General features: G+C 37.0%; 1 protein-coding gene and 2 long non-coding RNA genes across 3 annotated transcripts; 1 reads left to right on the plus strand and 2 right to left on the minus strand.

The window, feature by feature from the left end:
* Nucleotides 1-20073: 20073 nt before the first annotated feature.
* On the minus strand, nt 20074-21224 carry LOC111907834 (uncharacterized). Its single transcript, XR_002855677.3, has 2 exons — nt 20799-21224; nt 20074-20394 (listed from the first exon to the last, which is right to left on the minus strand). It is a non-coding gene; the product is annotated as an uncharacterized LOC111907834 (long non-coding RNA).
* Nucleotides 21225-43869: 22645 nt separating this feature from the next.
* On the plus strand, nt 43870-48546 carry LOC122197334 (uncharacterized). The gene is made up of 2 exons (XR_006190582.2): nt 43870-44066; nt 44680-48546. It is a non-coding gene; the product is annotated as an uncharacterized LOC122197334 (long non-coding RNA).
* Nucleotides 48547-57303: 8757 nt separating this feature from the next.
* LOC111907844 (protein FAR1-RELATED SEQUENCE 5-like) lies at nt 57304-119717 on the minus strand. The gene is made up of 8 exons (XM_052770941.1): nt 119612-119717; nt 119417-119421; nt 61423-61479; nt 61166-61244; nt 59440-59511; nt 58577-59363; nt 58300-58495; nt 57304-57966 (listed from the first exon to the last, which is right to left on the minus strand). Exons 1-8 carry the CDS (start codon nt 119715-119717, stop codon nt 57304-57306), a joined length of 1965 nt encoding a protein of 654 aa, XP_052626901.1.
* Between the last annotated feature and the right edge of the window lie 24462 nt (nt 119718-144179).

The raw sequence follows: 144179 nt of genomic DNA on the forward strand, positions 1-144179 counted from the left end.
TGCGTATCGTAACAAGTGAATTTTCTATAAATTAGTCTTTAGCCTAAGAGATATATGCAAAAGTCATAATAGTTGTTCATGGTTGTAAAAATCGTTCGACGGTATCTCGACGGTCGACTGATGTTAAGGGATTAATCGATCTTGGCAGGGATTAATCGGGGACCACAGATTATTAATAAAATATTAAAATTAATCAAATTTTAATATATCTTAAGAAAATATGTCAATATGAACACTTTGGTATAGTATTTGAAATTTTGAAAATTAGAAAATAAGAAAATTTGTAATTTGAAAATTAGAAAATACGTCAATATGAACACTTTGGTATAGTATTTGAAATTTTGAAAATTTTGGAGTAAAAAAAAGTTGATTTTTTGAAATTTTTTTCCTTTTTTTGACTTTTTTTTTTTACTTTTGGTGACTTTTTGTTTACCGATTAATCCCGCCAAACCCGATTAATCCTAAATTTCTGATTAATACCTTAATCCTCGACGGTTGGAGAACGTCAAACGATTAATCCACGATTAATTGCCGATTAATCCCGATTTCTGCAACCATGTAGCTGTTAAACGAAAGGGTGCATATAAAAACATTCAAATTCGACTTCATAAGAGGAAGTTATGACTTTTCGAAGTTTCAGCGTAGCAGTGTTCGGGTCTGAAACCAATGTAGAGATCGGTTAATTATTAGGAAAAACAATCTGAACATCAGTTAAAGATCTCATCCATATGATTTCGTCGATAAAGTTATAGTCGAGAGTGGATATCGTATGACAGAGTTATGAAATTTTAAACAGACTTTAACAGTCTAAGCCAGTTTAAAAATATAGTTTTATAAATAAAGTCAAAAATAGCCGACAGTTTCTGATGAAGGCTATAAATCTTGTCAAGAGCTTTCCAGGGATATAAGGAATGTAGAAAATGGATCTCGTATGAAGAAGTTACGCCTTTTTGTAAATCTGAAAAAAAAAATAGCCACGCGACGCGCGCAATGACGTGGCAAGTTCTGGAGGCGACACATGGTATGGTCAGTCGCCCAATCTTCGAAGGGACACGATGATGTGGCATGCTACGGGCATGACATGTGACACCACAAGAATAGTCCATGTGGCAGTCTTCTAGAATATATGGAGGCGGACCAACTTATGGGCGACACATGTCACAACGGCAAAGGAGCCAGCAGTACCGAAGTGCGCGACGCGCTCAAATCCTTGTGCAACGCTCCTATGTGTAACCTATATATACCCCTTCAAAAATCATTTCTTCTACACATGTTTCCATCCACTTTCTCTCTGGAATATTTTTTCCCTTAAGCACGAATTTTTGGGGTTTCTCAGGGTATTTTAGCAAGGTTTTGAGGGATCTAGAGGTCCGAAAATAAAAGCGTTCGATTTTGGAGTTCTGTCAGTGTAATTTTCTCAGTTTTCACTAAAACCTTTGTAAATCAATGTAAGGTTTGTTTATGTTTACGTTTTGTATCAATTATGACATCCCATGTTTTGAAAAGATATCACTATCGAACGTTTTTCGAAAATGTTTAATGTTAATATTATCTCGCATTGAAATAATATTTTTGGGACCAATTTCGCAACGAAAAAAATACTCTGTTTTAAAATTAGCATAAATAAAATTTTTAAAATGACCGTAAATTTGGGAGTATCACAATTTTATGAAAGCATTAGTTTAAGCGAACTAGAAATTTAGAGGATTTTTCGACTTAAACTTAGAATGATAAGTGATGATCGTGAGATGAGTGACTGTAATAATTTAGGTAATACACATAAAGTGACACATACATTAGCTTATTTTAGGAATAATTCCTAAATTCCTTTGATGTGCTAAATGATTTGTGCATGCTATAAGATGCCTTATGATGCTCTAAGATTGCCGACGTTATTACCTAGTTAGATCCAAGGTGTGTAGCCAAACTAGAATTAGGAAATTTTATGTGTTCATGGATTTTATCGCCAAATTACCAAGGACTGCCAAGGGTTTTGATGCTATCTGGGTCATCGTGGATCGGTCGACCGAGGGTGCCCACTTTTTGGCCATCCGGGAGAGCTCCTCGACCGAGAAATAGGCCGATGTGTATGTTTGCGAGATTGTTGTTCGTCATGGGGTTTCGGTCTCCATTATATCAGATCAAGATGTTCGATTCACTTTCCAATTCTGACAGAAGTTCCACGAGGAACTCGGAACGAGGCTACATTTCAGCACTGCTTATTATCCGCAGACTGACGGCCAGAGTGAGCTGACCATTCAGACACTTGAGGATATGTTGTAGGTTTGTGCCTTAGATTTTGGTGGGAGTTGGGTTTCCTACCTACCTCTTGCATAGTTGTCCTACAACAACGACTATCGCTCCAGCATTGGTGCACCGCCTTTCGAGCTTCTGTATGGTCGGAGATGTCGTACACCAGTTTGTTGGGGGTGGGGGGGAGTTATGTTGGATTAGTGTCTAAGTCCATAACTATTTTGGTATGTACTTGACCCGATTATGAGCATGGTCCTTTTGGGTTGCCTTCACCATAGCAATATGTAGGATGAATTAAGGAGAGAAAGGTTTAATTATGATTTATTAATATATTATGACAATAATATACTAAAGGAGAAATCATATTGTTTAATTAATATTAGTCAAGAATTAATTAAGATTTAATTTTGTGGCTAAAAGAGATTAATTAAATTAAGGGGACTGATATTGTAATTATAAGATAGTTACAAAGTTAGGCTTAGGATCCATTAGATGGAAATGGGCGAATTCTATATGGAGGTCCATAAAGAAATCGTCCAAGGGCCTTCTGGAATGGTCCATTGGACTGCTTAAGGCCTAAGCAGTCAGATTAGGGTTTCGTAGTTGAAAACTCTAATAGCCTACATGTATATAAAGGACCCCTATGCCCCAAAAACGTGGCGAACACTTCCTTTAGGGTTTCTAACCGTTTTTGGTGCCTCCTCTCTCCTCCCTCTTCATCCAAGTTGTTTAGTGGTGTTTGTGACTCCATTAGAGGTGCAACACTTGAGGCACTAAGTTTTCTGAAGCCAAGGAATTGATTGTTATTGCTATATAACAATCAAAGGTTAGATCTAAACCCTATTTTATGTTAATATGATTAATTGTATGCTAGATCTAGGGTTTATAGCTTTAGATATTCAATTGCATGTTCATTAGACAAACTAGATCCAAAAGCTATTTGGGTTTGCATGTACACCATAGGAATGATGTATTGCTTGAAACCCATCAGTGGTATTAGAGCCTAGGGTTGTTTGTTTGATGTATTTGATGCTATATTTGATTATTCAAGCTTAAAATAGAAATCTTTTAGTTTCTGGGGGCTGGACTCGCCGAGTCCATGGCTGAACTCGCCGAGTCCATAGTGAACTCGATGAGTCCAAGACTGACTCGACGAGTCAGAGAGTCAGATGGAGCTGATTTCGGGATTTTGACCTATTTTGGTTGTGGATAATTACCTAAAACGTTTTTTATTAATAAAATCCGATTTTTATCAATATTTGGAGATTATCCTTGCCAAAATAGAAGATAATTGTCAAAATTTAGATGATCTTTCGTTTTATTAGATAAAGATTGATTATTTGTAATTTAGATTTGAATTATCTTGTGAAAAAGTTTCAGTTTACCCCTTTAGGTTTTATAACTTAAATTTGAACTTAAAAGTTTTGTTTTTTGAAATTTAAATAGTCAAACCCTAATGTTTTGAAATGTTTCAAAACTTGCCCTCAAGTTTTGGAATTTAAAATTTGATTAAAAGGATTAATTTGAAATATTAAATTCTAAAACCCTAGCAATTTGAAAAGTTCAAATCACACCCTTATGGTTTTATTAATTAATTAAAGTGTATAATTAAAAGAGATTTAATAAACCCATAAAATTTTGGTTTACATTTAATTAAATTAAAAGTATAATTTATTAAATTAGACCACCTAGTATTTTAAAAGTGTAAAATACACCGTATACTATATATAACATTAAAAGTCTAATATTATATATATGTATGAGAAAAAACAGCCAGTCTTACCGTTAGTAGGCCTCATTAACAAAGCTGGTCTATAAGGGGTGTTTATGGAAATTGCCTATAAAATGACGATTGAATAGGTATCCACTCTTACCCACCACACTCTTGACTAGTGGAGGGTCATTAGCCGAACAGGTAGGATAGGACAAAACCTTCCATTATAGGTATAATGAAGTACAAAGTAACTACATGCTTTTACAAATTCCCAAATTCTAGTTACTTTAGGCAAAATGTGAAATTGTATGCTAATCCATGGAATTACACTTCATACCTTTGTCAAACGTTAGTGGAGCGTGTGTGGTTAACTGGCACACTAATTTGGGATTGATATTAGTGGCGAAGGGTGGCTCGAAGTTTATCATAGATCAATGGAGCGTGTGTGGCTAACCAGCACATCGCTTAGGTGATAGTAGCATTGGGTGCACCACGTGATTCGTATGGTTATTCACACCTTGTTTGTGATCCTCGGCATCCCAGTCGCAAACTTAAAGGGCATAATCGAGATTAAACATGTCATTGAAAATTTCAATGAATCTCAAAAGATCTAGGAGTTTCAATTCATTTTAAAACTTAAACTTCATTTTCGCTTTTTCATGGTGGAAATTGGTAAATCGTCATTTACCTACCTTCAAATATTTTGTAACTAGATTACGACATCCCTCTTCTAGGTTGTAGAGTATTGTGTTGGATCCTAGCCTTGATGTCTCATTTGGGTGTTACATCAAGGATTCTTATCAACTGACTTGAATTTTCTCCCGTTTTATAAATGTATGAATCTAACAATGGTCTTCCCAAATCCCATGGAACAAGTTTTCCAAATGAAGATGACGTTCCACGATACGATCAAGGAAATGAGAGTCATGCTTTACTTCCTCCACCTCCTCCAAATATTCTCCCTAACCCACAAGTTCAAAGGCTTGAAAAGTTCAAACTCACTCAATCCCTATTGGCAAGTAAGCACGAAGATGGGAAACCTGTGTGTGCACACATTTAGAGATAAAGTCACACATTGATAGGTTAAGGATGTTGGGTGTCGATATCTCAGAGATGTTGGTTGTTGACTGGGTTCTTCAGTCATTTCCCGATTCGTATAGTAAGTTCGTAAGAGAGTACTATACGACAGTTCACGACATGACCCTCATTGATTTGACCTATTTGCTTATTGTTGTTGAATCAGCGATGATTTGGGGCACTGGTCAAGCAAACTTGATTGGTCGATCAAACTCCTATACTTCACTAGACACTGGCTACATTGGAAGTCCAGAAAAGGCGGAGATTGTCCCTTGCTATGTACCAAAGGAGTCCATTTGCTTTTATAGCCAAGAGAAGGGGCATCGGAGATGAAGCTGCCCTAGCTACCTGAGAGATCTAAGAGATGGGAGAGTCAAGACGTATGGCTCTACTTCAGGTAAAATCCATTAACTAACTCTGTAAGCTCCTATTTGTGATTCTTAATACATGATGTGATAAGATTGCATTTTGATGTTTTGCAGGATCGAAGAAAAGAAAGGAAACTTAAGAAAGAAGCGTGCTGAATCTGATCACGAAGAAATGGATTTCGATCACATTGATTCAAAGATCGAATTTTTGAGCTACTATTTTAGAGTTAGGGTAGATTTCTAAGAAATATGAAATATCATAGTTTTTCAGTTGAATTGCATTGTAAGGACAAAGTTTTTCCGCAATAAAATAATTTTTTTTGTCTTATATATTTATCCTTACAATGGCATGTATGGAAAATTGATGTTTGAATGTTTCTTCTATTAGCAATAATGGATTTGATTCTTAATTGTGTTATTTGTGGAAATGTCGAGAATTTACCAAATAGGGAGAGTTTCTCATCACCCATGTTTCAATTGGACAGAAACTTGGAATCATGCAACCTGAATTATGTGATGAATGAGAAACTTCATATTTGAAAATTAGAGTAATTCTTTAACAAAGTGTCAAGTGAAGGACTAAGAGATCGAGTACACTAGGTTGTGCGTCGATCAAGTCCACCACAAGAGTAATAAAGATATTCGTCATGATTTACTAAAGTTTAGTAAATATGGTTATACTTATAAGATTGAGTATAATTCTGAGTTGATTGAAAAAGTTTCAATCAATAGCAAAATGAATAAGAAGAATCTAGTAGGCAGAAAGATAAAAGTTTCTCTATTCTAAGAAGAAGGGAGAGTAACTTTTATTGTGTTTTATGATGTGTCTTAATGATTAAGAACCATGTCTCAATTGATCTCTTAAGTGATTCTTAGTGCAATTGCATGTCTAAGAAGAGGAATTGAGAATTGTAGAAATGGTTAAATCAAGAAGTCAATCATACTTCATTCCAATATCAAGTCTTAGAGTCAAGATTGTGACATGAGTGACAAGTCTTAAGTAGGTTTGTAACACTCGTCAAATGTAGAATAAGAAAGTTTCTTATTCGTGTACATTTAAAATTGGTAAGTTGTGATGTCTTGGATAAGACAAAGACCAACTGGGACCAGTTGAGTGAAGTGTTAAACTTAATAAGAAGCTACACTAACTCTTGAATATTTTTTTTGTCAAGAAATGTTTCTTGACAAGAGAACATTATATGTCAAGGAGTCAGTGGGAGTCTTAAATGTCTTGAAAAGTTTCAAGAACAAATTCAAGAATAAACCTAGTTGAGCATCACTAGTACACGACTTGAGGTTTATAATCTATCGTGACTGACATACTCTAGCTTATGTGCCATTCCATTTTAGTTAACTATGTATGTGAGTTCTATGAGTTCTCATTTGAATGTATAAAGGCAAGCATCTTGATCAATGCAAAGTACATTGATAAGATAAGAATGAGCTGCTTAACAACATGGAAGCAATGGTGGGCATTCATGCTGCCATAAGACAAGAAATCGTGATTGAACAAGTTCAATCCATATGAGTTGGATTTGTCACAAACAATGTCTTATGATTGTTGTTATGAAAAATTCACATGGATAGGAACACATACACTTTAAAATCTAAGTATGATAAGGTTTCTCTCCATCATTATAATGATTGTGAGGAAATGCTTTCACTAAGAGAGATTTTAAGAAGACTGCAATTGTAAAAATTGTATTCTCAAATTCTATTATGATTACGACATCCCTTTTCATGGTTCGAATTGTGAGATTTGGCAATTAGTTTGAACATTTGGGACTTAGTAACATAAGTTCTAAATTTGTTTAGACACACATGTAAGCTTTCTAAGGAAAAGGTGTATGAAGTTAAGAAGCTTAGATAAAGGCTTATCAAAGCATCAAGTATTAGAAATATGAACTTAAGGAATTCAATATGCATTGTCTTGTGGAAGTTCCATTGTTTTCTGAATACATGTCAAATCTAGTGGGAGCATAAGTGTTATGCCAATAAGGAAATAATCATCATGTTAGTGGGAGCATGATTATTATGGTAAGTATTGCAAGTTAGCAATATTAATTATAGAAAACAAAGATTCACTTTTCCAAGTTGTAGGGGTTGAAAAGTTATTTTGCTATAATTAAGGGAGAGAATATTATACTTCATTTCAAATCTAAAGGCTTAGATTGTGAAATTTTAATCAAATTTAGTCAAATATATATGAATGTTGTGTTGGAATGGGTCAACATGAGGAAATTCTATATGGAAAGGACAATTGCATTCTTAAAATTTGGTTATGATTACGACATCCCTTTTCATAATCAAAATTGTGAGAACATGGAAATTAGAAATATTATAGTAGAAGACTGGTAAGGTATCACGTCTTCATATGAGACATTATCAATCGTGTTCTATACGTTTTGGGTATAGGATCAATTGCATATGTCATAATATTCCACCGTTCTAATTTTCCAAGTTCCTGTGGCATTAAGAGGGAAAAGAACTAGAACCAAGTTTGAATAAAATAATTAAACAACTGTCAAAGGATGATCTGAGGTTCGCTAAGGATTTGTTGCTTGTGAGTAATTGGAAGTATACTATTGGATTGACCATGTTGACATTATTTTGAATAAATAAGATTCTATTTATAATGAGTTGTCATATGGAAAATATGGAAATGTTTCCATATTGGGAGTTGGAAATTGAGAATTTATGTCTAGATTAGAAAATTTTATGCGAAAGGATGTTCAAAGGAATGTACTTTGAGAGACATCACGTCTATAGAATTGTTTGTAACAATTTCTGATATAGACCTTGGAATTTCATTGGTCAAGTCTTGGTGACTTTTATGCTATGACTTTGCGAAAGGATCGTTGCATAAAATGTTAGAATCTAACGTATTCTCGTAGTGGCAAGAACCTTGTGTTCTTACACTAACAATGAGGATTAGGAATTGTGAAATGAGCATCAATGGAAAAGCTTTCAATTGATCTATTTCACAAAGCATGGACCATAGGAAACAAAGTGTGCATGCTTGGAGCATGGGACAATTGTTGTTGTAATTCAAGTAATGAGTTGATTATCCAAAACATTAAATGATAAATAATGAGTAATCAATATGGTGGTTAAATAGAAGTGTTTTATTTACTCTCACAAGTTTGGGGCATATAGGATTAAGTATTATTGTTGTGTTTCAATTTGCATGTTTTGACTTCCAGAATAACTGGGTTATTCGATTCTCCACAGTCGGTTATACGTTGGAAGTAGGTATGAAGGAAGACTGTCGTGAATCTGTCTATAGATTGTCTAACTGTTTAGACATAGCACAAGTTTGCTGCAGAGTTCATGAGTGCTTTAATAAGATTAGAGTATTGGATCAAACCCACGCTCACTTGAATCACTTCATGGTTTTTATCATGAGTAATTGTAAGACGATAACATTGTATATTCTTGAAACCAAGACGTGTGAGTTGTTATTTGTTGGTCGGTTGCGCATTGATAATAAGAAAACGTACCAGTAATTTGGTGTTATAAAACTTATTGTTGTGTGTGATTCGATCAGTAAATGCAAGCGAGCATTTGAGTCGAAGTTTATCCATTCCTTTTACCCAAAGTGGGATAAAAGAGATATTTATGGGCCCCTCGATGATTTAGTGATGACACCCTAAGCGCTTGGCCAAGCCGGGACTAAGTTGATGTGTTCAATTGTAGTCTGTTGTCAGTCGTCATAAATCGGAAGTCGGGAAACAGTATAGAGAGAATGATCAAATTCATATCTTGTGTCTATACGATATCTTGAGAATGGAGGAATATATAATCCCTTATCTAAAGGACACACGTATCTGATAAGATAAGAGTGGAGAACGGCTTTTGAAAGCTACGATTGTTGATCAGGTTCTGAAGTAATGCATAATAGTTATTAGACTTAGCCAAGTGGGAGACTGTTGGATTAGTGTCGAAGTCCATAACTATTTTGTATGTACTTGACCCGATTATGAGCATGGTCCTTTTGGGTTGCCTTCACCATAGCAATATGTAGGATGAATTAAGGAGAGAAAGGTTTAATTATGATTTATTAATACATTATGAGAATAATATATTAAAGGAGAAATCATATTGTTTAATTAATATTAGTCAAGAATTAATTAATATTTAATTTTGTGGCTAAAAGAGATTAATTAAATTAAGGGGACTGATATTGTAATTATAAGATAGTTACAAAGTTGGGCTTAGGATCAATTAGATGGAAATGGATGAATTCTATATGGAGGTCCATAAAGAAATCGTCCAAGGGCCTTCTGGAATGGTCTATTGGATTGCTTAAGACCTAAGCAGTCAGATTAGGGTTTTGTAGTTGAAAACCCTAATAGCCTACATGTATATAAAGGACCCTATCCCCCAAAAACGTGGTGAACACTTCCTTTAGGGTTTCTAGCCGTTTTTGGTGCCTCCTCTCTCCTCCCTCTCCATCCAAGTTGCTTAGTGGTGTTTGTGACTCCATTAGAGGTGCAACACTTGAGGCACTAAGCTTTCTGAAGCCAAGGAATTGATTGTTATTACTATATAATAGTCAAAGGTTAGATCTAAACCTCATTTTATGTTAATATGATTAATTGTATGCTAGATCTAGGGTTTATAGCTTTGGATATTTAATTGCATGTTCATTAGACAAACTAGATCCAAAAGCTATTAGGGTTTGCATGTACACCATAGGAATAACGTATTGTTCGAAACCCATCAAGTTAGTCACAAAGTCATGGGAAGGACTGAGGTAGTCCTTCGTACCATAGAGCTCATCCAGCAGATCAGGTAGAGATTGCAGACAGCGTCGATTCGGCTAAAGAGCTATGTCGACCGGCGTCAATCAAATTTGGATTTTCAGGTCGGCGATATGGTACTACTGAAGGTCTCACCCTAGAAGGGTGTGATACGTTTCAGGAAGAGGGGAAAATTGAGTCCCCGATATATTGGATCGTTCCGTGTGATCGCCAGGGTAGGCAGGGTCGCCTACCAGTTGGATTTTCCGAATGAGATTAGCCAAATCTACAACACTTTCCATGTTTCGCAGTTGTGGAAGTGCATGTTAGATGATGAGGTAGTGGTTCCTTTGGATGGCATTCAAGTCGAGGAGTGCCTGAACTATATTGAAAGGCTGGTAGCAATAATGGAGAGAAGGATGAAAGTCATGTGCAACAAGGAGATAGCTTTGGTAAAGGTTTAGTGATATCATCGGAAGGGCTCCGAGTGGACCTGGGAGCCGAAGGCGGAGATGCGGGAGCATTAGTCTAAGTTATTCATAGCAGCGGACTTCGAGGATGAAGTCTAGTTCAAGTGTCGGAGAATTGTAACATCCCGATGTTGAGTTAATTTCAACTTTAACCCTAAGTATGAATAATTATTGCATTTAGTCCTTGTGCATAAGAAAGAGTGCAAAATGAGCCACAATGGCATTTTGGTGATTTCTGGCCGGAACTTAGTATACTAGGCATACTCTTCGTACACAAGGTGTACACGCAAGGAGCCTAGTACACATGGCGTATGTGCAAGGGTTCCAAACCCTAAATTTTAGGGTTTGAACCATATTTAAACAACTTTATGGCCCTAAGACCTTCACGCTAATTAACCTCCACATGAGAAACGTCCCTCTAGCTAACCCTAAGTGAGTATAGTGCATTTTGAGCTCATTTGTGTGTGTTGGTGGTTTTCTTGAAGAAGAAAAAGGTGGTAGAAAGACATTGGAGCTTGGAAGAAGCTTGGACCTAGGATTCTCTACTTGCCAGCAACCTTCAGGAGGTAAAAAGCTTCTAACTTGATCATCATATCATGTAGATCTAGATATTCCTTCATTTAGGGCATTTTTGGTCCCCAACTTTGTGATTCTTGAGCATTGCATGCTCTTGACCCAATAAGTCGTCCTTTCAGACCCAATGAGGGGTCTTGAGTCATAAAAATGAGATCTTGGTGTTTAGTTCTTTCCCATGCATGCTTTAGAAGGTCTTAATTAAGGTGTTAAAAAGTTGGTATTGTTGGTATTAAGCACTTAATGAGCATGCAAAGTTATAAAGTTGGAAACTTTTTGACTCTTAGTGGTATTTCGGCCTTGGATCTGCTTTTGGACATATTAAGTCAAATGATTAAGCTCTTAAATGATTAATAAGAGAACTGTTGCGTAAGCCGGGCATACTGAATGGTATGATGGGCATACCAATGTTATGTTGTGCGTACAAAGATTTGGCTCCGATGCCTCGGACCTCGAGTACGCCCTGCATACATACGGAGTACCCCTGCATACGAAGCCTGAGTTGACCCTTTTGGGTTGACTCGGCTAGGTTGACTCGGTTGACTCGTTGACTTTGACCGGTTTTGACCAAGGGTATTTTGGGAAAATGCTATTAATTTAGAATGGGAAATGTTTCGACATTTTGGATTTAGAGGAGCAATGACTTGGAGGATTTCCAAGCAAGAGACTATAGTAGACTTAATTTTGGAGTCAGAGTATATTGCAGCCAATGAAGCGACCAAAGAAGTTGTGTGGCTAAAGAAGTTCATCATTGATTTAGGTGTTGTTCAAAGCATAGCAAAACCGATTGAGATATTTTGTGATACCGAGGGTGCTGTTGCTTTAGCTAAAGAACCTCTAGATCACAAGCGCGCAAGACATATACAAAGAAAGTTCCATTTTATAAGGAAGCTAGTTGAAGATGGAGGCATTATGAGGAGTTGTGTTCTGTTAGAAGATAGTCTGATAGATCCACTCATCAAACCATTGTCACAAATTAAGCATGATCCTCATACTAGATTTATTGGCATTATATTTTCTAGTGAACATGTTTGATTACTTAATTTGTAGTTTGATCATATGGAACGTTTTAGATATTTTGATTTGGTGATTATTAATAATAACTTGCTATGTTTATTCATATTATTTGTGGTCCTTCTTTTGCATGTTTAGAACCACTTCCAGAATAATATTTTATTCAAACTTCCACAATCAGTCCTACTCTTGGAAGATAGTAGTGAATTAATATTGTCATGGAGTATTAGTATATTGTTCATTGAGATGAACACAACAAAGTCTTGCAACTAATACTAATGTGTACTTGAAAATGGAGATGTTAATTATTGGAGTAACCACGCATAAAGATTACTTTATGGATCATGTCATGAGTAAATTAAGACAACTATATTTCTTATTCTTCAAATGAAGATGCATGAGGGTTTGTTGTACAATCTCTAGTCACTTGGTTTTTCCCCAATGTTGTCCGTAACTGACAGCTATACAGGGTTTGACTAGATATTTCATGAGCAATAGTACGAACCTATGTAGTCAAAGTTTATTTGATCCTTCTGTCAGAAATGGAGAAGTAGATATCTTTATGCCCCTCGTTGATTTAGTGTTGACAACAAATGTTTGGTCAAGCTAAGATTGAGTTGATTAGATTTAACAGTTAGTCAAAAGAAGTCACTACAAGTTAGTATCGGGAAACATAATCTTGAACTATGAGATTGACCATTGATCCATGTCTCTAGTATATAATAAAATATCTTGAATATCAAAGGAATTTCAAGTCATTAGACTTAGGAAGTAGAGTAGTTGCATTGGACTGCCACTCACTATTATTTCTAGTAAGTATTGGATCGGTAAATTGTTGATGCCTAAATGCAAGTGGGAGTTGATGGAGATTAGTGCCCATATGTCACACCCCAAAACCAAGAACGACGGAAACGTTCTAGGGCGGAGGACGTCATGTACAGTATCACAACAATGAAAAGTAGTAAACAAGCAACACCATCATCCATTGCATTAATAATATAATTATAATACAAGTGTTCTGTCAAATTATAATAGACACTAAAGTATAAACAAAATGAAAGATGAGTCTTGAACGAGCTCCATCTTCTCTAAACCTTGCATCGGTACCTGTCTACTGTTAACCTGAGGATACAAGTTATTTTGAAAGAGAGTATCAGCTTTAAAGCTAGTGAAATCATAAGTATTAATGTGTCTTAATTTGTATGAAAGTATTTGTTATGACATGTAATGAAATACTTGAAAATGTTTTGAAAGAAAGTTAGTGTAAGTATGAAAATGTTTGTAAAACAACTGTAAACGTTTGAAAAACCCTAGAAATCCCTATGATTCCTACTATTATAAAAGGGAGTCTTCTACCAAGACCTAACTGTTCTAAATGTAGTCTTCTACCAAGACTTAACTGTTCTAAATGTAGTCTTCTACCAAGACCCGACTGTGCTACTATTATTATTATTATTATTATTATTATTATTATTATTATTATTATTATTATAAGAAAATTGTATCCTTAGGTACTAGGATACTCAAATAATTCACCTCATTGGTTATGTGAATGAGTCACAAGATAGAGGTAATAATATAAATAACCTAAGTGTTATCCTTTTGTACTAGGATAATTAACAGTGTCAACTGAAGACATCCGTAGATGTACATTTACCTCTGTTGCTAACAGCTGGGTATAGGAATAGTTAGTCCCTTAAAGTATACCTATAATGGTATCAACCGTTGACATCCGTGGATGTGCTTTTACCTCTGTAGCTAACAGAGATTCTAGGAATGGTTAATCCCGCAAAGTATCCTTTGGTACTAGGATATTAAATCCAATCTATCTCGCCGATTATGTGATTGTATCACAAAGTGAAGATAATAATGAGGATTATATAACAGAATCTATACATATAAAATGTACTAGTAATTCATCATATGTTATCTATGTAAACGTACTCATGTAAGTGTACTCATGTACTCATGTAGATGTATCTATGTAGATGTACTCATGTAGGTGTATCTATGTAGATGTACTCATGTAGGTGTATATATGTAAACGTATTCATGTAAATGTACTCATGTAGAAGTATCTATGTAATAATATAGTAATGTATTGTGTGCACTAGTTATAATGTGTGTTCTCTATCTATCTAGCAAGTATTGACTCATGAATGAACTGACTCATTGTATGATATCGCGTTCTAGTAATAGTTCTAGTATCTTCCTAAACTACCCATATGGTAGCTTACTAGTAATGTAACTGGTACGTATGAACATGGAAGTATACCCTTGCTACCCAAGGGTACTGAATGGACTAGAAGACCCTTTATGACTATATATGTACACATGATATATAACTAATATTTAAACGACCATTGGACGGGTACCCGATATCCCACCAGACCATATCTCAAGCGCGAAAAAGAAATAGGGTGGATAGCCTTCCTAAGTCTTTTAAACATTTCTTATATAACTATACATATATAGGCATGCAATTGATAATATAAAAGCATAAAATAAGTTTTGTAAAACCTTTGAACATAAATATTATCTAAGAAAAGATCGACTTGATGTCAATCTATAAAACGGTTTGAAAGCATGGGTTTGATAAAACAATTTAAGTATAAAGAAACATTTGTTTGAAACACAATTTTTAATGAGTTTGAAATGAAACATACAGAGTAAAATGTACCGTTTAATAAGGAGTTTTAAACATATAAAGTGTTTATGAAAATCATTTGAATGAAACTGTTTGGTAAAACGGCTAATGAATAGTAAATCATTTGAATGCTGCTTATTAATCACATGTGATTGATATAATAAGTAGCATGATTCTACTTGTATCCCCCCCTAAAGCATTTAAAAACATTTAAAACATTGATTAAGAGGTATGAACTCACCTGATGCGAGTGCATCGGAAGGAAGTGTCGGATAAGTGCTTGCTGTCAAGTGAAGACTTAGACATGCACAAAGATCCTAATAACATATAAAGACATATGTATATAAACAAATAGTCTTTAAAAAATTAATAAACAAATCAAGACACTCTAGGGCATGACAAACACTTTTTATAAGTGTTAAGGAGTGCATCTAAGTGTTGTAGGAAAAGGCTAGTGTGTTTGGGGTTCAAGGAACACTCCTAAAATGAGTTTACTCCCTAAAGACCAACACCCCTTGAGTTTACGGTCGTAAACTCTTGAGTTTACGGTCGTAAACTCTTGAGTTTATGGTCGTAAACTCCTAACCTTTTGACCATTTGTTGTTTTGAAGTCTTCTAATCTTTTCCAAGCATTCCTACTTCATGATTTAGCCTTAGGAAGTGTTGTGTGGCATCAATACACTCCTAAATGGAGTTTACGGTCTAAGGACCATTTCTCCATGAGTTTACTACCTTAAACTCATGAGTTTACTACCTTAAACCCATAAGTTTGGTATTTGGGGGTTTTCAAGTCCTTAGCTCAATCATGGCAATAGTCTAGGTTAGATTTAGACATAAGGAACAACCATCAGACTTTTATGGGACTTTTACACACCTTTTGGGGTGTTTACGGTTTTGGGAGATCCCCAAACCGTAAACACATAAAAATGTAAGGTTTTGGTGCTTTTTGTGTGATAAACTAAACAAGGATGAATCTAGACAAGTCCCTAAGGCATTGTGAAGCATCTAGACACTTTAAAGCACCCTAAGGCACTAAATTTGGTGTTTACGGTTTTGGGAGCCTCCCAAAACCGTGAACACCTTGTTCTTGATGTTCTTGGGACTTTTCCTTGGTATAAACATGTATAGCAAGCTTTAAATGACTCTAGGATAGAAGTACTTACATTATGGAGGCTTGAAATGAACTTAAAGTCCAAGAACACTAGTGTATGTTCTTGGTGTTCTTGGTGTTTTTGGAAAACTAATCAAAACACAAAAATGGATGGATTAAAGGATATACAATCACTAGATTAAGTGATATACTAACTTGAAAGGGCTAGAAACACTTACTAGATTGAAGATATTGAACAAAACTTGGATGATACTTGAAAGTGTTTTTGAGATTACTCTTTTGGTAATTTGGGGACTAAACATAAAATGACTAGTTTGGGGAGTAAACTCATGTGTAAGCATGAGTTTACGTTTTTGGGAAGATTTTTCGGCCCAAACATAAAAGTTTGGCCGTGAACTTCTAAGACACGAGGTATTTGCGGTTTTTAAATTTCAAAACCCAAGACGGCACTTTCTTTCACCCGTTCGTTTAAAGAATAATATTAAAATAATCAAACGAACGTTAAATTTTCTAAAAATAAGTAATAATGAAATTGACCTATAAATCGAAGTGATTGACTTTTAGGGTTTGACCGAATGAAAATTTCGAGTTGTCACACCATAGTCATAACAAACCATGTAATATTACTATAAATAGTAGTATCCTTTTGGGTTACACGACAGAACAAAAATAAAGTAGAACTAAAAAAAATATTTATATCAGGGGCTTGTTTTGTTAATTGAAATATCTAGATAATTACAAATATATTTGGTAATTATCTTTAGGATTTCAAATCACTTCTGTATATAAAGAGGGGTCAAAATCCAGTTTTGGATATATGTGATAATACCCTCATACCTTCAAAGTTCGAAACCCTTAGAAAAACCCTAGAATCATCAAAAGCTAGTTCCCACGACGTGGTCACCTTTTTTCTATGACATGGTCAGCCGCAGATTCGTCTGATCGAGTTTTTTTGTTGCGTGTTCGATGAGATTTCAGAATTGCATAGTTGTTGTGTATTGCATGTGATAATAAGAGAGGAACTGTGTGTTAGGTTCTTAATTTCGATCAACTGGTTAGACCAAAGAAGGAAAAGAAGAACAAGAAAATATGTTTATTTGTTTTAAAGTCCTATTAGAGTTGCATATATTTGTTTGAGTTCGATCTACTTGTTTCGAGTCTATATATAGATTAGAAAATTGTTGCTTCCCTTGTGTCTATTTGATCTTTGACTAGGCTCGAAAACCATTAGTATAAAGATTTTAAATTTTTATTGTGGAGTAGGCATATATTCTTGGTTTCATGCATCTATATCGATAGACTCTCATATTACATCATTGAAGGTGAAATATGAAATTCAGTCTCATGATTCTTTTCCTTCAATTTTGTCATAATCTACTGTTTTTGCTTTCGCTTGCAAACAACAAATTGGTATCAAACCATGTGGAGAGGATTTTCCACCCATCAAGAAATCTTTGATGACCGTGTGTGCCGGTGAAAGATTGAAAAAACATAATTTTGTATACACTTTTATTGATTAACTGTGATTCCATAAAAGTTTCTCATTCAAAAAAATATTTTCAACACCTTTTGCTTTAGTCCTTCTCTTTACTACTTTAGTCCTTGTTTAAAGGGTTTTTCTGAGAAAGAAATTATTATAACTCAAAGGTCTAGAAAAGACAATTTTAATATAATTTTTTTATTAATTTGTGGTTCTTTGGAGTTTGGACCAAAAAGACGCCCTCCGTGAAGAAATTGGATTCATGTAGAGTTTTCCATTAATACAAGGTGTTCGATAAAAGTTCTTAAAGAATATTCAATTAAGAATGTGGTTTACACATGTCGTAGAGTCCCGCAAATGTGGATGATATGGTGCATATGCAAATGAGAGAATATTTAGATATGGTTATGATATTATGGTTATGGCTATAATATCGAGAGATATTTGTGATCGTAAAATCGAATCGGATCATATGATCTTATCAAAATCATTTAATGCATAAAAAATACATTTTAATCAATTAATTAAACATTTAGTTGACAATAAATAGTTTAAAACATAAAAAATACATATCAAATACATCATTTAACGAAAAACAATTCAAAAATAAGTATTCTACATAATCAGTCCAATAAAAATATTATTTTAAAAAAAATCATACATCTTACGATCCGGTCCTACTTACCGAAAAACGATCCAAGTTAGATTGGGATCGATTTACCTAGATGGGTTCATAGGATGATACGATCCTACAAACATAATCACTATTTTAACATCCTTGCAACAAATTATTAGCTTGGTATATAACAAAAAAAAAACAAATACCCGAAAGTTAGTACAACTAAAGTAGGTGTCGAATCCTATAATGTTATTTAACATATCAAATTATTTAGTTTAAATAAGCAACTAATCCAATCCAAACATGTTTTTAGATTTTGATTGAAAAGTTGCAATAAGATCATTACAAATTTGCACAACACTATTCAATACTTCTTGTAAGCTCGAAGCATAAAAACATATGATTTTTATTTTACAAAACAACACTAAATCGATGAACTAGCTCATTCTTTGTTACATGTGTTAATTTATAAAACGATTAACGGTTCTATCCATCAACTAGAAATACTAGATCTAAACCAATTGAAGTTGTCAATTGCGAAAAAGGTTTATTCACGTGCTTCCATTAAAACAAAACTAAAATTATTAGATTAGCGAGAATATCCAAACTTCAAATCCACAAAATCAAGAACACATATAGTGGAATGTCGAATAAAAACTGTGAGAAGTAAGGTTTTTATCCACTCGTGGATGGGAACACGAATTCATTAGTGTAACTGACAAATTGTTTGTTGCTTAATAATATCAAATTAATTCTCCAAACTGAGCTCCTCAAAATCCTTGTGCTCCAAGTTGTGTCTCCTCGTGGGAAAAGTCGATATCTTATACATGAATGACCTAGGAATGTATTTATAAGCCTTAAAACTCATGATTCCACTCGATCAGGTGTATTTTGCCTATAATTCCGCTTGTCCGTATGGATTTCAAAAACACAGACTTGTTTTTCTTGATCGGCTCAGTCGAGTGGAGGCTAATTAGAGGAAAGTTGACTTGGCCGAGTAGCTTTCTATTTGCTTGTTTATTTTTTCAAAATTGTCAACTTTTTCAATACAGCTATGAATTAATACACTTAGGAAAATCACTTCAGAAGTATTCTAAGGAACGTGCAAAACTTTAGTTTGTTTGTGTCAAGTGGCACTTGGAGTTCCCCCAAACACTTCAGTAGGAAATCCTAAATAAAAAAATCCCAATGAAGTGTTCGGAGGATCTCGTAGGTACACTTGACCTTTTCCTTCATATGTGGCTACTTTGATTTATTTGATGAATACATATGCCATAGGTTCAGTCATATATATATATATATATATATATATATATATATATATATATATATATATATATATATATATATATATATATATATATATATATATATATATATATATATATATATATATATATATATATATATATATATATATTGAAAGGATTGAAGTCCAATGATAAACATGGATACATAAGAAGCTTGAACATGGTTGGCATTGTGTCTCCATTAGGTGTGCGTCTTTCTTTTTCTCATAAAGGGGAAAATTTGGAAATCGACAAATCATTGTGAGGACCGAGGACCAGGGGATTTGCGACTTGCTACAGCATATTGGTATATGATTCTGTATTCATCATATACCCTTATACACGACTAGGTTCAGTTTCAAACTTACCACATATTGGTATACGATTCCATATGAAGGTCAAGATATTGTAGATTAATTGTCACTCAAGACATTAATGGAACCAAATATACCTCAACCCAAATAAAGAATCAGCAAAACCTAATATTGCAAGGCATTTGGTTTGCAGCAATTCTATAATTCAGCCTTCATATCTTTAAGTGTGTGGTTTGTTTAATTTGGTAGGATGATGAATCAAAATGTTTTCACTTTACCAAAAAAGATTTCCATATTAGAGCAATTACGTACACTGCTTACAAATGCATGGGTAATTAATGCATGAATTTACCTACGCGTTTTTATGAGTAAAATTTCAGTATATTTAATTAACCATGGAAATTTTATTTACCACACGATCATATCAATTTTTATTGTAACATGAACTTTTGGGTATCAATCAACATACATATTTAAACAAATTAGACATTGTATATGTGAACTTGAACCTTATTATACTCATAAACTTGAACCAGTGATCACGAAGACGAAGAGTACTGAGCCTTAGCGTTGTGAAAGAACACTGCAGAACAGAGAACCGAAACAACAAAAGCGAAAATCCCAAATCCGATCATCAGCGAGATACCAGCGATAGTTAAGTCCATTAACAGTTGTATACTCACTCCCATCGTTCGTTGGAGTCGTTTTCTTCTTTGATGATATCTACAATCAGATAGACATAGAAGTATTATTACATAGGGTACAAGTGGTTGATGCAATAGAAAATGTTCTTTGTATTGTTGCTACATGCGAGTCAAACTTTGACTTATCAATGTCAAACAAGTCAAAATCATAGAGAATCTTTTCCCATTCTTGCACCAAGATTCTTCTATAAAAACCATCTATTTACAGACCCATTTGACAACTTATTTAAAACTTGAAATAAACGCTTCAACAAGACAAATCTTGAACATCATTCTTACCTATTTATAGGAAACCTAAACTCAAATTGATCGCAATATCGCATGCAACCTCAAGAATCTTAAATGCTAATGGGAAAAACATACATGCATTAACAAAATGTAAAGAATGAACTAATTTTACAAAATCTTAGTTGGCTACGAGACCTGAAAACCGCAAGGTATTTAGGGTCATACCGATGAGCTGATAGTCGACTCGAAAGAGGATAATTTTAAAGAAAATTTTAGATTGAATGTATATACAACAGACGCAATGCACCTCGCATTTCAATTATCCACTTGGGATCAATCGGATACGTGGCATCATCCGTATATGGTGTGTATATACGTGTCACTAGCTCTCGGAGGATCTTTTGGGGTTTGCCTAAAGCAGACCTTATACTATGAAACGAGACAAATCTAGTCCTTCGTGTTTTTGACTAATTAAACAAACAATAATAACAATATCATAACATCGATCCCCATAGCAATAAGGTAAGGGAAAGTAACATGGTGGGTAACGAAAGCTGCTTTCGAAGGAGAATTTCGGTAAACAATCACTTCGGTAAACAATCACAGCGTTTCAAACATATTTTGGATCCAGAACAAAAGAAAAAAAAAATTGGCCATTAAAATACATAAATGTTATCAAACTTTTTATAATAAAAATCAATAATTGAAAGAAAATTATTTGTACTATCTTTTAAATATAACATTTTCCATAAAAAAATTTGTACCGCTTTAAAAGGTGGGCCCTAGACATTCGCCTCTATCGTCCACTCTTAGGATGAGCCTGTAAACAATTAAAAAAGGCGGCCAAAATACGTCTTGTTGACTAAATTCTTGTACATAACACACATTAGTCCACACTCTCACGTATAAGAAAAATAAATTAAGTAATTAAATAATTAAAATAACCAAAATACATCTCTTATAAGGGAAACCGCTACCATCGGGTCCGCACAATCATCTTAAAAAGGAAAGTGTATTAAGATATGTATTACACAATAACCAAAATACATCTCTTTGTAATCTGCCTATAAAAGACCACACAATGTTTTGTAAAATACAAGTTCAATAATACTCTTTGCAGCTATTGTTTTGTAATATATGGTATCACAACTTCAAATACTCCTCTAAGCCTCTTCGATCCAAAAACCAACAATCACCTTCAAACCCAAGCATGACTATCATTGATGAAATCACCATGCACACTCATTTTCCCATCAAACTTACAACAACCAACTTCCATGTATGGAGGAAACAAGTTCTTTCTACACTTATTGGTCTTGATCTTGACAAACATGTCAAACAATCAACCATAACACCACCCAAAACCATTAGTACCTAGCAGCCTATAATATCATCTGTAGAGACCGCATGTCAAGCCTTCAAATGTCTTACAGAGAGTTATTTTAGTGTCTCCAGATCTCACATCATATCTCTTAAATCAAAACTTGCACATAACCTAAAGGCTCTATATCAATGGCTAAATTTCTCCATGAAATGAAACCAATTGCTGATGAATTAGCCCTAACACACGCTCTAGTTGCAGAAGAAGATCTAATTGTTCACCTAGTTAGGGGACGATTATAAGCACACCATTGATGCCCTAAAAGTCAGAGATACCCCACTTACCTTCTCTAATCTCTTTGCCAAATTAATTGATTATGAACGCACGCTCCTTCCATGACAGTCCTTATGTGCCCTCCATCGCCACTATCAACTACACCCAAAAATTTGGATCTTGCTTCCCTGGACGATTTGGATCTAATTCAAGAAAGAATCACGGACCCACCAAATACGGACCACACGACAACAGAAACCCAAATAATGGTCCGTTATTCAATACTAACCATCGTGATAATCGTCAGTCTGTTTTTTGTTAATTTTGCAATATTTCATACCATAACACTAAAGATTGCAGAAAGTTGGCTCGGTTCCTACGAGAAAACAACATCAGCATCTCTTTGAGTGCACCATCAACTCCGACTGTCAATCACTCCATGGCTACTCCATCCTCAACAAACAATCTTGGATGTTTGACAGTGGTGCATCTCACCGTGTAGAATCTGACCGATCTTCATTACACCACCTATCAGACTTTTTGGAGGTCCAGATAAAATCGTTCTTGGGAATGGTATATACTAGGGATAGGGATGAAAGTGGGTCCAAACCCGGACCGAACGGACCCGGACCCGGAAAACCCGGAACCGGTTAACGAGATTTTGTAGAACCGGAAACCGGATCGGTATATAGGAATTGGTTCCGGTTTGGTTCCGAGTATGGTACCGGGTAATGTGAGTGTCTAGAACCGGAAAACCCGGAAACATCAAAGTGGGTAGGTTGGAACCGGATAAAATGGGTTTAGAACCGGCAAACCTAGAAAAACCGGAATTTTTTGGTAATTACTTACGACTTAGTGGGTTGAATTTTGAAAATTTTCATATTGATATCCCGACGTTGGGGGATTGTAACTCATTGAATAAGAAATCAAAATTAACATAATTATATTTTAAAATCATGTACAAACTCTAAAATACATTCTGGAAAAAACCGCATGTGAATCCGACTTTAAACAAATGACATATGCATGTGTTAACATTTTCACAGAATACAAATTACAAAAACAAATAGCTGAAAAGTTGAAAATTTTTTGTTTTGATATCCCGACTTCGGAGGTCTGTAAATCATTGAATATTAAACCAAAAATGACAAAATTATAATATAAACTCATGTACAAACGGTAAACTACAAGTTGGAAAAAATCACATGTAAATCCGTCTTCAAACGAACTAGATATACATGTTTTAAAACTTTCACCGAATACAAAAAAACTAAAAAACTAAAAACTTCAAGCTTTAATATCTCGACTTTTGGGGGAGTGTAAGTCAATGCATATAAAACTAAAAATGGCAAATTTATTATCTAAAATCATGTACAAACTCTAAACTACATGTTGGAAAAAACCACATGTCAATCCGACTTCAAACGAATTAGATATGCATGTTTAAAACTTTCACCGAATACAAAAAAACTAAAAAAACTAAAAACTTCTAGCTTTGATATCCCGACTTTGGGGGAGTGTAAGTCAATGAATATAAAACTAAAAATGGCAAATTTATAGTCTAAAATCATGTACAAACTCTAAACTATATATTGGAAAAAACCGCATGTCAATCGGAGATGAAACGAATGAGATATGCATATTTTAAACACCGGTTCTGGTTTTTACACCCGGTGTTTGGAACCGGTTCCAAACACCGGTTCCGGTTTTTAGACACGGTTTACTCGGACCCCATGGACCCAAACCCGGATTACCCGGAACCCGGATAAAGCCAATTTTTAAACCCATAACCGAAACCGGTTCTATATATTCCAGTTCTAACGGTTCCGGATCCGGTCCGATTCCGGTTCCGGTCCGGTTTTCCTGTTCTAAATCTCATCCCTAGTATATACCTACCAATCTCTTACACTGGTCACACCTCTCTCCCAACTTATTCTCGACCCTTAAACTTACATGATGTTCTTATTCTTCCTCAATTACGAAACAATCTTATCTCTGTGGCAAAACTCTATAAATCTAGCAATGTTTCATTTTGATTTTTTCCCCCATCATTTTTTGGTGAAGGATCTATGAACGAGGGTGCATCTCATATGGGGAATGAATGTTGATGATATCTACTATGTAACAATAAAATCTCTTCATAGTTTTTCATAAATCAACTGCACCACCGCTTCCATTAGGTCTCTCCTCTACTGTCATCACACATTTCCACATCCCTCTATCAAAATTCTCAAGCACCTGTTCGATAAATTAGACCTTTCTTGTAATAAAAATGCCCACTACTTTGTTTCACTTTGATGCATGCTATATTAATAAAAGTCATTAAATACCTTTTGGTGGAAATTCATTTCAAGTGTTTAAGCCTTTGGAACTTGTATACTCTGATGTTTGGGAGACTGTCCAACCTTCTAACGATGTCTATATTTATTATTTGATATTTGTTGATTTTTACTCAAAATATACCTGGTTCCATCCAATGACTCAAAAATCAGATGTCTATGTGTTATTTCCTCAATTCAAAACATTAGTGGAAATTTTTTTTGCACTCCTCTTGTCTCATTCTTCTCAGACAAGGTGGAGAATATATTAGACTCATTCTATATATTCAACAACTTGAGATATCTCACTTTACCACTCCTTCACATACATCGGAACAAAACGGTGCAGTCGAAAGACGTCATCGGCATATTGTTGAGACCGGTCTTTCCCTCCTTCACCATGCCAAACTTCCTATCTCCTTCTGGTCTCATGCATTTCAAACTGCATTACATCTTATTAACCACCTTCCCACTTAAATTCTTGGATTCAACTCCCCATACACAAAATTACATAACACCTCACCTACTTATACAAAACTCAAAAATTTTGGTTGTCTTTGTTTTCCATGGTTACATCCATATGCCTCTTCTAAACTCCATCCTCGCTCCATCTATTGCATCTTCCTTGGCTACTCCTCCTCCAAATCAGCATACAAATGCTATGATCCTATTACTCATTGTCTCTATCACTCTCGTCATGTTAAGTTCATCGAACATGAGTTCCCATCCATATCAAATCTCGATTCCATCTCCATCTTACCTACAAATGAATCCTATATATCTACTAGTACACACCCACTAGCATTGTATCATGGAAATCCAATCATCAAAAGTCGGTCTCTTGCTCCTCTACTGAAGTTGAATACAAAGCCTTAGCCAATGCCTCTGTTGAGGTTATGTGGATTAAGATCTTACTTAAGGAACTTGGCGTCGCTACTACACAACCTCTAACTATGTTCTATGATAACACATGTGCTACATATCTATGTACCAATCCATTGCTCTTGACAATCATTTTTTTAGAGAACAAGTTTGTAACACCCAAGATCAGAAAGTCCAAGAAAAGGAAAGAAACCTTAAGTCAAGGAGTGGACTCGTCGAGCCCAGGGAGGAACTCGACGATTCGGAGCGGGATCGGGGGGATCGAGTAAGTGACCAACTCGGCGAGTCGGCTCGTGAACTCGGCGAGTTGGGTCTGAACGATGAAACCCTAATTTCGGGACTTGGTACCCTATTTAAGCATCTTATTCTCTTCCTTAGGGCTCATTTGCAGCCCAATAGTCCAGAACCAGAAACCCTAAGCCTCCATTGTTGCTCATTCAAGCTTTCTTGCCATTTTGGGTGATTTGAAGGAAGAAGGCACACATTGGGGATTCAAGAATTGGCAGTAGATCCAGAGTTTGTGAGGTCTTCCAGAGCATTTGAAGGTAATGAGTCGCTACCTTCCCTCTTTTGCATATAGATCAACCTTTATCATGGGATTTGGGGCTTTTAGGACAAGTTTATGAACCATTTCGAGTTAGAAGCCCAGATCTGAAGTTGTTATTTCATATCTATGTGTATCTTGGCCTAGAGAATCATAAAGCATCAGTCTATGGGTTGATTGTTAAGCCCCTTTGTCTCAAACCCTAGTTTATAGTGATTTGAGCCTAGATCTCGTTAGCTACACGTAAAGTTTGCCACTTTACGTAAGGAATAGGCTTTAGAAGAGTGGATCTACAGTTTGGAGTCCATGCATGACTCAAAAGTCCTCTGCATGTATGTAGATCTGAATGGACTCGGCGAGTCCTTCGAGTGGACTCGGCGAGTAGCATGAAGATGAGGAGGAACTCGACGAGTGGGATGAACAACTCGTCGAGTCGGATGAAGTTAGGCATGAACTCGGCGAGTTGGAAGAACAACTCGACGAGTTGGTTGAAGATTGCCTTGGGCTCGGCGAGTCTATTCTTGGACTCGGCGAGTCAGGTCGCGAAACCCCAAACCCTTCGAGTTGAAACTCGAATCAGTGAGTCGGGTGGAGACTCAACGAGTTGGACAGGTCAGGACTCGGAAATAGTTGGACTCGGCGAGTCGAGTCGCGAATAGAAGGATCCTGAGCATATGAACTCGGCGAGTCAGTAGGTGGACTCGGCGAGTAGGGTTGACCTTGAAGGTTGACTTTGACCAGGATTTTGACCTTGACCATAGTTGACTTAGTTGACTTTTAGAGGACTGTCAAACTAAGTGTCATATTGATATTGATAGCTCGGAGAGCTAGAGGAGCAGCGGCTCAGGGGATTGTCGAGTAGCAGCCAGAGGATTATCAGCAGAGCTTAGCAGTTCAGGTGAGTTTCCTTCCAGTAGGAACGGGTCTAAGGCCACAATGCCGGCCCGTTTAGCTAGCAGTAGTTTCTGGATTTTAGTCCGATGCAGTAGTTAGTATGTTTGATGCCTTCGTGGCTCAGACAGGGTTTATGTGTTATGTGTTCCGGGCTACGGCCCGATGCAGTATGCAGTATATGTGTTCATGCTAGTTGATATGTTCTGTTTAGTTAGTTCCGGACTTCGATCCGATGCAGGGGGCAAGGCCCCAGTTAGTCCGGACTTCGGTCCGATGCAGGGGGCAAGGCCCTAGTTAGTCCGGACTTTGGTCCGATGCAGGGGACAAGGTCCCAGTCAGTTTCCGGACTTCGGTCCGATGCAGGGGGCAAGGCCCCAGTTAGTCCGGACCTCGGTCCGATGCAGTGGGCAAGGCCCAGTATGTGTTTTATATGTTATTGTACGGTATGTGGTAGTTTGGGGGAGCTCACTAAGCTTCGTGCCTACGGTTTTCAGTTTTGGTTTCAGGTACTCAGTTTTCAATAGAGGAGCTCGGAGAGATTGCAGTGCACACACCAGAGTCAGTTAGCCTGGGAAATGTTTTACTCTGATAAGGAGATTATGTTTTGAATCTAATACTCGAAAGTTATGTTATGACTTATGATACGTTTTTATAAATATGGTTTTAGTAATGTTTTAAAAAGAAACTTTTAGTTATGATTTTTGGGTCGTTTCAAGTTGGTATCAGAGCCAGGGCACGGGTCGATGTGTTCGACGGGAATGTCGAACCCTATAATGGGGGGTGAAAGTGGGTTAGATCTGATCCCACATTGACCGGAAAGGAGAACTAAGCATTCCTTATAAGGGGTGTGGATACCTTCCCTATCACAACGCGTTTTAAAGTCGTGAGGGCAACAGATCCCATAAGAACTCTGCAGTTAAGCGTGCTCGGGCGGGAGTAGTACCAGGATGGGTGACCCCCTGGGAAGTCCTCGTGCCGAGTGGCCCAAAGCGGACAATATTGTAATACGTGCCAGAGGGGGATGTTACAAATGGTATCAGAGCCTTGGTTTGAGGGATTCGGGCGCACTCCCGAGTGTGTCTGAACTTAAACTAAGGAAGAGGTATAAAGTTTTCAAGAGAAAAACCATGGTTACAAAAGAATTTTGAGAAAAGAAAACAATTTTAGAAAAAGTATGAAGAAAAGAGTTTCAGAAAAAGCGAAAAGAATTTTGAAAAGAGAAAAGGGTGTGGTGCATGCAATCAGCCGAGCTCAAGTAAGTACTCCCAAATTACCCATACAAGTTTATGATCATTAGTTTCAGTTTCAGTTTTGGTTCCAGTTTCAATTTCAGTTTCAGTAGAACAGCATGCTAGCATAGGACTAAGGATCTAGGCGGATGCCTTATGTGCCTACTTTATATGTTTCAGCTTGATAAGAATTTCATGCTAGTATTGAGTAGACAGTAGTAGGATAGCATGTGTAGGTTATGTCTGATAGTATGAGCTTAGCATTGTATGCTAGTACAGTTTCTTGTTATGAGAATAGTTTTGCCTGAGTATGTTTCCTTTATCCGAATGATGCTTGCTTGGTGCTTTGTGGGACTCTGAGTGATGGGAGTTAGCCATTAGGTGAATACGTCACATCACATGTGATCAGGGTTGAATAATCTCAGAGTGCTAGATTTGGCCCTACTGCTCATCTCTCGTTTGAGTCTAACCGTTGTAGGGACGAGATTTTACTGGAAGGACTATCTGTGCCTCATTGCATGTGATGGTATTCAGGTGGTGGCTAATTGGAATTTCGAGGAGGCCTTCAGCAGCTGAGGATTGGTTTGGGTGGAATCAGAGGTTCCCTAGGGCAAGCCTAGGATGAGAGTAGCAGAGATCAGTAGTAGAGAAAAGGGGACTTGGTGGAGTTGAGGTAACTCTTGAGGAAAGTACGGATAGATGTGGAAGGTAGTATGGGCCCGTACTACTGAAAGCAGAGGATCCGTACTCGATTCAAGAGGGGCCAAGGCAAAACCATGGAACTAGTAGAGTGTGTGAGAGATCCCTCATCAGTAGTGTGTAAATTGATCAGGAATTGTTATATTTTCAGCATGGTGACGTTGCGCGAGATATCAGTTGGCAGTTCAGGTGCCGGGGAGGGATCTGGCTCAGGCTCTAGAGCTGGGCAGCTTGAGGATTAGATGAGGGATTTCATTTCCGCTGAGATCATGCGCAACATCATTGATCAGACTCCGGTGATTTTCGGTTCGGTTAGAGAGACCATTGTGGAGCTCATGGACAGTCATCTTGAGGACTTTAAGGCCGGGATAGTTTCAGGACAGATTGGGGCTCGTCTAGACCCCGATTCTTATGGAGTTCAGGGATCCATTGGGAAAGGAGATCCCATTTCTAGTTTTTGTTATCAGGAGACAGGAGTGAGTGGGGCACCCTGTCTCCAAGAGAGACCTTTGCATGATTGGATAGTTGAGGAGGTTACGCGAGCCATTCGCGAGGATCTGCCCGACATGGTTGTGAGGATCACTGATAGGTTGATTGCGAAGCTCCAGGATCAGACAGTTGTTGTTCAGTCGACGGGCGGTGTCGACAAGGGAACGCAGGAACGAGAGACGGGCAGGGAATCAGAAAGGAAGAGGAAAACGGATGAGACTCAGGAAGCCGCAGGTTCGGGCAAGAGGCCCAAGGGGTCGGATTTGAGGACGAGGAACTATCAGAGCCGCAGTCGATGCGGGAAGTGTGGTAGGACGCACATGTGTACATGCAGGCGTAGAAGTGGTGGTGATGCTGGATGTTTCAAGTGTGGCCAGATTGGCCATTTTAGCAGAGATTGTACTGTTACCATCGCCCATGGACTTGATCCGATATGTTTCCATTGCAGTCAGAGGGGCCACAAGAAGGCCCACTGTCCGAGTTTGTATACAGCAGGCAGGTGCCAGCTCCTGCCCTTGGGACTTCAAGTACCGCCAGTGGTTGCCGAGGCCGGGCAAGGGCGCCCACGGCTTGGAGCCGAGTTTTCCGGTTGATTTCAGCAAGGATTCGAGCAGCGCTGAGTGTTGGAGGTATGTATCTTCTACCTCCCTGTCAATTATTATTCATGTTATTATTTGTTATGTTGTTGCATTGATATCAATAAGTATATGTGTTGGGGGTATTATATTACCTACTTGTGACGGAGTTTTATGCCATCTGCATACCATGGGATTAGAATGGTGAATTGGAGGTCGTTCCCTCTAGATCAGGTTACTTCAGATGCGGTGATTGTAACATGTATGTGTAAGATTCAGTAGTGCCTTACTACTTGCGGAAGGCGTTAGTCGGGTAATGATCAGTTATATTCTCAGTAGTGATAATCCAGAGTTTTTAGTGGAGTAGCTAGCGGTCAGTAAGGAAGTGGGTTGGGGATGTGCACCCCAAACGCAGGTTCTCGAGATGTAGTCCCTAAAGCAAATACAGTTAAGGATCGAAGGGTGCTCAGTCAGATAGCAAGAAGGGTGCGAATCTAGTAAGAGTTAGTTGGAGCGCTGGCAAGGGTAAACGTTGGCAGACAGCGTATCGCCCTTTTAATGGAAGGAAGGTTAGGAATCCTTTCGACCAGTGAGCAGTAAGGAATTAGCCGAATCCAAGTGGGGGAGAACTCTCCGAGTATACAAGGATAAGAGCCATGTAGACCCAGAATGAGTGCGCGACCTCTGAGAAGAAAAGATAGTAGCACAATGATTGATGCATTGAGAAGTTCAAAATTGGGAGTTTGAGGACCTTCCCAGCAGTTAGTTCATGTAATCGAGATGGTTAGAAGCTGGTTGGGAATCCAGGATTGGAGGACCACCTGTAGGGCTCAAGTGAGTCGGAATGAGGATCCTGAGAACGGTTAGCAAGAGATGCTTTCGTATTAGTAGCCAGTGACATAGTCAGCATGCAGGATTGTGTAGATTCAGGAGTTGGGAGTTTGGAAACTTCCCAAAAATAGCTTCTTGTATCCGGATTAGTAGGCGGTTGGTTTGGGAACCAAGCTGAAGAATTCCTCGACAAAGCGCTAAGTATATCAAGGATATAATATGTCGAGGTTGATACAAAATTCAAAGACTGAGGGCTGGTTTTGAGAAATCAGGATGAGGAATCCCTAGCAGGTCAAGGGATAGTCAGGATGTCCTCAGATAGTAGTAGTAGTAGTGTTGTAAGTCTGCGGGGGTAGCCGTAGCATTCACTAGCAGTCAGATAGTAGTAGTAGTGTTGTAAGCCTGCGGGTTAGCCGTAGTATTCACTAGCAGTCAGATAGTAGTAGTAGTGTTGTAAGTTTGCGGGGGTAGCCGTAGCATTCACTAGCAGTCAGATAGTAGTAGAGTGTTATAAGTCTGCGGGGGTAGCCGTAGCATTCACTAGCAGCCAGATAGTATTAGAGAGCTGTAAGTATGCGGGTGTAGCCATGGCCTTTATCAGGTTGGTAGATAGCATGAGCGCGTTATTGGACGCGGGGGAAATAGTAGTACCCACCAGTTCGGGTGCAGTAGTGAAGATATGGGAATCCTGGGTTAGATTTCGGATTTCCCAAATGGTTCGGTTATGGTTAAGTCAGCAATTTGGCTATAGATCGTCACATCAGTTATGAGATCAGAGTAGCAGTGGACCGTTCGGGTTCGGGTATGTTAAGGGCTACCGTCAGTCTGGGAGCCATCATGTTGTTAGTCGTGGAATTGATGATGTTAGGATGTGACGTATGGACCCGATCGGTTGGATCGGAAGGTTGTTAGAGCCACAGTGACAAGATAACTAGTGGAAACTAGTTCCAGAGAAAGATTTCGTCCAGAAGCCGTGGGAGCGACTAAGTGAGGAGCCCTTTGACTCCACAGTTGAGTTGGAACTCAGTGTTGCAAATAACCGACGAATGATTGGTAACCAGGAAGGTCTTGAGATAATTGGGAAGTAGTGTTTCGGGCAACTCAGTGATTCAGGCGTATTCAGAGTTTCAGGCATGTTCAGTGTTTTAGGCAGTTCGGTGTTGCAGGTAGTTCCGTGTTTCAGATAGTTGCAGTGTGAGGGTCAGTATTAGTATAGTTGGTTGATTTGGAAATGGCAAGTCCCTCTCAGCAGGATCAGTTGAGTCTTCTGCCAAGTATAAGTGATCTGTAAGGATAGCTAGTCAGGTAGTTTTTCTTTCAGGATGGAAGGCTCGAGTTAGTAGGAGTTAAGTAATCAGATGGGAGATAAGCAAGTTGGTTTCAGCAACATCGTTTCAGTATGAGTGGCAGAATGGATTGAACAGTTATAGGTAGTCGAAGTATCTTCAGGAGTCGCTGGGAGCGACTAGGAGATTGCAATGGAGTGTAGTGACCGGTGGGAGTCCGGTAACTCAGATATCGGCAGATTTGTTGGATCAGGGTGGTCTTAGTGCATCCGGTAGGCGGATGAGGGGTAACAGAATTTTTAGTCGGAGGAAGTAACGTTGAGGAAATTATGGAAAATAGAAGAATTCAGTATGTACCAACAGTAGTGACCAGCACTGTGAGTGGCTGGAGTGATGGACAAAAGGGTGTTAGTTTTCCCAGACAGAGAGTTGGAGGCAGTTCGCAGGACAGTTGGCCATAGCAAACTTCGAGGACGAAGTTTAGTTTAAGTGGGGGAGAGTTGTAACACCCAAGATCAGAAAGTCCAAGAAAAGGAAAGAAACCTTAAGTCAAGGAGTGGACTCGTCGAGCCCAGGGAGGAACTCGACGAGTCGGAGCGGGATCCGGGTGATCGAGTAAGTTACCAACTCGGCGAGTCGACTTGTGAACTCGGCGAGTTGGGTCTGAACGAGGAAACCCTAATTTCGGGACTTGGTACCCTATTTAAGCATCTTATTCTATTCCTTAGGGCTCATTTGCAGCCCAATAGTCCAGAACCAGAAACCCTAAGCCTCCATTGTTGCTCATTCAAGCTTTCTTGCCATTTTGGGTGATTTGAAGGAAGAAGGAAGAAGGCACACATTGGGGATTCAAGAATTGGCAGTAGATCCAGAGTTTGTGAGGTCTTCCAGAGCATTTGAAGGTAATGAGTCGCTACCTTCCCTCTTTTGCATATAGATCAACCTTTATCATGGGATTTGGGGCTTTTAGGACAAGTTTATGAACCATTTCGAGTTAGAAGCCCAGATCTGAAGTTGCTATTTCAGATCTATGTGTATCTTGGCCTAGAGAATCATAAAGCATCAGTCTATGGGTTGATTGTTAAGCCCCTTTGTCTCAAACCCTAGTTTATAGTGATTTGAGCCTAGATCTCGTTAGCTACACGTAAAGTTTGCCACTTTACGTAAGGAATAGGCTTTAGAAGAGTGGATCTACAGTTTGGAGTCCATGCATGACTCAAAAGTCCTATGCATGTATGTAGATCTGAATGGACTCGGCGAGTCCTTCGAGTGGACTCGGCGAGTAGCATGAAGATGAGGAGGAACTCGACGAGTGGGATGAACAACTCGTTAAGTCGGATGAAGTTAGGCATGAACTCGGCGAGTTGGAAGAACATCTCGACGAGTTGGTTGAAGATTGCCTTGGGCTCGGCGAGTTTATTCTTGGACTCGGCGAGTCAGGTCGCGAAACCCCAAACCCTTCGAGTTGAAACTCAAATCAGTGAGTCGGGTGGATACACAACGAGTTGGACAGGTCAGGACTCGGAAATAGTTGGACTCGGCGAGTCATGGACTGACTCGGCGAGTCGAGTCGCGAATAGAAGGATCCTGAGCATATGAACTCGGCGAGTCAGTAGGTGGACTCGGCGAGTAGGGTTGACCTTGAAGGTTGACTTTGACCAGGATTTTGACCTTGACCATAGTTGACTTAGTTGACTTTTAGAGGACTGTCAAACTAAGTGTCATATTGATATTGATAGCTCGGAGAGCTAGAGGAGCAGCGGCTCAGGGGATTGTCGAGTAGCAGCCAGAGGATTATCAGCAGAGCTTAGCAGTTCAGGTGAGTTTCCTTCCAGTAGGAACGGGTCTAAGGCCACAATGCCGGCCCGTTTAGCTAGCAGTAGTTTCCGGATTTTAGTCTGATGTAGTAGTTAGTATGTTTGATGCCTTCGTGGCTCAGACAGGGTTTATATGTTATGTGTTCCGGGCTACGGCCCGATGCAGTATGCAGTATATGTGTGTTCATGCTAGTTGATATGTTCTGTTCAGTTACTTCCGGACTTCGGTCCGATGCAGGGGGCAAGGCCCCAGTTAGTCCGGACTTCGGTCCGATGCAGGGGGCAAGGCCCCAGTTAGTCCGGACTTTGCTCCGATGCAGGGGACAAAGTCCCAGTCAGTTTCCGGACTTCGGTCTGATGCAGGGGGTAAGGCCCCAGTTAGTCCGGACCTCGGTCCGATGCAGTGGGCAAGGCCCAGTATGTGTTTTATATGTTATTGTACGGTATGTGGTAGTTTGGGGGAGCTCACTAAGCTTCGTGCTTACGGTTTTCAGTTTTGGTTTCAGGTACTCAATTTTCAAAAGAGGAGCTCGGGGAGATTGCAGTGCACACACCAGAGTCAGTTAGCCTGGGAAATGTTTTACTCTGATAATGAGATTATGTTTTGAATCAAATACTCGAAAGTTATGTTATGACTTATGATACGTTTTTATAAATATGGTTTTAGTAATGTTTTAAAAAGAAACTTTTAGTTATGATTTTTGGGTCGTTTCAAAGTTTTAGTTGGGCTTCTTCGTGTCTTCCATGACCATATACCAACTTGCAGATATGATCACAAGCCTTTGTAAAATCTCCATTACTTCATAATCATTCCAAGATTGGAGTATTTGATGGATACTCCATTTTACGGGGGCATATAAGGGACACCACTGCCATCAAGTCCACACAATCATCATAAGAAGGAACGTGTATCAAAATTTGTATTACACAATATGTTTACCATTTTACCTCGTGTAATCACTCTCTTACCTTGTTGTAATCTTCCTATAAAAGTCCACATAGTGTTTTGTAATATACAAGTTCAATAATACTCTTTGTAGCTATTATATCTCAATGACTAAAATATCTTGCATATCATACCCTAGTCCACCATCTAGCATATAAGAAAAATTAAACGACTAATGAAAAAGAAGGTATAAATAATAAAGATGGATATAAGGAAGGTTAGGGGTAAACATGTGGAAATTATAAGAATACTCATCACTTACACAAACAGTAGCAATAATGCATGGAACAAGCACATGACATAACATCGCGAGTAAGTATGATTAGATAAAATATATGATAATATAAGAAGAAAAATGATTGATTCATAGGAATACAAGCACAAACAAAGGTCATCCTGAAAGTTAAAGGTCTATAGTACAAACAATGTAATAAAAAAAACTAACATTAAAACATGTAAGAACCACTAATCACAAAGTTGTAGCAATTACTAGCAAATACAAGCATACAATAAGAGGGAACAAGTGTCAGATTTGTGTCTAGCACAAATGATTGACTAATTAAATGATATTGTCTATTAAAAAACATACTTTGGTATTTTTAATAAGTCTAAAATTTTTAACTATTTTTGTATATTTTTTAATGAGTATTTATTATATTATGTGTATATTTTGGCAAGTATTTATTAATTTTATATAACTAAGATATTTGTTAAAAAAACTTAAAATAATAATTAATGTAATGTATTGATGGGAACATTTTAAAAGAAAATATTAACATTGCATGAGTAGACCACCGAAAAAAATATTTATTATGCATAAGAAAATCGACATAATCAATGCTTGAAATAGAAATCCATAAAAAGACATCGAGATCGACTAGAACAAAATGATAACTAAAAGTAATTAGTAAATAACTTAATGAAACTCATATAAATTCTATAGGAAGTCTACAAACAAGTATCTCATAAATTGGTTATAAAATGGCATAACAATAAATTGTCAATTTATACATCTTGAAGGCAAAAATAATCTATTTAAAATGTAAAAAATAATTGATAGATATCGATTATATTCACATTAAATAAAAATAATGAAATCATTATGTCAAAGCCTTTTAAAATAACTTTTTTATGGTGAAGAACACAAAGACATATTCAAATTATCATTGTTAGATAAGGTAACATCCAGTTTCGAGATGTTTCTAAATTCGGGGTATGGGACTGTAATTTTATCGAATAAAGGTCTTGGGCTTCAAGAGAATAGATTTTAGACCCTATTGGATGTTGATAATGTTATTAAGTGACTTAAGTTACTGAATTGTGCTTTGGAGCCAAAGCGTAAAATAGAAAAAGTGATATTTAATATTTCTTAGTTGAACTAATAAATTTAGCTGGGTATGTTTTAAGTCAAAAGTAATTAGATAGAATTGTGGGGTTTGTCAATACATTCACGTGCATATAAAGATAACTGAAAATGAAGTTGAAATGAAGAAATTATGACTGTTTGGAGTTGGAATAGATTTAGGGAAAACCTGTCACCATGGCCTGGTAAGGAGCTCACCATGGAGTGGTGAACTATGCAGCCCAGTCCCATTAAATAAGGGTTTGGTTCGTATTTAAAGGCTTTAACCCATTATTTTAGGTCATTTTACAACCACCATTGCAACAAGAACCTCTCTTTCTAGCAAACCCTAGCCTCCCTTCATAGATCAAGCTCATAATCTCTCCTCTCATCTATATTCTTGATTTTTTATGGCTTTTAGGTTTTGTTTTCTTCAAAGACTTGGTTTTCAAGATTTGAAATTGAAGAGATCGTCCTTCATCTACCTTCTGGATCCTTGTGTGTTGCAAAGATCCTTGCTTCATTATGTTTCATCATTATATCTATGAGTATTTGGTGTTTTGGTCCATTTTAATGAATTTTGGTCCCTTTGTGACTTGTTCCATGGAGTTTGAAGAACTTCATGAGCTTTTGCTCATGCTTAAAGTTCAGATCTAGTGATTTGGTGGAGTAAAACTCTCTTTACTCCATGAATAAAGAACATGTATTTTTGGACATTTATTAGATTAGGGTTTTAGATCTTGGAAGTTCGTAGAATTATTATGGATAAAGTTAGAAACTTTATCCATATAATCATCATGTTGATTCATATCTGAAAGTTAGAGGCTTGGGCTTAATGGATTAAGTAGAGAAAGATGCATTATTGGACTCTTTGAGACTTAAAGTCTAAATGTTAGTTGTTGGAACCATGGGAATGGATAAAATTGGAAACTTAATCCATTAAGTCTCATAGAAGAACTAGATCTGAGATCTGTGGCTTTGGACTTATAGGATTAAATCCTTAATGGAAAAGGTTGTTAAGTTAAGAAACCACGTAGCAGTGGATTGTTGACCACGATGCGGTGGACAAAAGGTTCCGCGTCTGTTTTGTTGTATCCTGGCCATGGAAGGACAAATGGTTTGCCACAGTGTGGTGAGCCTTTGACTGTTGACCATTGAATTTTTTACCGATTTGACTTTTGGTCAAGGATTGTTAAAATTAAGTGTTTAGCTAAGGATTGGTGTCGGTTTGGAATTATGTAGCTTGTGACAGTTGCGCTATTGTCGAGTGCTTTTGTCATTTAGCTCAGGTGAGTTTTCTCACCGTACTTTGTACTACAGTATGGACCATTTGTCTATTCGGATGTTGATATGCTATAGTGGTCTATTAAAAAATTAGATTTGTTATGATTACTTGTGTGTACTTTTTTTTGTTTATTTCCATATGTCGACATATTTGTGGTTGGGTTGAAATGGTACAACTGTGTGTTGAAGGCCAAGAGGCCCGGGTAGTCTAGTTTATATTGTTGGCCCAAGGGGAGTGGCCCAGCTTGGATGATGTAGGCTCCGATGATGGTCTAACCTTATGTTGGAGGCTTAGTGTGCATGTGGTGTATATGTATTGTTGTGTGGGGTAATATGGGAAACTCAATAATTATCTAACAATCTCCCACTGGACCACAAATATATAAACTCACGTATAATTGTATAAGCGATTTAATGAATGTTATCATAATATTGGTATCCTTAAACAATCTCGTCCACTAATCATAATAGTATAGGATCAAAGCGGTCTTCGTTACAATTTACGTAACTAAACCATTGAGTGTTCTTAAGCTTTTCTTGCCATTTTTGTGTGATTTGAAGCTAGGAGAAGGAAGGAATCCCTTGGTGATTCAAGAAGAGGCAGTAGATCCAGAGCTTCTGTTGCATTTCAGAACCTTTGAAGGTATAAAGCTTATACATTGGCTTCATTTCACTTAGATCTTCATGAAAGCTTGCTTGTTGTCATTTTGGGCCATTTCTAAGGTCATTTTCGAGTTGTGAGCAATTGGGGATGTAAGGACTTCAGATCTAGGCACTCAAGAGCTCCAGAAGCTCAATGTTGCCACCTTTATTCGGCCATGTCCCCATTCTATGCATTTAACCTTCATTATTATCTAAGTTTTGGTGTTTAAGCCTCCTAACACCATGCATGCACGTAAAGTTAGCAACTTTACGTGTTATGCTAGTCTAAGAAGCCTACATCTATGAGTTAGAAGCATTAGAGTGGTTCAGAATCGACAATATGGATATGTCACTTGGAGGACTGGACGAGTTGTTCTTGGACTTGGCGAGTCGGGTCGTGAACCCTAACTCCTTTTTATGTGTGTGAGAGAAACCACTGAGTTGGGAGGTGACTCAGTAGGTTGGACATGATTAGGGCTCGAAAGCTGAAGAACTTGACGAGTCCAAGGAGAGACTCGATGAGTTAAGGTCGACATGTCCCGATATTTGGCAGGAAGAAATCGACGAGTCTGGGTAAGGACTCGACGAGTTGACTTAGTTGACCATGTGTTTGAATTGTTCATGAACTCGTTGAGTTGGGGTTGACAGGGGGTTGAACTTGACTTTGACTTTGACCAGGGGTAAAATGGTCATTTACCCTGAGAAGGATTATCAGTTTTTGATTAAGTGTTGTTATGGAATTTATAGCCGGAGTCGCTGGAGCAGCAGATAGGGATCCCTCACCCAGCTTTTCAGCAGTCAGTCATACGAAGTGAGTTTTCCCTTCAGTAGGAACGGGTCTAAGGCACCAATGTCGGCCCGTTTAAATAGTTATAGTATGTCGGGGTAAGCCCGATGTCGTTTATATGTTTCCGGACTTTGGTCCGGAAATAATATATTCCATCAATACATGATTCATGAATGAATATAAACAAATGCTTTTCAGATATGTCTATTCTTAATAAAATATATAAAATAGTTATTGTTCCTAAACATGGGCTATATAAGGTAAGAGAGGATCTAACATTTTGAGAAAATCCAATGATAATTCCTACATTATATCAAGGAAATGAACTAAGAGTCAGTGATTGAATGTTGAAAAAGGAAATAATGAAATTAGTATTCATGTCTAACAACATACACCTTAGGAACTATCATTAGTGAAGTTTTCGATTAGGTTGCACAAATTAAAATAAAGTTGGAACAAAAAAGGAAAATAAAGCAAATATTGATTAATTATAAAACCAAATTACTATTAAAAGTTCACATGAGAAAAATTGAAATTGATAATGACAGGAAGATTATATGCAACACAGTCATGTTGTTCTAGCAACTTCCCAAGAGCAGCACAACCCTCAACATCTAGCAAACATACAAAATCTTAAGATGCAAAAGTTACCTGGTTCCCTTATTCAAAATTCAACTCAAATAACATCATTAGTAACTGGACCAATCAACCAATATCAGTATCAACAATTGAAAGCTAACAACTAAACTATTAAAATCAGCCCATTCGTAAATAGCTTTGTAAAATAGAATCTTCCTTCCCAACATAATAGAATATTAAGTTTGAAAGATTCTGAAAAATAAGTCTGTAAAGTTTTTATTATTAGTTTAGACATGGGAAGTTGAAGAACTTGAAAGATTTGCCACTATTTTTTAAGAGTTTCTTGTTATTTAATATGGAGTATTGATGCAGCTTTAGGCCTTTCTTTTGAAAATTCTACCAGTGTTTTGGGATGAAAATTAGGAACCTCATACAACCTAGGTCCAAGAACATACTTATTAAGTAAATATAATGAAACATCACTCAAGAACAACGTTAAAAGGCAAAAAAAAAATCAGCATCAAGTGAGAAAGGAGAAGAACATATACAAAAAACTTCACACTGACATTTACACAAACAGTTTGTATGCATTTGAAATAGTTTACCTTTTTACGTCAAAGAACATCCAGATGTAAAATCCACGCAACAATTCGTTGATCATAAAGCCATAACGACTCATCAACATCCAATACTTAAAATTTTAAGATGAATTAGTAGATATTCACTTAAGAACCCTAAGGAAGATTTAATCATTCAATACGATCAAACTTATAATGAAGAAACAAATTCTAGTAAACAAAAAGAAATAGAAAAAGAAAGTGAATCACAAGACAATCCAAAAACGATGCATCTAGTAACCATTCGCTTGTTTTTAAGAAAAAATCAAATGATGAGATAGGAACATAAACATTACTTTCTTGACTATAAATCATTCATACAGAAAGCCAGGGAAATATAGATATGTAAATTAATGATAACTAAATAAACGATATAAATGAGTTGCAATCGAAATGAAGTACAAACCTTTTATTATTATCATCGATTGTTTTTAGTTTTTCCTATTCCATGGAAGTCACCAGAGCTCAGAGAGAATGTCGTCAAAGATTGTTTGAAATATAATACTCTATGGAAGTAAAACCGATTATAGGAACTGATATATGCATATGCATTTATTTTGAACCTGATTTTCAAGGATTTAAGGTATATTTGAATCGGAAGATTAGAAGATAATTGACCAGCATCAACTTCGGCTCCTGATTTTAAGGGATGCAGGATCTCCAATCTTCAATATCTTCAATCTTCAATTTCTTCAATATGGAATATGGAATTTTCAATTTTAAAATTGTTTTGGATATGGATTGACAAATTGAAGGAATGTGTATATGGGCGGGAAAGTTTTTTGTTTATTGATTCTTGTATTGCCACATGGCAGATTTGTAGTCTAAGAGTTGGACAAGTGGATTCTAGGAGAGGTTTTTATTAGGATTAGAGAATATAAATTGTTGATGGACCGATTTATAAAATATTTACTTACCTTGTGGGTTGAGTTCCTGGTTTGACTCAAGATCCTCAAGATCCCTTTCATGTCTCACATTAGGGTTTATATCCATCTATAAATACATGTGATGATGAGCAAATCAACACACACAAAATACACATGGAAATTCGTTTAGGGTTTGCTGAGGGATTTTAGAGAGAGCTCTTGAGATCAACTGAAAAATCCAACCCTAGTTATTCAGATCTGAAGATCATAATGAAACTAGGTATGTAATTGTTCTTTCATGTTTACTTTTTCTTTTAATCATATTCGAGATTAAAGATCCAATGTTTATGCTTTTGTGTTTATTTTTTGGTTATCAAAATAACCAACATTATACTTCAGTTAAAACACTATACCTTTAAACCTATTTAATTATGTTCCCAATTACAACATTTTATTCTTAATCTTTATTCATGTTAAGACATTGTGCTTCTTTTTTATGACATTGTTTTAAAAGTAAACCAAATATAGTATTATACTTTCAAAATGTAACTTATTCATTTTTTTACATATTGTAGAGTTACACAATCAGTTTTTCCTTCGAGGACATTGTAATTTTATTTCCAATTAAGACATTGTACTTTAAAAATCCAACCATCTTTTCTTTTTTTCCCCAAAACATTTTTTTGTACTTATATGGTCATTGAACATTTATTTGTGCATCTAAGGTCCCTAACCAAAAAAATATATTACTATTACTGATATTTATAAAAAACAATTCAAAACCTAAGTAAATACCAATTCCTCGGTTTATTAATTCCCCAAACTTCAACCTTTATGCTGAAGACCGAACCTAAAAAAGCTTGAAATTAAACCAAGGTTCTAAAAAGCTTGGCTTTGCCATGACTCCAAGGCTTGTACTTGACGCCAAACTTTAACAAAATACCGTCTTAAGTCATATATGTATATAAAAATGAATAATAGTAATATATATATATATATATATATATATATATATATATATATATATATATATATATATATATATATAATTGTCGCCTTAAGTCATGCCTAACGTTATTTAGAACCTTAGATTAAACCCATCAACACTAAACAGAGTTTAAACAAATTCGAGATTAAACCTTTTTCCATTAGAAAATCCCCAAACTCTAACAATAGAAAAAACAAATAAAAAATGTAAATGGTAACCTATTGCTCATATAAATAGTTTTAAAAAAGGTTAATGTCATTGTTGCCTATCAAACTTTCATGATTTGTTTTAGTTGGTCATCCGTGTTTTTTTTCTGGTTTGAATATTATGTTTTAAAACATCCTTCATCTCTAATATAATGGTTGGAAACATCCTGCTACTTAATTCTGAAGGGTAACCAGGTTCATATCCAATATAATGGTTGAAAACATCCTTTTATTCAATTGTGAAGGGGTGACCATGTAAACTTTTGTCTAGTTATCATCTTAAGCATTCATTGTCTTCAACTTCACAAGCCAATAAGACAACCCTTCCCATATCCATGCCATTAAACTTGCAACAAAAAACCCACCATCTTACAACCTCCAATATTGACTCTAGAACCGTTTATATTTATCATCTTCTTCATAAAACCACATGCAACTTCACCATCTCTGACCCATTGTCCATCCCCATGCAACCCCTAGAGCATCACCTTTACACCATATCATCTTGATAGGTCATATCGATCAGTCTTTACCCTGATTGCATCAACCAAATCCCATCTCATTGTAGCTGAAACCCACTAGAAGCCAAACCTTGTTCATCATTTTCCTCAAAGCCGAACACTATCACCAACCCATCTTTCAACCGCCATCGAACCTCTACTTATTACACCTCATCACATATCAACGTCATCAACACTTTTTTCTTGCAAATCGAAAAAAGAAGGGTAAAGAAGGAATTGTGATTAGGCTTTCAAGGAGGGTGAAAGACGCAGAGGGGAGAGAAAAAGAAAGGAATACATGTTCTTTGATTTTGACCTGCAACCAAGAAACAAGAAGTTGATCCTATTTATCTAAAGAGAAAGGAGATAGTTGATTCGTCAATTAAAGGGCGAGTCTCGATTTTCTTGAGGTGTATCTAAGATCGTTTCAGAAAGAAGAAGTTGTTCTTAACATGAATAATTAATAAAGGAGAGAAAAAAGGGTTTACATGTAAAAACGGACCAAAACAAGCTTACTACCCTTTTTAGCAGGTCAAGGGGACTTTATGGCCCTAGATAACCAAAAAAAAAAAATGAAGGACCAATTAATTAAGAAAAGTTTGTAAGGCATCTCCCTTTAAAAAACCTTTTGCTATAAATGGGATTGAAAATAAAATACAAGATTATACCAAAAAAAAACATATGAGAGAGAGAGAGAGAGAGTATTTTTAGAGAAAATAGAAAAACAAAATAAAAAAATGGCAAAATAGTTGTTTCAAACCCTTTCAATTTTCCAAGGAACCAAAAATCACGAAAAAAAAAAATTAAATTAGAAACACGGGTTCAAATCCAATTGCTTTGTTTTAATCAAAATCTTACAAAAATAACAACCATAAACACTTGTTTTACAATTTTCCCATGAATTTATTCGGTTTAACTCAATCCATTCCACAATGACATATAACTCAAATTTAATGTCATATTAAACAAGTTAATAATAATCAATTGATTACAAATCATTATTTGTGTACAATTAATATTTTAATCTGATGTCTTAATACTAATTCAAGAAAAAAGTGTTACAAGTGACTTTAGAAAACGTAAATTATACATAGTGATTTTAGGTTTAAATCTTATTATAAAGAATTAATATTTAATAGAACCAAAATGTCCAATCTTTAATTCCACGCTAAATATTATTATCTAGGATAGGATTTAATATAAAACATATACTATTAATAAATTAAAGGTCTTCTATTAAACAAAACAGAAATTAATAAACAGCTGAAGAAATTAATCTATAATTTCGGAAAGCTTTTAAAAATAAATAACCGTTGGAAATCCAAAGAGTCTGGTTTGGGATTCGCGCATTTATATCTACGTTCTTCAGTCGTTTCGCTTTCAACAGACGCAAATATAGTATAACCCAGCTCCCTCTTTCGCTGGATTTATAACTAAAACTCGAAACTCGAAAGGGTTGGGTCAGTAATTGCGCATTATACCGTTTGTTCTTCAGCAATTCCACTCCTGATCCTTTACAGGAGACTCACAAAAATTGTCAAGATCGCTGTAAGTTTTCGATTTAGTATTACCCTTCTTCTTCAGCATTCATTCTGTCACTTTTCTTATGGAAGACTTGTTTTGTCAGATCAACATGTTTTAGTCGAATCCTTTTTTGTGGCTATGTCATGGTTGTTCTTCATATTTGTTAAAAATTCAATAATCATTCTTTGATTCACATATGTTGAACTGTGACTATGCTACTGAAGGATCTGTTATGTTTACTAATTTATTTTCCCATAACAAAATTATAGTTTCTAGAATTACGACTCTTATTAATATTTAACAATTATATGTTTGTGTAGGTTATACAGAATCATTTAAAGTGGTATACAAATATCAGATCCCAACATCAAAATATGAATGCTTGTATTTCGACATACCTTTGTTTAAAAAACATCAGTGAATGTGAGGGGGTTATATATGTAACAAAAAATTAAGTTTCCTTTTTCTAATATCTTGTTTATAGATTTAGTTTAATACGTTTTGTTTAAAATATCTATGAGATTTGGTCCTAAAAAACATATGAGAAATGCTTAGGTGTTACATCTTGTATAAAATCTTTTTGATGCTTAAATTCCTGTATTGTCCTTAATTAGTAATGGATCGCTTGGAATTGCAGTTTTCAGACGAAAAATAAGGATGAAGCTAATATTTTTTCAAGATTAGAATTATCATGTTGTTTTTACATGCATCAAGAGCTCCTAGCAATTTGGAAAAAAAGCCAAAGGTCAATATGTGGTCAAAGGTACAAAACCAAACTCCACTTTGCTGATTACTTAATAATTAATATGGATGCAAATTCTCTAATAGTGTAATAATGAAAAAAGCGTTGGTAGATTAGTGTCCCCATGAAGGGACCTATTTGTGAGCGATTGCCATTTTAATTTTTCCCAATAGGACATTATATTTTTATGTTATTATTAAGACAATGCACTTTGATTATGGTTACCAGTTTACATTATTATATATTATTTATTTTACTATTAGGAAATTTTCTTTGAAAATCGAACGGGTTGAGGCATTATAATTTCTTATATAGCTTTATACTCTCACTATAAAATCTATTAAGATATTGTACTTTCCCAATGTGTACTTTGATAGGCATTAAGGATTTTTTTTTTTCATTATTTGACAAATGTAACTACTCTTTTTTCTTTTTTCGATGTTTGATAGTCTCTTTGAAAAATAAAAAGGTGCAACACCACATCACCTACTTTTTTTTATTGTTTGATAGTCTCTATGTAAACCCTCTTGTTTTGCTCTACATTTGTCATAGAATAGCCTGCAGTTAATGCCCAATCTTGCAGCTTCGGATGCGGTAAAGTGTAATGGGACACAAAAGGTTTCTACTTTTAATTCATTATGCTTTTTCTTTTCTTTGTTTGATAGTAAGGGAGATGTAGCAGTTTCCCATGAAAACCTGAATGCAAGTCTTGAAATTAACTTCTATCCATTTGATGTGTAAGTATCAGCAGTCTCAAATTGGTTTATAAAATGCCAATTGTTTTACCATTATTTTGTTCATCTGTGTTTTATAGCATCCTAATTTCATTTCTTTCAATTATAGTGTTGTACTTTCAACTAATTTCTTATTAACACATTGTACTTTGAAAGTGTATCCAATTATGGCATCGAACTTATAGCTACTTTTCTATTAGAACATTATACTAATAATGTTGTTCATCAATCATGAAAGATAAATCATAAGCTTTCTGGTGTTTTCTTACTTTAATGGAAAGATCAAGCCCAAAGATCCAACTGTGATAAAAAAAAAGGTATGCACTCTCAACTCTTTGCATTATCAAAGGTCCTCTCTCTATCTCACTATAGAACAAGGATATTTTCGTCGTTTAATAAAAGAGGAAGAATGAACCTGAAATCCTTCCACCGGCCCCTATGAATGGTTCAAATCCATCAAATATGACATTCGAAGGAATTTGACAGAGTTGAATGGAATATTGAATTCCAATTCCACCGGAATCCACAATTCTAAAACATAGCTTCGATTTTCAAACATGATACTTAAAGAAATTCGACTGAACTGAATTCTGTCCTAATTGTCAATCAAACATGTCTTGATAAGGAATCTCGAACTCCAATTCTGTCGGAATCCGCGATTCCTTTTCTTAGCTGGTGGAACTACTCAACAACCCATTTTAGTTGTTACATCTTGTATAAAATCTTTTTGATGCTTAAATTCCTGTATTATCCTTAATTAGTAATGGATTGCTTGGATAATACTCAACAACCCATGAAGGAACCTATCTGTGAGTGATTGTCATTTTAATTTTTCCCATTAGGACATTATAATTTTATGATCTTATTAAGACAATGCACTTTGATTATGGTTACAAGTTTACATTATTATATATAATGTATTTTACTATTAGGAAATTTTCCATAAAAATCAAAAGTTATTACTTCACAATCTAACCTGTTAAATTATATTTTTTTTCCTTCTAAGATATTGTACTTTGATATTACTTTGAAAATCTAATAATGTTTGATTTTGGTTACCATTTATAGGATTATACTCTCATTTCCTGTTACGACATTGTACATTGAAAACTTGTTTGATTTTTGTTACAAATAGCATTTTATTTTTAAGTTTTTATCCTCTAATGACTTTGAACTATAACCTATTAAGTTCAATTTTTATTTTTTCTTTTTAAAACATTATGCTTTGAAAAACCTACCCAACTGTAGCACTACAACTTTTAGTTATAGCATTATGCTTTCAATGTCCCTATTTTTTAATGTTTTTTTTTTTCAAGAATGACATTGTATCATTAAATTCTTATCAATTATAGTTTTGATATCTAACCTATTAAGCCATTTTGACCAGTTATAGGAATTTACTTAAAATTTTAAATTTGTTTTACGCTATTACCCTCTTCAGACACATGCGATATGCTTTTCTTGGAGGGTTTGATGTGGCAATGAAACGTATGTTGGAAATTGTGGGTTGTAGTCATCAATCAAAGCCAATGCATGAGTTTTGTTCATTTGTGTAAGAGAACTTGAAATTGTTGGATGACATGGCGGAATTGTGACCTATTATGTTCCTTGATTACATTATAGAGTATATGATAAATTTATGTATTTTTCAATAAGTAAGGCTTTATGATGTTCTATTAGTGTGTGGTTTTTGCAGGGAAGAGGCAAGCTTTCAATACTTTAAATGTGAAGAGGCAAGCTTTACTTAAAGGTAACAATTTACAAAACTTTCTTCAGCACTTTTAGTTTTCGATACTTTAAAGAATATAATCTGTGTGATAATATCAAATCTTACAGCCTAGAATTCATCTCCTATGCTAATTATTAGTATTTAATAAAATAAAAGACAAACTTTGTGGATGGGTTCGTTTTATGGTTTCAGGTGCATCATCCCTACCTTTTCTCTTGATGTTATGTATTTTCTTAAAGCCTAAGTTATTTTTAACAACTTACTCTCTTTCATTTGTGTTTTTTAGCATCTTAATTTCATTTCTTTCTATTATAGTATTCTACTTTCAAAAAAAATATTTATTAACACATTGTACGTTGAAAATTAATTCAATTATGGCATCGTACTTATAGCTATTTCTCTATTATACTTTTAGATGACTACCCCTTTATAGCTTTGTGCTTTCATCTTATTCTTATTATAGCATTCATTATGCTTTAAAATTCTACCCAACTATAGCATTGTATTTCCGTTTTTTTTTTCTTTATATGACCTTGTACTTTGAACAATCTACCTATTCAAAGCAATTTTACTTTCAATTTTTTGCTTAGTAAACTGGGTAGATTTTTGAAAGTAGATTGTTGAAATAAAATGAAAGGAAAGTTGGATGCTATATATAGTAAGCAATCACTGAAAGTACATTGCTATTTCTGGTCACATATTTTTAAAGTTTGTTCATTATAGCATCGTACTTCCATTTCTTTGTGTCACAACATTGTAATTTCAACATTTTCTCATAAGGGCATTGCATTGTGCAGTTATAGTGTTGTACTTTTAATCTTTTTTATTAGGACATCCTACTTTAAAAAATCTATCCAATCACAGCAATGAAAATTGCTTTGTTTTGATGACAATGCTATAATTGGGAAGAGTACAATGCTATATTATGAAAAATGAAAGTAGGACTGTGGTGACAAGAGATACAAATGAAAAGGATAAAATAGTAGCTATTCGAGAAGCTACACTCTCCAAAGGAATATAAACTTCTAAGGATAATGATGATGCATTCCTTGAGGCTGGCCAACCCCTTAATAGGGCACGAATGACAGCTGGGACTCCAAATGCCCATTTTGCCCCTGCTCCCGCATTACCTCTGCAGTCATGATGGTTGGCCTGGTGGTCCCCCTTTCCCTTGGAATCCTTTTCTGTTTTTTCCTTCTTAATGTGAATTTGAGTGGTGGGTGCATAACAGATGCTATATAATATACAAATCAATGAAAGTAGATTGCTATCTGTTGCATTTAAAGCAATATTGATTTATACTATCCGTGTTTCAGAAGTAAAGCTTGTGGATGTTCCTGAGATGAACTATACATCTGAATTCTCTTTCTCTTCTGATTGGGTATGACCCTGTTTTCTTCTTCATCATCATTTCTTCTTTAAAAAATATAAATTTTAAACTGCACCAGTTGTATTGCTACTTTAAAACAGAAGAAAAGTTTTTCAGAATTGGTTTTTGATCAAATAGTCAAATTCAAAATCATGATCAAAATGAAAGGAGGAGAAACAATTGGCTCAGTGGCCTCTCAAAATGCCCCCTGTAGTTCCCAAAACATTCTGCCTTTTTCCTTTATAGATTTCCATCCAGGTTCTTGAATTTGTACTTTGAATCTTTCTTACAACATCTGATTTGTTCGCATATCCAACTGATTTTAGGGAAAAAAAGTTGTTTATTGTTAATTACTTAACCCTTCTTTTCTATTTTCAATAAGTGTTGCACTGATAAAGTGCTACCTGGATAATGATTTCTTCTAATATCTATGTTCTATTTGATAATCAAATGCTTTCATATGGTGTATAATTCAATCAATCTTCTTTTTTACGTTAAAAGTTCACTAAAATTAAAAGTTATTGATGTGAAATTCATAATTAAGAAAAGCTACTTTTAATAAAAAGTAATTAGGCATTCCTCTCATATAATTGGTACTCTATCATGACAAAATTATTTTTCATTTAATTTTGGCAGTTTGATAAATTATCGCTAAAGCATTATTTGGTCGTTGAAGAGGAACACATTTGTTTTTAATTTTTTTGGGTAAATTTCAGAAAATAGCAACATGCCTCATCTTTTTTTTGGGTAAATTGCTTCTATTGGTAAAAATGTAAGTACGTTGCTATTATGGTTAAAAAAAATCCGTAGGTTGTTTTGATTTTGGTTAACATTTATATCATTTTATATTTAAAAATCTAACATATTTAAGCAGTGGTGAATCGACTGCTTAAATACCAAGATGATCTTGGGCGGAGTATGAACTACAACATGGCACTCACACACAAGATGAGCCATTTACACATATCAAGGATGGATGGGCCCGAATATCCATATGTTAGGAGTTGGGATGAAAGGTTGAGTTCGAGTTGCCCCTGTTTTTAGAAAATTATATAAAGGGCACTAATTCTCGAGACAGAAAACTTCTTTGGGATCTTTTGGCAACTTATTTGTGATTGGAGGTGTTGCTGAAGCTCTGGAATTCGAAGATTAACCCTAAAGAGCAATTTAAAAGAGATCGAAAGGCAAAACACATTCTCATTTTCTTAATCTATTGTTTACATTATGTATTTATCATTGGATTTCGTTTTTGAGATGTTAGGGGCTATAGATATAAGCTAAAAACTCATCACTTTTGTTTAGGGTAGATTAGCTTGTTAATATGGATTGATTTTATGGTATGGATTATTTGATTTGGTGAATTTGTTTTGTTAAGCTTGTAAACGATCCTTATGTGTTGACAATAACTATTTTCTGTTAATTATGATTTATGTGAAATCAATATTATATACCTAGTACTAGTGAATATGAACCTAGGATTAATTACAAAATAGGTAAGCTAATTACTTCTTATTTGCTTTAGTTGTTAGTTATCTTAGGTTGAGTGTCAGTTAATTGTTTAAGTTTCTAGTCTTGCAAAACTAGAGAAAACCCTTCTTTTTATTGTTTGTTTTTATTAGATATATCTAGTAGTTAGTTTGATTATTATCGTAACCTGTGTTCGATACCCTGCTTGCTTGAACTATATTGCTAAACAATAGGTACACTGTCTTTCGTGTTTATTTGTGTTTGAAGTAGTAGGATTAAAACTAGTGCATTTTACACACATCAATCTCCAATATAATGATTAAAAACATCCTTTCTACTCAATTGTGAGAGGGTAACCATGTAAACTTTTGTCTAGTTATCATCTTGAGCACTTCATCTTCACAAGCCAATAAGACAACCCTTCCCATCTCTACGCCATTAAACATGTAACTAAAAACCCACCATCTTACAACCTCTAATATTGACTCTACAACTGTCTGTATTTATCATTTTCTTCTTAAACCACATGCAACTTCACCATCTCCGACCCATTGTTCATTCCCATGCAACCACCAGAGCATCACCTTTACACCATATCATCTTGATAGGTCATATTGATCGAACTTCATCCTAATTGCATTGGCTAAAGCCCATCTCATTGTAGTTAAAACCCACTAGAAGCCAAACCTTCTTCATAATTTTCCTAAAAGTCGAACACCACCACAAACCCATATTTCAACCACCATGGAACCTCTACTTGTCACCAAGATTATAGAATTCGCTACTCGGTACCTGTTCGGCCGACTGTTGAGTAGCGAGTACTCAGGGAGTACTTGGATTTGGTAATTCATGTAGAAATATTTTTAGGGAAATTATATATGTCAAAATCATAAGATAATTGGAATATATAAAAAATTAGATACATGTGAATACACAAAAACTGAAAAACACACAATGGTCTAACATTGTGAATAATTACTGAAAATTCAAGATATATATGTAGTAATAATCAAATGTGTGTATGTTAAATAATAAATACTTAAGTATATTATACATATTAATCACTGAGTTGTCCGAGTAAACATGGCTCTGTGCCTTGTTCATTCCTACAGCCTCCTTCGATGAGAAGTTCCCTTCCTTTTTAGAAAAAAAATGTCTGATCGGTCTGCTCAGCAAACGTACAAAGTGGACCGATGTTTGGCTGACCCCCTTCTTCCCATTCGGGTTGGCTTGACCCATAAGTACAATAAGAAGGAATGGAACCGCTTGAGAGACGTCTGAAGTTCACACTTGGGTAAAGACGACTTACTTTGGAAACGGAACATGAACCAATTTAAGCGATTTCGGCTTCTTATTGAGCGTAGCGAAATCAAGGTTTATGAGAAAGTCAGCAAAGTTTCTATGATGTTCTACCTTTGCGTAGTATCGGTCCACAATGACAGTGGAAGGCTCCGCACCTGAGCCTCTTTAGACTTAACAGAAGTGTAAGGTGTAAGTGAAGAGAATAGAAGAGATGAAGTCCGCCCCTTAGCCTAGTCTATATCCACAGCTGATGCAACTCCATACCAACGTCTCACTACTACTTAATTGAATTAATTAACGGCTAAACTTGTTCATAACCTGAGCTTTCCTTAACCAGTTGACCTTACTTCGTAACCTTAGCCTCCCTTTCTTTATAGTTCGACTAAGTGACTTCGTAACTGAAACCTACTTTGTTTTCTTACTATAGCATAGGCCTTCGCCACTTCAAACAGGCGCTTCGCCCCTCTTTTTTTATTAGAAAGAGTGGGGCCTTACTTATTCAGGGGGTGGCGGAACCTGTAGGAAGGGGGTATGAACCGACGAATTTACATCTGGAATCGCCAACATGAACACAAACGAAATCTTTAATTTCGTATAGAAAGAAAACGAACCACATCTCTTCTCGGAGCCCACATAGTGGTATATGAAGAATGACTTTTTGGTCCCTTTCGTCCGATGGTTAGGACATCGTCATTTCATGTCGAAGACACGGGTTCGATTCCCGTAAGGGATAGGTACTCATTCCCGGCCGCTTTCAGTTAGTGTTCATTGCTGAGTGATCGCTCGCTATATGGTTGGAAAAGGTGGTCTGGAAGCTTCCTCTCTCCCAGCAAGCAAGATGAGATCACCACTTCTCTCGGACTTCCTTTACTTCGTAACCTTAGCTTTAGATGTCCTTTCATAGATTATCGAACCTCCGACAGACAGAATATCCATGCACACGTTCCTTCTCTCCTCCCCTCAGCCATAGAGTCATCTTTCCCCCTTTTTTTTCTTTTTTTTAGGCATTGAACCCCACCGATCCGTGGGGTGCTGAGTGGTGTCCTCCCCTCCCGTGTTAGCATGGAAGTCAGCCTGCTGATTCCATTCTGCTACTAGGGTTCTAAACCTTCCCCTTAGCTCTATAAAGACCTTTCCAACTCAAGAGATGGTAAAGCTATTGTTAGTTGGTCTTTCTAAGTCGGAAAGAGGGATTTGGGTAAAGAGCAACTCGAAAGTACTTGACTTTAGTCCTAGTACAGAAAGACATGACTTCAGGAGTGGATTTCGGAAGGAAAGACTGCGTTTACTTCCTGCAAATTGCTTATGTAAGAACTAGTTAAAAGAAAGTAATTTTGAACTAAATAAGGCAAAATTGATAGACTGTTGAATGAGAATGCTTGAGTGGGAATCATCTTAGCAACTAGCTATAGACATGACTAAAAGCCGCCGAGAGAGCAGAGACAATCTTTCATGAGAGAAGGACGAGCGAGTGAGAGATTGGGAAAAAAAGAGGTAGGCCTTCTGAGCAATCATTTAGAGGCCTTGTTAGCGATCCATCATTCTTCCCTAAGCTACCAGAGTCCGATCGAAGCGAGCAAGAGATAGAGGAATCATCACTCATAGATGTGAATTGAGAAAGCAAGCCCTAATTCTTTTTCATCTCCTCGGGCAAGACCAATTATAAGTCAACGTATTAACCTGACTTCCTAAGCTCAGTTGATTGTTGAAGCAGTAGCTCTAGATCGAGAGCAGGATGCTTACCGTGGGTATTCTGAAAAGGGGAAAGGCTTTTTTTAATATTTACTTTACTTTACAACATGAATATATAATGAATTAATTAATGAATTTTAATCTTTTTGATGTAGCTGGTGTATGTATATAGTATGAAGTTCATAGGTTTGAGGATAGTGAAAAGGTTACCGTTTGTTAGAAATGTTACAGGTGCTCTACTTGAAAAAAATAGAGAAGTTGGAGATTAGTGCTGGGGGGTTTGGTAGGCAGTTACCGGAAAACTTTGAATATATTGGTGATGATGATGGAATGGTTGATGAATATGAGATGTTGGACGGGATGATGAGGGATTATGGTGCCAAGGAGGTAAGTTATCAATTTTTTAAGAATATGAACATTATTTCTTTCAGAATTGTAAAAAATGATAAGTTAATATAAAACCTACACACATACGTGGCTGATTTAAATTGTATGATTTGATTTATAGTTATTGAGTTATTTGGAAAGTGGAACATTAATGGTTTTAGAATATTAATAATGATATGTTAATATAAAACTTACAAGCATACGTGGCTGTTATCGAGCATAGCAATGGAGTAATATTGTCCGAAAAGAAGAATATTGAAACAACTCTAAAACATGGAATTGAGAAATTCCCAGACAGCTTGATCTTGAAGGAGTGCTGTAAAAAAAATGAAAAATTGTTCAAAGAAGTGCATAATGCAGAGACTGGAGGAATGAAATATAATGAAGCTAGTTTTGATGGTCATAGTAACAAAGGAGAGGCAGATGGTGGTAAAGAAGCAATCTCTCCAGTTAGAGGATTGGTAGTTCATGGGGAAAAGAAGGATGATGGTGGAGGTTGCAGTACACCTAATATGGATAAGGTAAATAATATAGATAATCTAACTTGTTTACAATTCTTGGAGAATCCTAAAGTGTTGGCAACAACAATTAAAATGACAGATGAGGTTGTGCTGGAAAGTTATAAAAATGAAAAAAAAGAGGAAAGAAAATCTTGGAAACAGTTGAGCTATGTGAGGAAGATGATGACAATGAAAAAAAGGGGAAAAAGAGAGCAAAAGTTACCTGTATATGGAAAATCACCTTTTGTTGAAAGGATTGTTAGAATGAGTGACAAGGTGAAGAAGGATGAAATGTCGTTATACAATTCAGTTTTTGCATCAAAAAGAGATTATGGGTAAGTTAAATAATACAATTTAGTGGTTTGCTTTTAAAATGTGGTGTTATCAAATTGATCATTTTATAATTGTCGAGCAGGGAAGAAATATGGAACATTGGGAGCAGGCGTGTGTTGCATCAAAGATTCACATATCATTTTAAAAGCAATACGTTTATTCATGCGATAATCATTGACTGTTGGTCATCATTACTCAACAGAATGGAGGAACTCAGGGATGTACGATCAGTTTCTAGAGTTTTCTTTGACACAACTTTTTTTGGTAAGTATTTAAATTAAATTTAGTTTCAGTCCAATAATATGTGTTGTATTGATTGGTTTATTAATCTGTACAAACAAAATAGATACTAGGTGGATCATTGTCATCTGAAAGAACTCAAAAATTATCTGATTCGATGTTGAAACTCCACCTTAAAAGTCTACCAAAACAGGAAAACCTGAAGGATATTGGACTGTTGATTTAATTAAACATTGTTTTTTTTTTATCAATTACAACCCTAACATACAAAACTATCTTATTGGACTATCATGTGTTTTGTAACAGGTTTTCTTCCCAATAGTTGCTAAAAGCAAATATTATCTGATATGCTTTGATCTAAGGGTTCCAACATACTACATTATAGACCATGTGACCCGAAATGGTTCTGTTGAAGAAATCTATGGAATAAAACCCGTTCATGTGGTATGATGAAGATTTATTTTTTGAAAGATTTAAAAAACATGAGTTTAGTATTGTATTGTAAAATGATTGTATTGTATCGCAGAAAAAGTTGCTTGGGAACTATTTAAAAACAGAGAATTACCAAAAGTCAACAGTTTTCAACAAGATTAAAGCTCGTGTAATGAAAATGACATGGAAAGTAGAGAAAGAAGGACCAGACTGTGGAGTATATCTTATGAGGCATATGGAGTCATATATGGGGGAAAATGAAGGGCGTTGGGATTGCGGTTTTACAGGAAAAAACAGAGTGATTTACATGCATTAAATAATCTATGAATCAAATACATGGCAAAGCTTATGAAATCGGAGTACAACAAACATAAAAGTATGTTGGAGAAAGATGCAGAAGCGTATGAGAGGCTCGATCCATTGCAGATATTGGCTATGATGAATGAAGTGAAGGAAATCAGGGAGAAGCAGAAACGTGGAAGACGTCGATTTTAAGATGGGCATTTTGTGATGTTAGGACGGTTGGTGTTGAAAGACTTTTGGTAGTATGTTTGGTTTAAGTCTATGTTTTTTATTTAGGGAACTATGTTATGTTGTTTTATTTTGTTCTAGTATTGTGTTTTTTGGGGTAATAGTTTATCATGGTAGAATGGTTTATGTTGTAAGACTTTTGGTAACATGGTTTGTTTTGGTCTAAGTATTTTGCTTGGGGAACAATGTTGATGTGTTTTATTATGTTCTATAATTGTTTGTTTTTGGAAAACAATTGAATGTGAACGGTGTTTGTTCTAGTATATTTTTTTTTTGGAAATCGTTAGTATTTAATAGATGTTGGAATGTGTATATGGATATGAAAGTAATGAAAATATGCAATGTGTTGAAAGATGGTTTGTAATGTACAGGTAAGTTTTGTTTTTCAAGAATGTAATTATGATATGCATTTGTTGTGGTAGTTTGATACAAGTTAGTGTAGACATTAATCGTGTATAGAAATTGTTATAAGTATATGTACATGATATTCTGATAGAATATATCTGATTGATTACAAGTGGCAGAATGTATGAAGATTATGATTTTCCATGTTTGTTTCAATGTTATATGTCAGATAGGATACACATTAATCATGGATAAGAATTGTCAGATTGTCTGTAAATAATGTTTTGGAAGAATATAATAACTTATGTTACAAATGGTAGAGTGTAACAAAATAATGTGTTGAAAGATGGTTTGTAATGTACATGTAAGTTTTGTTTTTCAAGAATGTAATTATGATATGCATTTGTTGTGGAAGTTTGATACAAGTTAGTGTACACATTAATCGTGGATAGAGATTGTTAGAATTATGTGTACATGATATTGTGATAGAATATATGTGCTTGATTAGAAGTGGTAGAATGTATTAACATTATGATTTTCCATGTTTGTTTCAATGTTATATTTCAGATAGGATACACATTAATCGTGGTAGAAAGTATGAAGATTATGTTGATACAAGTTAGGATAGTCATTAATGGTAGATAAGAATTGTTACAAATTATGCAAAAGTGTATAACAATATATGACAATTTTATTAAAGACTATGGAATTTGTAAGCATTAAAAGAAATAAAGATGAAACAAAAACGTTTTACTGTAATATAATATTAAAAGAAAAACTACATATAAAGCATACTACTTAGACATGTTTTTTAAGAGGACAATTTCGTTTATCATGGTTCGCCATCTGTTTACATAAAGCACACTTTCGCTTAGGCTTCGAATATACTTTTTCCAGCATTTCATTTTTTGATTTTAATCTCTTACCACGACTGCCAGTTCCCTTATTACGAATATATGATGGATTGTCAATATCGGGAGCATCATTAGTTAATTCTACGCCTATAATCGAGTTGTAGAATGATTCTCTTGATGGCATCTCAGGGGCTGGACAATTTTCTACAAATTTTTTCTTCAGCTTATTCAACTCTTCAAGGGATGACTTTAACGTCGATGCATCATGGCTTAAAAATGAAACACAACAATCAACGTTTGAGAAAATTTCAATAGCCGCCGTGTTAGAGTTAGAGTCTAGTAAAGAATTAGAAAAACGCCTTTTAAGCAATTCTGTTGGAAGAACATCTCGACGCCACCGTCTCATAATGTATTCTTCAGGAATCTGTTCAATACTATAGTACTTAAAAACACAAAATATGTGCCTACACAAAATAACGACATGTTCAAAATGCATGCAAGTACATTTTTATGAACCATCTATTGTTGAGTGTGTAACTTGGAATATGTATGATAAAATTTGAGTCACAGTAATAAAGTATTGTTGTGTGATTAAAAATAATAATTATGCAGTGTTAAAGTAATAATGTATGATGTATTGGGTATCCTTTGTAAGACGATCGTAATGATATTCCTCAAGTTTGTCATCAACAATAGGACTTGATGGTTGCCTTGTTGTTATGTTTTTTTGCTTCTCCAAAACAATAATAGTGTCAACACCATTATTAAAAGTAACACTCATTTGGAAACAAGTGTTATCAAAATCTGATATCTCTTTCTGCACTTGATAAAAATTTTTACGAGTGTAAACCTTTGAAGCATGTGGTTCAATTGGACTATATGTGATGAATCTAGGAAGTGTTGTAGCAATGTTAAAGTCGTTGACAACTTCATTACGTCTTTGCCGTTCCATAACACCCTCAAATGTCATCATAAACATTAAAAGATAAAAACCAGTAAGAGTATTGTTCTGAAACAACCAATTTTGGCCTTCCGACAATGATGTAGTTCTCATAAGACCAGACATCGGTATGTCCTTGAAAAATGCAGGTACCCAACGTCTACGCAATCCATACATCTCTTGCAACCACTTGTTATTTGAAATGTTAAACTCATTTAAACAAGATTTCCATTCCTTTTCAAAATCATGTGGTTCCAGCTTAGAATTCCAAATTATAGAGTGAAAACGCTTTCGAAAAGCTGAGGTTGTGGCTAGTTGCGATGTTATCTGAATGACAATAAAAAATATATGTTAGTATAAAATATATAATTGTGCTGTACAACAAATGAAGGGTATTAATGGTGTAAACTATAAATTCTAACAGAATTTAGCTTAAAAATTCTAACAAAATGTATCTTAAAATTCTAGCAGAAGCATGTTTTGCATTGTAGTTGTGGCATATATTTTGTTCTGAAATAATTAATTTCTGATTGAACAATATGTGTTAACAAGGTAAATATAGTGACTTTGTGCTGAATATAAAAAAATATTCACCTTGTTTGGAAGTTTTTTTTTTGTAATATGCCACATACAAAACCTATGTACTGACATTGGAAATACTTCATTAACAGCCTTGTTTAAAGCTGGATCTTGATCTGTAAGAACAAGCGTAGGTTGTTTTTTGAATGCTTTCAAAAATGCTCTAAGTAGCCAAGAGTAAGAACTAGCATCTTCTCTACTCAAAAGTCCAACACGAAAAGTCACACATTTCTTATGATTATCTATCCCAGTGAAAGGTACGAAAACCATATCATATCTGTTTAAAAATATAAAACTTGGTAAGCGTTATTGGAAGCAAGAAAAGTTATGTGAAAAAATTGCAAAAATTTAAAAATACTTATTCATGCTGAATGTGGCATCCAGAGAAACAACGTCTCCAAAAGCATTGTAGTTGTACTTTGCAGTTTCATCAGCCCAAGAAATCGAATTCAATTTTTTCTCAACAACTTTAAAATCGAAAGAAAAACTTGGGATATTTTTTTTCCTTTCCAGCATCTTCACTACAAGGAATTTTGCATCCCTGACACCTATGTAAGAATTGAGATTTCTCGTACTGTTCTTGAAATCAGAAACGAACCCACCTCGAATGTCAGAACCACCCTGAAGTCCGGAATACAATCTATGTGCTCTTGAGGCACCAATATTTTGCTTTGGCAAGTTATAAATAAAGATCTCCTGTGTATAATCAAGTTTCCTCTTTGTACGAGACAAAAACATATTGTCCTTACCAAACAATTTATGATTATGTTGTTCGACAAATTCAACAACATTATATTTATTAGTACCATGTACTAGAGTAAAAACAATTTTTTCTTTGCATTCGCACCTAAATGTGTCTTTCCTTCTCTGAATCTTATTATGTTGAGGGTCCATAGCGGTTGTTGGTTTACCTTCCCAATTGCATAGCAAATGTCGTTGAGTGGTAATGTCGGATTCGGTTGTTCTAAATAGTCCAAGCCTGACATCAAAGCCTGCTAATGATGCATAATTGTAATACATTGATAATGCTGATGTATATGAATCAAAAATTGAATTGATTTTAGGTTTGATGTTGTCTGAAACAACAGGAATCCAATACGATGATCCACCAGGAGAAACATAATCATGTGTAACATGAGATTCTTCTGCATAAAAAAAATTAAAAAAGTGGCAAAGAATTAATCTAGTTTATTAAACTTTTTTTCTATTTCATATACTAACCTTTCTGAAAATCAATGTTATCATCGTCTAGAGTATAATCTACCTCATTATCATTGAACTCGAATTCGTTTTCTGCATCTTTTAATTAGAGTATGTGTAATGGATACGTAAATATATATAAAAACGAAAAAAATACTTAAAATACATCACCTTGGTTATGATTACTAGAATCACCGAAATGATATTCGGAATTGTCATATATGTGATCTTGAATGTGTTCTAATTAATCCTCATCTTTGCAAGTGCAAGTTATGCCATATTGCAAAAAACAATATAAAATTTCAACATTATTATTATACAGATTAACAAATATAAAAAACTTATAAAGTAAATTCACCTAAAGTTAGATTGCTAATCTCATATATTTGAAACTTGACATTATGTAGATAATCATGATCCCGTAACCCGAAATCTTCATACTCCTTAAGATATTCATGTTGATCATGAATATGATCGTCACGAGTTGATAATGTATCATCCATAAGATAAGTAACAGTATGATTGAACACCAGTTGATTGGGGAAAGCAAAATAAATTCAATATTACAAACTTTGAGCCAATTCAACATATATTAAAAAGGAGAAACCGTGTAATTGATATGTAACTAAAAATGCGTGATATTTGTTTTTTTAAAATTTTTAGAAAGATTGTAAAGATAAGAATCAACACAAAATCGTATTATTCATCATCATATTGTAAATATTTGACATATTCAAATTCCAAATATAATAAATTGCATAGATATGACTTCAACACATCCTGCGTTTTAAATTTGACTTTTAGTAAATTAATTCAGGAAACTTTAATTTTTTTTATTGAATTTACAAATGATTTCTGGTTTATTATGGCATAACCGTGTATACTAAGAAATCAATTAATATCACAAGAGTGTTATTCTGTGAGAATATTTGAAAAAAGATCTACAATAAATTTATTTTTCACACATTTGTTCTGTATATTCTCGTACAACTTAACATAGACATACTTATACCACGGTATCATGATACCACAATCTTATTCTGTAAAAATATATGTAATAATAATAACAGTAAATTTATTTTGCTCATGTTTGATCTGTATATTGTAATACAAATTAGCATTCTGGTAGAATTTGATAACAAGAATTCTAACGGAATCTTTGATTAATCAATAAGTAAAACAAATTTATAAACACTAATTCTTTACGAATAATAAGAATTGCGTTTTTCTTTTTTATGCATATTGTAATCAACAGTTACATTCTAATACTTTTGATAATAAGAATTGTGTTTTTGTTTGTTCTTTACGAATAATAAGAATTGTATTTTATATCAATCATTCTAACAGAATGTGTACATATAACATTAAGTATAACACAATTTACGAATAATTGTTTTATACAGAAATATGAGAACAAAAATACATTTACAACAACATATCTATAGTCATATGATAAATAAGAAAATGTATGGAATTTTAATCAAACTCAAAATGAAAATTATTAATATTAATTGAATGAAAACATAAACTTACAAAGAGAAACCCCTATAATTCATGAATCCATATCATTATTATACTGAAATAAAACTCCATAAAATCCGATAAGACTAAAATGAAAACATTATTCAATTCCTAAAATATGTTGACGAAGTAAACATTTACTCTCTGTTGACCCTTGCTTGAGGACAGTTCCTCCTATCATGACCAACACCAAAACAAATCCCACATCTTCTTATTTTCTTCCGACCTTGATGCACTTGGCATTGATTGACATTCTGATCATTTTTATCAGAAAAGTCCTTATTGTTATCAGTATTATCTTTGTTCTGAAAAACACAACAATAAAATTCAAAATATGAATTTCATCACTAAAATATCGTAAAGAACAAATATGAGATGAATCTAAAAAATGATTATTCTGAACTACGAATATAAAAAAAATTATATACATATGATAAACGATACTTCAACACTATAAAAAAAAAACGTCCATGAACAACATACCTCCACTAACGAAAGATCAGAATAAGAAAATTGCTCGGAAGATGATGAACGATGAATCTGCAATGGAATAAAATGTATACGTTATATATATATATATATATATATATATATATATATATATATATATATATATATATATATATATATATATATATATATATATATATATATATATATTATAATCGTTGATAAAATGCATATTTAATAGCCTGATATTTAGGAATTTGATTGATATCAATCAAACTTTAATTAACTAGGAAAATATAAATTATATTGCAAGATTACATTAATACCCTTTAAGAATGATTGGTCCACATTTGCCCATACAATAACACAATAACTAGATTAAACACTTGAACCTCTCTCTCTCTCTCTCTATCTATCTATCTATCTATCTATCTATCTATCTATCTATATATATATATATATATATATATATATATATATATATATATATATATATATAGGGTTATGTTATTTTGTTTTCACTATCTATTATGTGCATGTATGACTGATTCTGGACCAATTATTTTAGTTATTTTAAGAAAGTAATTAATGCATATTATATGTTGAAGATATAATAAGTATTAATTACATCTTCAGCATTTAATAAACATTAATTACTTTCTTAAAATAATTAAAATGATTGGTCCAAAATCAATCATACGGGCACACAATAGATAGTGAAAACATTTGAACCTAACTCTCTCTTTCTCTCTCTCTCTCTCTCTCTCTATATATATATATATATATATATATATATATATATATATATATATATATATATATATATATATATATATATATCAATTGATTGTTTGATTAATAATCAAATGCCCTTTTATTTTTGTCTAAAAACAGTACATACTTAAGGTTGGCGAGGGTGTTGCCGCACAGTGTATTAGCGGTTTCATTCCAATGGACATTCCTCCTCCCCGTGGCCCGCTCTCATATGTGTATATATATATATATATATATATATATATATATATATATATATATATATATATTCTGTTTTACTGTGTTTGACATGTATTAGATTGAAACTGTAGTTTTTTTTACACTGTATTATATTACCCTACAAAGCTTGTCCAGTTCAATCTTGCCATGTGTAACAAACTCAAATTGGATGGGTTTTAGTTGATTTATGTGATACAACAGGATATTGGGTGATGTATTTATGCGTCGATACCACACTTATATTTGATTATGGTAATGCAAGGGTTGGAGTTGCAGAAGCTGCCGTAATTATAAATGGGAGCTTGAGTGAACTTATTTTCTTTAGTGTAATGTTTAATTCCAGTAAGGTGCTGAAAAGAGCTTTTATTGTAAATACATTGGTCTTGTCGTTGTACGCTTAAAGAATATTTCCTTCACTACTTTAGCTCTTTACAATTTTTAACACAAGTAATCATCCCCGCATGTTAATCAAGGTAAACGAATAAAAACGTGACTTAATGAAAATATATTTCCCTGGTTTGTAAACTCACCTTGCAATATGATCTTTTGCTTTTTATTTATTTGGGTTGAGGTATATTTGATCCTTATATGGAATCGTATACCAATATGCAAGTCACAAACTGAACCAAGTCATGCATAAGGGTTATATGATGAATAAAGTATCATATACTTTTTCCCTTTATGAGAGATAGAAATGAGAAATAGAAAAGATGAAGATCTTAATGGAGACACAATCGCAACCATGTTCATGCTTTTGATGTATCCATGTTCATCATTGGGACACTTCTCTCGGTCATTTTCGATATATATATATATATATATATATATATATATATATATATATATATATATATATATATATATATATAATATATATATATATATATGACTAAACCTATTGCGTGTGTATTCATCAAACGTATCAAGTAATCATATATGAAGGAAAAGGTCAAGTGTACCTCCGAGATCCTCCGAACACTTCATTGGGATGTTTTTTATATATATATATATATATATATATATATATATATATATATATATATATATATATAACTAAACCTATTGCGTGTGTATTCATCAAACGTATCAAGTAATCATATATGAAGGAAAAGGTCAAGTGTACCTCTGAGATCCTCCGAACACTTCATTGGGATGTTTTATTTAGGATTTCCTACTGAAGTGTTTGGGGGAACTCCAAGTGCCACTTGACACAAACAAATTAAAGTCTTGCACATTGCTTATATTGCTTCATAAGTGATCTTCTTCTAAGTACATTAGTATATGAAGTTGCACTTGCTTAGGAATTTTTTCTTAGCAGCTAGTGTTTACTTCACAAACAAACTATTATTAACTTCAACTTCTATTTGTTTCTTACTAGACTGGTTTTAGTGATGTTTTCTAAAGGCCTTGTGTGGGAGCATAATTAGTTCATTATTACTCACGTGGCTACATTCATTACAATAGCTATAGAGAATTTTTTTTGTTTCATGTACCAAAATATAAAATTTGATGGGATTGATATTTATTTCATCCATCCAATAAGGCAGATAGTACTTTACTAGTCTAGTCTATATACAAAATACGTTTAAACTTGAAACCAGTCTCAAGGCAAGGATCACACAAATCGTAATCATTTTCTCTTTGTGGCACAAAAGGCTGTAAATGAATAATAGGAAAGGATATTGCATCTTGAAAGTTGTCTATTTGAATCATTTACCCGGTTACAAAGTTGAATTTTGTTTTGTCGTTACAGGTTGATATTATGGTAGCGTGATAGCTAGCTTTCATACATATCCACGAAAACTACAAGTCTCGGAGGATCCTTATGGAAATGTGAAATCATCCAATGTACTGTTGTGCCAATGCGGAAGCAAAAACAGTAACTTAGGAAGAAATTGCTAAGAAAAGAATATTGACAAGACTGGATTTCTAATCTCTTCGTCAATGGTGAGTGTACCAGAGCACTACAAGATACTGAGATTGACAAGAAAACTGTACCGTTGGACTATTTTTTGGTCAAATTTGACATCTTTTTATTATTTACACGAACAGTCCCTACACTATAATATGCTTGTCAGATTTAACTAACAATCTCCACCTTGATAAACATACATCCAACTATATGTGAAAGTGTATATACCTCCTAACGTATCTCAATAACCCTATGTAAACGTGTATACCTCCTTACCAGAACTGCAAGCAATGGATAGTCAACCAGTATCAACTCAACCCTTTCAAGTAGATTCACTCTTTAATACCAATGAAGCACCTTAGTGTTTACCCCTCTTTTCCTTGATCTCTACCATATCCTTTGGCTCAACACAAAGATCCCCGCCCCATTTTTGAGACAAACGCCTCCCACAAGTACCATCCTCCACTTGAACCCCTTAGGTCATGTCCTGGAACCCATACTTAATTGGCAGCCTCATCTGTCTTTAATTTGTACCTATCCCCATCAATCAAAGGAGACCCTCTTTGGCTTGACCTTGAGGGACATCATCATACAAGTCCATTACTAAAGACTCAAGGATGAGTCGAAGAATCTCAAAACTAGTTTCATTTTCTTTTTCCTCCTTATCAATTTGTAAAACATACGTTACATCATCGATACGACCTCAAAACTACCATTGTCCACCTATTTGGAGATATCATCTACCTTCTTTGTGATAGCCAAAGAACCTTTTTAGTGGATGATCATCGATCAAATTCTTATCAAACCTAGTTGACCGGCTTAGAATGACACACATATCAGACAAGGACCATAACTGTATTCCTTGACATCATCACCACACCCATCTCAATATTTCTTTCAATTTACATATACATCATGTCATCCATATTTGCGGGCCTCTACAGATTGTTAAATAAGTAGTAAAAGTATATTGTTTTTTGTATTATTTTTTTGTCGAAGCTAGACAACCGAATAAAATTTTCCAAACTATAATTACATTATAAACTAGTCGAGTATTGCCAAGCTCGAAGCTCGACTCGCCTAAAATAATCGAGCTGGACGATCGATTCGGACTCGCCTCGAACCTAAATTTGAAACTCAGTCTCGACTCGTGAAATACTCGATACTATCAAGCTCGATTCAACTCGGTTAAAATTTAAAAAAAAATAGAAAAACAATAATTTAAAAGCATAAAGAATTAAAAACATTTCACATGCTTTTAAATTGTTCAAAATAACAAAAAAAATTCAAAATAAAACATCTGATGTCAATGTACCATCAGCCATCTATTTCATGCATTTTAAATACATCGAAAACATCAAAAGAAACATTCTCAAAACTTTTGAAATTCAACTTAAGTTCTTAATCCTTAACCGGTGTCTAAAAGCTAAAAATATTGAAATGTTTTACTAATTTAAAAATAAATAAAAGGTACAAATGTAATATGATCAATACTTAATTAAGCTAGCGAGGTTTCTGAGCCGAGTAATTCACTACTCGAGCTCAACTCGATAAGGTACTCAAGTAGCTCGAGTTCGACTCGATTAAAATCGAGTCGATTTTGAGTATTTTCTGAATAATGTTCAAGCTTCTCGTGAGTTGTCTCGTCTCGTTTACACTCCTAACTATAATAAATAAAATTAACAATGTGGTTATTATGTAAAATAGTTAGGTGACAAAGACAATAAAGTGAATCTAAAAGTTATTTCTAAATTTGTATAAATGGTTATCGAAACTGATAACCAAAACCACCATCTTATAACCTAGTGATAATCCTTTGAGATTAAAACACTTCCAAAGAGAATGGTGAAATTCGAATCTCAAAGGTTTTAACATAAGTAGTCCCACTGTTAAAAAGATCCCTAAATAACTAAGAATCAATGAATTATTAATTTGATATGAAAAATGAATATAAACATACATGGATTGATATAAGAGAAAAAGTTAGTCAAAAATGTAACATTGATATCACCATTATGTATAGTATTTTTTATAACGTCCCTATTTTTAGAAAAAAGTTTTATTTTAAAAATAGAAACGTTACACATTTTCATAAATAAATGTTCAAGGAAAAACTCTTTTATTTGTACACCGTAATTCAAAACCAGAGAGAGTTATAAGGAAAAGTATCGCAAAATCTGAAATCATTAAACTACTGATAAGTGTGTACAATCATACGTTCGCCTTTGAAACATCCCAAAAATGAAGGGTTAAAATTTCATTTTTATTATAATTAAAACACTATTGTAACATTGTTCAAACATTGAAAAAAGCATTTCAAATAACCATTTATCAGAGTTATTTTTCAAAGATCACATATTGTGGAAAACACGGATGTATGCGCTGCGATCATCCCGAGCTCTTTCATTTGAAAATTGGAGTAGCTGAAACATAACTGCAAATCGTAAGCGCGAAGGTTAGTGGGTTCCCTAAATACCACACACCATACATACAATAAACATATAGTGGGCCCCGCCCGACATCGAGCTGAACTTGGTAAAACGGGGCCCGCCCAATGTACAATAACATATATGAAATAAACACATACACATGCAATAATCACAGAGATACATAGCATACAAATATTCATCAGGCCCCGCCTGACATCGGGCCTTAGCTCGGAAAAAATATAAGCACGAGCACATGCAAGAGTCACAAAGACAACTAGCATACTAACAACATAATATATACATGGGCCGGTATTGGTGCTTTCGACCCGCTAACCCGGTAAGGAAACTTACCTTGAATGCTGAAGCACACCAAAAGAAATCCCTAGCTCCTGCCCTAACGACTCCTTCGAACTATCAGATCAAAGCAACATCCAATTAACAATTGGTTTCCAATCCATAACCACAACTTCATACTTGGGGTAAAAAGACCATTTTACCCCTACCTAGCCTCGACCAAATTTATGACCCAAACTACAATCGGAAAGACCCAAAAGCCCACTAATCAACAAATGACCCAATTTTCCAAATTGGGCCTAAACCCCATACATGGCCTTGCCTTATAGCCCAATCATTCTTTCTAGTCCAAACACTTTGCATCCTGATGGCCCATTAACAACTCAAGCCCAAAATGCCAAAAACTACTAGATCCATAAAAGCCCACTAATGGCCCAATTTTCCAAGTCGGGCCCACCTCATATGGGTCTTATCCTAAGCCCATAATTTTCTTGATTACAAATCCGATAACCTCAAATACCCCTTAGGATAACTTTGTCAAAGGCTAAAGTCAAAAGCCAAAGTCAAAAGCCAAAGTCAACAGCCTGAGTTGACCCAACTCACCGAGTTTATCCTTCAACACGTTGAGTTCACTTAACAATCCGTAAAGTCGAGAAAAGTCGAGCCAACTTGCCGAGTTTTTCCATAAACTCGCCGAGTTCGCCAGAAACTCACATCTTAAAACATTAAGTCAATCATTATCGACTTCAACGAATCCACAACTCAGATCTCAAACCAATATGAGATCTAGAAGGGTAAAGTTTCCAACTTTACCCCTAGGAACCACCTAAAGGGGTCCAAACCCAAACCCTAGACTCAATAGATTGAGGGCTTAACCATTAAGCACTTAATCATCAAAGACAGTACCCAAAAATGCAGATCTGACCCCATAATGCTAGATACGCACGTAAAGTTTCCACCTTTCGCTTAAGCATGACTAGAAGGATCTCAAAAGCTCAAAAAGAGCTAAATGAAAGACTTAATGGATGCATGAAGCCCTCAAACCCATAAAGTTGGCAACTTTATGCCAAAAGAGCTCATGAAGATCATAGACCTGAAAGAATAAACACTTGGGACGTCCTATACCCCCAATGTCCACCCAATCATGGATACAAACATACAATCTAACGCAAGAAGAGATCTAAGCAAATACAAGGCAAGTTCTGAACTTTATACCTCAAATTAGTGCTAAATAATGTTGATGTTTCGGATATCCAAGCTCAAGCTTCATTAACTCTTCTTCACTAACTTCCTTTTCTTCTTTTCAAGGATCGAAGCTACCAAAAATGATCTTTATAAGGTCAAGAACACACAAGGATGGTAAGGGTTAGGTTTTAGGGTTTCTGAGCTAAGGAGGCTAGGGCATGGGACATAATGACATATTTATATGGCTTGAACCCTAAAACTAGGGTTTCCTCCGCAGCTGCCAACTCGCCGAGTTATCTCATTAAACTTCGCGACCAAAACAACTTATACTCGTCGAGTTGAAGCTCCTCAACTCGTCGAGCTGGCCCATTAAATCCACACGATTCTTCATCGTCATCACGCCGATTTGGCTGCTCCAACTAGTTGAGTTCAACTCGAATTTGGCTTATTTTCAACAGTTAACCATCTAGATTCCGGGCATTACAACTCTCCCCCACTTAAATCGGATTTCGTCCTCAAATTTGCTCCTTACTGTCACAACTAGCATTTTTGGTGAGGAAATTCTACTCTCATGCAATCATTCACCTAGTGTAATAACTTTTACTCTAAAGGAATATCATGCTCACTCTCATTCAAATATCTCTCATATGTTTAAATAAGGGTTGGAAACCATATATATATCCCGACTCAAGTTCATTATGGACTATGATTCTCTTATTGGACCTAATGGGCCAATAAACCCTTAACTTAACTCTTTTAAGCAAAGAGTCTTAAGTTGGGCCTTATTTGAATTCACATTCATTAAAATATAGTGTTTTGGGCTTTAATGGGCCTAGAATAACCCTCACCTTTCTCATGGACCTTGTTGGGCCGAGAACTACCCTAAAAGTCCAATGGGCCGAAAATTTTCCTTAGGGGCTTCATAATTTCGAACCAAAGAAAGGATTGGGCCAAACTAATTCACCCCCTTCCTCCTAGCCCAATTCTCGGCCCATTATTCATATAAAAAAAAAGAGAAATTAGCTAATTAGCTTAATGCATGACACATCATTTTTATTTGGAGGATAACCAAGTCATTTACCCACCATGTAACAATGCATTCACATATATCCATGCAAAACCTTATCTCTTCCTTCTCTCTCCCCCTAATTCACGGCCATAAGGCCCTTCCCACCCTCATCTCTCATCTCAAACACAATAATCTCTTATTTTTACCTCTTACATTCAAGAAAATCCTCTCTTCATTCCTCATCAAAAATCGTGGATGTGGGTGTTTGTTTCAAGAGTGTTCTTCAAGGTTTCAACCTCTTGGTAAGTGGTTATCATGTATAAACGCCTACTTTTCATCTTAATGATAAAAATTCGTTCTTACATAGCCTTATTTCATGATCTAACTCCTTAGAACCATCTAAGTTCAAAAATCTCCACAAGGAGTTGCTAGAGCCGAAATCTTCTCTCAAATCTTCATCAAAATCAAATCCAAATCTCAAGGTGAGCTTCATACCCCCTATTTTCTGTTTTTATGAGTTTTGTGGGGGGGGGGGGGGGGATACAAGTGAAAGTGTAGATCTATATGTGTTTTGTATGCCTTGTATGATTTCCATGCTTATATGTATGCTTTTATGTGTTTTAAAGTTGGATCTAGCCATAAAACCCCTCAAAACCGATATATAACTTATGTTTTATGATCTTAGCTTCAAATATATTTCTACATACAAAGTGTTTCAAGAAAAATGGCTAAGTAGTTTAGTAATAATTTTCTTTGGATTAAAAACACAAATTTTGGGCCTAAAATGTGAAAAATACAAAATTAAGGGCCCAAATTGACATTTCACAGATTCTGATGGATGAAGTGTGCCAAAACAGTTTCCATAAAATTATTTCTGGAATTATACTCAATTAGAGGATTAAAAACATAAATTTCAAGCTTAATGGGCTAAAAATGACATTTTCGGCCCAATGAGGCCCATTATGCGAATTTTTCTGTTTTGGAGGGCCAAAACTGTAATTTTCTGTAAAAAAGTGGACTATAAGTGTCCCAAATCCTTTTCAAAGGTTTATAATGCTTTTTAAATTTAAAAAGGACCAAAGTTGCAAAAATTTTCCAATTTGGGCCAAAATTGTCAAAATTGCGAAAAGAAGGGTTAAAACCGAGAAAATTGCATTTTCAGGGACTTAAACTGTTTTCTATGAAAAATATGCTGAAAAATATTAATTTCAATAATTTTTGGTGTTAAAATGTCAAGAAAAAATAGTTTAAGGACCAAACCGGGAAGTATTTGATAAAAAGGGTTGAAAATGTAAATTTTACAAATAATGAGGGGCTGAAAACAGAAATATTTCAAGGCTAATTCAATATGTACAATTTGATCAAATAATGGCACCGCGACTATCGACGAAATACAACTCATTACAATACCAAAAGTCGTTGTTAAACGAATTGGCTCGGTCTCGAGCCAATAGAAATCTACAACTACTAACTCTACGACACTGCGATTCATACAAGTAACGTTTGGTAATACATATACATACGAGTGTGCACAGACGTCTACGCACCATCTTCGGGCCCCAAAAGTGTAAAATCTTGCTTGTTGGGCCTAGCTAGCCCAATGACCTGATCTTAAGGCCCGAAGACGCATATTTTTCTACGAGGTGTTGAGTTTCACCGACTTGGCACAACGTAGAGTGACTTCCAATGGCTTGTACCACTGGTCCCCAAGGGTCCTTGGTATTGCTAGTAGAGTCTGCATATTTTACGAGGCGGGTCGGGGACCCCTCGCACGCATATTATCCCCAACCGATTAATGGAGTTATTGAGGCCTTCGTGTCCTCTTACTCTTCGGATACGGGACGACACCTAGTCAGGGCGATTGGATAACGCGATTAGTACTGACGACGCCTTCGGGAATCGTTAGTATAACTATGAACTGGGCGTTTGTGTAATGCGGGTTTGTAGTAAATAATCCTGCTCGAGAACCTTCCAACGTCGCCTGGGACTGACACTTCTATCTTTGTAATGGTTTCAACGCAACTTAATGGATTTCAAAGGAACTAGGGGAACATCGGGTTTTCCTAGGGTTTTCAATACATACAGATTTGAAATGAATACAACTTCAATGAACATTTTTTTTCACAAGTATAGAAACAAACAAGCATACCTATGGATCTTCACAAACATTTTCGAAAGCTTCTCTTTTCAGAAAATATCGGATTTTCTGGTGGTTTTCAAACGATACGAACATTGTTTTTCTTCAAATACCGCTTATGAACTCACCAACATTTCATATGTTGACGTTTTTCAAAATACTTGTATTCTCAGGTAACAGATTAAGTGAAGGATGAATTGTACTCTATGACGTTTCGCTGTTGCTTAGTTAGTATCGAACAATTACTTTTGAGAATGTAATATTTAAACAATGTATTTCATGTAAACGCTACTGGTTGTATTATATTAATGCATGGTGACGAATGTTGTTATGTTTCATATATATTCAATGTTATGGTATTCAATTGAGTCACGACAGCCCCCGGACGTTTCCGCCGTCTGGTTCGGGGGTGTGACAGGTTGGTATCAGAGCTTTGTTTATAGTGAACTAGCATGTCTAGCCACACATTGATATGCAACTATAAACCAAAAAGAGGGACTAACATAACTCTGAACAAAACAAAGTAAATAAAACACCCTTGCTTGCATTAGGAATAGGAACCTAACACCGAACCAAACAATATAATGCTAGTATCTCGTTTAATTCAGGACTGTTCTTAGTTGTATCAAGGAGTGGATGTAGCCTGATCAACTACATTCCCTCCAAGGTACAACCATCACATGTCGTGAAGAGATCGTGATAACTAGGAACCTAAAATCATACCCCTTAATCTCCAAGAAGGGAACCCCAAATGAATCTATGCAATAGTCGTAGAGTTATAGGAGTAATTGGTATGTTATTTGTTTCTAGTATTCATAGCCCATCGTGCAATACGCTATAGACGAGTATCATTAGCCAGGAAACCCTATCACCCTAGTCAAGGAATAGTCGGGTGGCTCGACCCAGAGGAAGAACCCCAGGAGAGACACGAAGTAGAACTCGTAGGTGAACCCGATGAGTCAATGGTGGACCTCGAAGAGGAAGAGCCGGAGGGCAATGATGATGACGACACGGATGTAGAATTCAATGACATCAATCCTCCATGTAAATCCAGGGCACCGACTTATAGTGTGGTCCCCGGTGACCCCATGCCCCCTCGGGCACCCGATATTTGGGGATAAAGTCACCAGTAAGGAATACGACCACACCACGGTAAGAGCTGAGGTGTCTTTAATTTTAGCCACAGAGGACCAGCTGACCAGGCCCTCCCAGTCGTGGTGCGACGCACTCGAGGTATCGATAACCAAGCTCAGGACACCCCAAATCGAACGAAACAAATGTGGTTTGTTATTAAGAGGGATGAAAGGAAAACACAGGAAGTGAATGGAGACTCTCGAGCGAGACAGTTAGTTTGGGATGCACGCCTACGATATACCGAGCAACAAGTAGCTCGTCTCCGAGGTGCATCCACTTCATCAGCATCACCACCAGACACTTCTCGCCACGACTAGGACCAGCCTTTTCTAATTTCCCCTACTATCCGACATGACTCTCTTTCGTGTACTAAGATGGTACATACCCCTGAAACGATTATGTGTTATATTTATTTCATATTGCTGCAACGACTCAATTATATGCACAAGCGAACCCTCGGAACCACTAGATACTTAAGGATCTCGAAACTAAAACAACCCATATAATCTAAGGATAGACGTAACAATCATTCCAGATTTGTGATCACCTATTACCACAAAATACATCATAGGGATGTAGATGGAGGCAGTAAGAATTTTACAACAAGATGCGAAAATTTATAGAGTACAACCAGGAATGCCGATCATCACTTACGATCTGGGTTATCAATGTGCATCAGGAAAATGCCATCCCGCAAGAATAACAAGCGCACCCGCGAGACACCACTCCTGCAGATGGACTCTGCTACATTCCAAGTTGCTGTAATGGCAGCAGTAACCGCTGCCATGGCACAGATCAATGCCAACAACCCTAATGGAGGCAGGAATAGCATTGACAACTCCAGCCAAAGGAACAAACATGGAAACCAACAAGTGACAACCTGTCAAGGAACTCCAAACCCCAAGCTTAAGAGTAGGAAGCTAAGGTCTGGAGGTAAGAGAAAGGGGCAACACACTCAAGGGTTCTCGAGGGAGCAACGTGTTGTTGCTGTTCATGCGACCACGACCCCTATTACACCAGCAACCAGGAGACCCTATGCTGGAAACCTTCCAAAATGCAACCAGTGCAAATTCCATCATAATGGAGCCTGTAGGGAGATGCATTGTAACAAATGCAACCGAAAGAATCACATCGCCAAATTCTGTAGAACTTATCCATACTAGAATCATCAGCCAAATGAAAATGACAACGATCGCAACAACCCTAACAACAACACCAATGATGAGACCAGTCGCACCTGCTTTAGGTGTGGAGGAACTGGTCACATCAGGAGCAATTGCCCTAGGGATAACAACCGAGGAGCAGGAGGATCAGAAATGGTCCCAACCTTGGGTCAAGGCGAAGCAATCCCAAAACCCAACGATTGTTACTGGTACGTTCCCATTTGACAACTCTTTCGCTTACCTCTTATTCAATGGTAAATCCGAGTGAAGTTTTGGTTAGTAACAACTTCAAACACTTACTAAAACAACATCCCCAAAGCTAAGTTAAGCCTTTTCAATAGACATGGCCAAAGGGGAAAAATGATTTAATCTAGGGTACTCATGTGGAGTACGCCTTAACACTGAACGACCATTCATTACAAATAGATTTCGTGCCAGTAAATATTAGGAGTTTTAATGTGATAATCGTCATGGTTGGGTAAGCCCCCACCGTGCTGATACTATGTGCCGCAAGAAGGCCGTTTGCCTTCACCTTCCTAATCACGAAAACTCTAATAATCCATGGTGATAAACCTGGCGCTAATCCTCTTCCTATCTCGTGCATCAAGGCACAGAAGTGCCTGCACCAGAAGAACTACGTTTTCCTCACTCATGTTGTGGACAAGACCAAAGGAGAGGTAGACATGCAGGGTATTCCAGTAGCTTGTGATTTTCCCAAATGTGTTTTCCTAAGGAACTTTCGGGAATACCCCAGAGAGACGGGTTGAATTTCGAATCAACCTCATACCGGGAACCACATCAATTGCCAATTCACCCTATAGGTTGACTCCCGCCAAAAATTCACAAGTTACCCTGTCAGCTGAGTAGAATTGTTGCGCAAGGGATTCATTAGACCAAGCCTCTCATCCTAGAGAACTCTGGTCTTGAAGACAGATCCTTCCGAAGGTACATTGATTTTAGGAAATTGAATAATCTCCCTATTAAAAGTCGATACCTACTTCCACGGACTGACGATCTATTTGGCCAGCTCCAAGAAGCTCGTTACTTCTTTAGAATAGATCTAAGAATCGGTTATCATCAACTCTGAGTCCGAGAAGGCGACATTCCAAATCTGCATTCCGAACTCGTCGCGACCATTTCAAATTCATTGTGATACCCTTCAGTCTAACGAATGCTCCCAAGGTATTCATGAACCTTACGAACCAAGTTTCCCAACCATTCCTAGTTAGCCCTTTCACTATTTTCATCGATAACATACTCATCTGCTCACAAAGCGAGAACGAAACACCATCATCATCTACGACCAGCCTAGAAAGCATCAAAGCTGGGAGTGTCGCGCTGAAAGCACTACATGGATGGATAAAACTCTCGCAATCGAACGACGAAGCTTTTTGTTATAAGAGTAGAGTTGGGTGTTATCTGGGTGATTGTCGATAGGTTAACCCAATCTGCCCATTTCCTGCCAATACAAAAATCGAACAAGATGGAAGGATTAGCTTGGATCTACATCCAGGAGGTCGTGAGACTCCATGAAATATAGGCATCTACCATCTCGGACCGAGATAACATGATTACATCAAGACTTTGACAGTCATTCCAGAAGGCTATAAGGACATAGCTAAATATGAGCATTGTTTGCTACTCTCAACCGCTAGCCAAAGCGAACGAACTATTCAACCACTCAAATTCATGCTACAAGTCTAGGTGTTTGAGTTCAACAAGTCAGGGGATACCCGGTTTCCCTTGACTAAGTTCCCATACAATAACAACTATCGCACGAGCATCAGGAATGCTCCTCTCAAAAACCCTTTATAGTCATAAATGCATATCACTTGGTGGTACTCTCATGAGACCAGAAACCACTAACAAAACGACAGAGAAGATAATCCAAATCAAAGCTGGACCTCAAGCATCGCGAAACCGATAAAGGAGCTCTGCTGACAAGCGGCGTAATCCATTAGGATGGCAAGTCGGGGATCGCGCATTATTAAAGGAATCACCTGGGAATTGAATGACTCGCTTTATGAACCAAGAAAACTAAACCCACGATACATCGGACTGTTCGAGATTCTTGCTCGGATTGGTCCAAAGACATATAGGTTGTAGCTGCCTGTAGAGCTCAGCAACATGAACCCTGTGTTCTGTGTCTTGAATCTGAAAAGATGTATATCAGATGACACTCATATCATTCCTTTACGAGAAATCGGAGTAAGCGAGAATCTCATGTTCGTCAAAGATTCAGTCAAGGTATTGGGTAGGGAAGTAGAACATACAAAACAAAGCCCCATTATGATTGTGAAGGTTCCATGGAACGCTAAGCGTGGAACGAAATTCACAAGGGAACCGTGAAGACCAAAGTAAGTACCTACTCTCTCATTCGTGAACCTACCCTTCGAAAGAATTTCGGGACGAAATTCCCTCTAACGGGGGGATGATGTCACAACTAGCATTTTTGGTGAGGAAATTCTACTCTCATGCAATCATTCACCTAGTGTAATAACTTTTACTCTAAAGGAATATCATGCTCACTCTCATTCAAATATCTCTCATATGTTTAAATAAGGGTTGGAAACCCTATATATATCCCGACTTAAGTTCATTATGGACTATGATTCTCTTATTGGACCTAATGGGCCAATAAACCCTTAACTTAACTCTTTTAAGCAAAGAGTCTTAAGTTGGGCCTTATTTGAGTTCACATTCATTAAAATATAGTGTTTTGGGCTTTAATGGGCCTAGAATAACCCTCACCTTTCTCATGGACCTTGTTGGGCCGAGAACTACCCTAAAAGTCCAATGGGCCGAAAATTTTCCTTAGGGGCTTCATAATTTCGAACCAAAGAAAGGATTGGGCCAAACTAATTCACCCCCTTCCTCCTAGCCCAATTCTCGGCCCATTATTCATATAAAAAAAAAGAGAAATTAGCTAATTAGCTTAATGCATGACACATCATTTTTATTTGGAGGATAACCAAGTCATTTACCCACCATGTAACAATGCATTCACATATATCCATGCAAAACCTTATCTCTTCCTTCTCTCTCCCCCTAATTCACGGCCATAAGGCCCTTCCCACCCTCATCTCTCATCTCAAACACAATAATCTCTTATTTTTACCTCTTACATTCAAGAAAATCCTCTCTTCATTCCTCATCAAAAATCGTGGATGTGGGTGTTTGTTTCAAGAGTGTTCTTCAAGGTTTCAACCTCTTGGTAAGTGGTTATCATGTATAAACGCCTACTTTTCATCTTAATGATAAAAATTCGTTCTTACATAGCCTTATTTCATGATCTAACTCCTTAGAACCATCTAAGTTCAAAAATCTCCACAAGGAGTTGCTAGAGCCGAAATCTTCTCTCAAATCTTCATCAAAATCAAATCCAAATCTCAAGGTGAGCTTCATACCCCCTATTTTCTGTTTTTATGAGTTTTGTGGGGGGGGGGGGATACAAGTGAAAGTGTAGATCTATATGTGTTTTGTATGCCTTGTATGATTTCCATGCTTATATGTATGCTTTTATGTGTTTTAAAGTTGGATCTAGCCATAAAACCCCTCAAAACCGATATATAACTTATGTTTTATGATCTTAGCTTCAAATATATTTCTACATACAAAGTGTTTCAAGAAAAATGGCTAAGTAGTTTAGTAATAATTTTCTTTGGATTAAAAACACAAATTTTGGGCCTAAAATGTGAAAAATACAAAATTAAGGGCCCAAATTGACATTTCACAGATTCTGATGGATGAAGTGTGCCAAAACAGTTTCCATAAAATTATTTCTGGAATTATACTCAATTAGAGGATTAAAAACATAAATTTCAAGCTTAATGGGCTAAAAATGACATTTTCGGCCCAATGAGGCCCATTATGCGAATTTTTCTGTTTTGGAGGGCCAAAACTGTAATTTTCTGTAAAAAAGTGGACTATAAGTGTCCCAAATCCTTTTCAAAGGTTTATAATGCTTTTTAAATTTAAAAAGGACCAAAGTTGCAAAAATTTTCCAATTTGGGCCAAAATTGTCAAAATTGCGAAAAGAAGGGTTAAAACCGAGAAAATTGCATTTTCAGGGACTTAAACTGTTTTCTATGAAAAATATGCTGAAAAATATTAATTTCAATAATTTTTGGTGTTAAAATGTCAAGAAAAAATAGTTTAAGGACCAAACCGGGAAGTATTTGATAAAAAGGGTTGAAAATGTAAATTTTACAAATAATGAGGGGCTGAAAACAGAAATATTTCAAGGCTAATTCAATATGTACAATTTGATCAAATAATGGCACCGCGACTATCGACGAAATACAACTCATTACAATACCAAAAGTCGTTGTTAAACGAATTGGCTCGGTCTCGAGCCAATAGAAATCTACAACTACTAACTCTACGACACTGCGATTCATACAAGTAACGTTTGGTAATACATATACATACGAGTGTGCACAGACGTCTACGCACCATCTTCGGGCCCCAAAAGTGTAAAATCTTGCTTGTTGGGCCTAGCTAGCCCAATGACCTGATCTTAAGGCCCGAAGACGCATATTTTTCTACGAGGTGTTGAGTTTCACCGACTTGGCACAACGTAGAGTGACTTCCAATGGCTTGTACCACTGGTCCCCAAGGGTCCTTGGTATTGCTAGTAGAGTCTGCATATTTTACGAGGCGGGTCGGGGACCCCTCGCACGCATATTATCCCCAACCGATTAATGGAGTTATTGAGGCCTTCGTGTCCTCTTACTCTTCGGATACGGGACGACACCTAGTCAGGGCGATTGGATAACGCGATTAGTACTGACGACGCCTTCGGGAATCGTTAGTATAACTATGAACTGGGCGTTTGTGTAACGCGGGTTTGTAGTAAATAATCCTGCTCGAGAACCTTCCAACGTCGCCTGGGACTGACACTTCTATCTTTGTAATGGTTTCAACGCAACTTAATGGATTTCAAAGGAACTAGGGGAACATCGGGTTTTCCTAGGGTTTTCAATACATACAGATTTGAAATGAATACAACTTCAATGAACATTTTTTTTCACAAGTATAGAAACAAACAAGCATACCTATGGATCTTCACAAACATTTTCGAAAGCTTCTCTTTTCAGAAAATATCAGATTTTCTGGTGGTTTTCAAACGATACGAACATTGTTTTTCTTCAAATACCGCTTATGAACTCACCAACATTTCATATGTTGACGTTTTTCAAAATACTTGTATTCTCAGGTAACAGATTAAGTGAAGGATGAATTGTACTCTATGACGTTTCGCTGTTGCTTAGTTAGTATCGAACAATTACTTTTGAGAATGTAATATTTAAACAATGTATTTCATGTAAACGCTACTGGTTGTATTATATTAATGCATGGTGACGAATGTTGTTATGTTTCATATATATTCAATGTTATGGTATTCAATTGAGTCACGACAGCCCCCGGACGTTTCCGCCGTCTGGTTCGGGGGTGTGACACTTACTAACACTCATAACAAAACAAACAACCTGAGGAACACAATTGAAAACTCCGCGCATAAAACAATCTTCCCAAGTCAACCGAAACCTAAACCGAAACTTCCTTCTCGAAGACAACAATCAAACCTTTAGCCCTTGCAAAACACTTCTACTTTCTGAGACCTGAAATATATAATGGTCTGACTCCCCGACAGACCGTCCATGCTGGAACAACTCCATGCCAACTCTCAATGAATAACATACCAAACATAACACTTCCAACCCTGATCATACAACGACCTGACCAAAGCTACTGAAACCATCCTTAGAATAGTTCTTTAAGACCGGTGAAGAACGAATCCTCAATCCCTTGAATAAAAACCAATCCTTCCTTGTCTGAATTCTGAATCTAAAGTCTCAATGGTCTGACTCCCTGTCAGACTTCCCACACCGAATTGACACCATGCCAACTGTAACAACTCAAATTTTTCAAACAAATTTTTCATTTTTAAAAACATATTGTTTCCATTTTAAACAAGGCATATATAGTTTAATTATTCTGTCAAATACAATTATTCAAAATCCCAAGATCATAAAGACAATCTTCAGTGTGTATCGATCATGCCGGCGCCTTCCCACGGTCCTCGCTAGTACCTGAAATACATGCACAACAACTGTAAGCATAAATGCTTAGTGAGTTCCCCAATATACACTTACGCACATACGCCTTTCCAGGCCCTGACCTTCCGGTCCTCATTACAACGCCTTCCGGCCCATAACATAATCGCCTTCCGGCCCATAACATATTGCCTTCCGGCCCACATATCATACATAGCACATATAACAATTAACTTACCACATATAGCATACATATCACATAGCATATCCGACCTTCCGGTCACACAGTCAAACCCTTCCGGGTACAGTATAGTGAGAAGACTCACCTCGTAAATGCTGAAAGCTAGCAACTCCTGAAATCACTCGTGCACAATCCGACGAACTACAACCTTCCTATAACATCACATATCTCATTAACACTTATAACTTCTAAGGGTGACTATCCCTAAGAAGTCAGACTTAGGTCAACTCTGGTCAACGGTCAACGGTCAGCTCGACCGGACTCGGCGAGTACCATGGCGACTCGGCGAGTCTAGACGTCTTCCAACTTTCTGAGATTCCTTATCTACTCGTCGAGTACCCTCCTCGACCCGACGAGGTACCCTTGAAAGAATCGCGGGGCCACCCCGACTCCACTCGCCGAGTCTGATGAACAACTCGGCGAGTCCCAGTAAATCTTCAAGCTACTCGCCGAGTCTGAAGAACAACTCGGCGAGTCCATGCCATGCAGACGAGTAACTGCTTCCTGAGATAGGTCTCGTCCCGAAATACTCATGCATGGGACCTTCTGGACCTCTAAAGGTCCTACTACAAGATTATAGCCGTGGGGTAACAAGGCACTACTTCATCAAATCACTAAATGGGTTCTATAAACCCTAATTTCATAAATACATCAATATAGCAGAGCATACACGAATTCTTACCTGGATGATGTATTCTCTGTATTCCCAATCCTCAGAATGTGACCCCTTCCTGCTCTTTTAGCCAATCCTTCCTTTTCCTTGCTCAACCACTCTTCTATAACCAACAATGGCCTAAGATCCTTGCTCCAGCTGCACTAAATCGATTTAGGGTTCTTCTCAGAAGGCTAAAACGAACAATGACGGCCAATGGGTCCCTTTTATACGTCCCAAACCTGAACGGTTAGGGTTTCCGCTAAACAGCGTCGACTCGCCGAGTCCATATCTGGACTCGTCGAGTCCAGTCGCGGACCCGTGACCAAGTCTGCAATCCTACTCGGCGAGTCTAGGCTCCAACTCGCCGAGTCCCCTCTTAAATCACCCCAAAAACATAATTTTAATAATACCTGAGATTCCGGGCTGTTACAACTCTCCCCCACTTGGATTAGACTTCGCCCTCGAAGTTTCACTCTGCAAATAGTTCCGGATGCTGCTCCCGCATTTCGCGCTCCGGTTCCCACGTCATTTCTGATCCCTTACGGTGTTGCCATTGAACCAACACCAGAGGTACCTCCTTGTTCCTCAGAACCTTGATCTTCCGATCCCTGATAGCCACTGGTCTCTCCGCGTAATTCAGGCTCGCATCCACCTGAATATCCCCCAATGGAACCACCGCCGACTCATCGGCTATGCACTTCCTCAACTGCGACACATGAAAAGTGTCATGGATCTGACCCAACTCCGCTGGCAACTCCAACCGGTAGGCTACCCGACCTATCCTTGCAATCACGCCAAATGGCCCAATATACCGGGGCCCCAACTTGCCTCTCTTCCTGAACCGAATCACTCCTTTCCAAGGAGAGACCTTCAGGAGAACGAAGTCGCCGACCTGAAATTCAAGTTCGGATCGGCGCCTGTCTGCATAACTCTTCTGTCGGCTCTGGGCAGTCAATAACCTTTGTCTCACTCGCTGAATCTGCTCTGTCGTCTGGAGCACGATCTCCGTGCTGCCCATCACTCTCTGTCCCACCTCTCCCCAGCAAATGGGGGTCCGACACCTCCTACCATACAACAGCTCGAAAGGTGGCATACCAATGCTCGAATGATGGCTGTTGTTGTAGGAGAACTCTGCCAATGGTAAATACGCATCCCAACTACCCCCGAAGTCTAACACACACGCTCGGAGCATGTCCTCCAGCGTCTGAATTGTCCGCTCGCTCTGACCGTCTGTCTGGGGATGGTATGCGGTACTAAAATGCAATTTAGTACCCAACTCCTCATGGAATTTCTTCCAGAATCTGGAAGTAAAGCGCACATCACGGTCTGACATAATCGAGATCGGCACCCCGTGCCGAGATACCACCTCTCTCACGTATATCTCCGCCAATTTCTCCGCCGAAGAACTCTCACTGATGGCAAGGAAGTGTGCACTCTTCGTCAACCTATCCACAATCACCCAAATTGCGTCAACCCCCCTAGCAGTCCTTGGCAATTTGGTGATAAAATCCATAGTGATCTGTTCCCACTTCCACTCGGGGATCTCCAATGGCTGCAACCTGCCATGCGGTCTCTGGTGCTCAGCTTTAACCCTACGACAGGTCAAGCACCTCTCCACGAACCATGCCACGTCCCTCTTCATACAGGGCCACCAATATTCCTTCCTTAAATCCAAATACATCTTTGTAGCACCGGGATGGATCGAGAATTTCGATTTATGAGCCTCTTCCATCAACGTAATACGCGTACCGCCCACGAACGGCACCCAAATCCGACCCTGAAACGTCATAAGGCCTCGACTATCCTTGACAAACTCTGAGATTAACCCCACAACCCGCTCTTTCTTCTGCATTTCTGGTCGCACAGCCTCAGCCTGTGCCCTACGAATATCATCCAATACAGGAGTCATCACGGTCAGTCTCAAGCACACATCTCGCAATGGAGTGCTCTCCGCCCTGCGGCTCAATGCATCGGCTACCACATTAGCCTTGCCTGGGTGGTACAGGATCTCACAATCATAATCCTTGACCACATCCAACCACCTCCTTTGACGCATATTTAGGTTGGGTTGATCCATCAAATACCTCAAACTCTTATGGTCCGTGTATATCGTACATCGAACCCCATACAAGTAGTGACGCCAAATCTTGAGAGCGAACACTACTGCCCCCAACTCTAAATCATGCGTGGGATATCTCGCCTCATGAGGCTTCAGCTGCCTCGACGCATAAGCTATCACATGACCCCTCTGCATCAACACTGCACCCAATCCCGAAATCGATGCATCGCAATATACCACAAAATCTTCCATTCCTTCTGGGAGAGCTAATACCGGGGCTTCGCACAATCTCTGGCGAAGTGTCTCAAAGGAGGTCTGCTGCTCGGGCCCCCATGAGAATGCAACACCCTTCCGGGTCAATCTGGTGAGTGGCACTGCGATCTTGGAGAAATCCTTGATGAATCTCCGATAATACCCTGCCAACCCAAGGAAACTTCTGATCTCAGAGGGTGACTTCGGCACCTCCCAACTCATCACCGCCTCAACCTTGGCCGGATCGACCAATATCCCTTTCTGATTAACCACATGTCCTAGAAACTGGACCTCCCGCAACCAGAAGTCACATTTGGAGAACTTTGCATAAAGCTTCTCCGACCTCAATACCTCAAGGACCTCCCTCAAATGCTCCTCATGCTGCTCTCTAGATCTCGAATACACCAGAATGTCGTCGATAAATACAATCACTGACCGATCCAACATCGGCCTGCATACCCTGTTCATGAGATCCATGAACACAGCCGGGGCATTGGTGAGTCCAAAAGGCATCACCACAAACTCATAATGCCCATATCGCGTCCTAAACGCTGTCTTCTGGACGTCCTCTTCCCGTACCCTCACCTGATGGTATCCTGATCTCAGATCGATCTTGGAAAACCAAGATGCTCCCTGCAACTGATCGAATAAATCATCGATCCTCGGCAACGGGTAACGGTTCTTGACCGTTAGCTTGTTCAACTCCCGGTAATCAATGCACATCCGGTGTGAACCATCCTTCTTCTTGACGAACAGAATAGGTGCTCCCCATGGCGAGCTGCTCGGCCGAATGAATCCCTTTCCCAGCAACTCCTGGAGTTGCGAGGACAACTCTTGCATCTCTGGAGGTGCAAGACGATAAGGCACTTTAGCAATAGGCGCGGCCCCCGGAACCAGATCGATACCAAACTCTACTTGCCTCACAGGAGGTACTCCCGGCAGTTCCTCGGGAAAAACATCTGAAAACTCACGCACCACAGGGACCTCCTTAACTGACTTCGGTCTCTCGGAAACCTCCCGTGTATCCATCACATACGCCACAAAACCCTTACCGCCCTGCTATAGACACTGCCTCGCCCTAGCGGCCGAACAAAAAGTTGATCCTGAACGGGTACCCTCACCGTACACCGAAAGAACTCCCCCATTATGGTCTCGTATGGTCACCAACTGACGCTCGCAGTCGATGACAGCGCCGAATCGGCTCAACCAGTCCATGCCCACGATAACACAGACATCCCCCATCGCAATAGGAATCAGGTCAATCGGGAATTCAACCCCGAAAATCTCTAGTACACATCCCCGAAGAACCTCCGTAGCACGAATCACTTTCTCGTCAGCTATAGAAACTCGCAAAGGTCGACTCAACGACTCACGACTAACGCCGATCTGCTGACTAAAGGCTAAGGACACAAAGGACCTACTCGCACCCGAGTCAAATAACACTAAGGCAGGCACATAGTTCACAAGGAAAGTACCTACGCGCATAATAACATAAGCATAACATATCGACATTAAAAATAATTACACGAATTACAACATACCTGCCACAACATCGGGCGCAGCGCGGACCTCCTCCGCAGTCAGCTGAAAGGCTCTCCCACGAGCCCTCGGGGCCTCGACCTTCACCGGTCGAGTCTCAGTAGTCCTGGCAACAGGTGCAGATCCCTGACGAAGCTGAGGGCACTCGGCCTTCCGATGGCCGGTCTGGTTGCAATGAAAGCAAACCATAAATCCCTTGGGACACTCCCTAGCAATGTGTCCCTCCTTGCCACACTTGTAGCAAGCACCGGCTCGACACGCCCCATCGTGACCCTTACCGCACTTTACGCAAGTGCGGTTCTTCGAACCTCCCGTCCTCGAATCGGCGGACTTGATCCGCTTGGCTGCCGGCTGAGACGGAGCCGGCCGCCGGTCTGCCTGCTGAGACTCGGCCTCCTCCCTGGCCTGAGTCTCTAACTCGATCTCACGCTTCCTGGCATTCGCCTGAAGCTCAGTAAAAGTATGGTAAGTGGAGTTTGACACAAACTCCCGGATCTCCCTCCTCAGAACACCCAAGTACTGGCTCATCCGAGCCTGCTCTGTGGCCACCAGCTCGGGGCAAAACATCACCCTCTCATGGAACTTCCGCGTGATCGCCGCCACCGAATCAGTACCCTGCTTGAGGGTTAAGAACTCCTGAACCAATCGTTCCCGCTCCACCGGGGGAACGTACTCCTCCCTGAACATGGTAGTGAACCCCTCCCATGTCACTGCCGCAGTCTCTGCCAAAGTGAAGTTCGCCGTCACGAACTTCCACCAGTCCTTTGCTCCCAGACGGAGCTGGTTCAAAGCGAACCGTACCCTTAGGTGCTCCGGGCATGAACAAGTGTAGAAGCACCCCTCTATATCTGCGATCCACCTCATCGCAGCAATCGGATCCTGCGTCCCATCGAACTCTGGTGGCTTCGTGTTGCTGAACTCTCGGAACAACAATGAATCACCCCCCTGTGGTCTAGCAGCGGCCACAGCTGCGGTAGCTGCAGCGGTTGCAGCCTCAGTCAATGCGGCGTACCGCTCGTCGAACGTCTCCATCAGGGTGGTCTTGATAGACCCAAACATCTCCGGGATCTCAGCCCGGATCGCCGCCGCCACCTCCTCGTGGATCATCTGACGAATATCCTCGTCACTCACACCGCTCGTACTTGCTCCGTGACGCGGTCTAACCATGATATCTCTGAAATACAACATAAAACTATCAGAGATTCTACCAAGTATAATCGTACTCGATACGCAACCCTACTCAGTCCCAGATATCCAGGGATTCTTACTTGGGCCTCCCACTGACCCGGTGTCCTCGGTAGTACGGGCCCAATACTACCGACCACACCGCATCAATGTTCATCCCAAGTCCTCCTCCCCAAACTCCAGATAGTGAGTACCCTACTTCTGATACGCTCTATCTACCCGCATACTAGCAAAGCATCTCATATAGGCAACTTCCCTAGACTAAGGCATCACAATTCAGGCCACTCTAGTCCTATCATGAATACCTAGTCTTCTAGCATGCATAACAATTCATATCATATAATATTGTAAGGTATTTTGGGGATCTTTACCGTTCGGGTGCTGACTGATCGTACACACTGCTTCTTTCTTGCTTACCACCAAAACCATATACAAAAGTTATGCCTTTATTTGAAAAGCTTCCTCAAATCCTCGGTTTGAGTTCAGATACCCCCCCCCCCCCCCAAGGTGCACCCGAATCCCTCAAACCAAGGCTCTGATACCAATTGTAACAACTCAAATTTTTCAAACAAAATTTTCATTTTTAAAAACATATTGTTTCCATTTTAAACAAGGCATATATAGTTTAATTATTCTGTCAAATACAATTATTCAAAATCCCAAGATCATAAAGACAATCTTCAGTGTGTATCGATCATGCCGGCGCCTTCCCACGGTCCTCGCTAGTACCTGAAATACATGCACAACAACTGTAAGCATAAATGCTTAGTGAGTTCCCCAATATACACTTACGCACATACGCCTTTCCAGGCCCTGACCTTCCGGTCCTCATTACAACGCCTTCCGGCCCATAACATAATCGCCTTCCGGCCCACATATCATACATAGCACATATAACAATTAACTTACCACATATAGCATACATATCACATAGCATATCCGACCTTCCGGTCACACAGTCAAACCCTTCCGGGTACAGTATAGTGAGAAGACTCACCTCGTAAATGCTGAAAGCTAGCAACTCCTGAAATCACTCGTGCACAATCCGACGAACTACAACCTTCCTATAACATCACATATCTCATTAACACTTATAACTTCTAAGGGTGACTATCCCTAAGAAGTCAGACTTAGGTCAACTCTGGTCAACGGTCAACGGTCAGCTCGACCGGACTCGGCGAGTACCATGGCGACTCGGCGAGTCTAGACGTCTTCCAACTTTCTGAGATTCCTTATCTACTCGTCGAGTACCCTCCTCGACCCGACGAGGTACCCTTGAAAGAATCGCAGGGCCACCCCGACTCCACTCGCCGAGTCTGATGAACAACTCGGCGAGTCCCAGTAAATCTTCAAGCTACTCGCCGAGTCTGAAGAACAACTCGGCGAGTCCATGCCATGCAGACGAGTAACTGCTTCCTGAGATAGGTCTCGTCCCGAAATACTCATGCATGGGACCTTCTGGACCTCTAAAGGTCCTACTACAAGATTATAGCCGTAGGGTAACAAGGCACTACTTCATCAAATCACTAAATGGGTTCTATAAACCCTAATTTCATAAATACATCAATATAGCAGAGCATACACGAATTCTTACCTGGATGATGTATTCTCTGTATTCCCAATCCTCAGAATGTGACCCCTTCCTGCTCTTTTAGCCAATCCTTCCTTTTCCTTGCTCAACCACTCTTCTATAACCAACAATGGCCTAAGATCCTTGCTCCAGCTGCACTAAATCGATTTAGGGTTCTTCTCAGAAGGCTAAAACGAACAATGACGGCCAATGGGTCCCTTTTATACGTCCCAAACCTGAACGGTTAGGGTTTCCGCTAAACAGCGTCGACTCGCCGAGTCCATATCTGGACTCGTCGAGTCCAGTCGCGGACCCGTGACCAAGTCTGCGATCCTACTCGGCGAGTCTAGGCTCCAACTCGCCGAGTCCCCTCTTAAATCACCCCAAAAACATAATTTTAATAATACCTGAGATTCCGGGCTGTTACACCAACCACATAGAGTTTTGTACCAAACAAAATGCTTCCAACCCCCGATCACATCGCTGCTTGAAAGGGAACAAAGTTACTGACCATATACAACTACATAACACTTATACTCGATAGAAGGCTCAAATAATCCTTCGACTAGAATATTCATCCCTGCAACGGTTAGACTCATACGAGAGCTGAGGAACAAGGTCAAATCAATCACTCTGAGATTATTTAATCCCATTGCGAGTGACTAAGCATTTACCAATCAACCAGTTACCCACTCCCACATGAAACCTCAAATCACAACTACTGCCTGAAGCACCACGCTGGCTCTTGGCTGCTTCCCACAAGTAGCCGAGACCTCCCTGGTCCCAACTTGTCCGCCGATTATCTGAAATACCGAATTTTTTCCCGACTGCAGAGCTAAATGACACTCCCACAGTCGCCTCACATGACTTCCGAAAGAAAGCCTCGACTGACAATAATTACCCGAACCATCACGAAATCAATCCGATGCTAATCTGAATGCTACAAGACCAACTATAGTCTTATCCCATACCCGGTCTCCCGCGACCTATCAATTCCTGATTGCAAACATGTTGTGGCCCTCCTACAACAATGTGAACAGACCCACCTTGGCCTAAACCATCCGAAAAAAACCGTGAGCAAATCACAAATTTTCCACAATCTCACCGCTACACAAGGACCGGTGAATGCTACGAGCCACCCTACAATCTTACAACACTTCTCATGCTAACTGGCCGCTAGTGAATGCTATAAACCACCCTGCAGTCTTACAACACTTCAATTTTAACTGCTAACTAGTGAATACTATGGGCCATGCCACATTTTTATATCACTTCCACCTTGCCACTATTGTCTCCTAGAGCCTTACCGCTAATATATCAATTCGAACACATCCAATGTCGAGCATGCACTCGGCCCGACACCTGAGCTTAACTCGAACCATAGCTGGAAGCCCAACTTGGGCTCCCCCCCTACGGGAATGCGAAACTCATCCAAGATTCCAAACCGCTCCTGCTCCTGAATTCCTGGACGATTCTCCCCCACTTTGATTCGACTAAGCTCTTACAACACCCATGATTGAAAGGATTTCTAATCCCGCTAACCCCCCAATAATCAAAATGATGACAACCTGCGCTTCCCAATGCTAGTGATCCATTATTAGCTAAACTCAAAAGACCGTAAAAACCCTGAAGACCAGCTGAACACTTCCCAAAAATCCCTTCCCATAAGCTCCTTAGATTCTCGAAGGCTCTCGCTGATTTAAGTATGGATCCCGTGCTTTCAGTAGTACGACCCTTATAATACCTTCCACACTTATCCATACTTTCCTTAGCAATCCTCCTGAATCCTCTAAGTCACTCCCTCAACCAATGCATCAAAACTCACTAAGCCGCAACACTAACCCGCTGAAGTATATCCTAGGCTCTCTTAGGCTCTCGACCTCAACCATCCCTCAACATATGATCTAACCGTTTTCATACATCACCATTTTAAAGTTAAATGGTTGGTATTTTATAAGTTGTTATTTTGGTCCCTTACTTTATTTAAAATATACATTTTTGGTGCTTTAAATAATTTCATTTTTGTAGTTTTCGTTTATGTATAATTGTAAAAATGTTGTATGATGTTTTCAACATTGGCATTAAGAGTGTGGTAGACGTTTATGTATAATTGTAAGAATGTTGTATGATGTTTTCAACATTGGCATTAAGAGTGTGGTAGACATGAGTGATGGTGTATCATCTTGACTTCAGGAAAATCGCACATGCATGGCATGTGAGATTATAGTGCAATGGTTGCAACCAGCTTGCAGAAAACCTAACACGAGACAACATTTTTAAATTAGGCAGCGATGTAAGTGGTGTTTTCTTTTTTGTTGTTCTAATTTTAATATTCTTTATTGTATGTAACTTATTGATTTCCATATGATGACTTCACATTGCAGCTATGTAACCAGGTTCCGCGTGCAAAAGCAATGGAAGAGTCAACAGTTGACTGTGGAAAACTTGCTTTTCTGCCTACTATTTCATTTACCGTTGGTGGCAAAGAATTTCAAGTTTCAGCCATTGATGTATATGTTATTTTTTTTTTCCTTTTTCAGTTGATGATTGTTTGAATTTTAGTCATATGTCGTAAATACCCTTGATTTTTTTTTTTGTCTAAAAACAGTACATTCTTAAGGTTGGCGAGGGTGCTACCGCAGAGTGTATTAGTGGTTTCATTCCAATGGACATTCCTCCTCCCTGTGTTAATCAAGGTAAACGAATAAAAACGTGACTTAACGAAAATATATTGTCCCTGGTTTGTAAACTCACCTTGCAATATCATCTTTTGCTTTTTATTTATTTGGGTTGAGGTATATTTGATCCTTATATGGAATCGTATACCAATATGCAAGTCACAAACTGAACCTAGTCATGCATAAGGGTTATATGATGAATAGAGTATCATATACCAATGTGTCAAGTCACCTGCTCATCATAACTAGTCAATTTCCGATTTTTCCACTTTATAAGAAATAGAAAAGATGAAGATCTTAATGGAGACACAATCGCTGCCATGTTCATGCTTTTTATGTATCCATGTTCATCATTGGGACACTTCTCTCGGTCATTTTCGATATATATATATATATATATATATATATATATATATATATATATATATATATATATATATATATATATATATATATATATATATATATATATATGACTAAACCTATGGCATGTGTATTCATCAAACGTATCAAGTAATCATATATGAAGGAAAAGGTCAAGTGTACCTCTGAGATCCTCCGAACACTTCATTGGGATGTTTTATTTAGGATTTCCTACTGAAGTGTTTGGGGGAACTCCAAGTGCCACTTGACACAAACAAACTAAAGTCTTGCACATTGCTTATATTGGTTCATAAGTGATCTTCTTCTAAGTACATTAGTATATGAAGTTGCACTTGCTTAGGAATCTTTGCTTTGCAGTGTTTACTTCACGAACAAACGATTATTAACTTCAACTTCTATTTGTTTCTTACTAGACTGGGTTTAGTGATGTCTTCTAAAGGTCTTGTGTGGGAGCATAATTAGCTAATTACTACTCACCTGGCTACATTCATTACAATAGATGTAGAGAATTTTTTTTTTTTTTTTGTACCAAAAATATAAAAATTGATGAGATTGATATTTATTTCATCCATCCAATAAGGCAGATAGTAGTTTACTGGTCTATATACAAAATGGTAATTAAATTTATGAACCAGTCTCAAGGCAAGGATCACACAAATCGTAATCCTTTTTTCTGTGTGGATGAAGACCATGGCCTTCTTGTGGCACAAAAGGCTGTAAATGAATAATAGGAAAGGATATTGCATCTTGAAAGTTGTCTATTTGAATCATTTATGCAGTTACCAAGTTGGATTTTGTTTCTCGTTACAAGTTGATGTTATGGTAGCATGATAGCTAGCTTTCACATATCCATGAAAATGACAACTCTTCGAGGATCCTTATGGATATGTGAAATCATGGAATGTATAGCTGTGCCAATGTGGAAGCAAAAACAGTAACTTAGGAAGAAATTGCTAATAAGAGAATGACAAGAATGAAGAATGGATTTCTTATCTCTTCTTTAATGGTGTAACATGATAGTGTACCAGAGAACTACAAGAAACTGAGATTGAACAGAAAATTGTACCGTTGGACTATTTTTTGGTCAAATTTGACATCTTTTTATTATTTACACGAACAATCACTACTCTATAATATGCTTGTTAGATTTAACTGACAATCTCCACCTTGATACACATAGATCCAACTATACGTGAAAAGTGTATATACCTCCTAGCGTATCTCAGTAACTGTATGTGAAAGTGTATACCTCCTAACCGAACTCAGAACCGAAAACAATGGATAATCAACCTGTATCAACTCAACCCTTTCAAGTAGATTCAGTCTTTACTACCAATGAAGCACCTTAGAGTTTACACCACTTTTTCTTAATCTCTACCACATCCTTTGGCTCAACACAAAGATCCCTGCCCCCTTTTCGAGAAAACCGCCTCCTACAAGTACCATCCTCCACTTGAACTCCATAGGCCATGTCCTCGAATCCATACTTAACTAACAGTCTAATAGTATGTCTTTAATTTGTATCTATCCCCATTAAATAAAGGAGACCCTCTTTGGCTCGACCTTGAGGGGCATCATCATTCAAGTCCACTACAAAAGATTCAACGATATATTGAAGAATCTCAAAACTAGTTTCATTTTCTTTTTCCTCCTTATCAATTTGTGAAACATAAGTTATATCATTGATATGAGCTCAAAACTACCATTCTCCACCTATTTGGAGATATCATATACCTTCTCTATGATAGCCAAAGAACCTTTTTGGTGGATGATCGTCGATCAAATTCTTATCAAACCTGGTTGACCGACTCAAAATGACACACCAGTCGGACAAGGACCATAACCGTATCCCCTGACATCATCACCATAACCGAATAAAATTTTCCAAACTATAATAAATAATATAAAAGTGTGGTTATTATATAAAATAGTTAGGAGAAAAAGTCAATAAAATGAATCTAAAAGTTATTTATAAATTTGTATAAATGGTTATGGAGACAGGATGAACAAAACCACCATCTAGATGACCTAGTGATAATCGTTTGAGATTAAAACACTTCAAAAGAGAAATGTGAAATTCGAATCTCAAAAGCTTTAACATTAAGTAGCACGACTATTAAAAAGATCTGAGATAACTAAGAATCAATGAATTATTAATTTGATATACAAAATAAATATAGTCATACATGGAATGATATTTGAGAAAAAATTAGTAAAAAATGTAACATTCATATCACCATTATGTATAGTATTTCACTATTTCGTTTTTTGTCCTAATTTTCAAAATAAATTTTTCATTTTAAAAATTGAATCATTACATATTTATATAAAGAAATGTTCAAGGAAAACCCTTTTATTTTTAAACTGTAGTTTAAGATTAGAGTTATAAGGAAAAGTATCGCGAAACCTCAAATTATTAAACTGCTGATGAATGTGTATAGTCACTCGTTCGCCTTCCCATAAATTTTTAAAGTACCAAAAATATTTAATCCACAATTGTAATCCAAAGCTTAGCGAGTTTCTCAAAATACCCCACAGAACAATACGCATACAATGCATGCAAACCAAGGCTCCAACACAAGGATGGATGGCCACCAGAGCCTATAACATCCAAGTCAGGCTGCTCTCCTTGGGCCTACAATATAAAATGGACCGTTTGGGCCTCTTGGCCTTCAACATATAGCTGGACCGCCTCAACCCAACCATAATATGTCAACATATACAAATAAACAATAACAAGTAAACACAGGTATTCTTAACAAATGTACATGTCTACAAGATCACTACAACCTATCAACATCCTAACATACAAATGATCTATACTACATTACAAATTATAGTGAGAAAATTCACCTAAGCTAAATGATAGAAGCTAAACAACAACATTGGCAACAGAATAACTAACGCAAGCTACCTAATGCCAAACTGAGACCAGTCCTTAGCTAAACACTAAATTCTAATAAGGTTTGACCAAAAGTCAAACTTGTCAAAAATTCAATGGTCAACGGTCAAAGGCTCACTACGACGTCGCCATGATACTACAAAACAGACACGTGACCTCTCATCCACCGCGTCGCGGTCAGTGACCCACCGCATCACGGTTTCTCGACTTAACACCCTTTTCCACTAAGGACTTAATCCTTTAAGCCCAAAGCCATAAATATCATATCTAATTCTTCTAAGTGACTTAATGGATAAAGTTTCTAACTTTATCCTTTACCACGGTTCAAACAACTAAGATCTAGACTTTAAGTCTCAAAGAGTCTAAGAATGCATCTTTCTCGACTTAATCCATTAAGTGCAAGACTCCAACTTTCAGATCTGAATCAACATGATGATTAGATGGATAAAGTTTCCAACTTTATCCATAATAGTGCAACAAACTTCCAAGATCTAAAACTCTAAGCCAAAAAATGTCTAAAAATCCACTTTCTTCATTCATAGAGTAAGGAGAGTTCTTGTATACACTCTTTACTCCACTAAATCACTAGATCTGAACTTTAAACATGAACTAAAGCTCATGGATTTCTTCAAACTCCATGGAATAAGTCATAAAGGGAACAAAACTCATTAAAATGGACCAAAACACTAAATACTCATAGATCTAATGATGAAACATAATAAAACAAGGATATTTACAACCCACAAGGTAGATGAAGGTTGATCTCTCTAGTTGCAAAGCTTCAAAACCAAATATTTGAAAAATACAGCACCAAAAAGCCATAAAAACTCAAGAATATGGATGAGAGGAGAGAGAAGGAGCTTGATCTATGAAGGGAGGCTAGGGGTTTTCTAGAAAGAGGGGTTCTTAATGCAATTTAATGAGCTTGGGTTGCACAGCTCAACACTTTGTGGTGAACTCCTCACCACGCCGTCGTGACGCATTTTTCCCCAAATTCATTCCAATTTTAAACAGTCATAACTTCTTCGTTTCAACTCTGTTTTCAGTAATCTCTATATGCACGTGAAGGTATGACAAACCCCAAAATACTATATAATTACTTTTGAATTAAAACATACCAAATTAAATTCATGAATTCATGCAAGAAGTCTGAAATATCACTTTCCTATTTTACACTTTTGCTCCAAAGCACAATTAAAGGGCTTAAATCACTTAACTAATCTTATCAACATCCAATAGGGTGTAAACTTTATTCCCTTGAAGTCCAAGACCTTTATTCGATCAAATTGTGGTCCGCCACCCTGAATTCAGAAACGTCCTAAAATTGAATGTGATAATTCTCCCCCACTTAAATTGGATTTCGACCTCAAAATTCGACTCGATTAGAATTTATGAAAACAACAACAACACAATCCATATGACTCCTCCAACCGCTTCAAAAAATCAAAACATCCATAGAGAAGAAAATTTTGGAGACTACTCAGAACCTAAAAACAACCCCATCTCTTGAAAACACTCAATAACGACAACATCTTCCTCCGAACGGTATGACCCCACTCATAGCAAAAACTACTCAAACCACGAAAACTCTCAAAATTGCGACGATAAACCAACTCTATCAACATACTTTACAAGATCAGGAATCCACCAGTCTAACACTCTAGGAACATACATAATGACTAATGATCTTCCATTTGTCGAACCTATCCCTAGTCCCTGACTAGGAACACCACCAAACCAGAATGAACACTCAAACCATTTTGATTGGAAATTCTAACCAATCCCAAATTCATAAATTATGCCTAAAATACCTTAAATGAATAGTTAACTTCCTTACAAGTCATCACTTTCCCACCACTCACTAGAGCACAACAATGGTCAATCAAAAAAAAATTCACGAGGCATCCAAACTCCCACACTAGCATAGGTGCACCACCATCTAAAAAATCATCCAAGGGACCTACAACGAACTCCATCACGAGTAAATTAACTCATGAGAACTATTCTCATAAAAACGAACAAGGATCCACTAAGTGTAACATCCCAATTTTCAACCCAAAATTTTCATTTTTATTTATTCAAAACATTCAATTACATTAGAGTATAATTACATTATGCGGAAACATGATTGCTAATGCACGTATGTACAATCGAGCTTCGCCTTTCTTATTATCTAATGGAGTACCTGAAAGCAGTTAATATTAACTGGGTAATCACTTGGCTTAGTGAGTTCCCCCAATATACCATATACCACAATGCACATACATGTATACAAATAATGGCTGTATTTTAGACTTACAACTTACACCCAATTTCATCTTCAACACGAGTCTACATATACTAACAATCTTCATGCCATTTCATAACACGAGTGTATGTGTACTTATGGCCTACACGCCATTTTGTTAACACGTGGGCCTATAGGCTCCTGACCTCTTTTCTCGTTCTGCCATCATCCCCTAACTAATTCACAATAACTTATAAGCATATCACATTCACACACATAGCTACTACATATTTGGCTCTACAGTGTTACACTTGGTTCATTGTACTTTTCAGTTTAGACCCTTGGGGGTGCCAGGTTTTCCGGATTTGGTCCCTAGGGGGCAAAATTATGAACTTCGGGGAAGTTGGAGTACGATGTCCGTACTCCTTGTATGTTGGGCATACTCATGCAGGTTGGTCGTGGAGCTCATCCACGCACTCTGGGTGTACGTGGAGTACACTTAGCATATGTGAGCAGTTTAGAAACCCTAATTTTAGGGCTTGTACCCTATATAAACCATAATATAGCCTATTTTTGCCTTGTTTAACCAGCCTCCATACCCTTGAAAATCCTAATTCGTTCCTTAGCCTTTGTGTGGTGCTTTTGAGCTCTTGTGAAGCGTTTGGTGAGTGTTGTGCATCTTGAAGTGGTAGAAGAAGAAACTTGAAGACTCATTCTTTGGAAGATAGCCTCGAGATCCAGCTTTAGCACCTTCATTTCGTGGCTTTTGAGGTATAAAGTTCAAAGCATGTGATATCATTTCATAGATCTATTATTTGTCTTGTTTTTGGTCATTTTAGGTTCCTTTAGTTAGTAATTGTGAGCTAAGGTCATTTGTGGAAGCTTATCCTTGTAGATGTGGACATATTAAGAGTTTCTTAAGCATAAATGTGAAAACTTTATGGTGGTTTTGGATCTCATGCATGTGTTAAGTCATTTATTAAGATCTTTTAAGCTCTAAAGCCCCATTAAGCCATGCATACACGTAAAGTTGGCAACTTTACGTGATAAACCACCTTAAGGAAGTCAGATCTGAGTTTGGTTTGAAGTCTTAATCGGTTAAGAGCTAAAAATGGGAAGTTGGCCAAGTTGGTGGAGTACGTTGGGCGTACAAGCAGGTATGCTGTGTGTGCAAGCCCTCAAGTGAGTACGACGAGTGTACGAGCTGAGTACGCCCCAGTTACTCATCATATTGGGCTTCGGTCTATTTAGGCTCTCGATTTTGGGCCATGTGGACTTTGGTTGTATTGGGACTTGTTGGGCCATCTGAATCCTATTGTTGGGCTGTTGAGATTTTAGTGGACTCTCTTGGGTGAAGGCCCATGAAAAGGATTGGGCATAATTTGGAAAAATAGGCCTTATTTGGGCTTTGGGTGATTATTTTAGAATTTGGGCTTTTTGGACAATTGGTTTAGGCCTTGGCCTTGGGCCAAGTTAGGGAGACGGTTGTAACGGACGGTTCCTAGTATGTCTTTAATTCCCAATTTATTCACTTTTGTATAGAAATTCGATGAGTTGGAGGCCCCAAAATCGTCGAGTAGAGATGGATTTGGACGCGGGTTGTGAAGTCTACTTGACGATTCGAGAAGCCTCAACTCGACGAGTAGGACTGGCAGAATCAAACCCTAATTTTCTGGGTTTTGCACCATATTTAAGCACCTTAACTCCCATAAGATGGCCTCATTTACAACCTTCTTTGTCCCATACCCTAGCCACGAAACCCTAATCCACTTTTGAGAGTTTTGAGCCATTTTGTGCATTCTTTATGGTTTTGAAGAAGAAGATACTTGAAGAAACAGAAAGGACGTGTAGGAGAAGAGTAGATCTAGAAGTTGAGCTTCATTTCTAGTCTATCTAAGGTATAAAGCTCCTACCTTGCTTATAGTATGCTTAGATATAGTTTTAGGATGTTTTCTCCATATTTTGGTCCAAGAAGGTTGGTCTTTGGAGCTTGGACGTCCCATGGGGGGCAAACCTTTCAGATTTAGGGTCTCTAGGGGACTTAATGTCATAAAGGTCCCAACTTTATGGCCATGGAAGTCCTATGCAACTAGTGGACCATCTTTTTGGCCTTTTGAGCCAAGTAGTCTATGCATGCAAGTAAAGATAGAACTTTACGTGACTAAACTGTCCCTAGAGTCCAAATCTATGATCCTATGGCATATCTGGAAGTTTTGATGGTTTTTGAAGTTGGAACCAAGCCATTTTGAGCTAGGGTTAGGGCTCATTTCTTATAGGATGGGTCTTAATGGGTAAAGTTGGGAACTTTACCCTCCTAAATGTGTTTTCGAGTCAGATCTAGAATATGGGACTTAGACTCGAAGAATAATGGCTTAACACATTAAGAAAGCTTAACAGACTGAAGAACTTGACGAGTTGAGTCGAAAAGCCCCGATTCTGTATAAGGAAGGGCTCGACAAGTTCAAGGATGGACTCGACGCGCTGGGTGGGAAAGTCCCGACTCTGTTGATAGGAGGAACTCGACGAGTTGGATCACGATTTCAGGGTTTTATGAATTATGGAACTTGGCGAGTTGATGGGCCAACTCAGCGAGTTGAGTCAACCCAAAATGTTGACTTTGACTAGGGTGTTAACTTTGACTTTGACTTTGACCAAAGTTGACCCTTAAGGGGTTATAAGTATGAAAGGGTAATTAAAGGAAATATTTTATGTGTAGGAGTTTGAGAAGGGTTGCTTTCAGAGCCGAGGACAGTTCAACTACTTACAACATTTGAGGTGAGTTACCTTCCAGTAGAAGTGGATTGAAAATATCGGCCCACTAGTAGTTGATTATGGTAGAGGTGATTGTCTTTGTGATACTTGTATGGTATGCCACTATATGTTATGCTTTGTTTGATAGTATGCAATGATATTATGTAATAGTGGTAGGAGGGGTGGGATAGACCTCGTTACCGGTCGAAAGGACCGAAGGGGTAGGCCAGCACCCAGATATGCTAGGCAGTATGTGACTTATGTGTTTATGTACTAGGAGGATATGTGGTAGTGGTTGGTGGTGAAAGAGTCACCGTTGTCGATTGAAAGATACCAAAGGGGTAGGCCAGCACCCATATATGCTAGGAAGTTACCGGTTGAAAGAGACCAAAGGGGTAGGCTAGCACCCTGATATGCTAGGCAGTTACCGGTTGAAAGAGACCGAAGGGGTAGGCCAGCACCCGGATATGCTAGGCAGTATGTTATTGTATGGTATGTGGTATGATGGGGGAACTCACTGTGCTTTGTACTTACAGTTTTCAGTTTTGGTTTTAGGTACTGCCTCTTCGAAGGGAAAGGAGTCAGCATGATCGCAGTGCATCATACTACATTTTCCGCATAGGAGATCTTTGGGATTTATACTCTGATGTTGTTTTACCATGACATGTTTTGACTATTGATACATGGGTTTTGATATGAGTTGACACTATGAATGTTTTCAGACAAATGGTTTCATAATTATTTGATTTAAAATGAAGTTTTTGGTCTTAAATTTTGGGATGTTACAAGGGTAAAAAGGTATTTTACCACAATTTGGACTCTTATTGTGAGTCGGGATCCAATTATTAATCGGATGTTATTTTTTGATTAATAGCCCAGGGATTTTAGCGGATCTACAACCAGAGATTTATCTGTGGGTTTCAGCCGTTGAGGTCAGTCACCTCACTGTACTATGGATCGAAGGCACCAATTTCAGCCCATATGCTTATTGGAAGACCAAAGGGTGACCCTTGGCATTTTATGAAAGGCCCGAAGGTGTCTCATGATAAATCTGTATGCAAGACCATGGTTCGGACCCTGGCAGTTAAGTAGTTTGTTAGTTGTAGATTGTATGCTTATTGTCTTTGTGATGCTTGCATGGAAGACCAAGAGGTGATTCTTGGCACTTGTCTGTAAGCCCAAGGTATTCTCCCCTGGCCTGGCAAGGAAAGACCATGATACGGCTTGTGGCATAATGGCAAGACTATGGTTGGCACATAGCATTCTCTATTGTATGTATGGTATGAGGTATTTTGGGGAACTCACTAAGATTTGTAATTACAGTTTATTATTTATGGTTTCAGGTACTTCCAGTTCAAAATGGAAGGGCCCAACTTGATCGCAACGCATACACCCATGTTTTTCCGCAACTTTATGATTTTGGGATTGTACTATGATAATTGTTTTATTATGAAATAATTCTAAATGTTTGAGTAAAAGATAAATGCATCTTTTAATTTTATTAAAAATGAAAGTTTTACCTTGAAATTTTGGGATGTTACATACAAACACATAGAAAACTATACTATGGGCTCTACTTTACTGGTTCCAATATCCTAACATACACGTATATATATTGGGATACATAATATAGTGAGATGAGCTCACATGGATAGTTGCTCTGATAACTAACAACAATCTACTGATGATACAACTGATGGTAACGTACCCAACGAGTATTAACCTATAATACTACCACTTACTAGATACTAGGGAAATCTGGAAATGTGGGTTAGACCAATCACTAATCCTAATGAATACTGATACTTCTATCAAATAAGGATCAGCCAGGCCGAACAATTAAAAGGTGAGACCACTTCGGGGTATAGCCTTTCTTAAATCCAACAACCAAGCTAACATGACCATTCTAATCACCTCTCCCGTAAGTAGATCAATCAATATAACGACTTGGAATTACTGAGAAATCATAATTATAGTTTCCTAGTAACAACTTATAACTATATTTATAAATTTCATGGAGGCGTAGTAAATTTAGCTCACTTACAAAGTATTGTTGATGGGAACCAGGATCTAACTGGGCAGAACACTGACTTGGGACCTCACACTCGAGGATTACAACTAACTGAGCACTCAGGGGTGTCACAGGGCTTTGTTGTAGGCCGAAAGTCTATGGAAAATAGCTTAAAAGTAAGGAATACTCGAGAGACAAGATGTGTAGTGGTGTGGGAAATGCAGCATATACGGAGATCTCTACATAGAGCCAAGAAAATTGAAGCAAACCACACATATATAAGGACGTGCCGCGTACTGTAGGGGTGTTGCCTCCAACATTCTTTTGCCACGTGTCGCTTTTGGGTTCGTCCACATCGGCACTTCTATAAGCTTTTCATGTGCCCTATTTTCCTGGCGCCACATGTCATGATTGTTTGCGGGCCATGTGGCCTCATTTCTAGAGAGATTCGACCGATCGAACCTGCCATGTTTCATCTCTGTACGGTGCCTTGTCATCATTCATGCCGCGCACTTCGAGCGTATGATTTTCCAGATTTTCAAAATGACGTAATGTCTTCTTACGAGCTCTGTTTTTTACGTTCTTTATATTACCAGAAAGTTCTCGACGAGATCTACAACTTTCCATTAGGTACCAACAGCTAATGCTCAATCTATCTAAAAATTATATTTTTGATAGGCTTAAACTATTTTGAGATCGCCGCAGAAGGCATGACTCCTACTTAAAGAGTCCATTCTCTTTGTTATTTATATCGACAGACTGCTATTGATGATATCTTCAAATCTTATTTAAATTATTTTCTAATAATCTACCGTTCTAAAATTTAAATTTTGTGTCGTGCACTACTATACCCGATTGCACAGAAACTTAGAAAAATCATATCTATTTCATACGGAGTCAGATTTGGGCATTCTTTATATGCACGATCTTGGTTTAACGATTACTGTGAATTTCGTTCAGATCTCTTAGGCTAAAAAGTGATTTATCAAGAATTCACCTTTTACGTTATGTAGAGTCGTGCTTGTTTAATCGTGAAACTTTGAAGAAGCATAACTTCTTTATACGAAGTCGGATCTAAGGGCTCTATATACCTATATATATATATATATATATATATATATATATATATATATATATATATATATATATATATATTTTATCGACATTTCTTATATGTCTAAGACGATTACTTGGGCTAAAGAGTAATATATTTATACTTTAATTTTTTTTATAAACAATGGTTTATATTGAATCCTACAGAACGGTAAAAATTGGGTGTTACCACTCTCCTCCACTTACAAAGATTTCGTCCTTGAAATCCTTCTCCTAGCGCACCTAGATGCTATCTTATCGAAGTTATCGAGATCTAGACAACATTGTTGTATCTACACGTCTCATAAAACTTCATGTTTTACCTTAGACGTATTCCTGAGCTCCTCGTCAAGTCTTCCAAAACCAGGAACTCGTCAGTTGGGACTCTCTAAATTAATATTTTATGATGAACGGTGACCTTCATACATGAAATGTTGATTCATTCTGTTGACTATGAACACTGTTGACTTGTTTTAACGTGAGTAACTATGGAAATTTATCTATGAAGTCCTAGTGGAAATCACTTTCAAGAACGTGCCTTTACAAAAGGCTTACAATGTACTGTTTTGACTTTGTGTCCTATGATTTTTTTTGTTTGGCATACCCTTAAACCACTTACGTTCCTAGATTGTAGGTAGCTTATCTGCTTAGTTCAGGTGTCCTAGCAACCTGAAATTTAACTAACAAGTTTACTAAATCTGATGGGTTTGATCCAAAAGAACATCCTATGTGCTCATGCAAACCCTAATGCTTGACTCTAGGTTTCTCCATTATACATGCATTCATCCAATACTTTCAAACCCTAGATCTAGTGTATATAATCGGAATTAACTCAACAAAACAAATCTAGATGTTTAACTTGTTGTTGATTGAAGATCTTGAAGCCTTGAGAACTTTAGCACCTCAAGTGTTGTGCCTCTAATGAATCACAAATACCAATAGAAATTGGAGGAAGCAAAAGAGAGAGGGAGAGAAGAATTTTGGCTCTAGGATTCTAGGGTTCAAGTGGCCGAATTTCTCATGCCCAAGGGTCCTTTATATAGGTATATGAATTAGGGTTTCAGTCATTATCCTTATCTGATTAGTTAGCCACTAAGCAGCTCATAAGATAATTCTAGAATCCCTATCATGGACGAATTCTTAAGGCTTTATCCCTAGAATTCGTCCACCCTATCTATTAGGGTTTCCTTGCCTAACTTTGTAATTATCACATAATTTTAGTTCAGCCCCTTAAGTTTAATTAAATTCTTTTGATCAAAAAATTAGTTCTTAATTAAATATTAACCAATGTTAATTTCTCTTTTAATATACTAGTCTTATAATATATTAATAAACCATAATCACCTCTTTCTATATTATTCCCCTAGTCAAGTTGCTTTGGTGAAGGCAACCCAAAAGGACCATGCACAACCTGGTCAAGTACATACCAAATATAGTTATGGACTTAGACACTAATCCAACAGTCTCCCACTTAGATAAGTCTAATAACTATAAATGCAAATGCAACTTCTGGATCTGATTAGCAATCGCAGTTCTCAAAACTCTTGATCTTATCAATAACCTGTCCTTAAGATAAGGGATCGTATAATCCTTTGTTCTAGATATCATGCGGACAATTACATGGAACATAGTCATACTTATTGTCCAACAATTTGTTTATCGATCTCTGATGCATTTGACATAGAACTTAATTGAACACATCCATTCCGTTCTGACTGGGCCTGACACATAAGTCAAACTAAATCATCGAGGGGCCCTGATATCACTTTTACCCTCCTAAGATAAAAGGAACAGATAAACTTCGACTTATATGCATTTACTATCCACTAACCAAATCATATACAACAATGTGTTTTATAACATCAAGTTACTGATGTGTTTACGTACTATAAATTCACAACCAATTAGCAAACAATAAACCATGTATCTAGGTTTTAAGACCATATGATATTATCGTCTTGCGATCACTCGTGATGAATTCCATGAAGTGATTCCAGCAAGTGTGGGTTTATTCCAATGCTCAAAACTTGTTCATAAGCACTCATGAAAGTTGTAGCAAACTTTTGCTATGTCTAATACACTTTAGACAATCTACACACCAATTCATGACAGTCTTCATTCATACCTACTTCCAACATATGAACGACTGTGGGCTGTTTGAATAATCTTATTATTCAGGAAGTCAAAACATGAAAAATGAAACAATAGGTAAACAATTAACATAGGACAATAACATTACTAATAAATAATACTCTTTTATTTAATCATCAAATGTTAATTACAATTTATCTATTACATGTTTCTAAACTATCTAATCTAAACTAATATCGTCCTTCAGCCCAATGCTCCTAGCGTGATGCAAGTGCTTAACCATGCTCAGTCCCTTCGTAAGCGGATCTGCTGGGTAATCCTTTGACGATACCCTCTTCACTACGAGGAGTCCTTCTTCTACCTGATGTCAAATAAAGTGATATTTTCTGTCGATATGTCGAGGTCTACCATGATCCCTCAGTTCCTTGGTACAGGAAACAACTCCTTCATTATCACAAAAAAATTCCATAGGCTCCTGTATGGCCGACACAACTCCAAGGTCTCCAATGAAGTTCTTCAACCATATTGCCTCCTTTGACGCTTCGCTCGCTGCGGTGTAATCTGATTCGCACGTTGAATCAGCTACGGTATCCTACTTGGTACTTTTCCATGTCACTTCTCCTCCATTTTGGGTAAAGACCCAACCCGACTGCGAATGGTAGTTGTCGCTGTCGGTATGAAAACTGGCGTCACTATACCCTCGCACCTTTAAGTCATCAATCCCACCAAGGACTAGAAACCATTCCTTGGTCCTCCGAAGGTACTTAAGATTATTATTGACTGCGGTCCAATGTGCTTTGCCAGATTTCCCCTAATATTTGCTGACCATGCTCAAAGTGAAGGCCACATCAGGGCGAATACAAGTCATAGCATACATAATCGAGCCAACTGCGGAAGCGTATGGTACTCGGCTCATTTCTGCTATCTCGACTTCGGTACTCGGGCTTTGAGTCTTACTCAAATTGGCATTACTTTGGATTGGTAACTCTCACTTCTTTGAATTCTCCATACTAAAACGTTTAAGTACCTTGTCCAAGTAAGTGTTCTTACTAAGTCCTATTAGTCTCTTACTTCTGTTTCTCACTATCCTTATTCCTAAAATATAGACAGCCTCTCTAAGGTCTTTCATAGCGAAGCACTTCCTGAGCCAGGACTTAACTTCCTGCAGTGTCGGGATGTCATTTCCTATGAGTAGTATGTCATCGACATATAATACGAGGAAGCTTACTATACTCCCACTGGCTTTGACATATACACATGATTCATCCTCGCTTTGCAGAAAACCAAACTCTTTGACCTTCTCATCGAAACAAAGATTCCATCTGCGAGATGCTTCCTTAAGTCCATAAATGGACTTCTCAAGCTTACACACTCTATTGGGATGCTTCACATTGACAAAACCCTCTGGATGAGCCTTGTAAACATCCTCAGCCAACTTCCCATTAAGGAAAGCGGTTTTGACATCCATTTGCCATATTTCATAATCATGAAATGCGACAATGGCCAACATCACCCTAATAGACTATATCTTCGCAATTGGTGAGAAGGTTTCATCATAGTTTACTCTGGGAGTTTAAGTGAAACCCTTCGCGACCAATCGCTCCTTATAAGTGTGCGCATTCCTGTCCATGTCAGTCTTCTTCTTGAAGATCCATTTGCACCGGACCGTCTTACGACCTGGTACATTGTCAACCAAATTCCAAACTTGGTTGTCATACATAGACTTAATCTCGTTGTCCATTGCCTCTTTCCACTTCACAGACTCTGGGCCTGCCATGGTTTCCTTATATTTGTTAGGTTCATCCAAATTTATTAGTGTACTATCACTAATATACGTATCCCCTTATGTAGTAATATGAAAACCATATAACTGGGGTTGAAACCTAACTCTTTCGGAACGTATAAGAGGTAAGGACTTGTCAATCGGTTCAACCGGAGTTTCCTCCTCGGGTTGAGCGCCAGTGTTGGAGGTTCCTTCATCGCTCGACTCTTGAATCTCTTCAAGATTGATTTTCCTCCCACTGTCCCCTTAGCTTATGAGTTCTGTCTCTCGAAAAACCCCTCTCCTCGCAATGAAGACAACGTTGTCACTCGGTCTATAGAAGAGATATGCACATGATTTTTGTGAGTGGCCTATGAAAATACACCGCTCACTATGAGGTTCGAGCTTATCGTGAGTCTCTCGTCTTACGAAAGCCTCGCAACCCCAAACCTTGATATGTGACAACGAGGGAGCTTTCCCTGTCCACATCTCGTGATGTGTTTTGGCAACCTTCTTCGTAGGGACTAAGTTAAGGATATGGGCGGCAATCTCTAAGGCATACCCTAGAATGAGATAGGTAGTGAAGCACGACTTATCATAGAACGAACCATGTCTAGCAAGGTTCGATTACGCCTCTTAGCCACACCGTTAAACTGCGGTGTCCTAGGTAGCATCGATTGCAAAACGATTCTGCATTCCTTGAAGTAGTCATGGAATTCAAGACTTAGGCACTCTCTTCCTCGATCGGATCAAAGCATGTTGATTTTCCTGCCCAACTGATTCTCCACTTCTTGTTTAAACTGTTTGAAATTCTCAAAGGTTTCTGACTTGTGCTTGATTAAGTAGATATACCAATATCTGCTATAATCATCGGTAAAAGTCACATAGAAGCGGCCCGCATCCTTTGTGGTAGATCTAAAGGTCCCACACACATCGGTGTGTATGAGATCCAATAAACCCTCACCCCTTTCACAAGTGCCAGTAAAGGGTGACTTGGTTATCTTTCCAAGTAAACAAGACTCGCACACGTCATCGTCCCTAAGGTCGAATGACTCCAACACTCCATCCTTTTGGAGTTGGGCTATGCGTTTCCTGTTGAAATATCCAAGACGACAATGCCACAAGCATGCTTTATCCATACTATTGGAAGAATCAACATACAATACATCATTTCATAAGTTATCTACAACCATCACAGTTTCATATATTCCATTACAAGGCAACACTTAAAAATATAAAACAAGTTTAAGATAAGCATAAATAGAACCCTTATCATTATCAAATGAATATCTAAATCCTTGTCTATATAAACCATGAAATAAAATGATGTTTCTTGCCATATCTGGAGAATAGAAACAATTGTTTAAATCTAAACCTAATCCATTACTAAGCACTAAGGAATATACTCCAATATTGGTGACAGTAGCCAATATTCTATTTCCCATGATTAGGTTTATCCTTCCACGCTCCACATCCCTATTTCTTCTTAGTCCCTGTAAATTAGAACATATGTGAAAACTACATCCTGTATCAAGAACCTAACAAATAGCATGCGATGAATCATTAGTTTTAATGTGTAAATACCTACAAAGGACGGCTTCATCTTCCCATCCTTGATAGCTTGCAGATATTCTGGGCAGCTTCTCTTCCAATGTCCTATCTTGTGGCAGTGGTGGCACTCTGCCTCCTTAGGATTAGAGTTGGGTTTAGCAGAACTAGCCTTGGTTCCACTAGAAGAGGTACCATCTTGGGACTTTCCCTTGTGGTGGATATTTGAGGGATCCTTCCTATTTTTACCCTTCCCTTGCCCTACTACTAAGATAGGAGCAGTAGCGGGAGTTAGAGTTGATGCAACATACTTATCTTACAGATTTCTCTCAGTAGTCCTTAGCAAGCCTTGAACCTTGCTTAAAGTGACCTCTTCCTTATTCAGATGGTAGGTCATGCGGAACTTCTTGTAGTAGGGAGGCAAGGAGTGAAGGATGATGTCGATTGATAGCTCTTCATCAAAGTTAACATTTAACTTTAGCAGGCGATCAACATATCTCTGCATCTTTTGCAGATGAGCGGTAAGGGACTCTCCATTACCCATTTGGGTAGTGATCATCGAAGTGATGATCTCATACCTTTCTTGCCTCGCACTTTGGTGGTACCGGTCCAACAAGGCTTGATGTATTTCATAGGGATACATGTCCTCATAGGACTTTTGGAATTCTGCAGTCATGGTCGCCAGCATGATGCAATGGACTTTTGTGGCATCACGCTCATGGGCCTCAAAGGCGGCGATCTCTTCGGTAGTAGCAGTGTTGAGGTTGATCTCCTTCAGCTTCTCATCAAGGGCATTCTCTTTGTCCTCGTAACGAGTGACCATTCGGATGTTGTGGATCCAATCATTGAAATTGGACCCCTTAAAGATCACTCTCCCACACAAGTTCATGAGTGAGAACAAGCCGGAGGAGTTCAAGCCGGAAGCATTGTTGTTGTTCGAGATCTGAAAAGGAGAAGAACAAAGTTTGATTAGAAATGAATCCCCAATTAAACACCCAAATGAGAAATTAGGGCTAGGATCCAACAACATTATTTACAAATTAGAAGAGGGATGTCGTAATCTAACATGCAAATAATTTAAAGGTAACTGAATAACAATTCACTAATTCTCCACCATGAAAAACGAAAAAGAGATTAAGTTTTAAATGTATTGAAAACTCCTAGATCTTTTGAGATTCATTAAACTTTTCAATGGCATGCTTAAATCTCGATATGCCCTCTAGTTTGTGACTGGGATGCCGAGGATCACAAAGCGGGTGTGAATAACCATGTAAATGTACATTGTGCCCTCATTGTTACAGTCACCTATTCGATGTGCCGGTTAACCACACACGCTCCATCGAACTATGACAAACAATGAGTCACCATTTGCCACCTTTGCTTAGAACCCAAATAGTGTGCCGGATAACCACACACGCTTCACTAACGTCTTAGCAAAGGTATAAAGTGTAATTTCATGGAATTGCATCAATTCACTTTTGCCTAAAGTAACTAAGATTTAGAATTTTGTAAAAACATTAAGTTACTTTTATAATTCATTATACTTTTTAATGAGAAAAGGTTGCCCTATCCTAACCGTTCGGCTAACGACCCTCCACCAATCAAGGAAGCGGTGGGTGAGAGTGGACACCCATTAAACGACCATTTTATAGGCCATAACCTTATACCCCCTTATAGATCGTCTTCGTGAATGAGCCCTACTAACGATAACACTAGCGTTTAAGTTATACATACATATATATATATATATATATATATATATATATATATATATATATATATATATATATATATATATATATATATATATATATATATATATATATATATATATATATAAATTTAAATTTCAAAACTTGAGGGTAAGTTTTGAACTTTTCAAAACACAAAGGATCAAATAGCAAATAATTTAAATTAAACAATTAATTTAATGATTATCTAAATTTGACCTAATCAATTTTATTCATAAGATAATTCAACAAATAATTTAAATAATCAATTATTATCATATAAGGAATTTATTATTCAAATAAATGGAAATTATCTTTGTTTTGGAAAGGATAAACATATAACAGTAATAAAATTCGGATTTTATTAGTCAAAATGATTTAGGTAGTTATCATTAAGCAAAACAGCAAGAAATCCCGAAAATCCCTTTGTATGACGCTCTGACTCACCGAGTCCCCATATGGACTCATCGAGTTCATCATACTCGTCGAGTCCACATTAGGACTCGCTGAGTTCGTCAGGCAGAGAACACAAAAACTCGATTTTCAAGAGATTAAACAAGCAAGGCATTAATAATAAAGAAACCAAACCTTGCTCTGATACCACGGATGGGTTTGAGCCAAAAGAACATCCTATGTGCTCATGCAAACCCTAATGCTTGGATCTAGGTTTCTGTATGGTACATGCATTCATCCAAGACTTTCAAACCCTAGATCTAGTGTATATAATCAAAATTAACACAACAAAACAGATCTAGATGTTTACCTTGTTGTTGATTGAAGATCTTGAAGCCTTGAGAACTTTAGCACCTCAAGTGTTGTGCCTCTAATGAATCACAAACACCAATAGCAATTAGAGGAAGCAAAAGAGAGACGGGAGAGAAGAATTTTGGCTCTAGGACTTCTAGGGTTCAAGTGGCCAAATTTCTCATGACCTAGGGTCCTGTATATAGGTGTAGGAATTATCCTTATCTGATTATTTAGCTACCAAGCATCTGATCCTTATCTAATTACTTAGCCACCAAGCATCCCATAAGATAATTCTAGAATCCCTATCATGGACGAATTCTTAAGGCTTTATCCTTAGAATTCGTCCACCCTATCTATTAGGGTTTCCTTGCCTAACTTTGTAACTATCACATAATTACAGTTTAGCCCCTTAAGTTTAATTAACTTCTTTTGATCACAAAATTAATTCTTCATTAATTATTGACCAATGTTAATTTCTCTTTTAATATATTAGTCTTATAATATATTAATAAACCATAATCACCTCTTTCTATATTATTCCTCCAGTCAAATTCCTTTGGTGAAGGGAACCCAAAAGGACCATGCACAACCGGGTCAAGCACATACCAAATATAGTTATGGACTTAGACACTAATCCAACAAAATCCTTACTATGGTTCGAGTTAAATTTCTATGTCTTGAGTACTTGCCGATTTTCATAACGATCTATGCGACCTACTAAATTTCTTAGCTATTGATCCTCTGTTGCGAGGATAAATCCTACATCATAAGAACCTATTGGGTCCTCTTGGTTGTTTGGGTCGTATCCATGAATTCGATAATTTCCTATATCCTATATGATGCTTGGGAGGAAAGACCATACGTTTCATTAATAAGCAAGATTCTCATAACCTATGGATAATCTTAACATGAGACTTTCTTCACCCTAAACCTAAATGAAAACTTCTAGTCGAGCTGCTCCTTATACTTCTTCCTTAAGGGTCAGTTCTCCCCCACTTGGGTTCGACCCATTATATGCTACTATCTGTTACTGATCAAAATTTTAGTTGTATTTTCTTAGATAATTGGTAATTCCTTTTTGAATTTGAAGCAACTCATGTATGTCATTTCCAATGACATTTGATATTCCTATCATACCACTACTACTTGTATTCTTCATAAGTGACTTCCTTAAAATATGATAAGCATAAGTTGTTTGGATATACACTAACGCAATGTTTGACTATCTTTAACACTAGCAACCATGTGTAAAGTAAACATCCCATATTTATTAAAATATTGTATTCATACATTTATTACATTAGCTGAAGCCAAAGAGTACTATTGACTTCTACAACGTGATCTCACTCATGTTGGATCTTTCCCTCGATTAGAAGAACAACAACCACGTTCTCAGGTTTTTACCTTTCTTCCTCTATTATGAGTTGAAAGGCTCGCCCTTTGACCTTTGGGGCTTCAACTCTGTCTCATCTTCCATCGGTGATCCTCAATTTTGTAGGTGTTGAAGCTTGTATTGCACCTATTGGGTTCAAAAGAGGACAGTCGGTCTTGATATGGCCCATTTGGTTGTAGTGAAGATATATGTGCACTCCTTGTGCTCCTTGCTTACACTCTCAGCTATAATGCCATTCCTTGCCATAATTGTAGCATATTACAACATGAAAAATCCCTTCGTGTGACTTTCCACACTTATCACACCTTGCACCTTTTTGTCCTCCAAACCTTGAATATGTGTGCTTGGATCTTTTGGCTGCTAGCTGGGATGGAGCAGGAGTCTGCGCATTTTCCTTCGCTTGAGTTTCCAGCTCAATCTCCCTCCTCCTGGCATGGTGTTGCATCTATTCCAGGGTCTTGTATCTATTTCTCAATACAAATTCTATGATATCGGTCTTGAGTATGCTCAGGTACTGAGAAATCTGTACTTGTTCTGAGGATAAATATTTTGGGCAGAATAGGGCTCTTTCTGTGAAAATCTTGGTAATCTCGATCACCGACTCCTTTTTTTCTTAAATGACAAGTATTCTTGAGCTATTCGCTCCCTCTCTACAACTAGAACATACTATTTCCTAAGCTTTTCCACAAATTGTTCCCATGTCTCTATGCTCTTCTCAGCAGGTGAATAGTCCTTCATGACAAATTCCACCAGTCTTTCGCCTCATGGCGGAGAAGATTCTATACATACTTTAACTTTAGTTTGGTTGGGAAAGCACAAGTGTAGAAGCATCCTTCTATGTTAGAGATCAATCTCATTGCAACGACTGGTTCCTTGAAACCTTGAAAAATTGGGGGTTTGGTGTTATTGAACTTCCTATAAGGCAACTCCTATGCAATCATTTCTCGTACGACAGCTGATACTGCTACTTCTATCTAGCCGCGAATGTTAGTCTTGTATGATGGGTTTTGGTCATAAGACATCCTATGTGCTCATACAAACCCTAATGCTTGGATCTAGGTTTCTCTATTGTACATGCAAGTTATCCAAGACTATAAACCCTAATTCTAGCATACAAGTAATCATATTAACATAAGAATGGGTTTAAGATATTACCTTGATTGTTATGTAGCAATAACAATCCCAAATCTCCTTGTAATGACTTTAGAAAGCTTAGAGTCACAAATGTCACTCCTCTAATGGTTCACAAACACCATAAGCAAGAGGATGAAGAGGAGAGAGGATGGAGGCTGCCCAAAAATGTCTACAAACCCTAGAGGAGTCTTAGCCACGTTTTTGGTCCAAAAGGGATCTATATATAGTGAGGCTATTAGGGTTATCTAACAAGGAAACCCTAATTTGGATGCTTAAGCCCTAAGCAACCCATGGACTCCTTTAATTAAGGCCTTGGACGATTTCCTTATGGGCTTCCCCATAGAATTCGTCCACTCCTTATTATAAGGCAATCCATGGCCCAAATTGCAATCATCTTATAATTACAATTCCAGTCCCTTAAGTTTAATTAATCTCTTTTAGTCACAAAACTAATTACCAATTAATTATTGACTAATATTAATTAAACAATATAATTTCTCCTTTAATATATTATTCTCATAATATATTAATAAATCATATTTAATCCTTTCTCTCCATAATTCATCCTATCAAGTTGCTTTGGTGAAGGCAACCCAAAAGGACCATGCACCATCGGGTCAAGTACATACCAAAATAGTTATGGACTTAGACACTATTCCAACAGTCTCCCACTTGCATAAGTCTAATTCATCCTATCAAGTTGCTTTTGTCCTTACAATGCAATTCATTGAAAAACTATGCTAATACATCTTTCTTAGCAATCTAATTCTAACTCTAAGTAGTAGCTCAAGAATCTAATCTTTGAGAAATGCGATCGAAATCCATTCCTTCACGGTTAGATTCTGCTCACTTCTTCTTTTAAGCTTCCTTTCTTTTCTTCGATCCTACAAAACATCAATTGCAATCTTATCACATTATGTATTAAGAATCTAGAATAGAAGCTTAAAAGAGTTAGTTAATGGATTTTACCTATATTAGAGCCATACGTTTCGACTCTCCCATCACTTAGATCTCTTAGGTAAATGAGGCAGCTTCGTCTCCAATGCCCTTTTCCTTGGCAATAAAAGAAAATTGACTCTTTTGGAACATGACATGGAACTACTTCAGACATTGCCTTTCTCTTATGATCAAACTTTTCAATCATAGCATGTCTTTCGTTGCTATTGTCTATATCCATAGAGGTCTTGAAGGCAGATTCACCAATCAACTTTGCTTTTCTATTGCGCCAAACCATTGTTGATTCAGCAGCAATAAGCATATAGGTGAGATCTATAAGGGTCACGTTGTGGTTCATCATATAGTACTCTCTTACGAACTCACTATATGAGTTAGGAAGTGACTGAAGAACCCAATCAACATCCATTTCCTCACAGACAATGGATCCCGACATTCTTAACCTATCAATGTGTGACTTCATCCCTAGGACGTGTGCACACACCGACTTTCCTTCTTTATGTTTACTTGCCAAAAGGGCTTGAGTGATCTTGAACTTTTCAAGCCTTTGAACTTGTGGGTTAGGGAGAATAATTGGAGGAGGTGGAGGAAGTGAAGCATGATTTCTTGTTCCTTGATCGAATCATGGAATATCATCTTCATGTGGAAAGCTTGTTCCACGGGATTTGGGAAGACCATAGTTGTCGAACTTTGACATCTACAAAACGGGAGAAAATGAATTCAAGTTAGTTGATTGATTGAGTCCTTAGTAAATCACCCAAATGAAATACTAAGGCTAGGACCCAACACAGTATTCTACAACTCGGGAGAGGGATGCCGTAACCCAAATTGCAGAACATTTGAAGGTAAGTGAATGACGATTCACTAATTTCCACCATGAAAAACGAAAAAGAAATTTAAGTTTTAAATCTATGAAAACTCCTAAATCCTATGAGATTCATTGAACATTTCAATGGCATGTTTAAATCTCGATATGCCCCTCTTGTTTATGACTGGGATGCCGAGGATCACAAAGTGGGTGTGAATAACCATGCAAACTTACATGGTGCCCTCACATGTTACAGTCACCTATTCGATGTGCCGGTAAACCACACACGCTCCACCGAACTATGGAAAATATTGAGTCACCCTTTGCTACCTTTGCTTAGAACCATTTAGTGTGCCGGTAAACCACACACGCTCCACTAATGTCTTCGCAAGGGCACAAAGTGTAATTTCATGGAATTGCATCAATTCACTTTTGCCTAAGTAAATAAGATTGGGAATTTTATGAAAACATTTAGTTACTTTAATAATTCATTACACTTATAATAGAAGGTTTCTGTCCTATCCTACCCGTTCGGTTAACGACTCTCCACTAGTCAAGAGTGCAGTGGGTAAGAGTGGATACCCATTCAATCGCAATTTTATAGGCAATTTCCTTAAACACCCCTTATAGACCAGCTTCGTGAATGAGGCCTACTAACGGTAAGACTGACTTTTACGCATACATATATATATATATGTATATATATATATATATATATATATATATATATATATATAATGTTAGACTTTTAATGTTATATATAGTATAGGGTGTATTTTACAACTTTTAAAATACTAGGTGCTCAAATTTAATAATTATACTTTTAATTCAATTAAATTGTAAACCAAAACTTTTATGGATTTATTAATCATCTTTTAATTATACACCTTAATTAATTAATAAAACCATAAGGGTGTGATTTGAACTTTTCAAAACATTACTAGGGTTTTAGAATTTAACATTCCTAATTAAACCTTTAATCAACTTTTAAATTCCAAAACTTGAGGGCAAGTTTTGAAACATTTCAAAACATTAGGGTTTAGAATTTAAATATACATCAAAATTAAACTATTAATCAAAATTTAAATTCCAAAACTTGAGGGCAAGTTTTGAAACCTTTTTCAAAACATTAGGGTTTCAACTATTTAAATTTCAAAACAACAAAACTTTTTGGGTTCAAATTTAAACTATAAAACCTAAAAGGGAAAATATGAAACTTTTCAAAGCACAAGGATCAAATAAAAAATAATCTAAATTAACATTTAATCACATAATTATCCATATTTGATTTATTTAATGATTTCTTGCAAAACAATTAACCAATTTAATCAAAATAATTAGTCAATTATCACATAAGGAAACAAATATTTTATTAATTGATAAATATCTTCAATTAGATCAAGAATATAGTCAAATATATCATAAAATCGGATTTATATTGATCTAATATGATAAGGCAACTATCCTTAAGCAAAAACAGCAAGAAATCCCGAAGTTTACTCCATCTGACGAGTTGACTCGTCGAGTCAAGCATGGACTCGTCGAGTCAGCATGGACTCGATGAGTTCAGCTATGGACTCAGCGAGTCCAACCTCCAGAACACCAAAAATCGAATTTTTCAAACATATAATGCATCAATACAATGGAAACCAGTCTAGGCTTTGATACCACTGATGGGTTTTGGTCATAAGACATCCTATGTACTCATACAAACCCTAATGCTTGGATCTAGGTTTCTCTGTTGTACATGCAAGTTATCCAAGACTATAAACCCTAATTCTAGCATACAAGTAATCATATTAACATAAGAATGGGTTTAAGATATTACCTTGATTGTTATGTAGCAATAACAATCCCAAATCTCCTTGTAATGACTTTAGAAAGCTTAGAGTCACAAATGTCACTCCTCTAATGGTTCACAAACACCATAAGCAAGAGGATGAAGAGGAGAGAGGATGGAGGCTGCCCAAAAACGTCTACAAACCCTAGAGGAGTCTTAGCCACGTTTTTGGTCCAAAAGGGATCTATATATAGTGAGGCTATTAGGGTTATCTAACAAGGAAACCCTAATTTGGATGCTTAAGCCCTAAGCAACCCATGGACTCCTTTAATTAAGGCCTTGGACGATTTCCTTATGGGCTTCCCCATAGAATTCGTCCACTCCTTATTATAAGGCAATCCGTGGCCCAAATTGCAATCATCTTATAATTACAATTCCAGTCCCTTAAGTTTAATTAATCTCTTTTAGTCACAAAACTAATTACCAATTAATTATTGACTAATATTAATTAAACAATATGATTTCTCCTTTAATATATTATTCTCATAATATATTAATAAATCATATTTAATCCTTTCTCTCCATAATTCATCCTATCAAGTTGCTTTGGTGAAGGCAACCCAAAAGGACCATGCACCATCGGGTCAAGTACATACCAAAATAGTTATGGACTTAGACACTAATCCAACATTGTATGGTCTAGATTCTTCTGTTCCAGAACTCAAACCACTTCCTCTTGTGATCATTAACATTTTGGAAATACAAGTAGGTCTAGATTAATATAAATCTATAAACTATTTTGGGTAACGATCATTCATTTCCAACTTCTTAGTAACATTGCTACTCTTCTTGATTAAAGTAGGAACCCTATACTTCCGGTAGTATGGGCCCTTATACTACCTTCCTAGCTGCTCATACTCATTCCAAGAATTGTCCTAATGTTTCTAAGTTACTACACTCTCCTATAGACATGCCTTATGACACACTCACACACATACAATGTTTAAGGGTCTAAGTACTCTCTTTCCTAGACTTTTCTAGGATCTTACGTTTCTACTGATGTCCTATTATATGAATATATGTCCTATTGAGCATATATTAAATTCCCTAGACTCTCTTTCTGGGATTACTTATAATCTACCTTACTACTTGCCAAGGAAGAACTTCTACCAATACTAACTAATTATTTGATGAATACGATTTCACGCCTCTAAAACAAAAAGTATGTTGATTGAATGATCAGACACTACAACGGTTGGACTTAAACGAGAGCCGCGTAGTAGCGCCAAGTCAGGTAATCTAAAACTATTTGATTCTGGGAGCATGAAACGTAACGTATTTGTCAAATAACTAAATAATATGAGTATAGGTTCTAATTAGAAAATAACAAGTAAATACCTAGGCTATAAGGCATCTAATTTATCAGGCAATACAAACGGCCAATTCCCAAAAATTCCTATCCTACATACTAGCATGTATTTCTATCATTTCATATATCAGTAAACATAACAAATATGGATATTTTAGGAATCACTTTCCTTTCTAATCTTTGGATGGTTGTACACATCACATTCTTTTCTTTTGAATATAGTTCTTTTTCTTAAAAACATTTGTTAAGCTAGTCAGATCCGCGGTTTGAATCTGGAATCAGACAAGTGTTCATCCAATTCTCTCAAAACAGGGCTCTGATACCAACTTGTAACGTACCGATTTTCAACCTAAAATTTTCACTTTTATTTATCCAAAATATTCAATTACATAAGAGTATAATTGCATTACGTGGAAACATGATTGCGAATGCACGTATGTACAGTCGACCTTTGCACTTCTTATTATCTGATGGAGTACCTAAAAACATTTAATGACAACTTGGTAAGCGCTAGGCTTAATGAGTTCCCCCAATATACCATATACCACAATACATATACATGCATACAAATAATGGTTGTATTTTAGACTTACGACCTACATGCCAATTCATCTTCAACACGAGTCTACATATACTTACAGCCTTCATTCCATTTTGTAGCATGGGTCTATGTGTACTTACAAAAGAACAACTTATAACTATAATTATAAATTCCATGGAGGTAGAGTAAGTGTAGCTCACGTACATTGTACTAATTATGAGAACTGAGATCTAAGCAGGAAAAACACTAACTCAAGAACTCCTACTCAAGGATTACAAGTAGCTTAGCACTCAGGCGTGTCGCATGGCTTTGTCGTAGGCCGAAAATCTAAGGAAAATGCCCTTAAAGTAAGAAATTCTTGAGAGAAAAGATGTATAGGGGTGTGGGGAATGGAGAATATATATATATATATATATATATATATATATATATATATATATATATATATATATATATATATATATATATATATATATATATATATATATATATATATATATATATATATATAGCCAAGAAAAGTGAAGCGTTTCGCACACATACAAGGGCGCGCCACGTACTGTACTTCTGCCATGTGTCGCTTTTGGGTTCGTCTACATCGGCGCTTTTAGAAGCTTGCTATGTGTCCTATTTTCATGGTGCCATGTGTCACAAAATTCTGGGGCAATGTGGCCTTGTCTCCTTAGAGATTCGTCCGCCCGTCGATGCAACGTCATCATGCGCTCTACACAATTCGCATGCACGATTTCTAGATTTTCAAAATGGCATAACTTCTTTATATGAGCTCTGTTTTCGACGTTCTTTATATTGTCGAAAATCTCTCGATGAGATATACTAATTTACCTTAGGTTCTAACAGATAATTCTTAGTCTATTAATAATTAATATTTTTGATAGGCTTAAACTATTTAGAGATTGCTACAGAAGGCATAACTCCTACATACAGACTCCGTTCTTGATGTTCTTTATATCGTCGGACTCCTATTGAAGATATCTTCAACTCTAATTTAGATTATTTTTTCTTATAATCTACCATTCTAAAATTTGATTTTTATGTCGCGCATTTGTATACCTGGTTGTACAGAAACTTCGAAAAGTCACATCTATTTCATCCGGAGTTGGAGCCGGTTACACATAAACTTTGAAAAACCATATATGTTTCATACGAAGTCGGATTTAGGTGTTCTTTAGATGCACAATCTTAGTTTGATGACTACTATAACTTTATTTTAGATATCTTAGGCTAAAAAGTGAGTTATCAAAATTTCACTGTTTAAGATACGTAGAGCCTTGCCAGTTTTATCGTGAAACTTCGAAGAATCATAATTTATTCATAAGAAGTCAAATCTAAGGGTTCTATATATCTACAGAAATCGTATCGACTTTTCCTACATGTTTAAGATGATTACTCGGGCTAAAGATTAATATATTTCTACTTCGAATTTTTTTATAAACAATGGTTTATATTGAATCCTATAGAACGGTAAAAATGGGGTGTGCAATTAGTAGTCTGATTTCAGTTGTCATAAATCACAAATTGGAAAACAAATCTTGGACAGAGAGATCGATTATAATCCATGTCTCATTTCCATATGATATCTTGTAGAACAGAGGAATATTTGATCACTTATCTTAGGTCGCGTAACTGGCTGGGTCAGAGTTCGACAGTGGGATTTGGTAGCTACAATTTGCTAGTCAATTCGGTAATTATACTGGCAGTTATAGTTATTAGACTTATCCAAGTGGAAGACTGTTGGATTAGGTGACTAAGTCATTAACTACCCCAGGTTTGTTGGCCTACTGCCTCAACCTAACTATTCATCCCGAGCCTTTGTGCCTATGGCTTACAACCGGCCCACACCTTGTGTGTTGGCCTACAGAACACAACATGATGACGTCAATCTCACCCACAAAAATATGTCAACATATAAACAAACAAGAAATCAAGTAGGCACATAAGTACATGAAACTACTAATATACCTGTCATACAGTTCACTACCGCCTACTAGGCCCCTCACAACATACTGCTCCGCAACTGGAATATCTCCGAGGAATTCATAGCCATATGTAACAAGAGTTCAAATAGAAACTCGGACAGATGGTCCTACTCTAGAGCCACTACCGAACAAGGAACATGAAAGACAGCCTAGATCAAGAATTCTCAATCTATTCTACATGACTACACAACCCCTAGGGAATCCCTCTAAACGATAACCAATCTACTGGTACTTTAACCAACATATCACTACTCCTACATCACACAACAAAATACACAATCACAGACCCTGTTCTTGAAAAAATGACATTACCATATCTGTAAAGTAAAAAATTTTAATTAGTTTGTAAATCCCCAATTTCAGAAAACCCTAATAAAAAAACTCCATTTTCATAGAATTTTGTTCTATGTTACTTAAACGAACTAAACAACCACATGCATTTACTTCATTGTTTAAACATTCTAAAAGAATGTTCTGTATTCAAACGATTACCTTAAAAAAAATTACCTCTAGGCGGAGTAATGAAATCATCATCGTCTTCATCTGGATTCAAAATCGTTGCTTGTGTGTTCTTAAATTTCGATTTGAAAGAAGTCGTCCTTGTCTTCCTCATTCTACTGCAATTTTTTTCGAACGATCACAATGCAATTTCTTTGAACAATCTTCAAGAATGGAACACTTTATAATAAAAAAACAACATAATCTATCGCTATTTTTGGTTGATTATAGAAGATATACATTGATTTCGTGTTCCGATACAGTGGGTAGTGGAATCCGGTTTTATGCGAAGTTGTAGGGATTATGCGGGAAGTTATGAAAATAGAGCAGTTTCCTATTTTAATGGAGAGGACAAATGTACACATATACCCTTCCTGATCCGTTTTCTTTAAATGTGAAGACTTTTTCATTTATTGGATATTAATTTAATGATAATCATTTTCCTTTAAAAATTAAATATTTCATTGGCCCACAATTAGTAATAAAATAACACAATAAATAGTGTTAACAAAATAGCCTAAGCCTATATATATATATATATATATATATATATATATATATATATATATAAAATAAAAGTTTTAAATACAAGTATTTAAGCTTGATGTACAAATATCCATTGGATAATGTCTTAAAGTTAGGAGGTACACTCCTGTCACACCCCATAACCGGAACGGCGGAAACGTTCTGGGGTGGATGACGTCATGTCAAGTATCACAACACATGGATTATAGTAATCAAAGTACAACAAAACATTGCATCAATAGTAATAGTTTTACATAGTTTACATAACAGTACAACAAAGTAATATAGGTAATAATATAAGTGCAGCTTGGCACAAAATAGTCTTCAACAGAAGCTCCTGGATTGTACTTGTCTAATGCTGACCTGAGAATACAAGTTATTTGAAAAGCGAGTATCAGCATTTTTACAAATGCTGATGAGTTCATAAGCATTTAGTGGCATTTTATTCAAATAACTTTAATAAAAGTGGTAGTTTCAGTGTATCTATTACATTAGTGTCTTTTCCAGAAAATCCTATATTTTCTTTAATAAAAGCAGTCTTCTACCAAGACTGGACGGAATTATGTGGTAAAAAGGTAGTTCTTCCCTTAATCGCTATCATTATCAAAATACAGAATTTGATTATTAAGAAAGCAGGAGAATTCAGGGAAATAACATATGCCTCAGCAGTGAGGACTGCTGACTAAGGCAAGGGAATCATAAACTCCAGGAGAGTATCGAATGAACGACACGTCTAGCTCAGTCTAACAGAAAAAGACACAGACCCCAGACGGTACCAAATGAAAGGTACATCTAGTAAGGTCTAAAACAGTGAACACAGACCCCATACAGTATCAACTGAATGATACGTCTAGCAAGGTCTAAAACAGTGAATACAGCGGATACAGTGAATACAGTGAAAAGATTGAATACAATGGATACAGTGAATACAGACCCCAGACAGTATCAAATGAATGATACGTCTAGCAAGGTCTAAAACAATGTGATTCCGAGAGTGGGTTTCCAGCATACAGTGTAAATTGCTGGTGAATTACCATTACCTTAAGACCATGAATTATAAGGTAACCTGGGATACTCGTAACCATAGTAACCAACACTAGAGTACCTGACGCCCTACAAGCGTCTATAAAATATGACATTTGTCACCCCTTGGCTTGGTGGGCCGTGGACTGTAGCTAGCAGTCAGGGTGCGGGGGTGTCAATCCCATATAGATCTATATACACAATGTCCGCTCTCCCTACAGGAGACTCTGGTTACCAACTACACGACGGAGAAGGCCGTGTCCCGAAGATGCATCCCTAATAGTGGGTAGTGGGTTTCATCTGTAAGTGCTGAATTAGAGGTAGAGGCTCATAACTGGACTGACTAGAGTAAACCTATATGTCTATGCTCGTATACATAATATATAACTAATGAATCAAACGACCTTCGGACAGCCATCCGATCCCACCAGACCACATCTCAACGAAGAAAAGGAAATAGGGCGGACAAGCTTTCCAAAGTCCTTCAATCATTATTTATATGTACCTATACAAGCACAGGCATACATCTAACTTCGACTGAGTGTGTAACAAGTGGAAATGCATCGTGAAGTATAACCGAATCGTGGTGTGTAAACGTACAATGTGGAATAACCAAATCGTGGTGTGTAGACGTACAGTGTGGAATAATCGAATCGTGATGTATAACGTACAGTGTGGAATAACTGAATCATGATGTATAATCGTACAGTGTGGAATAAGAGCGTCTAACAGGTATAAGCGACTACAAGTATAAGCGAGATAGAGACAATAACAGGTATAAACGCATCACGAAGTGAAAGAGTTATCAAGTAGGAGTTTAAATAAGAAAGAGTATCAAAATATGGAAGAAAACCTTTATTCTTGAGAAAATCCCAATTTGGTGTCCTTTGGTAAAATAAGTTTGAAAACCTTTAGAAATTCTTTAGAAACTTTTCATAAACTAGTTTTAATTGTCTTTTGATAAAAACATTATAAGTAAGAGTTTGAACAAGTGAAAACCTTTTGGAAAGCCATTTATAGTATCCTACTTGGTAAAACAGTTTACAGTGTGGTAAATCTTTGTACATGCGGGTTATCAATCATATGTGATTGATAAGATAACTGGCGTGTTTAACTTGTATTCCCCCCCCCCATAAAACATGTAAAACATTTAAAAGGTTCATTTAGGGGTATGAACTCACCTGGTGTAAGTGGATCCGACGAAGGCGCCGGTTGGTGCTCGGTGTCAAGTAAGGACTTGGACACACTTAGAGACCTATTTAACATATGATAACATATGTTCACATACAATTAGTATATTATATACTAATTAAACAAGTATACGCACTCTAAGGAGCGGAAAACACTTTGGTTAAGTGTTTGGGGTGTCCCGGGTAACATTTAAGGGCTCAAATGGCTTAGGAATGGAGTTTACTCTCCAAGAGTAAACTCTATACTTAGTGTTTATGGCCCTGGGACAACTCCCATGATTTTACAGCCGTAAACTCATGGTGAGTGGTTTCTAGGGTGTTTTAAGGCTTCATATTGATCGTGGAATTATACTAGGTCCAAATCTAAATTATATGTGTGGATTTAAGGGGTTTAAAGGGACTACATGGGAGTTTACGGCCCATGAACCACCCTCTATGGGAGTTCATGGCCGTGAACTCCTATCTTTTGATTTTATGGAAGTTTAAAGTCCCTATTACACTTCTAGTATTTTATAATGAGGTATGAGGCCATTTGGGGGAATTAAAACCATCATTTGACATGGTTTGGAGGTGTTTACAGCCTAGGCACTTGCTTGGGCTGTAAACGCCTTTTTACCCCATATTTACTTGTGTTTGAATGTCCTAAACCCGAAATAGCAAGTCTCTATATTAAGCCTACGGGTGGTTTGGAAGTGTTTTTGGGGGACTTTGACAAGTTTAAGAGGTGTTTACGGCCTAAGCATGTGCTTGGGCCATAAACTCTCTTTTATGCCCTAAAATCTTGTGTTTTGGTGATTAAACAATCCTAGACAAATTCCTTAATTGGTTCCTAGGCTCAACGGGACGAGTTTGGGTCATTTTGGCCCCTTTTTGGGTGTTTTCGGCCTAAGGAGGCTCTTAGGCCGTAAACTCTTTTTTCAAGTCTCAATCATGTGATTTTTAGGCTAAAAAGACAATAATGCACGCTTAGAACTGTTGGATTAATGTCTAAGTCCATCACTATTTTGGTATGTACTTGACCCGATGGTGCATGGTCCTTTTGGGTAGCCTTCACCAAAGCAACTTGATTGGAGAAATAAATAAAGAGAGAGGTTATTATGATTTATTAATATGTTATAAGAATAATATATTAAAGGAGAAATCATATTTGTTTAATTAATATTGGTCAATAATTAATTAGAATTAATTTTGTGATCAAATGTAATTAATTAAACTAGAGGGGCTGAATTGTAATTATGTGATAGTTACAAAATATGGTAATGGTTATAATAAATATGGGTTGAACGAATTCAAGGAGATAAGGATCCTTGAAATCGTCCAAAGGATAAAAGATAAGGGTTTTCAAGCCTTATCTTATGGTTGCTTGGTGGGCAAACAACTAGATAAGGATAAGGACTGAAACCTAATCTCTACACCTATATAAATAACCCTAAGGCCATAAAAATTCGTCCATGCCTTGTCTAGGGTTCCTAGAAACGAATTTTATACCTCTTCCCTCTCTCTCTTGCTTCTCCATTTGCTCTTGGTGTTTGTGAACCATTAGAGGAGTGACACTTGTGACTCTAAGCCTTCCAAAGTCAATACAAGGAGATTTGGGATTGTTATTGCTACATAACAATCAAGGTAATATTATAAACCTATTCTTATGTTAATATGATTACTTATATGCTAGAATTAGGGTTTCTTTATGTGTTCATAATGTTGTGTATCTAATAGTGAAAACATAGATCCAATTCTAGGGTTGCATGCACACATAGGATTGTTTGTACAAATCCCATCAGTGGTATCAGAGCCTTTGGTTAACTTGTTTTCAATTAGTATTATACAATTGTATGAACTTGACATATTAGGGTTTATAGCCAATAAACCCTAGGAGGCTAGAAATTTTGAGATTACGGTTTCTATACCCTAATTTGCGAAAATTTGAAAGGGTTTCAAATCCTTTACTTAAGCCTCAAGATTTCGAAATCTAGGGTTTGAAAAACCCCATGATTTTCGAAATTAGCCTCCTCCCCAAGATAAGATCCTAAATTTTAGGGATTTGGATTATCCCATATCTTGTAATTATCCTCTAGTTGTCATATATGGTAATTATAGATTTTGCATTATCCTAACCATAATTTCGAAATCTAGAGAGATAATTAAGGGATTAGGATATCTTAAATGTATAAATGGTAATTATCCTCATGATTTAGATAATCCTTTATGATTTAATAATTAAATTAATAGTCTAATTCAAGATAATTATTAAATCAAGAGTTTTAATATTTAAAATATTAATTTATATGGCATAAATTCGAAAATTTTAAGAGAGATTAAAACTAAATTGTTTTGAAAAGTTTCAAAACTTGCCCTCAAGTTTTGGAATTTAAAAGTTGATTAAAACTTTAATTAGGATGTTAAATTCTAAAACCCTAGTATTGTTTTGAAAAGGTTCAAATTACACCCTTATGGTTTTATTAATTAATTAAGGTGTATAATTAAAAGAAGTTTAATAAATCCATAAAAGTTTTGGTTTACAATAAAAATATAATTGTTATATTTCACCACCTAGTATTTTAAAGTGTAAAACACACCCTATACTATATATAACATTAAAAGTCTAACATTATATATATGAATGAGTAAAAGTCAGTCTTACCGTTAGTAGGCCCCATTCACGAAGCTGGTCTATAAGGGGTGTTTAAGGAAATTGCCTATAAAATGGCGATTGAATGGGTATCCACTCTTACCCACCGCACTCTTGACTAGTGGAGGGTCGTTAGCCGAACGAGTAGGATAGGACGAAACCTTACATTATAAGTATAATGAATTATTAAAGTAACTAAATGTTTTCATAAAATTCCCAATCTTAGTTACTTAGGCAAAAGTGAATTGATGCAATTCAATGAAATTACACTTTGTACCCTTGCGAAGACGTTAGTGGAGCGTGTGTGGTTTACCGGCACACTAAATGGTTCTAAGTGAAGGTAGCAAAGGGTGACTCAATGTTTGTCATAGTTCGGTGGAGCGTGTGTGGTTTACCGGCACATCGAATAGATGAATGTAACATGTGAGGGCACCATGTAAGTTTGCATGGTTATTCACACCCGCTTTGTGATCCTCGGCATCCCAGTCACAAACAAGAGGGGCATATCGAGATTTAAACATGCCATTGAAAGTTCAATGAATCTCAAAGGATCTAGGAGTTTTCATAGATTTAAAACTTAAATTCTTTTTCGTTTTTCGTGGTGGAAATTAGTGAATCGTCATTCACTTACCTTCAAATATTCTGCAATTAGGGTTACGACATCCCTCTCCCGAATTGTAGAATATTGTGTTGGGTCCTAGCCTTAGTAACTCATTTGGGTGATTTACTAAGGACTCAATCAATCAACTAACTTGAATTCATTTTCTCCCGTTTTGTAGATGTCAAAGTTCGACAACTATGGTCTTCCCAAATCCCGTGGAACAAGCTTTCCACATGAAGATGATATTCCACGATTCGATCGAGGAACAAGAGATCATACTTCACTTCCTCCTCCTCCGATTATTCTCCCTAACCCACAAGTTCGAAGGCTTGAAAAGTTCAAGATCACTCAAGCCCTTTTGGCAAGTAAACATAAAGAAGGAAAGTCGGTGTGTGCACACGTCCTAGGGATGAAGTCACACATTGATAGGTTAAGAATGTCAGGATCCATTGTCTGTGAGGAAATGGATGTTGATTGGGTTCTTCAGTCACTTCCTAACTCATATAGTGAGTTCGTAAGAGAGTACTATATGATGAACCACAACGTGACCCTTATAGATCTCACCTATATGCTTATTGCTGCTGAATCAACAATGGTTTGGCGCAATAGAAAAGCAAAGTTGATTGGTGAATCTGCCTTCAAGACCTCTATGGATATAGACAATAGCAACGAAAGACATGCTATGATTGAAAAGTTTGATCATAAGAGAAAGGCAATGTCTGAAGTAGTTCCATGTCATGTTCCAAAAGAGTCAATTTGCTTTTATTGCCAAGGAAAAGGGCATTGGAGACGAAGCTGCCTCATTTACCTAAGAGATCTAAGTGATGGGAGAGTCGAAACGTATGGCTCTAATATAGGTAAAATCCATTAACTAACTCTTTTAAGCTTCTATTCTAGATTCTTAATACATAATGTGATAAGATTACAATTGATGTTTTGTAGGATCGAAGAAAAGAAAGGAAGCTTAAGGGAAGAAGTGAGCAAAATCTAACCGTGAAGGAATGGATTTCGATCGCATTTCTCGAAGATTAGATTCTTGAGCTACTACTTAGAGTTAGAATTAGATTGCTAAGAAAGATGTATTAGCATAGTTTTTCAATGAATTGCATTGTAAGGAAAAAAAATTCCGCAATAAAATAAAATTTGATTTTATATTATTTATTTATCCTTGCAATGGCGTATATGAAAAATTGATGTTTGGATGTTTCTATTATTAGCAATAATGGATTTGGTTCTTATTATGTTATTTATGGAAAGTCGAGAATTTACCAAATAGGGAGAGTTTCTCATCGCCCGAGTTTCAATTGGACAGAAACTTGGAATCATGCAACTTGGTTGCACGATGAATGAGAAATTTCACATTTGGAAATTAGACTAATTCATTGACAAAGTGTCAAGTGAAGGACTAGGAGATCGAGCACACAAAGTTGCATGTTGATCAAGTCCACCATAAGAGTAAATGTGATTATACTTACAAGATTAAGTGTAATTCTAGATTGATTGAAAAAAAGGTTTAAATCAATAGTAGAACGAATAAGAAGAATCAAGTAGGCAGAAAGATAAAAGTTTCTCCATTCTAAGAAGAACGGAGAGTACCTTTTATGCTTTATGATGGGTCTTAATGATTAAGAAGCATATCTCAATTGATCCTCTAAGTGAGTCTTAGTACAATTGTTTGTCTAAGAAGAGGAATCAATAATTGAAGAAATGGTTAAATCAAGAAGTCAATCATACTTCGTTCCAAAAACAAGTCTTAGAGTTAAGATTGTGAAATTGAGTGATAAGTATTAAGAAGGTTTATAACATTCATCAAATGTGGAAAGTTGTGATGTCTTGGATAAGACAAAGACCAACTTGGACCAATTTATGAAGTGTTTGATAAAAGCTACACTAACTCTTGAATACTTGTTTGTCAAGAAATGGTTGTTGACAAGAGAATCTTATATGTCAAGGAGTCAGTGGGAGTCTTAATGGTCTTGAAAGGTTTCAAGAACAAATCAAATAAACCTTATCGATCATCACTAGCACACGAGTTGAGGTTTACAACCTATCGTGTTGACATTATTTTGTTTCCGTGCCAATCCAATCGAGTTAATTATGCATGTGAATCCTATGAGTTCTCGTTTGAATGCATAAAAGGCAAGGATCTTGATCAATGGAAAGTACATTGATAAGAAAAGGTGAGCTGCTTAACGACTTGGAAGACATGGTGGGTAGCTGTGCTACCATAAGGCAAGAAATCGAGATTAAGAAAGTTCGATCATTACGAGTTTGAATTTGTCGTAAACTTTGTTTTTAACAAATTCACATGGATAGGAACAAATACACCGTTTAAATCTAAGTGTCATAAGATTTCCTCCTTCATGAAAATGATTGTGAGGAAATGCTTTCACTAAGAAAGATTTAAGAAGATAGTGATTGTAAAATTGCATTCTCGAATTCGATTATGGTTACGGTATCCCTTTCCATAATTTGAATTGTGAGGTTTGGCAATTAGTCTTAAGTGTTTAGACACACATCTGAAGTATCGAAGGCAAAGGTGTATAAGTTCAAGAAGCCTTGATAAAAGATTATCAAAGCACAAAGTATGAGAGACATGAACTTAAGAAATTCAATAAGCATTGTTTTTCTGAAAGTTAAGCTGTTTCTAAATACATGTCGAAGCTAGTGGGAACATAAGTGTTATGTTTATAATAATCATCATGATAGTGGGAGCATAAAAGTTATGATTATATGATTATTAAGGCACCTATTGCAAGTTGGCAATATTAATTATAGAAAACAAGAGTTATACCTTGCAAAGTCGTAAGGGTTGTAATGTTGTTTTGCTATAATTAAGGGAGAGAATATTATGCTTCATTTCAAATCTAAAGGATTAGGTTGAGAAATGTTAATAAATTTAGTCAAAGGTAAATAGTGTGTTATTAAATTTTCGATTATGATTACGGCATTCCTCTTCACAATTCGAATTTTGAGAACATAGCAAATAAAACATTATGCGTCGTGTCCCATACGCTTCGAGTATAGGATCGATTGCAAATGCTTTAATGTTTGACCATTCTAAAATTTTCCAAATGTCTAGCGCATTTAGAGGGAAAAAGGACTAGAATCGGTTTAGACTAAAATAATTAAACAACTATCAAAGGACAATCCAAGTTCGACGAGGATTGGTTGCTTGTGAGTAGTTGGAAGTATAGTATTGGAAGATATGGAAATGTTTTCATATTGGATGGACCATATCGACATTATTAGGAATAGATAAGATTCTATTAAGAATAAGTTGTCATATGGAAAATATGGAAATGTATCCACATTGGTAATTGAATATTGATAATTAATGACTAAATTAGAAACTTTTATGCAAAAGGATGTTTAAAGGAATGTACTTTGAGTGAGAGACATCATATCTAAGGAATTGTCTTGTAACAATTTCCGATAAAAGACTTTGTAATATCATTAGCAATAGTCTTTGTGACTTTTGTGCAGTGACATTACGAAAGTATAAGTTGCATAGAATGTTAGAATCTAGCATATTCTATAAGTAGCAAGAATTTGATATTCTTTCACTTATGAAAAGGATTTGGAGTTGTGAAATGGGAATGATTGGAAATGTGTTTAATGTGATCTATTTCACAAAGTAAGAACCATAGGTAAACATTGTGTGCATGCTAGGAGCATGGGACAGGTGTTGTAATTCAAGTAAGAAGTTGATTACCCGAAACGACAAATAATGAGTAATCAATATGGTGATAAATAAAAGGTGTTTTATTTATACTCAAAGGTTTGAGGCCATATAGGATTAGTATTATTCTTGTGTTTCACATTTGCATGTTTTGACTTCCAGAATAATTGAGTTTATTAAGAATAATCGAATTATTCGAACGAGCCACATTCATTCATATGTTGGAAGTAGATATGAATGAAGACTGTTGTGAATTGGTGTGTGGATTGTCTAAAGAGCATTAGACATAAGAAAATGTTTGCTGCAACGTTCATGAGTTCTTATGAATATGAATTTGAGCATTGGATTAAACCCACGCTCACTTGGATCACTCCATGAATTGTATCACGACTGATTGGTGAGACGATAACATCTTATATTCTTGAAACCGAGATGTGTGAGTTGTATCTTGCGAATCGGTTGCACATTGATAATATGTAAACGCACTAGTAACTTGGTGTTATAAAACATATTGTTGTGTGTGATTTGGTGAGTGAGTGCAAGCGAGCATTGTATCAAAGTTTATCCGTTCCTTTTATCCAAAGAAGGATAAAAGCGATATCTTTGGGCCCCTCGATGATTTTGTGATGACAAACGTAAATGCTCGGCCGGGCTAGGGCTAATTTGATTTGTTCAATTAGTCAGTCGTCATAAATCGGAAATCGAGATATAGTACAAAGAGAATGATTTGAAATCATATCTCATATGATATCTAGAATGGAGGAATATATGATCCCTTATCTAAGGACACGCGTATCTGATAGGATCAGAGTTGACAGCGGCTTTGGAAAGCTACGATTACAGATCAGGATTTGAAGTCATACGCATAATAGTTATTAGACTTATCCAAGTGGGAGACTGTTGGATTAGTGTCTATGTCCATAACTATTTTTGTATGTACTTGACCCGATGGTGCATGGTCCTTTTGGGTTGCCTTCACCAAAGCAACTTGATTGGAGAAATAAATAAAGAGAGAGGTTATTATGATTTATTAATATGTTATAAGAATAATATATTAAAGGAGAAATCATATTTGTTTAATTAATATTGGTCAATAATTAATTAAGAATTAATTTTGTGATCAAATGTAATTAATTAAACTAGAGGGGCTGAATTGTAATTATGTGATAGTTACAAAATATGGTAATGGTTATAATAAATATGGGTTGAACGAATTTAAGGAGATAAGGATCCTTGAAATCGTCCAAATGATAAAAGATAAGGGTTTTCAAGGCTTATCTTATGGTCGCTTGGTGGGCAAACAACTAGATAAGGATAAGGACTGAAACCTAATCTCTACACCTATATAAATAACCCTAAGGCCATAAGAATTCGTCCATGCCTTGTCTAGGGTTCCTAGAAACGAATTTTATACCTCTTCCCTCTCTCTCTTGCTTCTCCATTTGCTCTTGGTGTTTGTGAACCATTAGAGGAGTGACACTTGTGACTCTAAGCCTTCCAAAGTCAATACAAGGAGATTTGGGATTGTTATTGCTACATAACAATCAAGGTAATATTATAAACCTATTCTTAATATGATTACTTATATGCTAGAATTAGGGTTTCTTTATGTGTTCATAATGTTGTGTATCTAATAGTGAAAACATAGATCCAATTCCAGGGTTGCATGCACACATAGGATTGTTTGTACAAATCCCATCAAGAACAAGTTAGGGTTGAAGGTCTTACAATTTGGAAGCGTTTGGTTGCGGATTTGAGGCGAAAACGGGCTTGTATCAGAGAGAGAGAGAGTATAGAGAGAGTGTGAAAAGGGGTGGAATGAAGTCCATTCCCCCTTATATATGGGTTGGAGTTGGAGCTCAGTGGGATTCTACCCGATACTGCCATTAGACGAGGCTTTTGGTCGCACCCGATTTAGTGGTCGTAATAATAAAAACTAACTTTTTCCAATTAAATGGAAATGTGTATTATGTGTTTTTATTTATCTTATTACGATTTTAACGACATAAAACTATAAATATATAAAACATTTATTAATTTGGGCGACCTCTAGTTAACGAAACTTTTATAAAATGGGATATTCCGTTAACGGTAACGGGGTAATGTAACGGAATAACTTTGGGTTGTCACATCATCCCCCCGTTAGAGGGAATTTCGTCCCGAAATTCAGGTCTAGGCAAGGAAGTAGGTATGAATGACCGAGTAGAGGTAAGAGGGTACTTCCTATTATGTTTGTCCTCACATTCCCAAGTGAACTCTGGTCTGTGTTTGTCATTCCAACAGACCTTCACGCACGGGATGCAGATTCCGCCTTGTATAGCTAGTGGGTTCCGACTGGTGTATCTACGAGGTTAGGGTTCTCAATGGTTTCTGTCATGACGAGTGGGATACAATGAGTGACATCGGGTAAACACATATCAAGTCTAAGAAGTGGATCGATCGGGGTGTGAAGCTTGTGGAATATCCAAAAGTAGTAGTGGTCTGACAAGAGTTGGACCAAATCTCCATGAGGATTCTGATGGTCCTAAGCTCTCGAAAGGGTAGAGCTTTTCAGTACTTAGAACATAGTGTACTTCTATGGCAAAATCATCACTGGCGTGATCGTCATTCCGAAGTTCTAAATGTTCTCCCTCGTACTGGAAGTGTAGTCCTTCAGGTTGGTTCTTAGGAAGCTCAGGTTGTCCTTGGTTTCGTGCATCCTATCAATTGGCTTTTAGAGGCTTTCTAGGTCATCGGATGGGTTACATATCTACGGTTATCTATCTGCTATAGAGTGTCTATCTCAAGCTCGTGCAAAATGAACCTGCACTAACGATTCTTGAGATACGGAAACCCTCAGGGTCGGGGAGATAGGGTTTCACCAGACGAGTGTTGGACTATCTCGGGAGGTGGTTCTACTATTTCTGCGTGAGATAGTATTCGTGGAACACCTAATAGTCCAATGAATCTTTAAGACTTTGGTTTATTCTAGTGTGGAAAGCGCATGCTCTTGCATAACCCCTTGACTAACACCAAGGCTGGTGTTAAGTCTATAATCTCTTCGGGATCTAGGTCATGAGGCTTAACGCAACTACTTTCGCACTTTGATCGAGTATTCTTGGCTGCGGAGGTTATCCTGTGGTTCTCGGTATTCCAGTGTTCACTTCGGAGAATGAAGTATATCGTTTACAGGGCGACGTCGACTTCCTCCATGCGAGGGGGCGGAGGATCCTAGGCACTATTTGTCTGTAACGGGGTGGACGAAGTTCCTGAGTAGTGCGAACATCTACTGCAACTACTCTTCCAAAGGTTCTGAGTTTTCTCGGTCTAGGTCAAATCTAGTGAGCATAGGATTTCATCACTCGGAATTTTAATTTCCTCATCTATTCTTCTCAGAGTTTAACCCATCGCAGCTTTCGGATTTCTGGGGTATCCACTGCGATGCTTAATTCGGGGGATTAAGCGTGAATGGATGGTCGTAGTCAATGTTCTTGACTCTTACAACTCGGATTTCTTTACCAACCGAGGGTGTTAGCTACTATGCTGGCTCAAGCAGAATGACAACAACTTCGGATTTGTGGTCATTTTAGTAGCTCAGCCTGTAGAGGTTTTGTTGACTCTAGCTGCCGTTCCATGGGATAGGATGAAGGGTCTTTCTAGGGAATCTACTAGGTATGCTTCGGGTGGTTATCGTCTTCTGGAATGCATGCAGTGCCTTTCGCTTCGGTTCTTATCTGTCTAAGGAGGGTTGGTTAACAGCGCGCGGTACCCCTCTCCTGAGTACTTCGGAAGGTTTGAAATAAAATTGACGACTAAAGGATCGCATTAGTCTTTATTATTTTTATTTTGTTTAGGTTCGGAAAAACCTTTATTTGCCGAAAGGGCTATGGAGAAAGTTCTTTTTACACAACACTAAGGATTTACACATGGTTGAACGAAGTCAAACCATGATTGATAGAGTCGTCGAAGTTGGCATACCTCGACATGATATAGGTTGAAGATCGATAGAGTCATGCGCCGAACAGGCACACAAGTTCTAGGCGTCTCGGGTTTCGTCCTGTGTATCACTGCCGCAGATACTTGGACCGATAGAGTCGACGCGGAACTGTAGAGAGTCCTAAGTGTTTTCCGAGTAAAGTACCTTTTCATGAATGGATTCTCAGGAAGCATTTCTATAATCGCCTAACATATACTAGTCATGTATAATTAAGGTGGGGAGGACTGTTGACTGAGCGACTCCGCCCTAAATCCACAACCAAACGAGGAACAGGAAATGAGGCGGTGTTGACTCACTCTAGGTCTATCCATCTTAACTACACATGGCCGTAATGTATATGTTTAGTCATTACAGTTTTTCCTAATGAATTTTTAAATTTATTACAGTGTTATGACTTTCGCCTTATTGGGGAAGTATTTACATTTGAATTAGCCTTTTATTGTTTTCAGTTTAGTTATCCGAGATCGAGAGACGTACCAAAATCTACTAGGTTCCTTGATGCTTCTCCCTAAGCATTAGAGTTAGACTCCTCCTGTGTCTTTGTCTTTCCCTTTGGTTGGGCATTCCTTCTTGAAGTTTCCCACTTCACCACATAGGTGGCAAACTGCACGGGTCGCCACATTGGTGGTTGATGTAATGAACTCAACCGGGGTTCTGCAGACGCGAGCAGTATGCCCCAACATGTGGCACCTAGCACAATAGAGCTCCCGGCATACACCATGATGATGGTAGCTGCACTTGCTGCAGTGAGGAAGGTTTCCTAAGTATGTTCTCCTAGGCGTAGGGATGGAAGGGTTGGTAGGGAATTTGACCATCTCAGCTCGTTGCCCTTCAGAAGGTCCTTAAGCCGAGGTACTTCCCTCTTCGATCTTGATCTTTCTCTTCAGTGGGTTCGGTTGAGGTTCTTGGGTGGCTGGGTATGAAGGTGTTGGTTGCTGCTGTCCATTGCTAGGATCGGAATTCCCGATAAGGCCCTTGCTAACATTGGCGTTATTAGCATTCAGGTGAGCCATGACAGCTGCTACGGCTGCAGAGACTGCAGCTTGGAACGTAGCTTCATCGAATAAGAGAGTAGGTTTCTTGCTTGTGAACTGGTTATGCTTCTTTGGAGGCATGGTTTTTCCTACACGGAAAGGAATACAAGATAATGAGGGATGAAGGCTAACCCTGGACATATCTGTCCTGACTGTATTAGGCATAACTTTTTCCCGTGCCTCGGGTACTGGTTGTCTGAGTGCCGACCTACATCCCTATGATGTAGTCCTGGTGTACAAGGTAGGAGTATGAGTATCGGAAAAGGCCATAAGATGCGAGTCGTTCCTACTAAGTTACCTTTTATACTGGGAAAGGTTTCACTCTCCGACCTGGAGAGATTTGAGAATAGTTCGGAACGAAACCGCAGAAAGAGAGGCTTATGAAGACTTATGGCTAGATGCTCTCAATAGAGGTGCGGGGATCCGCTCTAATCGTGTAATTGGCAACGGGAAACGACGATTTACCTAACACATAGCGTGAGTAGTGTAACCACTAACTCACTAAATTGTATTATTTTATGGGTGTATTAGCGTGACGAACACGAGGAAAAGACACTTCTCGGGTCCCATGTACTGGCTCCCTCTGTCTGCCTCGTATCTTTGATTGGAATCGGCGTTGGTTTCCTTCGGGTAGTTACCTAGGGTTCTCTCCTCGTATGCACATATTGAATTTCTACTCCACCTTACTTTCGAATCCAACTCCGGGTGTCAACCCTTCATGATGGATGACTGGAAATCTTGGAGGTTTAGGCGAGTTTCTCACCGATGTCCCTAAAAAGATATAGGCACTTGGTGAACTCAATAGTCTCAACCCAGTTCATTTGTTTCCGAACAGGAAATCTTCTCAATGAACCTCCTATGGGTCTGAATCAACTCTGCTATCAAGCACTGAAGTGGATAGGGTTTTCTACGGGGTTCGTGCGAATATAGAAATGTCTAAAGAATCCTAAGAGATTATTAACATTTCACTGGATGATCCATATCGAGTCCTGCTACGATTACACAGGGTATACAAATCATATATAGCTTAGATCCGATAGGCCTTCGAATATGTGATACTACTCTATATCCACATCCAACGAGGAAAAGGAAGTAGAGTGAAACCACACATTCTTAGCCTATGGGATCCTTATTATATATAACCTTAGGAGTATACACTCTGTAGTTGTAGGTATATCAATAAGGATCTTTTTAGTTCTTCACACAAGGTTAGTTATGGATCCTAAAATACCCCTATGGTATATTAATTTCTTGTTTGTTTCTTACCTTCTGATTATGATTCTGGGATTAGTGTGAATCTTTTAGTGTTCCAAAATACTCCTATAGTATTTTAACTTTATGTTTGGCTCTAGCATTCCTAGTTGGTAAGTTTCAGACCTGTTGCAACACCACTATCACTCCCAAGCACACGTTCATCGCATCTCGAATAAATGTAGTTGATCAGGTTACATTTATTCTAGCTTATGATTACATAACTGCCCAGGTTTGACTGTAGTGCTCAACATCCGAAGACTTTTATTATTGTTCTTCTTGTGATACTTTTGTTCGAGTGTTTAGGTTTTGGATGTTCTTATACTTTGGTAAAATATGGTTATATTTTAAAGTATAATTCTTGGTCAGAGTGTTTTATCCCTTTGTATTTATAGGTTGTATATCTTTTATGAATTGATATACCTAGCTCAATATAAACAATGCTCTAATACCAATCTGTCACACCCCAAAACCGGAACGGCGGAAACGTTCTGGGGTGGATGACGTCATGTCAAGTATCACAACACATGCATTATAGTAATCAAAGTACAACAAAACATTTCATTAATAGTAATAGTTTTACATAGTTTACATAACAGTACAACAAATTAATACAGGTAATAATATAAGTGCAGCTTGCACAAAATAGTCTTCAACAGAAGCTCCTGGATTGTACCTGTCTAATGCTGACCTGAGAATACAAGTTATTTGAAAAGCGAGTATCAGCATTTTTACAAATGCTGGTGAGTTCATAAGCATTTAGTGGCATTTTATTCAAATAACTTTAATAAAAGTGGTAGTTCCAGTGTATCTATTACATTAGCGTCTTTTCCAGAAAATCCTATATTTTCTTTAATAAAAGCAGTCTTCTACCAAGATTGGACGGATTTATGTGGTAAAAAGGTAGTTCTTCCCTTAGTCGCTATCATTATCAAAATACAGAATTTGATTATTAAGAAAGCAGGAGAATTCAGGGAAATAACATATGCCTCAGCAGTGAGGACTGCTGACTAAGGCAAGGGAATCATAAACTCCAGGAGAGTATCGAATGAACGACACGCCTGGCTCAGTCTAACAGAAAGAGACACAGACCCCAGACGGTACCAAATGAAAGGTACATCTAGTAAGGTCTAAAACAGTAAACACAGGCCCCAGACAATATCAACTGAATGATACATCTAGCAAGGTCTAAAACAGTGAATACAGTGAATACAACGGATACAGTGAATACAGTGAATGCAGTGAATACAGACCCCAGACAGTATCAAATGAATGATACGTCTAGCAAGGTCTAAAACAGTGTGACTCCGAGAGTAGGTTTCCAGCATACAGTGTAAATTGCTGGTGAATTACCATTACCTTAAGGCCATGAATTATAAGGTAACCTGGGATACTCGTAACCATACTAACCGACACTAGAGTACCTGACGCCCTACAAGCGTCTATAAAATATGACATTTGTCACCCCTTGGCTTGGTGGGCCGTGGACTGTTGCTAGCAGTCAGGGTGCGGGGGTGTCAATCCTGTATAGGTCTATACACACAATGTCCGCTCTCCCTACAGGAGACTCTGGTTACCAACTAGACGACGAAGAAGGTCGTGTCCCGAAGATGCATCCCTAATAGTGGGTAGTGGGTTTCATCTGTAAGTGCTGAATTAGAGGTAGAGGCTCATAACTGGACTGACTAGAGTAAACCTATATGTCTATGCTCGTATACATAGTATATAACTAATGAATCAAACGACCTTCGGACGGCCATCCGATCCCACCAGACCACATCTCAACGAAGAAAAGGAAATAGGGCGGACAAACTTTCCTAAATCCTTAATTTATTATTTATATGTACCTATACAAGCACATGCATACATCTAACATCGACTGAGTGTGTAACAAGTGGAAACGCATCGTGAAGTATAACCGAATCGTGGTGTGTAAACGTACAGTGTGGAATAACCAAATCGTAGTGTGTAGACGTACAGTTTGGAATAATCGAATCGTGATGTATAACGTACAGTGTGGAATAACTGAATCATGATGTATAATTGTACAATGTGGAATAAGAGCGTCTAACAGGTATAAGCGACTACAAGTATAAGCGAGATAGAGACAATAACAAGTATAAACGCATCACGAAGTGAAAGCGTTATCAAGTAGGAGTTTAACTAAGAAAAGTACCAAAATATGGAAGAAAACCTTTATTCTTGAGAAAATCCCAATTTGGTGTCCTTTGGTAAAATAAGTTTGAAAACCTTTAGAAATTCTTTAGAAACTTTTCATAAACTAGTTTAAATTGTCTTTTGATAAAAACAGTATAAGTAAGAGTTTGAACAAGTGAAAACCTTTTGGAAAGCCATTTATAGTATCCTACTTGGTAAAACAGTTTACAGTGTGGTAAATCTTTGAACATGCGGGTTATCAATCACATGTGATTGATATGATAACTGGCATGTTTAACTTGTATTCCCCCTATAAAACATGTAAAAACATTTAAAAGGTTCATTCAGGGGTATGAACTCACCTGGTGTAAGTGGATCCGACGAAGGCGCCAGTTGGTGCTTGGTGTCAAGTAAGGACTTGGACACACTTAGAGATCTATTTAACATATGATAACATATGTTCACATACAATTAGTATATTATATACTAATTAAACAAGTATACACACTCTAAGGAGCGGAAAACACTTTGGTTAAGTGTTTGGGGTGTCCCGAGTAACATTTAAGGGCTCAAATGGCTTAGGAATGGAGTTTACTCTCCAAGAGTAAACTCTATACTTAGTGTTTATGGCCCTGGGACAGCTCCCATGAGTTTACGGCTGTAAACTCATGGTGAGTGGTTTCTAGGGTGTTTTAAGGCTTCATATTGATCGTGGAATTATACTAGGTCCAAATCTAAATTGTATGTGTGGATTTAAGAGGTTTAAAGGGACTACATGGGATTTTATGGCCCATGAACCACCCTCTATGGGAGTTCACAGCCGTGAACTCCTATCTTTTGATTTTATGGAAGTTTAAAGTCCCTATTACACTTCTAGTACTTTATATTGAGGTATGAGGCCATTTGGGAGGATTAAAACCATCATTTGACATGGTTTGGAGGTGTTTACGGCCTAGGCACTTTCTTGGGCCGTAAACTCCTTTTTACCCCATATTTACTTGTGTTTGAATGTCCTAAATCCGAAATAGCAAGTCCCTAATTTATGTATTAAGCCTACGGGTGGTTTGGAAGTGTTTTTGAGGCATTTTGACAAGTTTAAGAGGTGTTTACGGCCTAATCATGTGCTTAGGCTGTAAACTCTCTTTTATGCCCTAAAATCTTGTGTTTTGATGATTAAACACTCCTAGACAAATTCCTTAATTGGTTCCTAGGCCCAACGGGACAAGTTTGGGTCATTTTGGCCCCTTTTTGGGTGTTTACGACCTAAGGAGGCTCTTGGGCCGTAAACTCCTTTTTCAAGTCTCAATCATGTGATTTTTAGGCTAATTAAAAGACGATAATGCACGCTTAGACAAGTTAGGGTTGAAGGTCTTACAATTTGGAAGCGCTTGGTTGCGGATTTGAGGCGAAATCGGGCTTGTATGAGAGAGAGTATAGAGAGAGTGTGAAAAGGGGTGGAATGAAGTCCATTCCCCCTTATATATGGGTTGGAGTTGGAGCTCAGTGGGATTCTACCCGATACTGCCATTAGACGAGGCTTTTGGTCGCACCCGATTTAGTGGTCGTAAATAAAAACTAACTTTTTCCAATTAAATGGAAATGTGTATTATGTGTTTTTATTTATCTTATTACGACTTTAACGACATAAAACTATAGATATATAAAACATTTATTAATTTGGGCAACCTCTAGTTAACGGAACTTTTATAAAATGGGATATTCCGTTAACAGTAACGGGGTAATGTAACGGAATAACTTTGGGTTGTCACAACTCCATATTGCACAAATAACAATACTTTCATGCATAATGTCTTAAAACACTAGGAAATCACACAGATCGCTCCTCAATGTATATGGTCCGTTGATTACTATTATAATCAAAAAGCTTCTGCTAATTCTGCATTCCTATGTTCTCACAAACAAACACAATCTCAAAAGCCATTTTCAAATTAAATCAAACACTACCATCTCTTCAGTCGTTCTCTTCCATACGCTTCTCACTTTCTCAAAACCCTAGCCAAAAAGGAAGGTAGTTGGTGCCTCTTGCTGGAAACATCTTCGTGTAAGTGATGGTGACTCTCTTTCTTTACTGATGACCTTCACACAATCTATGTTGGATCTAAACTGAGCGCAGATCAAGTCAACCACTGCCTTGAGCCACCTTTCGGTTAACAAACACGATGTATCAAATTTCCTTGATGCTCACCATCTATAACGAAACCCTTGGTCTCCGATTTGTTTTTGGAAATGAATAGATAAGGTAACCAAATGTGTATTTTCGGCTCTTGTTCTTGGTTCTATGTTTTTTTTATCGATTAGGGTACTTTTTTTCTTTTGTTAAAATTTAGTGATTATATGGTTGGTTTTTGATTTGTATATTAATTATGGTATTAAGGTATTGTCTATTTTGCATTTGTAATAGGATGAAGGGTGGACAAATTACCCTCCTAAAGATTTATGGAAGAATGGAACCATTTATGTTCACGAGACCCAATAACAAGTAAGTTTTCACATGTTTTACATCTGAAACCATATTTGATTTGCCATAATCTAGCCATCTCCTCGCTTTTCTGTTTAGACAATGTTATATCAAGTGATGCTGCTAAAATGAAAATACAATCTTATCCTCTACCTCTTAATGATTTTGGACAACTTGATGCTTAATGTAGATATCACAGTTCTTGCTGGTTTGTTTCAAAGATCGGTAAATGCCGGGATGGTAGAGGTATTATATCTCTTTCTTTAGTTAGAACATATGCTTCGTGTACTTTCTGTTTTTCCTTAATTTTTTTTAACCAAATATGCTATTTAAAATTGAATCGGTTTACTGAGACCGATCCATTATAAATAAGTGTTTCGTCTTCATTTTGGTCAGATGTTATTAAGAGTGGTTTTGTATTGGTTATTGGTTCTATCTTCCAAGAATCCATCACTTCTTTTTCATATACAAACTTTCAAATATATCATTAACCTGATGTGAAATGATTTCTTGGTTAGGTTGTTGTGTTGTTGGCCCATACATATTCAAAGTTTGATTGATGGTCAATTTGACCAGATTTAGTGAATAAAAACTACCACAATTTAGGTCCAAAACTTGAATTTAAAGATTCAAATAAGCATGTGTGGCTGCAGTTTTTTTTAATAAACATGTCAAATAGGTTGGTTATATATATATATAGGGGTAAAAATGAAGGTTATATTTTAATTAACATGTCAAATAGGTTGGTTACAATTGATATGAATCTTTAAATGTTTATTAAGGGATATAGGTTGTTTTTTTTGGGTCACAAAAAGAAATAAACATCTGCTTCAATATGTTAGTACTTAATTTATCAGGGGGTTTGGCTATTGCATGCCCTAATTTCATCTAGCATATAATATTTATTTGTCAATGATGTTATTTTTGCATCTAGGCCACACCCCTTATTTCATCTAGCTCTTGAGATATTAATAAGTTAATAATTTTTTCACTATGGTCGTCCAATTAAACATTGTAGCTTATCTGGTGTCTTTGTAATATACACATCAGGAGTTAAGCTTGACATAGTTTTTCGCCATTTCCAACTGAAGATTTGTTGGAGGTGAGTGAGAAACCGAAGCTGACAACTGAGAATACATCTTCCTTTTCCCGAATTTTTAAAAATTCAATATGTCCAAAAACATGAAAAAATAACTGCCTTCAACCAAAAAATTCAAAACAAGAAGAAAACATCCCTCCAACTTTGTAGGTTTCAAAAACATTCAAAATTTAAGCTTAAAACCAACATGGTTTTTGAAACCTTCAACATAATCTTAATTTTGTAGAACATTTTCAATATCTTCACATTTTCAAAGTCTAAAGATATGATAAACAAAAGAACTCAAATTTGATATAAAATAGAACATATGTTAACTTGAATATCCTCAAAATACAAAACATGAGAACTGCATTTATCAAAAACTAAAACAAATAACCTGAAAAAACGATTATTGATGGGTATCTTTCAGATCTGGTTTGGGGAGAACACGTAAGGATTAGATCAAACTGGACCGAAGGGAGATGGTTCCAGGGATAATAAGGAAGAGCTTGCAGTGGTAATGTGCATTGTTGTGGTATGTCGATTATATTCTATAAATAAAAAAATGTGAAAGAGGATGTAGAACGAGAAGGAACAATGACATCCAATGTTTGTGAGAAATAACTAAAGTAACTAATTGTAACCGGAAAAAATTAGCCTCGAAAATTCTATTTAGTCTCAACCGCATCTCGAATCCATCTCCTGAAAGGGAACTAATTGTCATCTCAAAATCATCCGTCGAAACATATTTATATTTTTAAACCAAAGCAACATACTTATATTTGTTACACCCATCCTAAACCATAATCGTTTGTTACACCCATCCTAAACCATAATCGTCGAAATCAAACAACTTGCCGAAAAGAAACAATTCATCGCCTTGGAACTATGTCTGTCACGTTCCAAATTAGCAAGATACTTATCTTTTTATCTTGAAACAACATGCCAATAGAAAACTAATCGCCGAAAAAACAATCTGCTAAAAAGCTAAAACGAAATAACTTTGATATGAAAAAGAAACTAATTTCCACAAGAAAACTATTTACCGAAAGGAACTATTTATCATCGCCGCATCGCGCGGGTACCCAACTAGTGTGTGTGTGTGTGTGTGTGCGTGTGTGTGTGTGTGTGTGTGTATATATATATATATATATATATATATATATATATATATATATATATATATATATCATCGGCTGAAAGTTGAAATTCTTTGCCACCAATGGTAAATGAAATAGTAGGCAGAAAAGCAAGTTTTCCACAATCAACTCTCGACTCTTCCATTGCTTTTGCACGCGGAACCTATTTACATAGCTGCAATGTGAAGATATCATAAGGAAATCAACAAGTTTACAAAAAAACCAATATTAAAATTAAAACAACAAAAAAAGAAAATATTACTCACATCGCTACCTAATTTAAAATGTTGTCTCGTGATAGGTTGTGAGCAAGCTGGTTATTCAACCACTGCACTATAATCTCACATGTTATGCATGTGTGATTATCCTGAAGTCCAAATGATACACCATCGCTCATTTCTACCACACTCTTAATGTCAATGCTGAAAACATCATACAACATTCTTACAATTATACATAAACAAAAACTACAAAAATGAAATTTTGTAAAGCACCAAAAATGTATCTTTAAAATATAGTAAGGGACAAAAGTCACAACTTATAAAATACCAACAATTTAACTTTAAAATAATGAAGTATAAAAACGGATAGATCAAAACATCTTCATGAGAAAAAATATAAATATGAGAATGTAGTGCATAATCGCTATAAATAGATACTTATTTTGCATCTTGTATTATATACCGGAAAAGTGGTAATGTGATATGGATTTAATCATTTTTGGTCTGGAGAAAGTGAAACCAAATGAACAATAACTCTCGATCACAAACTATATTTGGTATTTAATATGATATTAGTTGTAAGACCATGTATTACATAGGTTTATTGTGAAAAAAAATATATATATTAAATATAAGAATTTAAACATCTAAAAATTTGAATTTATAAGGAAAATAAGAAAATATTGAATTATTAAACTTGAACTATTTTTTTCTCTTTTAAAACTTCATAAATAAACAAAGAAAATAAATAGGTTTTAATTGCAATGAGAAATTAAAAAAACATGCAAAAGAATTAATTTAAATTAACCACAAAATGACATGTTGCAAAATGAATGAAAGCATGACATTTGGAAAAAAAAAATCTTTATTTATTAGAATAGAAGATAATAATTTGTGTATTTATGATTATGAAGAAGTAAAAAAGAGGAAAGTGTAGAATTGTGACCTCAAAAAGCAAAAATAGGGTTTAGAAAGCTGACCTGGCACTGTGGCGAGGAGGGCAGATCCCATGACGGGCGCATACTGACTTGGGTTGTGCAACCTGCTTTTGTAGGAAAATTACAAAAGAGGTAAGAATTAAGAACTAAAACATGTAATCGATCAATTTTGAATGTAACAATGAACGGATAGTTGTTTACGCTTGCAGTAAGCATATCGAAGAGTTAGCCTCTGAAATGTTTAACCGCTGACTTGCACTCCTCGTTTAGAATTCCAACAACATTAATGGCAAGATTTATTTGATTGATCACACTTTGAAAACCACCAAATAATCAAACATGAAATAATCATACAAAACATAAACAATTTTCCAATCAAAACCAAATGGAAAAATAGTTCTTTTTCCTTGACGAGAGATCGATAGTTAATCCCTATTTCACGTTTTTTGGACAGGAGAAAATTGTGAATTTTATCCAATTGACATGATATGTACAAATTGCAAAATTTTCAATAAAAAAATTGTATAGACCATGGGACGCACAATCAATGAAGTTCCTGAATCTGCAATCGTTGAACATCCGCTCTTACAAAACTCTAAAAGAAAGCACATCTAGTCAAGTCATGTAAGAAGATATAACGCTCAATGTATAGAT

This window comes from Lactuca sativa, chromosome 4 (assembly GCF_002870075.4).
Source record: "Lactuca sativa cultivar Salinas chromosome 4, Lsat_Salinas_v11, whole genome shotgun sequence".
Classification (NCBI taxonomy): Eukaryota; Viridiplantae; Streptophyta; class Magnoliopsida; order Asterales; family Asteraceae; genus Lactuca; species Lactuca sativa.

What these genes read in the sequence shown, in the direction of transcription:
- LOC111907844 (XM_052770941.1), bottom strand. Translation starts at nt 119,717, where the DNA reads ATGAGGAAGACAAGGACGACTTCTTTCAAATCGAAATTTAAGAACACA. An exon ending in TAACATTGATTTTCAGAAAG is followed by an intron (nt 59,364 to 59,439) that starts GTTAGTATATGA and finishes TTTTTTATGCAG; the next exon opens with AAGAATCTCATGTTACACAT. An exon ending in GCCACATTCAGCATGAATAA is followed by an intron (nt 58,496 to 58,576) that starts GTATTTTTAAAT and finishes ATTTTTAAACAG; the next exon opens with ATATGATATGGTTTTCGTAC.